This window comes from Polyodon spathula, chromosome 19 (genome assembly GCF_017654505.1).
Source record: "Polyodon spathula isolate WHYD16114869_AA chromosome 19, ASM1765450v1, whole genome shotgun sequence".
In the NCBI taxonomy this organism is placed as follows: domain Eukaryota; kingdom Metazoa; phylum Chordata; class Actinopteri; order Acipenseriformes; family Polyodontidae; genus Polyodon; species Polyodon spathula.
In genome coordinates, this window is record NC_054552.1 from 20,408,817 (window position 1) to 20,552,995 (window position 144,179).

The 144,179-nt window shown below is 39.6% G+C and overlaps 2 protein-coding genes across 5 annotated transcripts; one reads left to right on the forward strand and one right to left on the reverse strand.

Annotated features, from left to right (window-relative positions):
* Positions 1–19,797: 19,797 nt before the first annotated feature.
* On the forward strand, positions 19,798–113,767 carry LOC121295081 (SH2 domain-containing adapter protein F-like). Of its 3 annotated transcripts, none has more exons than XM_041219397.1 (7): positions 19,798–20,528; positions 42,504–42,633; positions 82,972–83,193; positions 93,631–93,780; positions 98,793–98,964; positions 99,920–100,039; positions 109,184–113,767. In XM_041219397.1, the coding sequence occupies exons 1-7, from the start codon at positions 20,088–20,090 to the stop codon at positions 109,368–109,370; spliced, it is 1,422 nt and encodes a 473-aa protein (XP_041075331.1). In that variant the 5' UTR covers positions 19,798–20,087; the 3' UTR covers positions 109,371–113,767. The 3 variants fall into 3 exon arrangements, with proteins under 3 accessions (XP_041075331.1, XP_041075332.1, XP_041075333.1); XM_041219398.1 differs by having other exon boundaries at positions 93,634–93,780; XM_041219399.1 differs by lacking the exon at positions 93,631–93,780 and having other exon boundaries at positions 19,800–20,528.
* A 4,275-nt stretch (positions 113,768–118,042) lies between these two features.
* On the reverse strand, positions 118,043–133,394 carry LOC121295018 (ubiquitin-like protein 7). 2 transcript variants are annotated; one of them, XM_041219291.1, is made up of 11 exons: positions 133,301–133,394; positions 131,980–132,166; positions 131,210–131,329; positions 130,497–130,579; positions 129,327–129,411; positions 128,767–128,824; positions 127,581–127,714; positions 125,372–125,421; positions 124,154–124,327; positions 123,531–123,659; positions 118,043–119,851 (listed from the first exon to the last, which is right to left on the reverse strand). In XM_041219291.1, the coding sequence occupies exons 2-11, from the start codon at positions 132,161–132,163 to the stop codon at positions 119,714–119,716; spliced, it is 1,155 nt and encodes a 384-aa protein (XP_041075225.1). In that variant the 5' UTR covers positions 132,164–132,166; positions 133,301–133,394; the 3' UTR covers positions 118,043–119,713. The 2 variants fall into 2 exon arrangements, with proteins under 2 accessions (XP_041075225.1, XP_041075224.1); XM_041219290.1 differs by having other exon boundaries at positions 133,281–133,372.
* Between the last annotated feature and the right edge of the window lie 10,785 nt (positions 133,395–144,179).

Consider the following 144,179-nt stretch of genomic DNA (forward strand, 5'->3'; position numbering starts at 1 on the left):
AATAGGCTGCACTACAATTGATTAATACCCCTTTTACACAGATGAGTTATGACGGCTGAGAACTGGCACTGATGCGGCATTTTGGTCAGTGTGAATTGCTTATACCGTCACAGAGTCGCCTTTACTCCGATGTGAAATGCTATGCCAGCACTGAAGCACTATAGTGGCCGTGGATTGAAAGTCAACATCCCACGTGACTGCATGTATACCGGAAGTATTGGGTATTTTTGTTGTTGGTGTTACACGCTTTCATTTTTTTCAAATACAATGGCTGATCAAGAACAAGGCAGTAATTGGAGTCTGGGATATGTTTTTAGGAATTGTTAACTTTTTTTACAGGTTGACAAGGAGGTGAATTCACAAATGGAAGGGCTGGTGCATGATGCTGTAATTTATGGGCAAATCGCTGTTGCCATGACAATGATCTGTTGACTGACAGGTTTGAAAGTTGTACTCACATGATCCTTTTGGCTGTGTGAAAGGGTTGTTACGATATTATTATGCCGGCATGGATTTTGTGGTGTGTGACTGGGTATTTTAAAGATAATACTGCTAAGTAGCAGCATTTGTGTGTGAAATGGGCTTTAGACATGCCTGCCTTACAACCATGCAGCTTGCAGCAGGCTACACCCACTTTAACTGTAGACAGTGTTATATAGAACTTTTCTTTCAGATTACCAGAGTTTTTGAGCTTCAAGTTAGTTAAATGCCTAACATCACTTTTTCAGAGTTTTAATGCAAATTGCAGCTAATGCAAATTCTTATCTTTGATATCTACATTGTTGCTATCAGCCAGTAGTTTGTTTGAATGCCTAGGCAGTTAACTGAAGGTTCTGAAAAAGCTGTTATCTTGTTCATACAACATTCAATAGAAGTATTTCTTGATTGGGGTTTGTAGCGGGTCAGGTTTAGCTGTGTTTGAGACCTGTGCACTACGCCATTCCATTTTACTGGGAGGTTCAGCAGTTCTGAAGGTCTTGTTTGTATTTTTGTCATGCTTCTGTCAGCACTTCCAGATTACAGATGGCACCAGGGGACCGCTTGTCAAATCCAGACAGGTCCATCTTGGAGAGTTCATATAACTTTATGATCTCTGACACTGAGCCATTTCTTATCAGCACAGAGAGATGAAATATGATATTAATGTTTCTCTAAGCCAAGACGGGCAGCCAGATTAATATCCTTTTTGTTTGTGATTTCTGTTTCAATTTCCCCACCAGCTTGAACCTCCGTGGCACTGCAATGTTGGTGACTAAGGATAAGTGAAGAGCTCAGCCTGTCAGCTCAAGGCTTACTTCAGATAGATTTGCTGCCGTCAAGAAGAAATAGATGCAGGTTAAGGAACTTAATCTTTCATTCAAGTGACTTCAACAAGCCAGAATGTATTACCTCATAACATTGTCATCTGCTAGCCCAAGGTCTCTTCAAAGTTTGCCATTGTTTTATGTGACATCCTCTTGGGTCTATTAATGGTACTTATTGATGTCAGGATGAATGTAATGTAACTACTTGATTCTGTTGGGTAGCAACTGCCTGCATTTCCTTGCAGGACTCTTGTAAAACAAAATGATTTATCTGTATTGTGTTCTTAGAAATATTCTGAAATGCATGCATGCATATATAAGCAAATACAGATCCAGTAAATCTGTAAGCACACTAACTTGTCAGTTTGTGGTTTAGCGAAATGCTTCTCTGTGCTAAAACTGTAGTCACCTTGCAGATATAAAAATAAATGTAGAGTAACACATTTGCCAATGTTTGACAAAAAATCAAGAGATATCCAGGAATTGAATCCAAATATTCTTCTTTGGGTTTACTCAGCTCATAGACTCTGTATCCGGCTATACGGGCTGATAGAGACAGGGATTGAAATTCACTGATCCAAATATTTACTCTGTGATCCAACATGTCAGTATTCATATTGTAAGTACCGTAACACAGAACTAGCGTAGTCCTATTTGCATATGATTGTATTTCTTGCAATATACAGCATACAATTTGTTGCAACCTTATAGTTGCTCACATTAGTAGTCGGTTACTTTCTATATGAAAAATAAACATTACATTTATTTTGATTTACTTGGCGTGTTAGTACTCAGTGTACTGTACTATGCTAAATTGTTTTTGTTCAGTAAATATATTGCTTATTGTTTGATATAACGTTACCAAGACTGAATACTTTTGTGATACTCCTTTATTTGGTTTAACAAATGTCCATAAAACATTGGCATAAAAATGAGAGTAGTGTCATTTACTAACTGCTTAGTCATTAAAGTTTTGGCTCTTGCTCTTATATTTCTAAAAGTAAAATATTTAAGATCTGAACAGTTACTTATGCTAGCACCTCCTATATTCCATAACAGATCATCCAATCTGAATACAGCTGAATACTTGCATTAAATACATTATTTACTTTCGACACACTTTACTTTACTCCACATGGACTAGCACAATATATGACTAAAATGTGATATTGACCAAAAATGAACAGAAACAAGATACAGCCAATTTACTCTTCCCTGATCTCAGATCTTGTGTGTCATTCAGCAGTCACAAGCTTTAGAGTTTTCATATCATCACAGGTGAGTTCCTGTGCAAGAAACGAACAAGGTGGGTGAAGTAAAAAATTGACATAAAGCTGGGGAATGCAGTTTCACTTGTATCTGTTCAAAATGAATTCAGATTCTCGACTGAATCAGAGTCAGCAAAACATTTCTCTTTTCTATGGCTTTATTTCCTAATCAGTCAAGCAAATACTCTGCACATCGATGCTAATTGATGACAAAGGCATTGGCTACAGCCATGTCTGCCTTCTAAGTTTGACATCTTCAATAGCGATTGACAAATGAAAGTTTCCAACCTACCACTCAGCTTTCCATTGTGCTCCTGCTATTCCCTCTTTATACACATGTATCATGGTAATAGTGTAGGAAGGTACTGGAAAGGCTGGATAAAGTATTGCAAAAGTGTTGTACAAGCACCTTTTATTATGTTTTACTGCATCATTCTGGTGGCAGTATTTTTTAGGTTCGGTTTTATATTTTATGCATTCTTGGTCTCTGCAAAAAGTACATTTTTTTATTATTTTAAATGAGGGAATATTGGATCCAGAATTATAATAATGTTGCAGTGTAAAATGGTTAAACTGTGAAACTCTTCCTTTTGAGAGGTTGATAATAAAATATGATTACATCATTAACATATATGCTGTTTTATTTACTCCATGAAAATTCATATGAATTAAATCAAATGTATAATTGAATATGCTGCATATAAAACAATACATACAGCTGATAGGTGCTATTTTCAGAGTATGTTATGGTATTTTGACATATTTAATAAATAGACCACATTTGACATAGACATAATACATCAGTACAATTTTCTGAAATGCCTAGTGTATCTAGTATGTATCACAATAATTCAACCCAACTTAGGATCATTCCGTCAACTGGTGTCTAAGGTCAATAAAATAATTCTCTGAAAAAGAAACATTACAAAACATCACTAAAGTCCTGCACTGCAGAATTGTGGAGTGCATTTATTTGTATATCAGACCCATAACTCAAAAGTTGAAACAAGATGTGACAGTTACTTTAGAATGTACTTCAGCTAACACTTCACAAAAAGCATTCCCTTTCTTTTCAGAAGCCTTACTGATGTTTGCACACTTTCCCCCAATAATGCATTCCTGTTTTCCTGTGCAGCTCCAACGTGTAAGGTTAATTATAGGGTGAGAGAAGGCTTGGAGTCCAGTGTAAACCAATACTAGATCACGATTACCGTCATAATTCAGGAATGACATCCAGGGGGGTTGTTATTTTCATTATAATTGGAAATCATACTGTTAGCGGTTCCAATGTGGTGGGAGAATGTCCCCCTGAGAACTTGCTTGTTGAGGAAGTGCTGGGTGATGTTTTGAAGTGCAGTAGGTTTCTTAAATAGAGCTGACTCTTCTTGCCATGTTATTGCACATTGTGGCAAAGTGCCCGCCCGTCGGGATTGTGTGTTTGGTGAGTGGAGAATGGGATTGGAGACGGCGGTAATAATAATAATAATAGTAATAGTAGTTAAAAATATCATCTCACTGTGTTTGTTTAGTGTTAGTCTATTTTGTTTATCTCTTTAATTTGGCTAATGTGCTGTGTCCTGTGTTTTTGTTTGTCTTGCAATCTTTCATTTTCTGTCCGTCTGTTCATTATTAAATGCTGAGCGAGACGATTCGTTCAGCTTCACCAAACTCCACCTCTCTTTGTTTATTTCCTGGTTCCTGTTTCTGGTCTGACGTCCCCCACTCCAGCCGTCTTTGTGACACGTGGCGTCATCGTGGGATTACCAGCGCCTCCTAGACACAGACCAGAGCAGGAACCATAGTTTCTTGTTTTAAAAAAAAAAAAAAAAAAAAAAAAAAAAAAAAAAAAAAAAGGTCAGAAGACGCTGCCAGGTTGGGGACTGGATCCAGGACAATGCTGAGCTGGAGGCCCAGTCCATGCCCATAGCCATCCGAGTCCTGTGGCTGATGGACAGGGAGCGATGGGAGGTGTACGAGAGGGAACACACCCCAAACTCCCTGGAGCAAGGGCTGGAATTGGTCCTCTGCTACCTGGAGGCAGCTATAAATAGAACAGCAGCCCAGATAGCAGGGTCTCCAACGCCCATGCAGGGGGACCGCGAGAGTCCAGCTCCCAGACGGGTGGACCACGGGGATCCAAAGCCCGAGAGGGAGCTGTTCCCACTTCGACCAGCAGAGGGTGAGTGCCTGCTTGTATCACTTCCCCTACCATCACCACCTGGAAGAGAGGAGCAGGTGCTTCCTCTGCCTCCATCACCTTCCCCTGCAAGTGAGGGAGAGCTGCACCAGTCCCCTGCAAGTGAGGGAGAGCCGCACCAGTCCCCTGTAATAAGGGTAGACTACACATCGCTCCCACCTCCGCCCCCAGGAGACTACACGTCGCTCCCACCTCAGTCGCCAGGAGGCTACATGCCTCTGCCACCTCCATCGGCAGGAGCAGAGCAGCAGGAGCTGCCTCTGTCTCCACCACCTTCACTGGCAGGAGACTACATGCGTCCGCCACCTCCACCGGCAGGAGCAGAGCAGCAGGTGCTGCTTCTGCCTCCGCCACCTCCACCAGCAGAGGGTGAATGCCTGCTGGGTCCCCGTCCACCAGCAGAGGGTGAATGCCTGCTGGGTCCCTTTCCACCATCAGAGGATGAATACCTGCTGGTATCACTTCCCCCACCAGCAGAGGATGAATGCCTGCTGGTATCACTTCCTCCACCATCACAAGGAGAGGAGCTGAAGCTGTCTCTGCCTCCATCACCATCAGGGGGAGAGGAGCAGGAGCTGCCTCTCCCTGCACCAGAAGGATCAGAAATAGATGCTGGCGGTCCTCAGCAGCCCTTGCATAGGCTGCTGAGGGAAGCACAGGGAAGAACCGCCCAGCCGCAGTGGCCGAGAAGAGGGCCAACACCCGCACCCCAGCTTGTCCTGACTCCCTGCCTCGCTTCGCCCAAGGATGTCTGTCTCGCTTCGCCAAAGGATGCCTGCCTCACTTCGCCCAAGGATGCCTGCCTCGCTTCGCCAAAGGATGCCTGCCGCTCAGCATCGCCCAAGGATGCCTGCCACTCGGCATCACCCAAGGATGCCTGCCGCTTGGCATCGCCTGGGGTTGCCTGCCGCTTGGCATTGCCTGGGTTTGCCTGCCATTAGGCATCTCCTGGGGTTGCCTGCTGCTCCAAATCACCTGGGGTTGCCAGTTGCTCTGCATCGCCAGGGTTGCCAGTTGCTTCGCATCGCCTGGGGTTGTCAGCCCCTCCACCCCTCCACATCGCCTGGGGTTGTCAGCCGCTCCGCATCGCCTGGGGTTGTCAGCCCCTCCGCATCGCCTGGGGTTGTCAGCCGTTCCGCATTGCCTGGGGTGGCCAGCCTTTCCATTTCATTATTTCAGCATCATTTTAGTAGTAAAAAGAAGGCGATTACTGTAAAGCTCCTCATAGTAGCCCAGTCCAGTAACAATAGTTTCATAATAGATACGTATTATAGACAAGCTGTTGTCTTTCCTAAAAACAAACTGACCCCACCCCAAGGATGTCCATTTAAACCGTAAAGCTGCTATTGTATAAAGCCTTATTTAGTATGGTAAGAACATTCTATGAAATCATTTAAAAGTGTTTTACTGGAGAGGAGTGGCAGTAATGACTGTTACACAATGTGACACAGATCAGGTGTACATGTAGAGTGAACATTTCTCATGCTATTGGCATGACATTTTCAGGAGCATACAAGAATGTCTCATGGATATTTGATAGCTTTGTTTACAATTCAAAGCAGTTGTATTTCACTGCCTTATACTGTAGATTGTGGTGCTGAAAGAAAAGTTATGCACATAAATGTGAGTTCCAATGGCAAAAACCAAAGCAGAACATATTGCTAAATGATAAGGGGTGTAAGCTGTTTGAAATGCCATGTTTGTGCTGATGCACTGTATTAAAAAAGGATCCAGGTCATTAATTGGATCTATTGCTTTAATACAAGAGAAATGATACAGTGCTGATGCTCTATTGTATGTTTAAAAAAGATGTACATGCAGTAGCCTATGCTAAGTTTTAAAATGCATTTCAAATCAAAATACAATGCATACATATCATTCAAATAACTGGTGAGCAGTTTTGTCAATGGGCTCATCCACTTGATATTTCCCGTAATACACAGCTGTTTGATATGGGAAACACATGCTCCTTAACACTAGCAACAGAGCAACCCCAGCGCAAGCTGTCAAACTGAATGGAATTCCAACCATACCTCACACAGCTGCTGACTTCTCTTGCTCGCTTCTCTGCGGGGAGAAGAAATTTCCTCACCAGAGATTATATAAAATACTATATGGGTGTGATAAACGAGAATGCAATACCCACCCTCGGATGAGATGCTTAGATAAACCCCACGGGGTTCATGTAGCGTCCCATCCTTCAGGTGGACATTTAGTTCTACCCCATGCATTATTCTCTATTTAATAAATAACTGTAATATGTTTTGTAATTTTGGAGGCACTTCATATTTTCTAAAGACACTAAACTAAGTAGTAAGTAGCCTATTCAAATAGTAAGCTGCTTGTTATGGCTCTTCAGTGTGACAGCCGGGAACTATTTATATTGCTGGGTCTTTTTCTTTGCAGTGGGATGTCATGTGTTTTACATTTCTGGTGCATAGCATGCACATTTTGAGATGAACACATTGTTTTATCATACATACCAAAGGCGATTTACCTACCCTTCCCGAGTACAAAAATATTTACTATGTAAACATGATAACTTGATTATCATGCTATAGTAAACGTAACCCTCATCCCAATTACCAGAGAAAAATCCACTGCTGCTAATATTAGTGTAAATAGGAAAATACTACTACAAGGAACAGTTTATATTTAGTTATATTTCCCTGCTAAAATTCAATTATGCTCTTTGTGTTTTTAAATAGAATAATGTATTTTATTTTTTATGTATTTCAAAAAATGATATACTGTAATATAGTTTGGCCCATCTAAATTACCTCACAAAACAAATAAAACTTGTGTTTTATTTCTCTACCTGTAATCTTTTATTTATCAAAAAATAGGAATGTTTTGTCTGTACTGCTACAAGATAAATCTCTTATAAAAGCATAAAGAAAAGTTACAAACCGGACAAGGCCCATAAATGCTTTGTCTGTTTCTTAGTAGCGGATTGATCCCAGAACTTTGTCTCGTCTGCTCTTACAGTATCCCAATGACTCAGCAAGCAGCAACGTGGTGTGATAACCCTTTTCATTCACATACACTCTGTGTGTAAAGAAGTCTCACCTAGTGCTATCTGCAGTCTGTCAATACAAGGCCCCAGCTAGACTCCCCTTGCGACCTCTCTGTTTCCTCTGTTTTAGCCAGAGCTCAGGGCTCACAGGGTTAAATCTCTACAGCCTGCGCTCTCGGCAGAAAGCTGGTCGTTATTAAAAATAAATATTGTATCATAAAAGCTACATCAGACCCGGCTGCTCTTTCTTTCCATGTGGACTACAGCAGCTATTTATTTTCATGTAAAAAAATGGCTTGAGCTTGATTGCAAAATCAATTAGCATTTCCTGTATATATTCAAGGTCTTGGCAATGTGTTCCAATGACCTTGGATTTGAAAAAGGTACATTTTTCATAAAGGACTCTGCTTACTGAGATTCCCTCTTTAAACCCTATTAATACTGATGATCATTTCCAGGTTGTTTGGTAAGGGCAGCTGTATTCTACACAGTATGGCCTGTGGAAAGGTAATATATATAGCTGTATAGTGTAATAAGAGTATATATATATATATATATATATATATATATATATATATATATATATATATATATATATATATATATATATATGCTTATTAAGAATCACACAAAACAAACATTGTAGTAAAAGCTGAAAACCCATTTGAATTTCAACATAATAGATGTGTTCATTATATTTAATTATATCTATACTAGATAATTAAATACAGCAAGATATAAAATATATATATATATATATATATATATGCTATATATCCACCAAAAAAATCTGTTCAAATTTCTTATTAACAATATCCTTAAAACAGGCATCCTAGTGACATATAAACCCTGCTGCCAGGGCAGTTGTGAGGCGAGAGTGTATTAATGGAATGTCCAGACAGTAATTTATGTGTACAGAATTGATTTATTATACACAAAAAAAAGATAAATAACAAAAGAAAACAAAACGGCGTGAAGGAGGGAGTGCTGGAATAAAAATACAAAATAGGTAGTGAAACTCGTCCTTATTCGTCTTCCTGGCGTACCCGGACATAAACAAAAAAAAAAAAAATCAGCATTTTGATGTAACTTACCCGCACAATACCTTATTTGAAAGGTGAAGGGTTGGAGCACCAGGTACCAACGTGTAATCCTAGCGTTTGAATCCTTCATCGTGTCTAACCACTTTAAAAAGCGTAATCTGTGATGAGTATAAAAGGTCATCCCAGAAGATAGTATTTTAAAGACTCCACCGCCCATTTCACTGCCAGGCATTCTTTCTCCCCTATCGAATACCTCTGTTCTCTGGGCAGTAACTTCCGACTGATGTATAGTATCGGGTGTTCTATACCATCTCTCTCCTGGGACAGAACCGCCCCCAGACCAGTCTGCGATTGCAGGACAAACTCTCGGCTGAAATCCGGGCTTACTAATGCTGGGGCCTGACTCAAATTAGTTTTAATAGATTCAAAGGCTGTCTGACACTCTGCACTCCACTTAATTTTATTTGGAGCGTTCTTTTTAGTGAGATCAGTGAGAGGGGTCGCTATAGTGGAAAAGTGTGGAATAAAGCGGCAGTAATAACCAGCCAACCCTAACAGTGATCTCACCTGGGTTTTCGTGGTAGGTACCGGTGAATACAACAAAGTCTGGACTTTTGAAACCGACGGTTTCACTCTACCCTTACCCATTATGAAACCTAAATATTTAGTTTCTTCTTTTCCAATAGTGCACTTTGCCATGTTCACTGTGAGCCCCGTCCGCCTCAGAGACTGTAAGATGGCTTCTAATCTATTCAAATGATCTCTCCAGGAAGAACTATAAATGACTACATCATCGATATAGGCAGCTGCATACTCTCGATGAGGTTGTAAAACCCTGTCCATCAGTCTCTGAAAAGTAGCAGGAGCTCCATGAAGTCCGAACGGCATAGTACAAAATTGAAAAAGACCCTCTGGGGTTGAAAATGCCATCTTCTCACGAGAGGCTTTCCTTAATGGAATCTGCCAATATCCTTTCCTCAGATCCAGAGTTGAAATAAACCGAGCTCACCCCAGCTTGTCTAAGAGTTCATCTACTCGAGGCATGAGATATGCATCAAACTTGGAAAGAGCATTCACCCTCCTAAAATCGATACATAATCGGTACCTCACGAACTGCAAAGAGCAAGTAGGGAAGCAGTTTGGCCCAATTGCGTTTTTCTTGATCTACAAAGCGGCGCAACATATTTTTCAAAGTCTGATTAAATCGTTCAACAAGCCCATCCGTTTGAGATTGAAAAACTGAGGTTCTAATTGAACAGATTTTCAATAATTTGTATAGTTGTTGAATACAGCCCGACATAAAATTAGTGCCCTGATCAGTGAGAATTTCCTTCGGGATTCCCACCCTAGAGAATATTTTTACCAATTCGTTTGCTACAGCTTTTAAATTCATAGAGCGTAAGGGAACAGCTTCTGGATATCGTGTTGCGTAGTCCACTACTACCAAAATATACCCCAATAATTGGCAGTGGAACCAGAGGTGCAGGGCGAACTGACTTGGGGGCAGCTAATTGGCATTCAGGACACTCTGATACATATTTCTGCACAAGGCCATAAACCCCAGGCGAATAAAACCGGGCCAGAATTCGCTCCTGGGTCTTTTCAGTTCCTAAATGACCTGAAAATGGAATATCATGCGCCAAACTCATGACTTCTGACTGAAAAGGCCCAGGAACAAATGACTGTTTTATGAGCTGTCCCGTCCCGGGAGCCCGGGTTATTCTATATAAAAAGTGCCCAGATACAGAAAAATGCGGAAATACCAGTGGTTGTCCTTCCTGCACATCCTTCCCCTCAATATATCTAACCTGTTTCCAAGAATATTGTAACCTGGGATCATTTTGTTGTTCATATCCCAAATCAATATCTCGGTTTTAATGGTTAGGTACACCAAGAGGAGTGTCTTTTATTACATGACCTTCCACCTCAGTAACCTCGCAGCCCCGGTTACACTGAATACCTACTCCCTTTCCCTGCCATTTAAATGATTGGTTTACTTTTGCATCAGACGCCTCCCCTTGTCGTCTTAGAGTTCCCTCATATTTTTCCACCCGACGCTCTCCTTGTTTTTCTTGGGCAGATTTTAGGGTTAAACAGGTTGGATTGCAACGGAAAAATCTCGCCAATTGTTTTCTCCTGTTGCTTTGATTGTCCCCTGGTAGAAACTAAAACCATTTCCCAACCTAAATTACGATCAAAAAATGGCCAGTCTCTTCCCAGGAGAACAGGGTATGGTAAACATTGCGCTACAGCTACTTTAATGGAAGATGAATAATCACCTACAATAAGTCTAACTTTAGTGGTGGGATAAACCTGAGTTTCTCCATGAATACAGGAGATAGCCACTTTACCCTGTGGCTCCCAGGCTACCCTATCCAAGAGAGCTTGCCGAATCAATGTTTGTGCAAACCCAGAGTCCGCAAATGCGTAAGTACTCTTCCCACCAACCTGTACTCTTAACTGATATGGGCCCTCCCGACATTCCCCAGTGTTCTTACCTGGTACTGCTGACCAACATCTTTTTGCCAGGTCCACCTCCATTACTGGACAATTCCTGGCAATATGTCCTGGCTCATTACACAGGTAACACACTAGGTTAGGAGGCATCAATGGAGTTGATCTGTCCTGCGAGTCCATGACCTCGGCCTCCATGGTCTGAAGGTCTGGTTACCCCCTCTGGGCTTTGGCTGGTCTGAGTTAGTTTAGGGGCAGGAGTGGGGTCTGAGCCGGAGCCTTCGTTCGCGTCTTCATATACCTCCGCCAGGAGGATGGCATCCTTGAGAGTGGTAGGTCGATTCCTCTTAATCCACTCTCGATTCCCTGGCGGTAGTATAGACGCGAACTGTTCTATAACTATCTTCTGCACCAGTTCTTGGGGTGTATGTTCTTCTGTGCACTAATCCAAAAGATATTGTCCCGCAACCCAGGGTCGCATCCCTTTGGACAGCTGGTATTCCCGAAAACTGCACCGATATGTTTCCTCCATGATCCCGAGGCGTGAGAGAATGGCTTCTTTTACGTTATTGTAATTTCCTGCATCCGTGGCCTTCAGGGCTCGATAAGCTGCCTGAGCTTCCCCTGTCAGGCAGGGTGCCAATTTCATGGCCCAATGTTCCTTAGGCCACTCTGCAGCTTCCGCCACTCTCTCAAAGGTAATCAAGAAAGCCTTGGGATCATCTTCCGAGGTCATCTTCTGTAGCGCTGGCTGTGCTGCAAACATCCAGGCAACCGCTATCTCTGATGTTGATGAAGATATTGACAGTTTCTCCACCAACTATCCAAAGAACTGGGCGAGCTGTTCCCTGTCTCTCTTTCCTCTCTCTTCTCCTCCTGCTCCCTAAACATTGCCAAAGCTGTAGCTGGATCCATTTTCACTTCTGACACCACGTGTGAGGCGAGAGTGTATTAATGGAATGTCCAGACAGTAATTTATGTGTACAGAAATAAATTGATTTATTATACACAAAAAAAAGATAAATAACAAAAGAAAACAAAACGGCATGAGGGAGGGAGTGCTGGAGTAGAAATCCAAAATAGGTAGTGAAACTCGTCCTTATTCGTCCTCCCAGCGTACCCGGACATAAACCAAAAAAGACAAAAGAAATATTAGTAAAAGTTTTCAAAAAACTCGCTACTCAATTTTTGTCTCTCCCTCCGCCCTTTACTCCGCCTAGTTCCCTTCAGACCAACCCCGAACACAGTTGTACGTTCCCTTTAGTATGCAACGTCCCGCCTCTGTAGTCAGTGGAACACCAATCCCCAACTGACAAGTGTCCTTATTCTTCACTTGACTCCAATGGCTAGAATTTACATACTCGTACTTCCGCCCCTCACCAAGGTGCAGCCCCTCATAAAGATTACTTTCGCCATGGTCACGAGATCTTGGTAAGGGAAGTCCCGAGTTGGTTGATGCCTTCCACTGTCAGGAGGCTGAATCGCAGACCAAAACCCCTTTGACTCATCACAGCAGTAAATACATAATTAGATAGACAAACGTCAGGACAAAGTATATCTACATGACCTGCTTTGAAATGCACTACCCGGAGAGGGAAGAGGGAACCTACATGAACTGCTGAATTTATCCTGAAATCATGTGGATCATTACAATTTAAAACAGGTGGAGGCCACTTGACTTGGTGTGTGATTTTGAAGGCGATTGGTTACACCTGAGCTAGTTTAGGATTGCTATTACAATGGGGGTGGACACATGTTCAACCAAGCTATTTCAGTTTTTAATTAATTTTTTACAAATTTCTAGAATACTTTTTTTTTACTTGGAAGTTGTGGGGTAGGATGTGTACATAAATGAAAAAAATATATATTTTAATGCATTTTAATTCCAGGCTATAAGGCAACAAAAGGTGAAAATTCTGAAAGGGGTGTAGAGTTTCTATAGGCACTGTATGTTTGATATACAATACAGACGCCCCTGATTTTGTTCTGCAGGAATAATCCTAGTTTGGAGAGTTGAAGAAAGATGCAAGTGAAACGGATGAGCAAATGGACTTTACTGTAGTTAAATATAAGAACGTGAATGATTTCAGTTTTACCACTGTTGATAGCTGAGCGTGTGATACTGGACTGTTTGGAGATGTTTTGTGCTATACAGAATTAGGTGAAGGGTTTGTATTATTTCCCATTGCATGTTCTTGAAACCACCTCACTACTGCAGTAGATGCATTGGAATAGTGGCTCTCAAAAGTATTCACTCCCCTTGGACTTTTCCACATTTGTTGTGTTACAACATGGAATCAAAATGGATTTAGTTAGGAGTTTTTGCCACTGATCAACACAAAAAAGTCCATAATGTCAAAGTGAAAAATAAAATCTACAAATTGTTCTAAATTTATTAAAAATATAAAACAGAAAATAACTGATTGCATAAGTATTCACCCCCTTTGCTATGACACACCTAAATAAGCTCTGGTACAACCAATTGTCTTTAGAAGTCACATAATTAGTTGAATGGAGTCCACCTGTGTGCAATTAAGGTGTTTCACATGATTTTAGGTTAAATACACCTGTCTCTGGCAGGTCCCACCATTGGTTAGTACATTTCCTAACAAAAACTACATCATGAAGATGAAGGAACATTCAAAGCAAATCCAGAATAAAGTTCTTCAAAAGGACCAATCAGGAGTAGGATATAAGAACATTTCCAATGCGCTGAATATCCCCCGGAGCACAGTAAGGTCTATTATTAAGAAATGGAGAGAACATGGCACAACTGTGAATCTGTCTAGAACAGGCCATCCTCAAAAACGGAGTATCCGGGTGAGAAGGGCAGTAGTCAGGGAGGCCATCAAGAGGCCTATGGCAACTCTAAAGGAGTTACAGTCTTCCACGGCTGAGCTGGGAGACACTGTGCATTAGGCAACAATAACCCAGGTGCTTCACAAAACTGGCCTTTATGGAAAAGTGGCAAAAAGAAAGCCATTGTTGAAAAAAAAACTCACATAAAATCTCGGCTAGAGTTTGCCAGAAGGCATGTGGGAAACTTTTTGGCCTCAATGCTAAGCGCTATGTTTGGCACAAGCCTAACACCGCATATCATCCTGAGAACACCATCCCTACCGTGAAACATTGTGATGGCAGCATTATGCTATGGGGATGCTTCTCTGCGTCAGGGCCTAGAAAGCTTGTGAAGGTAGAGGGCAAAATGGATGCAGCAAAGTACAGAGAAATCCTGGAGGAAAACCTGCTGAAGTCAGCAAGAGACCTGGGACTTGGAAGAAGATTTATCTTCCAGCAGGACAATGACCCCAAACATACAGCCAAAGCCACACTGGAGTGGCTTAAAAACAAAAAAGTCAATGTCCTGGAGTGGCCCAATCAAAGCCCGGACCTCAATCCAATTGAGAATATGTGGATAGAGTTGCAGTGTCCAGATGTGCAAAGCTGGTAGAGATTTATCCAAATAGACTCATGGCTGTAATTGCTGCCAAAGGTGCCTCTACCAAATATTGACTCAAGAGGGTGAATACTTATGCAATCAATTATGTTCTGTTTTGTATTTGTAATTACTTTAGAACAATTTGTAGATTTTATTTTTTACTTTGACATTATGGACCTTTTTGAGTTGATCAGTGGCAAAAACTCCTAATTAAATCCATTTTGAGTCCATGTTGTAACACAATAAAATGTGAAAAAGTCCAAGGGGGGTGAATACTTTTGGGAGCCACTGTAGACACAGGAGTTGGCACAGGAGATGGATGATTGATCTCAAAATGTCGAGTTAAAGCATCCCTGTGATTTAACATCAACAACATGGTAGCCCATTCCGTAGCCTCCCCATAATCTGTATAAAGAACTGTCTCATACCGTCTGTCCTATCTCCAACTGTGTCCTCTGGTCCTGGTTTTTGCATTGGTTAGGATTTTGGTTAGGGATAACTTTGTGAATGTTCAAGACTTTAAAATAAAACACCTTCAACATTTAATATAACATTACAGTGCATTCCAATGAAATCCAATAAGCAGTGAATGAGCTCATCTCCCACCGTGGATTGGCAGGCTGAGGGCAGCTGTCTCTGTGACAGACACTCGCACTGTAATTACAATAATGCGCCTATCTGAGAGTGATTTGTAATGCTGATGACCAGAGGAGCCAGAAATAGGTTGCTGAAGACAAATACCTCATGCCAAGAAGAAAAAGTTAGCAGAGGAGGACAATTTTATTAATATACTAATATACTCTATACTAATATAATATACTGTCATGTACTTATATAACGTAATAATGATACAAATCTCTGCTCATGTATAATGATACTGTTATATAATACACAGGGACTCGTTTACAAAGTCTGGGACCAAAAAAGAAAATCACATTTTTCATGTGTATGTAGACTATATAACCCCTGTGCTAAGATGCTTTCACGCAAGTTCAGACGCTGCTCTTCAGTTCTTGTGGCCAGCAATAGATGTTACAGAGTTGATGATCACTAGATGGCGCTGTCCCTTACGAACAAACACTTTTGCTAGCTGGAGTTTTTAAAGTCAATGTCAGGCAACCAGAGCTGAAGAGCAACTTCTGAACTTGGGCCAAAGCACCTTAAACACACACACACACATATATATTTACAATATATACATTAAAAAAAAAAACCTTTCTGAAAATCCACTTACCAAAGTTTTGAAAATCAGTTCTATTGTAAACTTACATGTACTGTAACTGTGTTTTTAAACTTAAACTTGAGTAGTTACATACGGCAGTGAAGATGAAAACAGACTTACAGATGTATTAGAAACCTAATAAATATATTATTTATTATTATTATTATTATTATTATTATTATTATTATTATTACACTACATGGTGAATAATTATTTTCCAGTAAATGTCAGTGTTGTACGATTTTATTACACATGGTGGTTGCACAAGACAAAATCAAACTCAACCACCACATGAACAACAAAATAACACACAAAAATGGCTTGGTGATTTAAAGCCGTATCTGTAGAAGAGCAGAATAATGAAAACACTCTTAGAAAAACACTAAGCAATTGGAATAACCTCAGCCCCTAACCCTTCGCGGCATGTTAGGCAGTGAAGATTGACGGCCCTCAGACAGCAGAGGCTCTTGAGTGATGAGGAAATCATTCAGCTCCACCCTCCAATAAATTCTTAGTAATAATAAATGCAGTAGTGTTTCTCTGTCACCCCCTGCCCTCTGACATTTTTTAATAAAATTTAAAAATTCTCAACTTTAAAATGAATTATTAAAAAATAAAGATGTTTTATATATTTTTTCAATTCTGTTTTCCAATGTTATTATCAACACTTCATTTGTTAAAAATAAGTACCACTAGTATGCAATTTCTGCCTTTTGTATCACCATGTATAACAAATATACACCAAAACTGTACATATAAGGCTGTAATTTGAGCTGGCGCTCATGTGATTTAAATGTCACCAGAAACCCTTGACATTATTATTATTATTATTATTATTATTATTATTATTATTATTATTATTAATGTACACCAACTTGTACATAATAAGACTTTAATTCCTTTGAGAGTACAAATCACAAGAGCATTATGTCACCAGGAACCTGAGGTGTAACCACAGACTTATATGCACAGTTTTGGTGTATTTTATTGTCCTAATACATGGTAACATATTTAAAATATGTCAAGTAGGTCTACTGTAATTTCTTACTAAATGTATGTCACATTGAGTACTTGCTCTTCTCCCCGCCTTCCTCTACAGGTCATTGTTTTGGAAAATCTGGCATAAGACAACTGGATAATAAGGCTGTAAACATGAGGAGTTGCACATGTTTAACAACCCCTGTAAGAAAAATGCTTACATACAATTTTCAATGTTCTGCAATCCATTAATAACACAGAGCTCCTCCCTGTGCCTTGCACCGTCAGTAGTTGCTGCATTCTGAAGATTACAGTATGATTACATGATGATAGTCATGCTTTCTTGAGGGAGATGGTTCAATACTTGTTCACACTATTTCTAAACTTAGACGGTCGGGAGATTGGCCCACAACAGGAAACCTATTATGCAACTTTGACCATATATAAATCAGAACTCCTATTCACCAGACCCAAATGTGTCAACCATCTGAGAACTGACAAAATAGAAAATCATGAATGTTGACTTCTGTGAAAAGAGGCTTTGTCTAACATCTGAATGATGAAGATGCTGTCTGATTTTCCACAGGATTTTTTTAACTTTCTGAGAAATTGAAGTTCCTCTATGTTGTCTGTTCAGAGAGATAGCATGTTTTTTTCATGTTTGAATACACTTAAAAAAATGTAAATGAAATTTCAAATATCCTTTCACTTATAATCAGTTGGGAAATAAAAGTAACATTTGTACTGTTTTAGAGTAAAATAAACCTCTCAGGAGTAAAATAAATCTTTTAAAATCTAATAAAGAAAGGAGAGAAACACTCTTGTGTACAGTAGAATGTGGTATTATTGATTTCAGACATCATTTGTACATTGGTTTCCATGCAAGATATATTTTATAAATATTCTTTATGAATGAATACAAACATAGTAGCCTTTGTCATTTCAAGTGGTGTCTGTTTGACGATGTGAATATGTGTCCCCTGCACTGAGGTCTACCCTTGTTGTTCCATGTCTTTGGAAACACAGATTATTTATAAAGTAAAAGGCTAAGTACAAATACCTATTTCCCTGTAGATGTTTTTACAAACATTTCCAGCAGTTGTTATTTCAAGCGATAAGAGAAAGCCATGTAGGTTTGAGTGGCAATACCAATGCTAATAAATATTTGAAATTCAAGGCAACTGAAAAAGGAATCTCTATCTATTTCCAAACATATATATTTTACATTGAATGTTCAGTGCTCAGCTTTCCTCAAAGCTTAACCAATGCACACCAATGAGCCTCAGGTAGGGCCAGATTCATAAAGCACTGATGTCAACACTTTGGGATTAATCATAACACTAACACTTGAATTTAGTCCATATTGTGTAACTGAATTGTGATAATGGGTTTTCACAGGTAACATTGGTATCCTAATAGTTTTTTTGTGGTTCTCCATGGTTACCTGTCGCTGTACTGCAGATGGCCTATAGGGTACTGTACTCAAAGGCTGATGTTAAACTTCAAACATTTTGCAAACCATTACAGAGAGAGGTGTGGCATTCTGTAATGACTCTGGATTGTTGGATGTCTTCAAACATGGCACATTTCAAAAAGGCTTATTTTAACAGAGATGCTACTATTAGTAGGGAAAGCTACATTTCAAATGTTTACGTGACATGCATAAACCATTAGCATGTTAATAAATATATATGTTAATATATGTTAATAAATATGTGAGGATGAATTTCAAAAAATAAAATATTTTTTTAAGCACTAGTGAGATCCAACTTGTTTTCAGTTCTGGTGCCAACAATACAAAAAGGCTATGGAGAGAGTCCAGCGAAGAGCATCCAAACCAGGCTTAAAGGAGTGAGCTATGCATGGAATGCATACTTAAGAATACTTAAGAACAGCACAGAAATCAAGACCACAAGGCATAGCTGCAAATGAACTGGAAAGATTTAAGAGGGTAGGAGACTCTTCACAGAGCAGAGGGGATGGAATGGGTTACCAAGACATGTGTTGATGTTGAATCATTGAGACCCTTTACACCCAGCGTAACAAAGTCCTGGGATCGATTAACTACTGCACTAGGAAATGGATGAGCGTTGATGTGCCAAATGGCCTCCTTTTGTTCACATTTTCTTATTTTGCTTATATAAATAAATAAATAAATAAATAATATTTGATTGTGACTATCATGTGTAATAGCAATTAAGTGGAAAAACAACATAATATTTGTATATGGTAGTGCATTGCTTTACAATCCATCCCAAAGTGCTGTACAATGCTTGGAATACAATGGAGCTGAGAACTGCTTACACAATTGTGATAGAATGTACAATACTGAGGGGTGTTTTTAGCACAAGCTCTTGAGGATATTAGAATATGCTACTGAGGATTTTGCAAAGGCACTATCATATAACTACTGTCAGTACCGCAAACACTACAGAATTGTCTTTGCAACTGCTCTAGTTGGTGAAAACCAGTTCACTTGTAAGCTCGTTTTACAGTGTCCACCTTTACATCCACATCTGTTAATGCTTGGATATTTTATTTTTCCAATAATTCACCTTCTGTATGTGATTTTTGTTTTGTTTTTTTGTAAGGTTCTACCTTCTCAGATTAAATATATTCTGTGATTATAGTACACATACGTATTTTGGGTCGGGATGCACACTACTGTCAAGGTGATGACTACATGTAGTAAAATGTGTTTAATTTTAACGATTTCTCATGTAAAAGCCTATATCGTAGTATAGTATGTTTTCTTGTCCTACAAAAAGAGTAGTGTTTTGTTTAAATGAACTCAGTGACGAATCGATCCGGTAGATGGCAGTGGATGTCTCCAGGTAGGTAGGGGAGGGAGGCTGGTTGACTGACTAACCCATAGATGTGCAGTTGCTCCCATATTGCTTAGCGGAGCTCCAGCACAGAGTAATCCAGCTGTCAGTGCGAGTGAGTGAGGCAAGAGAACGAAGAGTGTGTCGGCAGTGTGCACTCCCGGTGGGTCCCACAAGGCCGGAGCTGGACTAAAATATACACGAGCAGCATTTGGAAAGAACTGCGGAAACATATGCACTCATCTTCAAGAACAACTGTGATGGAAAAGTCGGACGAGATTTAAAAAAAAAAAAAACAAACAAACAAACAAAAAAACACTTGAGAGCAATGCGCTGGCAGCATGGCCAAATGGTTCAAGGAGCACCTAGGATTCAAAAGCACCAAAGCGCCCCCTCCTGCTCCCCCGAAACCGGACTACCGACATTGCCACCCGGCAGCGCCCGGCACGCCCGCATCCAACCAACAACAGCTCAGCGTTGGAGCGACTGCCCTGTACCTGAGTGCCGCGCAGCCAGATATTCTCGCCGCCTACAAGCTTCAGAAGGAGCGGGACTTCGAGGACCCTTATACAGGCAGCGGCTCGTTTCCTGGACGCTCGGGTTCCTCCGGATCAGCAGATATCAAATATGTTTCACCTAAGCACCGGCTTATCAAGGTGGAATCAATCGAGAAATGCAACCCAAACCCAGCCGGTGCAATCAGCTCAGCCCCCGCCGCTTCCGCTGGGAACGTGAAATCGCCCACTTCACCTCCCGCAGAACAGGAACACAAACACGAAAAGGTAAGGGTTTTCACTACAGTAGAACAGCTCATAAACTAAGCAACGTTTGTAAAGTATCACTGATTGAGCTTTTCTGTACATATCCCTAAAGCGTTTAATAGCTTTTACTTTAGAGTTGAAAATATTCCAGCAATTAAACGTAATCGCAGGTTTTGTATCAGTTGAAAACGAAAATCAGTAGCACATGTATACTGTACACGTTACAGTTTTCTTTATGGAAGCAGAATACACCAGTTATGTATTGATTTATTACGAATTAAATATATAATTGAAGACAGTAGTTTCCTTTTTTTTTCTTTTTGAAGTTTCAGAAAAACCGGCAGAGCAAGTTTTTCTTCCGTTGCACAACAGAGCGAAAAGATCTGGGGCAAACGCGTCACAGTTAGACATTAATACCCATACCATTGCTTAAGCTTACACACATTCCAGGAGTCTGTCAGCTGACTTCAAATTACTTTAACCAGTGTTTAATAAAAGTAGCCTTTTTTGTTTACTCAGTTTGGCAACTGTTTCTCGTAATGTGTTCATTTACTGAGATACATTCTGGAGTTACTGTGCCGATTTAAAAATATGTATTTGTGGAGTTTAACGTAATAAAGTACACTTGTGCTAACAACATTGAGTAAAGATGGCAACACTAGTTTTAACGAATTTATCAGTACAAAAAAGCAACAGAACCCAACATGAAGACCAGCTGTGGATTGTTTCAGAACAATACGCTATGCCAAAAGACAACGCAGTAGCAACATACAGCACGCTACTGTATTACTGCTGACATAGCCTTGATTATAAATTAGCTGGCAAATATGCCTCTAAGCAGCATCCTTGTGCCTGCAAAGTTATTTTGTTGCAGTGAAGGCTCTGTATAATCCTAAATCTTAATGTATTATTTAAAAAAAAAAAAAAAAAAAAACACTTAGTGATTAACTTATTTACAAGCTGTAGACTTTGTAAACAAGCACTGCACTTCAAGACAAATGTACATTATATTAAGTATGTATGTTATACATGGTATATGAATATAGAAATGTTGTCTAATTCAGGAAACATCAAACATAGTTTAGAAATAGATATTTTATTTAGAAAATGTTAAAATCCTTTTATTAAAGTTGTTGTTTTTATGTTTTTTTTTTTCATGCTTAGGTTTTGCTGTAACAGGCCAGCCTGATCAGAGTGCAGTATTTGATCAAACTAGGGATGACCTGCTGTAGCTGAATGTGCAGAAAGGGCCAGCCACACACAGTCCTTAATCAAATCAGTATCACTACATGTTATTGCAACAGAACCTTCCAAAACACACACAAGGCAAAAAAAGACCCAGTGTTCTTTAATCTGTCAGATTTTTTTTTTTTTTTTGGGGTGGGGGTTGGGTAGAGCTGAGCCACTGCACGAGTAGTTTGAATGAAAGTAAGAACATGAACTGTACAGGTTAAAAATATTTGTATAAAAGTGAGAGTTTATCAGATTATAGATGAGTGCAATCTGAAACATCTGCAGGAGTTTGGTGAAAGTAAGTGCAGATTCAGGGCAGTTATTGTGTTCATCATGCAGTTTTATTACAGATGGGAGTCAGAGGTGATCAGCGCGTTAAGGGTCTGTATTTTTTGAATGAGGAGGCTAATAAAACAAAATCAATCATGGAAACGCACAATCACTAGAATGCTAGCCGCTCTGTACAACATGGAAGATAATAGCTGCCATAGAAGAAGCTTTGTTCTGCATCGCAGTACCTACAATTATTTGCATCCTGCTGTGTTGTTTTCTTTTTTTTGGGGGGGGGGGGCAGCTAAACCACATACAGTAAGTAGGTCGTTATGACAGAGTATTTCTTTCAGAAATAGCAGAACACAACACATATAATCTGTTAAACTTTAAAGCTGTTCATTATGTTGTGTATTTATTAATTCTTCATTGGAAGTGTAGCCTATTAGCGCTTTAATCCATTCTGATAATAAAAGCATTAATCACTGTTCCAGCACAAGTGAGTTTAACTGCTGGTGCATGGTTATTCAAATTTATCAGACCAGAGTTCTCACCAGCTCAGGGAAAGCTTGTAATAAAGCACTCTATTAGGGATGAAGTACTTAATATTAGTATTGTGCCAAGTTCGATAAAGTCTAGAAACAGGAAAAAAATCAAAAGATCTCATGGGGGAATGGGTTATTTCAGTTCATCTGCAGTGCAGGATGAGAAATGACAAATCACTTTTAAGTGCTGCAAAAAATGTTGAATAAACCTTGAACCTTGGTATTTCAGCTGTTTCAGTCAATACAGCATACAAGATTGCGAGGTGGTCTGCTGTTAAAGGGCCTGTGACCTTTTTGTGACCTTTATTTTTTATTTACCTTTTGACCACTTTTTAAACTTAAATTGCATTCCCTGCCTCAAGCTGGCTTCACTTGTACCCCACAGAACTACATTTCCCTCCTGGTTACTGGTAAATCCATCTCAGTTACTTTTGTGAGCAGGAGGATGAAATGGACCCCAAACATTCTTAATTGGGTTGAAATCAGGCAAATTTCCAGGCCAGCTGCAGTGGCATGATGCTGTCGTCTTCTAACCATTTCTTCATTTGTTTGGCTCGATGGCAAGCGGCTGTCTCATCTTGGAAGTAGAAATCAGCATTGGGAAAATTTTTCTGAGTGTAGAAAGGTGATCTTAGAGTGTTTTCAGGTACTTGTCCTTGATCAATTTGTTGAGATCCTGTGCCTTTGGCAGAAAAGCATCCCCAGATATGGACACTTTCCGGATGCCTCGTTATTCGGACGGTACACTCTTGCTTGTGTCTTTCTCCTTTCCACCTTCAAACTCTTTATCTACCTCCTGTTATCAAAACAGCTGAAGGGGGAGTCGTCACAGAAAATTACTTTGGTCAAGTCTTTGTTCGACAAAAGCTCAGGGGATCTCTGTATTTTTTGCTCATGAAGGTCTATTTTTTAGGCCAAATCGCAAGAACTTTGCAAGTGTCTGTAACTGCTGTGGCCAAGACCATCAAACGGTTTGAAGAAACTGGCACTCATGAGGACCGAACAAGGTCAGGCAGGCCAAGGGTGTCCTCAGAATCGGAGAACAAGTTCATTCAAGTCACAAGTCTACGATACTGGCGATTAACTGCCCCTGAAATACAAGCTTAGCTAAATGCTACTAAAAGTACAGATGTTTCAACATCAACTGTTCAGAGGAGACTGCGTGAAGTTGGCCTAACTGGAAGAATTGCTGCAGAGAAACCATTGTTAAGAATGCAGAATAAGAGGAAGAGACTTACCTGGGCCAGAAAACACACTAACTGGACGTTTGAGGAGTGGAAGTCGGTCTTATAGACCGATGAGTCAAAATTTGAAAAATTTGGGTCCAACCACCAAGTATTTGTAAGATGCAGAGAGGGTGAGCGCATGAGTTCTGCATGTGTGGTTCCCACTGTCAAGCATGGAGGAGGCAGTGTCATGGTCTGGGGTTGTTTTGCTGGTGACAGAGTTGGTGATCTTTACCAAGTTCATGGCAAGCTCAACCAGCATGGCTATCATAGTATACTTCAGAGGCATCATTCCATCAGGATTACGGCTAGTTGGGCAGTCCTTCATTCTTCAGCAAGATAATGACCCGAAACGTACCTCAAAGTTGTGCAAGAACTATCTGGCGAAGAAGGAAAGTGAAGGACAACTCAATCTAATGACCTGGTCTGCCCAGTCTCCAGACCTCAACCCCTGTATGGGACGAACCGGACAGAAGAGTCAAAGCAAAGCTACCCACAAGTGCCCTACATCTCTGGGAATTGCTGCAGAAGAGCTGGGAAGACATGTCAGGTGATTTCCTGCTGAAACTTGTTAACCGAATGCCTCGTATTTGTGAGGCTGTTATTAAGGCAAAGGGCAATTTTGAGAAATCCATGATTTAGAGACAATTTTAAATTATCTTGAACATTGCTTTGATATGCCTTATGTTTTGTTTTGTATATTGTAACGTGTTTTCATTTTCAAGTATTTACAGAAACGTATACGTTTCTATTCTATATTGTCAATTATGAAAAAACCTAGCTTCCAGCAAGTGTACTCAAACTTTTGACTGGTACTGTATATATTTCTAAAGTATTATAATTCACTAAAATAAATGTAAGTTATTCTATTGAAAGTGTGTTTGGTTTAATCTTCCACGTAAAGGTGTTATTGTTACTTAGCACATGCTGCCACCTGGTGGCTGTTATTTATTTATTTTTTGCTTTTTGTTTTGTGCTTCCCCAAGGGAGAATTACATTGAAAGGTACTGCTTAATCCCAGTTACACAAAATAGGGATGGCAGTTGGATGCCATCCAACAGGAGCTGGAGCTGTTCCAGGATTTACTGTGTGATCTTATTTAGTCTAGCCTGAGCTGTAATAAACCATAGAGAGCTGAACCTCAGCTGTGTCTTCTTCTCTCATCATGGTTTTTGATATATTGGTACTACTTCCATTCCCTGATAACCACAAATATAATGGTAGTTCTTTTTCATTACTTATAGGAAGATAGTAGTGGCCATGAATGTTTCATCAGAATACATTTTCAGTATTTCTGAACGTTGTATTTCAACCCAATTCTATTTACTTTTAGTGCTGAGGTGAAATAATACATGCTTGGATATTCTTTCATGTAGCTAATGTAATACTGCAAGAGAACTATCAGTAAAATGGAATGTGAACACTCTTCAGTACAACTGAATGTGTTTTGTTTGTTTCGGACAGTCGTTAATATTGCATGTAAAACCTGCTGATTGTGGAGTCTTGCTTAAATAGACGTTCCGCTGCTTGACTGAGAAAGCTTTTATAATTTTTTATAATTAAATCACAAGAGCTTTTTCTTTACTTAAAATCTTTTTTTTTTTTTTTAGAAACAAGAGTTCAGTGTATAACCATGTTGCTTGTCTCAGTGATCTCTTACTGTACATGGAGTATTAGGGGGCACGTTCTCATCCCATTGCCTGTGGGTTGCAACTGGGCTTGGTTCTCTGGAAGTGCTGAGTTATTTTCCCTTGCAGGCAATGGGGATATAGTGGAGGCTGTCGTACATACTTTTGTAAATATGTCACACTTTGTTTTTTATATTTAGCTGGAAAACTGCTTGTGGCTCATTCAACTCCAAAACTGAGTCAGATTTGTTTGATATCGCAAATGGGGGTGGAACGAGCACTGAGAAAAGGGCCATGCTTGAGAGGGCATATCTTTCAAAGTATTTCAGAAATCTTCTTGATACTCGCTGCACACTTACAACAGTTTGTCAACATTTTACCTATTGGTGACCATGGCTGTTGATGTGATGAAGCCAAATGTAGAAAAAAAGTGTGTTATTGTTATCTAACAAGAGAAAATCTGTATCAGTGCCACAGGATAAATGGCTTGTTGAGGCCAGAAATTGCATCTCTTCAGCACCCCCAAACTCAAAAGGGATAGCAGGTACACACTTGTGCTTTTACTGTGTCATAGTTTTTTTCTGAATCTGGAAAACACATTGTAAAATGTATCCTTCTACTTAAATATGGCACACTTTTTGTACACCCACTAATGGTATTTTGTAGGTTTACATGCACCTAGATAGCACATAGTTGTACTTTCTGTTATGCTGCTGTATTTTGTATGCGTGATAAAAGTCCTTATGTTCAGGTACTTTTGCTTGATGGACCTGTTAAACCACTGTGTGTTACTTTGTTATTCTTAGCCTTGGGTATAAATTGGCCATGCATTTCCAGTATAATATCCCCTCCATGCTCCACTGATTTGCCCTGTCTTATCCTACTTGTTTGTCAGGCTGTTTCGATCTTGCAGTTTTTTCTTTCCCAATAGGCTTCAAATTTGATTATGTAGTTGCTACTTCCCCAGTGTTTTAAACGATTTCTATTTTTGTACTTACCTTTTGTTATTTGAGAATAATGCCACATTTCCATCTGCACCATGAAACCAGTCTGTAGCAGTCGTGAGATTTTAAAAGCTGCCTCTTGCATCCAGTGCATTGGATGGATGTTCATTAGGTAATTTACATCATCGGAGCGAGATCCTGTTCTGCCGACCCGCAAACCTAACTGAAGCTAAGGGAGTCCCACTTGAAATTGATTTGATCTCAATATGCTGCTGATGGAAATAAAGACGTGTGATTTCATATTGCTTTCAAGTCAGTCCCAGTGGCAGATCATAATAAAGTCAAGTGTTTATAATTTTTAATTTTTATTTTGTGGATCAGGTCTGTAGAATGCGGTCATTAAATAACAGAATGAGTGCTATATTGCAATACAGAGTAAAGCAATATAAAATTGACGTTCATGCACCTTCTTTTTACACCTGTATTACAGTGCTTATAATTAAAATTATTTTGTAATACTAAATGCTAGAATAAATCTATACAGCGAAGGGATGGAAGTAAAACGCTCCTTGCATAGCAGTTAGAGCCATTTCGTGTTTTATGGGCTGCAAGCTCTTGTACAAATTGTACTGATGAAGCAGAAAAATGTAAGAAATCCATTTAAATTATTAAAAGTAAAGTAATCTGGGAATATATGGCATCCGACTCTTCATATGTCACATTTAATTGCGATGAAACTTGGTTAAGCCATTCTTTAGCACAAGTTATGGATCTTGGAATATAGAGAGGCATTTGACATGTGTTTAATGCATCGAGGTAGTATTATACAGAATGAGCCAGAGCCCCAAACATCAGAGAAAGAATGGAGGTTTTTCATATGTTTTATTGATGGGGTACAATTGACAGTTTATTATTTTTGATCTCCACTGTCAATGTAGTCAAATTGAATTCCTTGATTTGTATATAATCATTGATACTGTTACTGTATGTATTTGATCAAAAACTATAAATGGAACACAAAATAAGAACCTGGTTGTGTGGTGATGGAATTTGATGTTAATTGTTAATTTTATTGAAAAATGACCAGGTGGTAATTGAATGATTGATTGTCATTTACCCCTGGTCACACTGTATATAGTAGACAAGGACATGTTTGTTTAGAGCAGCACATGGACAGTGCGCTGAGAGAGTATGAGAGAAAGGAAAGATGGTATCAAACAAACCATCTGCTGATTTGTTTTGTATTGTTTCGTTTCACTGTTTATTTTGTTCATGTTTTGTCTGTTTTCTGATATTAAAAGTGCAGTTACTGTCTCTGGGGGTTTGCTATTTTTGCCGCTATCTCTATCGATCTATCTATCTCATAATATTCATATTATATTTTTAATGTATGTATTTATTGCCAAATACTGTTCAATTAATTTTACTGTGTATAAGTTTGATCAGCATAAGGTTGAATGGAATTAATTGTTTGACATTTGAAGTGTCAGACAATCAATTGTTTAGTTGTGTGTAAGTGTGTAGTTGAAGCTGTTGTTTTTGAAGGCTGCAGCATATGAGTATAATAACTTTACAGTCTCTGCTCCACTTCCTGGAGTCATAGAGAGAACAAGCTGTGACCAAACCCAGACTGATAAACTTCTCTATGACTGTTCAGTGTTTCTGTGGTAACACCAAGCGCAAGTAATAACAACCTGTTCTTCCACTGTGTTTTCTTTCAGTGGAGTTTACATAAAGAAAGCAGCAAACATTAAAATGACTTTCTCACTTTTGGCACATTTGTCAGATAAACAATGCCCATTTTGCTAAACCGACCCAGTTAGAACCAGGACCCTGTTCAGATCAGTGATTTCATCTGAGTACTGATACTGAAAATGCCCTGCCTAGTTTTTATTTTATGTCTTTAACTAATATGTAACATCAGTAAAAAAATATTTAGTAAAATCTTAGTAATATTGTATGTCTCTGGTTCTTGAGATTTGGGACAAATCGTGTCTCTTTCAATATCAATCATTCCTACATAATTATATTTCTTGGGTTAGTCAATCTGAGCATTCTGATTCTAAATGCAACATTCTGATTCTAAATGCAGGGAGCAGAGGATAGTAAATACCAGCGATTAGTATATTTAGCAGAAAAAGGTCAGCACAATATTAAGTTAAAGTAATATCTTGTATGTAATGTGTAGGATAATTTAAGTTTTGCATATCAGAAAACAGAATGGTTAGATGCAAGGGTTATACTTCCTAGTTTCGGAAAGGACGCTCTATACATGGAGAGACATTTTGAGACTCTGAATGGAAAATTTTAACTAATCTAACTTATTTAACAATAAGTATCAGTAGAGAAAGAACTGTGCTGAAAAAGTCATACATATATTATACAGGCGTATTGAAGATCCTTATACAGGCTAACAAATCTCATTTTAGCCTGAGAACTGTACTCCTATGGATGGGAGGGAGATGTTTATAGCATCCGTTTTCATGGGAAATAAAAAGCAAGTGGGTTGTTTCAGGATTCAGGAAGTGCTCCCTTCCTGACAGGAAGTGTTTAGAGCCGAGTGACATTCCCCTTTCACTGGAACTTCAGAGCTGTGACCCTAGGAATGCTGGGAGAGAACTCTTGCAGACCACCAGATTTTTTAAATACACAGACACATACCCATTTAAAAAGTGTTTTGGTAATACTGAAGCCCCATTAACTCAAGCCAAAACTCTTAGCCAGCACCTATAATAGAGAGAAGGGTTGATATTTCTTCTGCAGTGTGTTTGCACAACTTGCCTGAGTTCTGTCCCGTAATAAATTACTGCAGTACTCTTTAAGGCACCTTCTAGGTGTTTTATTTGAAATCCACCCCTTGTGAGCAAATCTTCATGCTGCATACAGTGCACAGAGTTGTAGCTGGATTTCTGCTCCTCTTTGTCTTCAAGTTCCATTAAAAATACCTTTAATGTGAATAGCCCCCCTGTTCCTCTCTCTGTAGTCTCACTCATTCAGAGACATCAACCTACCTTACCAAGCCTAAAATCAAACCGTCTTGGATCTTAAAACTGAAAAAACCCATCTTGAAACTGTTAACCTTAAATTGTCATTGCTTGTCCAGAATCCAAACAGACTAGCATGCGATTGTTGTGCTGTTTAATTCCCAAGGTTACACCTGTCCTTGCAGGCGCCTTGTTTTCTTCTTGAGCTCTTCATGGTTGGAATCGGCTGCCTGAAGCCATTCATGTCTCAGCACTGTAGCGCTATAAAAAAGGCTAGAATGTATTTTTCTGAGGGGTACGTCTGTTTTTATTTAATTGTTTTAATTAACGTTTGTAGGTGTCTTATTAGGTTTTTCAAAACTCTGTAGCCTTGACTATAATTAATCGGTAAACATAAAACATAAGCTTTTCCACCAACCTCCCGTGTCAAAAAACAAATATTCAGTTAGCTTATTTAGTTAAGGCTGTAAAAGATTACATGGCACACTTTCAAAAAAGATTATGAATGTTTACCCTGCTGTCCTGTTTCAACCTGTGAGACTCGAGCATATTTCTAAAACCGTGTAAAAAATATTGTAATATAAATATGTAACAGTTTTATACCTCCAAGTTGGGAAAATGTAATTCTTTTTTTATTTTTTCAGAGAATTTTTGGGCACGTTTTGTACATGTGAACACTCTACAAATAAATAGAGATGATGATTAATTTACAATTATTGCCAAGTTATAGTATTTTGTTATATATAAAGCAAATAAACTTTTTGGTTCTGCTTGGAGGTTTGTGGTGGAACATCAAGGATCATCGTGTGCCTAACAGTGTAAATGTACCCACGCTTGGACTATGTGTACTTGAGAGTGAACTAATCTACAATATCTGTGCCACCCATGAACTTATTCTACTGGCTTACTGTCATGGTACAGTCAATGTCAATGTGCTGTTGACTTTATCAGTTGGTTGTGGGTCAATATATGGTGACACATGTTTATTTGCTGTACTTGACAGCAAATGGCATGACTGTTTTGTTAAGCATGATGATTCATATTATTGATTTATGACCCATCATTGCTTATTTGCAACACACACAAAATGCTCCCAAAATGTGCTACGGCGGTAGATTGCAACTAAGATTTGTAGCTGTAGAATATGTCCTTTTTTAAATTGTTTTTTATTGAAGTTTACTTCCCTGATGTTTTGAGGTTGGAACACAAAAAAATAGGAAGCTGATCTGCTTTCTCTCAGTTTTGTGAGGTAATACTGTTCTCCCCACAGGTGGCAGCACTCGCTATTGCAAGGAAGCAACCAGGCCTCAAGATATTAAAAACACCCCTTTGTGTATGAGCTGCCATTTGACACTTCCAAGGGAAGGGAACCATGTTGCACCTTCACAACAGGGGGTCACACAGAGTTCATAGTCTGGTGGTCAAATTCAGAGTTGACCTGGAACCTTGCAGTGGTGTCCACACATCAGGTTACACCTTGGCACCTTGTTGGAGAGGTTTATGAATCACATTTCAACAATAACATTATTTATATATTTGTGTGTTTTTTGTATTTTTATTAATTTGTAAATTTAAGATAGAGTTGATTAAATACACTCTACTATATCCACTCCGTTTACAGCTGTGTCCTCTGCTCCCTCTGCTATGGTTAAAATATTGACTAGGGTAGCTTTGTCAACTCCTTTGGAATTTATAAAATAAATAAATGGTTAATAACACTGCATTTTATTCAAATTGGTTAGGATGTTTAAGAGGTAATTGAAACCATAAATGATTTCTGTTGCATGTAGCCTTGTCAGTGAGGGTACATTTTCAACATGGCATGGGTGGTTCTTTCATTAGAATAAGTTGGTACCCAACACTGATTAGACAAGCGTGGAGTCATTAAGCTCAGTGTCATTCTACTATGGCAGTTCTATCTTGTTTTTTATCCCTTGTAATTCACTGAGATCCAAAGGGCAAATGTTGGGTCATTGACATTTAGTCATTGTTGCCCTAGGAATTCAACACAGGATGAGCTAAACTTCAAGTAAATGATGAAAACATACACCTCTTGCTTGACTATATATAACGTTCTCAGTGAGAGATCTGCACTCCTGAAAAAGTTATACAAGTGTACCCTTTTGAAAGTTTTCCACAGTGCACAGAAATTTTAGTTTTTTTCGTGCTTTTCACCTGGTTATGTTATACATTTAACATAGTTTACTATATTTTATGATATGCTTTACCATACCTCTCTGGGCTTCACAGTGCTTCTGTTTTACCATGCATTATTATACTTTGCTATGCTTTTAGCTATGGAAAAATTTTATAAGAGTAGTGCTTAAAATATCCCAAACTGTACACATTCACCTATGGCTCAAGTTAAAAAAAAAAAAAAAACTACAAATAAAATGATAACCTTGGCTGAAACTGTTATCTTGCTCAGACTTTGTTACGTGATCAAAAAGGCATAGGCAGAAATCATAATTTTGGAATGCGGAATACTGTTGACACCAACACAGTGTAGAAGGATCCAGTCTAAACTTTAAAAGTGCATTCTGTTGACTGCTAAGGCCTAAAAGACATTATTGCTGTAGCAGCTGCTTCTGAGAAAATGATGGAGGCTTTCTTTTCATTTTCGACTTGGCAACTGTTTCTGCTGTTTATGTCTCTGATAACAGTTTCATTAAAGAACAAGGCAGCAACAAAGACCTTCTGAAGTGCTGTAATATAATAGATCCGCAAAGCATGGAGTTGTATTAGGTTGTCTCTAGATACAATCCCCTAGTGGCACAGGACATAAATCACATGGCGAATTTTTCTGTAGCCTTGTACATTGCTCTTTGACAGGATAACAGGAAGTCTGCCCCGAACATTTTTGCTCTTAATACTACTGGGTCTTTTCTGTACCATTTGTGCACTGCGGCCCTTTAAGGCAGTAAAATAAGGAGTACTTTTACATCATGTTGGTTTTCTAAATATTTCAGTTCTTGTTTAAAGTGACTGCTGTTAACAAAATAGTTCCATACATTTTCTCCACCATGCTACACATTCATTATATAGGTCTCAAATGTGCAGTTTTGAAAAAAAAAAACAAACACGATTTTAGCAAATCCGTAGTTTCATTTTTAAATTAAGAAATCTCTGTTTGCAAGTCCTGCTTTTAGATTATCTTGCACTTCCTGGGTCAGTTCACCTGGAGTGTGAAATTGTCCCCATTTCTTAACTGGTTTCTTTTCTGTCGATAACCAATCAGCTGCTTCCCCTTTTCACTGACATGCTTTCAAACAAACTTGCTTTGTTTGGGAGACATTGCGGAGGTGAAATGACCCAAGCTCCATTTGTGCCAAAACTATACTAATTTGCCAATTAATTTGTCAATTCATGAATTGGTCCATTTGTCCAGCAATTCGTCCATAAATTTGTCAGTTCATACAGTAATTCATAAACTTATTTGTTAATTTATCTAATAATTCATTAAATTAATTTGTCAATTCATTAATACGAAAGGCTGTACGTGCTTGACCTGCAAATTTCCAATCAACCAGACAAACTTCCCAACAAATAAACAAATTTCCAACTGTTAATCTTGCACTGTGCCGAAAACACTGCCGCCTTTCTAGCCAGTGGGAGCACACACTAATATTTTAACCAATGAAAATCCAGCCTCATTCAAAACTGCTTTAGCCAATAATATTGCAGTTTATTAGAAAAGGGTGTTTTTAAAAAGATATTCTATTTAACAAGATATTTGACTCCGCTGATTTTCAATGGAGACTTCTGTCTCACTGCGCGCAAAGCATTGTGGTAAATACAGAGAGCTCAGCAGAAAAAAATAATATGGAGAGTCAATGTGTCTGACCCAAGCCTCTCGCATTCTTTCCTTGGTGCTGGTCCTGCATGCCTCTCACAGGCACAACAATTAATCATCTAATCAGCAAATTTAGAAAGGACAGCACTTTCTGGTTCTCTGTGCCTCTGCGGCAATGAAAACCACCTGCCAATGGGATCTGAATGGCCTTAATGAATCTGTTATCCACCCCGGGCCTTCAAAACAGATGCAGAGCATGTGCACCCTGCAGCCCCCTGCCATGCTGAGGACTGCGTTTAGCTTCATGGCTCCAACTCTTTGAAATTCTCTTCCAGTTTTGTTGCGTGATGCTCCCACTGCCGCTCGCTTCAAATCAACTCTCAAGACTCACTTGTTCTCTCTAACTTCCGTGCTCTTTAAGCCTGATATCTGCTATTAACTGCTGTGTCACTCCTACTATTTATTATACTACTGTCATGTATTATGCATTGTTTTTTTTTTTTTTACTGTATAGCATGTGTTCTGCATTTCTGTGTATGTAAAGTGTTATGGATTTTATTGTTACCGCATCTTGTAACAGTCTTTGTGATGGTGGTCCACAATGAAAGGTGCTATATAAAATAAAGATTAATTGATTGATACCAGGACAAGCAAGTGGCATTTCAGCCTAGCACTGGAAAGGGTTAAGGTTAAGCCTGGCACTTTTAAACATGTTTCCATTTTGGGTCACTGCTTCACTTTAAGTCATTCATCTGTGGATAATTTTTGTTTTGCCTTGTAGTGATTTACTGACTGGCAAAATAAGGCATATGTTCCTGTGGCAGAGTGGTTGCAGTTCGTAGCTGCAGTGACGTCATGGACCAGGAAGAAGCAACACAAAACAAAGAAGGGCTGGGGAAAACTGAAATGCAACGGCGATCAGTGCATTTATTAAATAATAATCAAAATGCTTAAACAAAACAAAAGGGCACGTTGGCCAAACAAGCAAGCAAAAACAAACACTATGTATCGTACTGGTTAATACGCCAGCATGTCTAGCAATTGTTATTTCTGATTCACAAACTTAGACTTGCGTCTCTCCTCTGACACTTTCCTCACGACCCAATGAGCGCAGAAAGCTGCTGATTCTTATACAGGTGACCATCTCCATCATAAATACCAAAGGGTGGGCACTTTGCCACAGTTCCCCACTGATCCTTTTTCATATCAAAGACTTCCTATATCTGTAGTGTTTGATCTTTACAAGTACAGCCCTGACAGTGCACTGCGTTTGAGGCAAATATCCCACTCTTCTGTACTTCCACCAAGTATTGTACTGTTATAATGTAAACATGAACACCTCGGATGTTGTTCTCTGCTGGGGTTGCTACATGCGTACATCACACTTTAGTGTGTCACACAGATGTCGATAACTGCTTGTCCAATTGTCATTAAACTTGCTAAGGACATTCGTTAGTTAAGTATGTCAGAATCTGGAACTGGAATCTAACTAACTATGGAAGCATCTATCCGTCTGAGTCAAATTCCGTATGTGTGTTACTTCTAATTCTTCATTTCAAAAGCAGAAAACATAAATGTTTCCTGGACCGTTGAGTCGACAATAAATCACCTGAGCATCTTGTGTTTAGCTGCTCAGCTGTGCAAACAGCAATGTCTGCTTTGGCTGGGAGATTTAGGGGGGGGTCAAAGGAAGGTGGTAATAGGCACTGGATGGTTCTAGAGGCAGGGCTGGATTCTGATTGCCCCCCTAAACTCGCTTAGCGGGCCCAGATAACCCAGCATTCTTGGCATGAAAACTCACGCATCAACCATTCCGAGGTTCAGATGTTCACAGCTGGATTCTTAGCAGTCCTGGGGTTGTGTTATTGACCAGCGTGGCCATGTGATGCAGGCTTTTCAGCACCACAGAGAATATTCCAACACCAGCTGTTACCTGCTGCCATCTCAGTAACATGTTGTAATTTTAAACAAATGTAAAACATGTTGACTATATTTTCAATGTTGTCTCCCAATCTGATAACTGCATTGCTGAGAGGGGATGGGTACTTGGTTCTGATTGTCTGAGTCTGACTCAGAGAGGGCAACAAACAAATCGTAACTGTCACTGAAATCACGTGCTTTATAGAACGTAAGTCTCCAATGCATGAAAATTTCTATTTTATACATAGAAAGATACAGTATGTGTTGATCATACAGATTAGCTTCCGTTTTGCAGTCACAGTAAAGCCTGCCATATTCGATTGAATTGGTTGCAGGGGTCGGATATGTGAAAAGGTCGTATCTCGGAGGGAGTTGTTCTACTACATTGTAGTTGCTTTATTAACATTGTCTAAAACACCAAAGTACTGTACTACACGTGTACTATACAAAGAAAGCAAGTAAATATTACTCCAAAAAAGTGTAGTATTAAAAACAAAGCACTGTATTACAGTATTTGGCGATTTACAAAACAGCATTCCAATAGTGAGTGCTAATCCAAGAGATTAAAAAAAAAAAACAAAAAAACATTGTTTCAGTTTAAAGGTACAGTAAGTATATGAATCCCTTGCTTTCTTGTTCTGTTTTACGTGAACTTAGTGACAGCCAGCATGTAAAAGGTGAAACTGCATTCCCTAACGCACCGTCTTTTCAAATGCCTCACGGTCTGCACCACTACCCCTCTTGTATTTATATTTTGTATTTTGTATCAGAACTGATTTTACTGTTTTAGACCCATAATAAAATATGTATTGACCAGTTTTCATTTACACTGATCAATTGCTAGTATACAATGGGTTTATTGTTTTGTAAGTTGTATGATAAAGCCAGCTCCCAATTTTTAACACCTCATGTTTTTTTAAACCAGCTATAAACTTTTAAATATGATAATATAGTTTATGTGACATTTCAATATTAATAGACTGGAGTATGGGGTAGTGTGTGTGGTGTGTGGGTGTGGGTGTGGGTGTGGGTGTGGGTGGGGTGGGTGGGTGTGGGGTGGGTGTGTGTGGCTTTTTTCCCCACAGCAATTGACAAAATGAGTTCCCTTTTCAATTTGAAGATGACCACCAATGACATCACGTATGGGATATGCCTGCCCATTGGGTAGGTATTGCAGAGCTGCCGATAGACCCCTTCCTGGGATGATGCACTCGGTCTCGCCCATCAAGGGTATAAAACTGTCATCCCAAGGAAGCCATTTCTCTTTTTCCTTCTCAAGGCAGTACGGTAAGACCTCTGTCTTGAGCTGAGTGTGTTGATAGAAAAGAGTTTCTTGAGTCAAATCGAGTCGATTGTATTTCCCTTGCTTTCGTGCTGAACGTTGGCTCGCTGCTTTCCTGGAATCAATGACTTTGAAAAGACTGAGCCTTTTGGCTTTCTGTCCTCCAGCGGCCTCCTTGCTTGCGTGGTAGGTCGCTCTTTGTTATCTGTCTGTCGTGTGTGAGCAACTGCCTGTGCAGTGACCTGTGAGTGGGAGTACACAGTTCCTCCACGGGGCTAGGCCTTGCTTCATTCCTGCTGTCGAGTAGACCTTGCCGACTGCATGACATTGTGCTCTTCCCTATACTATCTTTCTACTGTGGTTTTGCTGTCTGTTTCAACTCACCCACTGCGGCTTCGGCCCCTGTGTCCCCCTGGTATATGCTATGCGCTGAACAGGTGTGTGACCGAGCAGTTAGGGTAGGCACAATTGGGTACCCCCCCCAGTTGCTATTATTATCGTATCGGTCAGGAGAAACACAGTAAGCACACACCAATGCAGATAATTAAAAAGTCTGTTTACTACCATATAACCAAACTATATAAGTCTAAGATGCTACAGGCATTTTGTATTATTTTTATTTCAAACAGTATTGGAGAGATGTTGCTGTCTCCTCAAGTTGAAAGTGTTGTAGGGATTTTGGTTTTATGTTTTAAAAAATTAATACAATTTTATTCCCATTAAAAAAGTTCCCTAGATGCTGCTTGACTTTGCAATGTTTTTTTTTCTTTCCTTTGCAATGGTTTTTTTTCTTTCCTTTGTGTTCTTTGCTGTTAACATGCACTCCAAAAAAAAAAAAGAAATGCAGGCACGTCTTCTCATTAAGTTTTGCACTCTGCTTAGAGATCAGTGGGCAGGCACTGCATGTCTTAAAACACACTCGATTGGGTATTGCTAGGTAACACTTTGCTCAGCTGGTGGAGGACAACCTTTTACCTCCGCGAAGCTGTGTGAATGGGAGTAGTGTTGAACTGCCAATTGGTGATGACAGACTCCTCCAGCTTGGGTTGGGGAGGTTGTCTGGGAAGGCAGAGGAGTACGTGGATCCTGGCTGGACCGCTGGACATACCTGCACATAAACAGTCTCCCTTGCTCTCCACCACTTCGGTCTCCCTTGCTCTTCACCACTTGCTCCCGGTGCTGAGTAGTAGATACATGTTGATCCGGACAGAGAACATGACAGTGGTGGCATATGTCAACCACCAGGGTAGCCTACGGTCCCCGGGGTTGCATTGCATGGCCTTCAGTCTGTTGACATGGGCTCAGAGGAACTTGCTGTCCCTACAGGTGACGTACATTCCTGGAGCGGTGCACTGGAGAGCAGACCTCCTCTCCAGGAACAGTCTGCATCCGTCAGAGTGGCGACTTCACCCTCAGATAGTGGAGCAGATTTGGGAACGGTTCAGGAAGGTGCACATTGATCTCTTTGCCTCGGCAGAGACGACGCATTGCCCCTTATTGTACTCCCTCCATAACTTAGGCTGTCTACTCAGCATAGACACCCTAGCACACGAATGGCCCAAAGCGTTTTTGTATACTTTCCTGCCTATAACGCTGCTGCTGGCCTTTCTCAAAAAGGTTTGGTTAGAGGAAGCGTCACTTTTCCTAGTGGCCCCCAAGTGGCCTAGGAGAATCTGGTTTTCAACCCTGTGCCAGCTGTTGCATGGCCAGCCCTGGGAGATCCCACAGCACACGGATCTCCTCAGTCAGGCGAAAGGCTGTCTTTGGCACCTGGAACTGGACAGGTTCCAGCTATGGGTCCTCTGGTTAGCCCTAGGGCTATCGGATGCGGTTTTGAGTACGTTGCAGAGCGCTAGGGCAGACTCCACTAGGTCCTTGTTTACCTATAAGTGGAGGAATTTCAAAGTTTGGTGTCTGGCTGGAAGCCATGACCCCATATCTTGCCCTATGCCAGTCATCTTACAGTTTCTGCAAGAACTGCTTGATGCTGGTAGGTCACCTTCCACTTTGAAGGTGTTTTCAGTGTCTATCTCTGCTTGCCATGCCCCTGTGGATTCGGTGTCTCCGGGTGCTCATTTTTTGGCTAGCTGATTTCTTAAAGGCGCTCGGCGATTACGCTCTCCCAGGAGGACTGTTCTCCCCGAATGGAGCCTTAATATTGTAGTGGAGGCTCTCACGAAGGCCCCGTTTGAGCCCATACACTACATAGAGTTGAAGTACCTATTTATGAAGACAGCCTTCCTCGTGGCTAAGTGGTTCATTAAGCTGCAGCCACTGTCTGTGCACAGCTCCTGAATGCGTATTTAGGAGGATGGCAGTAGGGTGTCTCTGAGCACCAACCCTGCTTTTTTTCCCAAGGTGATCACAGCACGTTAATCAGTCTGTGGCACTGGAGTCCTTCCATCCACCTTTGTTTGCTTCAGCGGAGGATGAGAGATTGAATCCACTGCGAGCATTGAGATGCTACATGCATAGGACAAAAGCTCTGCGTCAGTCTGATCAGCTCTTCGTCTGTCACGGAGACACAGACCCTGAGACAAGCCCCTCTCTAAAAAGCGTCTGTCACATTGGATTGTGGACACAGTCCCGACTGCCTATAATGGTGCTGGCTTGCCCCCACCTTATAGGGTAACCGCACACTCCACTAGAGGGTTGGTTACATCTTGGGCCCTGTTCAGAGGGCCCTCGATGCCTGATATTTGTACACCGGCTAGCTGGGCTGCACCGCATACATTCTGCAGGTTCTACTGCCTTAATGTGGTAGCCCCTGCCCTGCCTTCATTAGGCACAAGGGTCCTTGAGGGTGTAAGTTCACACCGCTAACCTCTGGGTTAGACAGTGCTAGTGCTCCCTCATATGCTGCCATTCCTTCTCCCTCGCGACGGCTCTGGTATACATGATCCCATACATAAAGTTATTGGTGGTTGTCTTCGAATTGAAAGGGAACGTTAGGTTACTTACTGTAACCCTGGTTCCTTGAAAGAGAAGATGACCACCAACCGCGAGGTCAAATCGTCCGCCCTCACGGGTTCGATAGAAAAGGAGAAATGGCTTTCTCGAGATGATAGTTTTATCCCCTCGTGGGTGGGACCAAGTGCATCATCCCAGGAAGGGGCCTACTGGCAGTATAGCGAGCTCAGCGATACCTACCCAATGGGCAGGCATATCCCATACGTAATGTCATTGGTGGTCTTCTTCTCTTTCAGGGAACCAGGGTTATGGTAAGTAACCTAACTATATTTCTTTTCCAATACTGGAAAATCAATGTAAAGTGCATTCAGTTTTCTGTGTGTGTATGTTTTTTTCTTTGAAAAGAAAATCTGTAACACAATGAAAGTACAATAGATTGGTTTAATTTCTTCCAGCGAATGAGATTTGTGTATATTGATTGGGAACATCATGTTTTATTCTACAAAAACATAATTAAAAAAAGGCCCATTGTGTTTCTTCATTGTTTTAAAAACTATATCACACTTTGTTCATGTGTCCTAGTGTAAAGACTCCAGTCATATTACATTGATTCTCAGTATATTCACAATTTAAATCATTATATAGTGTTCATAGCAGCTATGAAATAAGGCTGTTATTTTATACAGACATACAAGATATTTGAAATGTTTTCATAATAATCAAGGGGTATACCATACAACTACTGTACTTGACTACAACACACACTGACAACAAGGTTTCAGAACTAGAAGATGTGAGATGAGCAACCGTATTGCATTTACTCATAGGGCCTGCAGCGATCCAAACTCTCTGTCAAATCCTATCACCTTAGAATTCCCTGCTGTTTAGAATCTTAACAACATCCACAAGACACTCCAGGCTTCTAAACTGGTGTCAACTTTATCACTGATTATTAAGCATGTTTAGAACAGTAAAAAAAAAAACTTAATTATCTTTTTGATTTGAGTTCTTGTTTTTTTTTTTTTTTTTTTTGGGGGGGGGGGGGGGGGGGTTTGGCATCTGAGACAGAAATACAATGATTATTATTTGCAAATCTCCCAACCGACCTGTGAGGGCACAAAGCAGCGAGAACAGAGCTCCTTGGACGGGCTGGCCTGACCGTTTTTTCCCAGGGTTCAAGGGAAGTCGGCCAGCCAGGAAGGGGGTGAGACTCCTTTGCAGTAACGCATTGACCTGGAAGGGAAACGACGTGGCAGCCGTAGATTGGAGAGGCAGTTGCATTCATTTACCAAGTAGTCATGTGTAGAAGCAGAAAAGGGGATGGAGAATCTCAATCTGTTCCATCGCTTTGGTTTTTGTTATAACCTAGAAGGACTGTTAGAGACCCCAAAGAAAGTGACAGTTTTGTGAGTGGTTTGTTTGTTTTTGTCTGTTAGTAATTGATCTTGTTTGTAAATTGTCCGACGGCTAAACATATTTCCGGAGCTGCCGCCTTGGACCAGGACAAAGCCGGAACGACACTTCACCACAGTCACAAAATAAACTTGTATCACCCACCACAAGCACTACTGCGCACACCCAGGACTGGTGACAGTGTTTTTATTATTGTGGGGGGGATAATATTGTTTATTATTTGGGACTGCAATCCCGTTGTTATTAACCCCATGTAGTACACATTGGTGTGTATTGCCGGGGGATTATTGTTTGGTCGCCAGACCTGGAATCTATAAATAAAATCCTTTCCAAACTGGATTACAATTATCTCTGTCTGCATCTTTCATGCACTTCACTCCTGCACCTGTATAAAATCAGCCACTTTGTCACAGCATCAAAGGGGTCAGCATAGATATCAAGATCATGTTTTATTGCATACAGTATGGCCTTAAACTTGCAATCTGATTGGCTGAAAAAGCAGACCTTAAGGAGTGCAATCCAAGGGTTTAATTCTTTGAGAACAAGGTAAACTGTTACTAATTAAATGTTGCTGTTATTATTATTATTATTATTATTATTATTATTATTATTATTATTATTATTATTATTATTTATTCATATAGCAGACAATTTTGTCCAAAGCAACTTACATAGACTAGACGTTGAACTATGCATCACAACTGCTGCTGCAGAGTCATTTACAATAGGACCTCAGTTTTTACTTATCACCCGAAAGACGGAGCACAAGGAGGTTAAGTGGCTCGCTCAGGGTCACACAGTGAGTCAGTGGCTGAGGTGGGATTGGACCAGCAACTTCCTGGTAACAAGCTCCTTCCTTTAACCACTGGACCACCAGTGCTTAAGGGAACCCAAGACTGAGATAGTCAGTCAGTTTCAACAGTATAGGGTCTTTTCTTCTTTTGAACATGTTTATTTTGTAATTCAATTTCGAATGTCAGATATTTCTAATACAATGCTATAGAAGTAACATTTGCTGATGCTGTTGCAGCCAATCAGCTCCTGAGCTTGTGTTACTTACTGCACAGGAATTGGATATTAGGTAGAAACAGTTTGATTTGTTTTCGTCAATGTTGTTGATGAAAATATTTGAAACTAGAAAAGGATGACCAGTGATAATAGATTTTTTTGCATGCTTATCGCCTCCTATACAGGACATACAACTTCATCACCTTCAACTATTACTTATTAGACACCTTTTTCTTTTGGAATTTCAATGGCACAGATTAGTCATTTTGTAGAACTCTCTTTTTTTATTTGTGGTGTTACTGCTGTTTGGATGAAGTATTCCCAGACCTGTTTTATAAACTAGCATGCCGAAATGTGATACTAAAATGATCAGTTAGCAGTGATCAGATTTGCTTAAAGTGTTACAGAACACCCTGCAAAGTTTAAAAGAAAAGCATTGCGTTGTATTTGCTGTGTCCTCTGTTGTCCGTATCACAGTGTTTTTAATCATATTGCCGATAAATTGCTTAATACATTCTTAATCGCACATCATGGGTCACAAGTCAGCTGGTCAATACCTTTCTCAGTATTTACGGGAGTGTAAAGTAATGTTTCTTGTAAACCGTGCAGGGGATTGTGTAACTCTTTTTTTTAGTCTAGTTATGGTAAAGTAGTACCTCTTCAGCATTGCCTGTTCTCTTCCAGCAGGTAATCAGCTGAAGTGTAATAAGTCATACAGCATCAGTACAACAATGACACGACTGACCGCAGGTCAGTTGGATTTTCCATCATGGAATTCAAGGATAAAGTGTAAAGTTAAGCAGAATAACTAAGCAACCTATTTCTCTCTGTCTCAAACAGCCTGTTATCCTAGAGGACTATGCCGACCCCTTTGATGCCAAACAGACCAGCGTGACCCAGGTGGCTCCAGAGAAGGTGACGGAAAATGATGGCTACATGGAGCCTTATGAGGCCCAGAAAATGATGGCTGGTAAGAGAGAATGTTCAGTTTAAATATTGCTGGGCTGGATTCATTGTGTTTGTGTGTTTCAATAATATAAATAAATAAACAAATAAACACATTACAGTAATTTTCCTCTCTGCTTTACTAGTACAAAATGTGTTGCAGAGGCATTGCAGTGTTACAGACAAAATTATTTCAGAAAATGTCTTGCATCTCACATTTTCCTATTTGAAAGGTGCAGACATATGGCGAATTTGATTTTCCATGTGATATTTTCTTTAAAAGCTATTAGTGAAGTAAATGTACTGATCGTTAATGGAGATACTTCAGTGCTGCCCTTCCCGATCACCATGTTCTGCTTCTAGTAGCAGTCGTGTGAAGGAATCCAGCCAGCATTGAAAACACATCGGTAATAGGAGAAGCAATGATTGGTTACTGCGAGTCAATGTGTGAAACACCTGGGAGTTTGAATGCTTATAAAAGAAAAACATAGCAGGCATTTATAATGTTTGAACTTTTTTATATACATATGTTCAACGACACTTATATATATATATATATATATATATATATATATATATATATATATATATATATATATATATATATATATATATAATCTCACGCACATATACAGGGTTTGAATTTCAGCGGGAGTCACGCATTTTCCAAGTTGCTCCCACATATCTCCAACTTTCAATGTGGGAAAAACCCATAGAGATATTTGAAGACACCAAGCTACTGTATTTTTCACCCAACTTAGAATGCCTGAAACGCTACAACAGTCTCTAAGGAAGTTGGTGTCACTGATGAAAACATTGAGCCACATTCTGAGTAGTTCTGGTTAAAATAAATGAGTAAAAGTAATGCTGGATATTTTAAGTGCCGCAAGACTTTATTCTCTCATACATGATTCTCGGGCCGCTATCTTTAACCATTATAGAAACTCAGAAAGTAAGTAAACATTTTTGAAATAATACAAAAACAATATTAAGTCTATCTTGGTGGTGTTTTGCAAGCAGTGACTTTAACTCTTAAAACTCAGCCCCATTAATTTTGGAACGCAAGCGCACCAAAGGTTACACACATATTACTCGGGAACTGTAAAGCCACCTACCTGGCTCATGGCTTGTTTAAAAGTATAGACTTGGGCTTTTCCAAAGACGTGTGTATGCAGTACTCCAAGCTGGAACAGCCATCACCTGAAGTTAAGCTTCTTATCGTGTGACAGTGTTCACAGCTTAGGTTTCGTTTTGAGTCTACTGTTCCATCGCTGTAGCAGCTAGACTGAAAGTGGCGGTAACGTTGGAAAGCTTAGAAGCTCAGCTCCCCCTATGTTGATTTCATGTTGAGGTTCAATGGTGCAGTGTTTTTTTTGTTTTTTAGCCATCTATGATTACAATATATATAGCAGTGACCAACTTTTTTTTTTTTTTTTTTTTTTTGGATTCTCATCTCTACCACATTGTGTGCCTGGTCCTGTTGCAACTTGCATAATATGAAAGGTAATGTTGTGGCCTTTCATTTGATGTGGTACATGCATGCAGCACAAACTATCCAGTAATTAAACATACATAAATGAAAACAGCTGGAAATAGGGCTGAGTGTAAAGAGTTAAAAAACAAACCAAAAAAAAAAAAGAAATGGAGCGCTGGTTAAAAAGAAAAGCACCTTTTTCTTCTGCTGCAGCAAAAATTTCACGTCAGGCAATGGCAAAAGCAATAGAGAGTGCTCTGTCTCACAGTGATGAACAGATGTTAGGTCTCCTGAAAGTAGCTTATTTTAAAGCACCACCAGTGTGAATGAAGATGCAGTAAAATATATACAGTTTTTTATTGCTCACAGAAGAGGGCGCTGTTGGTCCGTGGTCTGCTTACCAACGATGGTAAACAGAACCACGGAAATACCAAGCGATGGTACACAATACCGGTGCACTTGCAGGTGCTTCGAAACAATAATTCAAAACAGAAGGCAGAAAGAAACAGGGAAAATAAAACAGTAACAAAACTACAAATAAAAGGTGCTGCACTTGATAGCTATATCCCGGTTGCCGCTACCCATGCTACCTGAATCACCGACCTACACTGCCGGCTAACTAGCCTGCTCCATTACAATATTCCGGGGTCTGCCCAAGAGTTCCCCGCTCTCACTGTCTCGCTGTGAAACTCTATTTCTTTTTTCTCCTGGCTGATTCTCGATCCTGGACCAGAGCTTCCGCACTCTTGGCGTGTCTAAATGGGCAGACCTGAGGAAACAACAGAGCATTAACTTATAGGGCTAACAATCTCCCCAAGACTCGCCTCTCAGCCATTCAGAGAGGGGGAAAGTCCACACACCCACTCTCCCACCTCCCCGTGTCACTGCCATGACTCACAGGCGGTTGTTGGACGACTGCGGCCCTCTTTCTGCAGCACCGTGAACACGCCAGCAGAGTCAGCACTGATCTCCCCCTGCTACGGTATATGTGTGTATATATATATAGAGTATTTTTAACATTAGATGCATGCTTAAAATTGAAAGGTAGAGCACAGAACACGCTCACGCTAAAGAATGAGGAAATGCAGTTAACATATTCATGTCCACTGTTTTGTCATTTAAATGTTTTTCACAAAACACTACATTAAACTTTAAAGCTACAGTGTGCAGTGCAAGAGCACATCATGAACAACCACATATGTAAGTGAAAAATGCTAGAATAATATATATATATATATAAACACGTGAAATTTTTGTTCCACTAAAGTAAAGGGCTTTACATAATCTCTTAAGTAAGAAGTTGTAATATCCAGTGTGAAAAAACACAAAATAATAAATTAACATCCAAAGTAGCACTATAGCATTAAAATGTTCAATACAAAATGCCTGAGTTACAAGCTCTTGCAGTGTCTAAAAATGTGAATTATAGCGTAAGAGGTAAGCGTAATCAATCGTACTGTACCCTCTGATCCGAACTCCATGACTCGGCAGAGTCCAGTATGTAAAAAAATAAAAATAAACTCAAATTCCCAGAAGCAACTTTGCATGTTTTCAATGTCTCCTGCTTTCCTTCATGAGGACGTGCAGCAATCAATGCAATAGGTGTTCACCAATTTTGTGTTGAGTAATACCTTGTTTCCATGAGCACGGATTGACCGCTAATCCAAGCCGATCTGGGTTCTCCCGCATTCCTCTTGAACCCCCATTGATAATCGCCCCAACTCAGCTCCCAAGCATTGCAAGTTTGATAGATGTTGACGGCTCTTTCCCAGCAAGCCTTGCGGCTAAAGTTTTCACAAACTACTGCCTTGCAGTGTGCTGGGTAATGCTATGTGGCCCCTGTGACTGGGTGGCTTTGTGGTGATGTCAGGCCAGAATGCAGGAATTAAACACAGGCAAGTACTGCAGGGCAAAAAGATGCGGCGGACGCCATTTATTTAAACAACAAAAAGAAAATAAATATTTAAACACAAAACACTGCTCACAGAGCACAATTAAATATTCAAACGGATTCTAAGTTTTGGTTTTGTTTTCGTTTTCATGTCATGCTCTCGCTCTCCCATACTCTCCTCTGTACACCCACCCTGAGTGCTGAGAGCTGCAGGTGACCATCTCCCAATTGACAGTAAATTAAAAAATTAATGAAATAGAATGGCCACCTTCTACACAAGGTTTTTAATGTGAATGGGGCTTCCCATCCATGCTGCAACACCATACAAAGCATACGTCTCTTCGCTGTCAAAAACAATAACAAAATATACAAGTAATTCATAATAATAATAACAATAACAAAAGCCAAAAACATATATACAAGAAGGGCTTTGTCCTGCCCCTTTTAATAATGTGTAGGGCTCTCTCCTGCTTCGCTGCTACCGCCCCTAACAGAAAACAAAGGATCTTGCCCTGTCGAGCAAGACAGTACAATTGCTGCTCCCTCACTGACTAGGCTGGGGAATTAAGAGCCTGAGACAGCCTTGTCTTTATAAAAGGCGTAAAGTGTTGCTTGGTGAGCTGACAAAATAAAGCAAATCTGAGCCAAATGGTACATTAAAAGGCCATCCAGAGTAATAACATGGCATGATAACTTTCTTCTGAATAAACCGCTCATTTTCATTATTCTGATTCTAATGTATACAGTAGTGGGGGTGTTTCAGTACAGTAAACTGTTGTAGTCACATGCAGCAGATTTGCACTTCTTTAAGCCACAGAGAAAAGGGGATAACCTGAACATACTGACTTAATACTAACATCTGCTCTACCACCATACAGTCATTTGAAAATGGTCCTCTCAATAAGTATCTCCTAATGAAATCTGCCAAATTTTAAAGTGTTTTCTTATCCACTATATGTGTAATTCCAAAAGTCTGCATGTGGTTAGGTGTTGTAGGGTTTGACTACTCGTAATGTTATATACACCATGCGTTTAAGCATTAACTTTAGGTCTTTCAGGAGTCGATAACTGAGACCTAGGTTATTCTGTCTTGGTATACATTCTAGGGAGTGGTTTTTATATGTGGTTATGTGCAACCAGCCCTACAGTTATAGCAATTATGCAACTTGTGTTTTTAACATACCTTTAAATTGTAATTTTATTGATACTGTTAAGAATCAACAGTAGAATCTGATGAAGTAAAATGCTGTGGGTTTTAACCAGTGAAGTAAAGTTGAAAGAAAAATGTATTTCAACACAATATAAACATTTTTGACATTTATTATTTTTTCAAACAAGCAGAGATAGATATCAAATTAAAATACAGTATCCTCATATGGCCAGGTAAGAATCTTTTTTATTGATTCTTTATTTGATGGTTGGAAGGTACATTTCTGTCACTTTCATAAAGAAATATATTAATAGGCCTTTTTGAAAATACATTTGTCAGTTGGAGGCTGAGCTGTGCAGAGGATTAAAAATTATAAGCCTTTATGATGTTGAAATCCAAGCAGGTGAGGCAGACAGTTGTCGATTTTCACTAACATTAGTTTGGCTTGCTTACTTTGCTGGAGGTCTTAACTTTCTGAAACGCCACAAGCCAAAGTGTCTATTTAAGAATATGATGGCAGAAAGACAACTTTCTTATGCAACAGAGCAGAGGTTTTGTTGGTTCAATAATTATTTTCTTTCCTCACTGACAGTGCACTGGGCTGGATGAAGCATCCACACTCACTGCTCTGGGATCAGGATAAACATACCTGTTCCTCACCATGTCAATACACATTCAGTTGTTTTTTTTAGATACATTTAGAAGACATTTTGACTTGATGTCATGAAGTCTCAAAACTTCAGACTACCTGTGGTAAAGTATCAGTAAACACTGCCAAGAGATATAAAGATGTAAAGAGTCTTGTTCCGTAAGAGGTCATGCTACACTTTCATTTTATAAATGCTTGAGGTTTATAATTCTGCTGGACATTTTTACTAATTGTATTGCAGCACTTACACTGTATTACCCTTCGAGTTGATACATGTTATATACATATATATCTATGTTTGCATTGCAAGGCATTTAGCTTGACTAGAAATCTATGGTTTTCCTGTATTACATGTTCGTTTTTTTTTTTTTTTTTACAACTAGCCTGAAGGTCACTTTCCACTGCTTTACTGTGTGCTCATGTATTTATACAGGAAAGACCTTCTGAGATTCTCTGTCTCATTTTCAGGGTGAAGTCATTAAAATATGTTCAGGGACTGGGAGATGAAATCTGTCTACACAAAAGCGATACCTTGTGTATTTTTCTTTTTCCTTTTTATTTATTTTTTAGCAGCTATTTGAAGTGTACACTTAAAAAGGCACCAAGCCAAATTGCTCTGGCAAACTAGAGTATGAGAAAGGTGCTACAATGGGTAGTGTGGTCTAGTTGTAAGAGTTGAGGGACTGGGGGCAAAGTATCATACGAAGCAGTTTGTACTGCTGACAGTTAATATTGACAGACTGGGAGGCAGTGTAGCCTGGCTTTTAGAGATTAGAGACCAGATTGTAACCTTGTTTTTGAAGATATGGGACTAGGAGGCAGTGCAGCAAAGTGGTTAAAATGAACACATCCTGTGAACTGTTCGCAGTCCTTATATTCCCCCTGTAAAGTTCCCTAACCTTCCCCCTCTTGTTTTATCCTGAAATGTGCTGTGTTTGCCAAATGTGGGTTTATCAATCAATAGCAATAGAGTGCAAGCAGCAAGCAGCCTGGCTATTGAGACTGAACGGTAATTGCTTTCTAGCGACTGTTAATTAAATTTTGCAGCCGACTGAAGTGGTTTATTAGGGAGAGGAGGTGGTGCGGCAGTCTTCTGCCATGCTCGTGTCAGTGCTTGAGCAGAGCTGGAGAGAGGTAGGCAGGCACTTTGATTTGAGAGCTGCATGTTAGAGGGAAGGGAAATGGCAGAGTCTCTGTAACTGGACTCTTGTGATTTGCTCTGGCGGCTGTGTTAGCATTTCTGTGGATTGCAAGAGTGAAGAATGGCCTCATCAAAGACTGTTGCATGCAACTCTGTGTCTGTCTCTGTGTTATGTTAAACTGCAATTCTGACTGTGTGGTGGATATTAAAGGTGATTTGTGTAGTTTTAGATTTCAGCTTTTTAACTATGTAGACCAAAAATATTTCTTGAGAAAGAACAGTGTTCATAATCTCTTGCTGAGCAGGTAGTATAATCCAACTGGACTGCTAACAAGGTATATTTGTTATTCAGAGTGTACAGAAAGCTATAGAATGATTATGTTCTTAAATCAAGTAGGAATTCTCGGCTGCCCTCACTGATCATTTAAACCTGCCTTCAGATTCCCTGTGACTGCTAACAGTGCAGCCCCCAGTCAGGACTAGGAAGGGGAAAAGGCTACCACCACTTTTGTTTTATTTTTTTTAAAGCGCCTGTCAAATGTCATGGCAGTTACTACACAAAAGCTGATGCACTAAAACCTGGTATACATATACAGTGTCTATAGAAAGTCTACACACCCTTGAACTTTTTTCACATTTTATTGTGTCAGTGACTCAGAGTTTCGTGCATTTAAATGAGGATTTTTTACTTATCTACACACCATACTCCAAACTGTTAAAGGCAAAAAAAGGTTTTATTGAGAAAAAAAAAAATTATATATTAAAAATACAAAACTGAAAGATCATAATTGGATAAGTCCACCATCTGAGTTAATACTTGGTGGAAGCACCTTTGGCAGCAATTACAGCTGTGAGTCTGTTGGGATAGGTCTCTACCAACTTTGCACACCTGGATTTGGCAATGTTTGACCATTCTTCTTTACAAAACTGTTCAAGCTCTGTCAAGTTCCTTGGGGAGCGTTGATGGACAGCAATCTTCAAGTCATGCCACAAATTTTTGATTGGATTTAGGTCGGGGCTCTGACTGGGCCACTCAAGGATTTTTAACTTTTGGTTCCTTAGCCACCCCATTATAGCTTTGGCTGTGTGCTTTGGGTTGTTGTCATGCTGAAAGGTGAACTTCCATCACAGTTTCAGCTTTCTTGTAGAGGGCAGCAGGTTTTCCTCAAGGACTTCTCTGTACTTTGCTCCATTCATTTTCCCTTCTATCCTATTCTAAGTGCCCCAGTCCCTGCCAATGAGAAACATCCCCATAACATGATGCTGCCACCACCATGCTTCACAGTAGGGATGGTGTTCTTTGGGTGATGCGCTGTGTTGGGTTTGCGCCAAACAACGCTTTGCATTTAGGCCAAAAAGTTCAATTTTAGTCTTGTCAGACCACAAAACGTATTGCCACATGGCTTCAGAATCTCCTGAGTGTTTTTTTGCATACTTCAAATGGGATTCAAGGTGGGCTTTCTTGAGTAATGTCTTCCTTCTTGCCACCCTACCATACGGGCCAGATTTGTGTTGTCACATGTACAGTTTGACCAGTCTTGGCCATAAAAGCCTGTAGCTCTTGCAAAGTTGCAATTGGCCTCTTGGTAGCCTCTCTGATCAGTCTCCTTCTTGCTAGGTCATCCAGTTTGGATGGACGGCCTGATCTAGGTAGGGTCTTAGTGGTGCCATACACCTTCCACTTCTTAATAATCATCTTGATCATTCTCCAAGGAATATTCAAGGGATATTCAATGGTTACACCTTAGCTAATTTAGGATTGCTATTACAAGGGGGGTGGACACTTATCCAACCAAGCTATTTCTGTTTTCTACTTTGCTAGAATATTTTTTTCACTTGGAATTTGTGGGGTAGAATGTGTAGATACATGAAAAGAAAAAATATATATTTTAATGCATTTTAATTCCACGCTATAAGGCAACTAAAGGTGAACATTTTGAAAGGGGATGTAGAGAGCATACAGTACGTTTCACATGTATTGCATAATATCCAGATAAGAATCTTCCACTAGGAAGTACTGTGTTGATTTTACATTAAAACTATCCCCATTTCTTGTGTCTCTGAAGTCAAAGTGATATTTTATAAAACAGGGGTTCTCAACCGCGGGTATGCTTACCGCTGGGGGTGCTAAGGGTCATAGAGGTTAGGCAGGGCAACTCAGAAATGCAAAAATGAAAGTAAAAGAAAACAATGATATTGAATTGATTTTTTTTTTTAAACAGTTTCTGTATTGTCTCTAAATAACTGTCCATACATATTTCATGTTTGTTTAATAGCTCAAAGTTTATAGTCTGGCTTTTTATTGAGTGGGCTTCCACTATGATATTAGGCACAGCTGCATTTTAGTGACAGCAATAGCGGATGGTTGAATTGTTTTCTGTGTTTGATAGAGTACAGATTATCCCATGCATTGTTTCTTGAGTCAAAAATGAATACATTTCTTACTCGCAAAAGAAAAAACGAAGGAAGAAAACACAGAAGAGTTGACAAAGTACTAAGGACAGAAAGTTGTACAGAGTCTCTTTGGATCCGTTTTATGTTGGCTTTAATACAGACTTTATCATTGTTGGCTATTATAGCTTTATCTTGAGGTTAATGTTTTTGATGTTGTAAACATTTTAAACGGCACACATAATTATGCTGGGATGGGAAGTAAATGGTAACGTGATAAACATTTACAGTGTAGACTATTTTGGATTATTTATAAAACTTTGCCGAATGGAAAGTGAACGTGTTTGTTTCCTGAAGAGATTCCAAAATATTGCCTTTCGATTTGGTGCATCCAAAGACTTGTAATTTAAAAGTTTTAAGAATTACTGTTTGGTATTCTATCCTAAACAAGCAGGGTGGTAGGGGAGAGATGTTACTACAGCCTGCCAGTGCTGGGGGAGGGATGTTAGTCTGGCCTGCCAGTGCTGGGGGAGGGATGTTACTGCGGCCTGCCAGTGCTGGGGGAGGGATGTTAGTCTGGCCTGCCAATACTGGGGCAGTTATGTTACTGTGGCCTGCCAGTGCTGGAGGAGGGATGTTACTGTGGCCTGCCAGTGCTAGGGGAGAGATGTTAGTATGGCCTGCCAGTGCTAGTGGAGGGAAGTTACTGTGGCCTGCCAGTGCTAGGGGAGAGATGTTACTGTGGCCTGCCAGTTATAGTGATGGGGAGGAATGTTACTGCAGCCTGCCAGTGCTAGGGGAGGAATGTTACTGTGGCCTGCCAGTGCTGGGAGAGGGATGTTACTGTGGCCTGCCAGTGCTGGGGGAGGGGAGGGATGTTACTGCGGCCTGCCAGTGCTAGGGGAGGGGTGTTACTGTGGCCTGCCAGTGGTTGGTAAAAAGCGCCAATTACGTGCTGTTTTATAGATTATTCCTGTACAGAAACATTCTGCGGCATCTTTTACTAGCAAACTGAAAGGAGCGCAGAAATTGCTCTTTTTCTTTGTCTTTCTCTGACTGCATTCTGGCAGCACATGGCTCCCCAGAGGCCAGCCAGGCAACAGGAGAAACTGATGCATGAAAAACAAACAGAGCTAGGATCTTTCATATTAGACCTAGCCCCAAATTCCGTCCAATGTCAAGTATTGCTTGTGTCACATCATTTAATTTAGTATGACTCAATATGTTGGATATCTGATTTCTGATGCTGTGTTAAATTTCAGCTAAACCGTTTTAACATCACATTAAAGGGACTGAGCAAAGAATGGTGACAATAAACACCAGTTAGTGTAGATACAACAAATATACCTGAACTTAATTTAGTACTACATATTGCATTGATTGCTGTAGGGTTCTTTTCTAAAAGTTCAATCAGCACTGCCTTTTATAGGCACCATATAGCAGTGCAGATTATGGTACCTAATAGCAGATGCACTTCAAAGATTAAAATTTTAAAATGAAGTTGAATGATTTTAAGACACTGAAATGTTTCTCAGTGAATTGAAGCTTATTTTAGTATTTTTTTTGCTAGTGTTTAGTATGGATGAATCCTTCAGCCAGCATGGCATTGACTATCAACCATATTAAATGATATTTAACAGATGTAGATCATTTTATTAAATAGTCTTCAAAATGAAGCAATGTATATTTCAAATGCATATTGCATATAGGGCCAGGTTAATGTCATATAAAATGAGAGCCTGGCCCCCCTATGATATGCATCTCCTGATGATGTAGGTTTTACTCCCTCTGGGCACAAGCGCTTATCTTCTGAAGAGCTGAGGGCTGCTAGTGAGTTATTACACAGTCATTACAACTTGATTTGAGAGCGAGAGGCTGGCTTTTATGCCTGCAGTGAGCAGAAGCACTCTCTCTGATAGCTCTTAAACAGGAGAAATTGAAATAGTAATTCCAAGAGCAATTTGCTGAAGATCCACTCTTCATTAGGGACAACATGTGAGGACTATTAAAGACCTTTTACCCTACTGCATTTTTAAATGAAATAAAATGAAATAAAAACATTGCAATTCATTTTCACAGTTTGTTATGCAGCCATGTCACCTCTACAGAAACAAAACACAACATACAGAATATAGAAAGTCTTGAGCTCAAGCTACACACATTCATAGTTAATGCTTGTACCTGCCTTATTCCCATGGACTGCTTTGCCTGTTTTTACACCATTCTAAAAAATGTAATGGAACATCTTCCAGTAAGAAAGTGTATGACATAATGTTGGTGTCTCCAGAGCATGGTGTCTGGAGAAACAGCACAGTGCTGGCCTTCAGCAAGATGTTAATCAAGGTCCTGACTACTACAAATATATGATGTTACACTCAATGTAAAGGCTAAATAATAATAATAATGTTAATAATAATAATAATAATAATAACAATAATAATAATAATAATGTCTTTGTATTCAGCTGTGGTGGAATGGAGCAGAACATACCTGGATCCCTTATAAACAATGCAGATCAAGGGCTGTTGTATGAAATTAAATGTTTGTTTGATGATGGAACTTGTGTATTTGTGGAAGGGCAGAAGCCCTGCCAGTGTTATGTGTGGGGCCATAATGGTTGATTTTCAATACATGAAAGGAGATGTTGAACTTCATGCTGATTTGAACTCGGCTCTCGCCAAGATAAGCACCAACTAAGACGTAGCTTTGCAGTAAACTAATGTGGTCCATCTCCATCTCCATCCATTTGCATTGTTTTCCATCTGATGATGTAGATATCCTTCCGTCTGATGTTGATTGCTGAAGTGTAATGCTAGCTCCAGAGATCAGCTCATTTTGCCTCCCCAGCACATCAGCACACACAACGGCTGCGGTGCTGGCTCCGGGGATCAACCCAGTGCGGTCTCCCCAGAGTATCAGCATGACAACCATCTGGATTGAGCTAAGTAGAGTACATCTCTGGGGTCTGCAAGTGGGCACCTTCCATCCTCTGTGTTTCGTTGACTAGCCCACTACACCTCAAGAGGGCTCCATAGTGATTCTGGCATCCCAGCATCACCCCCCTCCATCCATCCCCCACTCAGCTCAGCCCAGCTTACTTATCTGTACATCAGCGTTGCTTTCTTTCTATTGTGCTTGAGATCCAGAATCTTTCCGTCTCAACCACAGCCAGTTGCTGCTCCTTTCTGCTGCTTCAGGTAAGTTCTTCACTGTGCGACACAACTCTTGGCCACTGAACCCGACGTCTCTGAGAAACTGGGTTGTAGAGTGATGTGTATCTGAGTCTCTCCTGACGGAAACCAGCCTTGCCAGTGACGCTACCCTTTCTTCTGCTTTCCTAAGTGTAATAAATATACCACATTCATGGAATGGCCCTTAACATTTAAAACACACTTTAAATTGGTGTTCTGCTCTCATCTGCACTATAAGTGGTTTCCATAAAATTCTTAAAAACTCAACTTTATAGCTGTAGTATCCTATATGATCAAATTGACACAAAAATGCCGTGACTGTCTATCGAGTAGAGATGGGAATTTTAAACGTTTAACCATATATAAACTCTAAAGAAGTGGTTAAATGTTGAATAATATGATAGACATGTAACCGGTCAGGTGACAAATTTCCTCAAAACACTTTTTTTTTTTTTTTTTTTAAATGTTTTCATTTTAGTAATTTATCATCATATACAGCAGCCTGTCACGTTTCCAAATTCTGTGATGCCACAGTAAGAGCGGATATTATAAAAAGGAAGATGTTTGGCAATTGCCTCCAGGTAGTTTCTAATTGGTGCAACAGAAAGGACTGGGGCGGGTTTTATTCTCAGTTGATCTGGCGCTTCATTGGTACACTGCGTGTTCATGCTGTAGTTGGTGTGGTATGGTTCAGTCCATACAGGGTAAGAAAGGCGTTATTTTTTCTGACTTTTGTTGGCTATATTTTTAAAATAAAATTACATATCTAAAAGTAACGAGGCAAAGTCATGTTTGGAATTATTTTGAGTAACCGGACAAGAAGACCGTGGTATGTAAATAATTATGCCAAACAAAATTGCCATACCACTAAAACACAAGTTAAATGCGCCATTATTTGAAATGAAAACATTCCGAATTACTGTGGATGGAGTTACTGAATACAGTAAAAAGCAAACGTCCATAATAAACAAAACGCTAGAGGACGTTTTTGTTTTTCAGTATTAATTCAGGGAACGCATAAGTGTAAATTAATTATGTGTATGCTTTAATTTACCAGTACACTTTTACGCAAATTATCTTTTTTTTTAATAAAAAAAAGTCCTTTTGATATCTATGTAATCTGTCAACAGAAGTAAAGGATATTTTAAAAAAGTAACAATAAATGGATAACAATAATAAATACCCCATACCCAAACAGTAGTTAATATAACAATGTATAGGGATCTGTGCATTTTTATAGAGTCTATCGATTTATTTTATTTATTTATTTATGTAATACTGTAGTTCATTCTTTGTGATGTTAAAATGTTATTTGCTTAATTTGGATTTGTTTGCATGGAAAATACTAACCAGGGCTGTCAGTATATACCAGAATGTAATATAAAGAGTGTGTGTGTGTGTGTAGATATGGTTTAAGCAATGACACCTGCATAGCATTTAAACGTTCATCAAAAAGTACCAAAAGCACACCCCTATTTTAGAGGAGCCTATATTTTCCTTTGTCCAGTTTCACATTCTTCATTACTGTACAGCTGGTGGGACACAAGGTTCCTCGCCCTTGAAAACCTGCCTGCCACTATGTCACATTGTTGGCCAAATAGGTACGCTCTTTTTTCCCCGACTACTGCTACTAGCATTTGTATGCCTTCTTTAAACTATAGCAAAACAGAAATACAAAAGACACATTTCAGCCAGTGAGCAGCAAAGACTTGAGTTGCAGCTGTGATTAAGTGTTGTACACAGGCAGTTGTTCAATCCAGTTTTGTCCTGTGTCTCTTGATATCGTAGGGACTGTTCAATGATTGGTGCGGAGAATTACAAGTGCAAATGACAATGGCTTCTGTAGGATAACTCCCCTGGGTCAACATCTCATTATAGCTAGGCTGTCCTGTTGATGACTTGGGCAACAAGTTACTACTTCTCAATCTGTCAAACCTTCTCTGTAAGTTAATTGATCTGTCAATAGAAGCAAGACAAAATGTATCCATTATTTAAGATGCTGGGGAACTGGCATTTCTTTAGAAGCTTGGTATTGAATCTCCAATGTCCACAAAGTCAATTGTTAAGCACTGCTTTTCCATCCTTCCCTTTACCCCAACAATGGCCAATCTGCATGCAGTATTTCTACATGTTGTTGTTTTTTTTTTTTGTTTTTTTTAAGTAATTGTTTAGCTTAACTACATTATCAATGTTTTAATGCAAACTGGCAATGGGAGACTTGACATTTCCATTTTACTTCATGCTTAAAAGCCATTCGAACTGATATGACATACCCCTTAGATTGCTACCAGGAGTCTTCTGTTCACAAAAACTCCCATTTCTAGTTATACCCAAGCTGAAACAAAGCTACCTGTATGCAGTGTTTTTGGCAGCCATGTATTTTCATTTTAAAACATGATATTTGAAACTACTCTAAAGCACGCCTTGTTTGCAAACAGCAAATTTGAGATGGGTATGCAGGTTACGCGACAGGTACAATGTCTTGAAAGTATTTTGTTGGCTAACATGACTTTAATAAAAAGCAAACCTATGCAGGTGCAAAGCAAACCATGCCAACAAAACAGCGCAGAAGTCATAGAGCAAGACCATAACTCTCAAAAGTGCCCACAAAGCACCAGTCAGGTGCCATTTTCCCCAGCTGAGAGGATTTGCCAGGCTATCATTACATCCTAATTATGACTTTGGTCCCAAGTATTCTCCCAAGCATACCCCCACCGTTATCAGATTATGTAGTGGCTTTGTTACTGGTGATGCTACTCTGCTTTCTTTGTGAGACACAACCAATGGCACATGTTTACTTGACAGACTACACCATTTATCCCCTTTACTTTAAAACGTGCATTTGTTTTACTGCTTGCAACTGATCCTAAGGACCCCCCCCCCCCACCCCATCCCAAGAAAAACAACCTGTAGTGAGTTATAGAATTCATGCAGAATAAACTGGATTTAAGTCCCCTGTGCAGCTTTTAAGAGTACAGAATGTGGATGAATGAGTCTGTTCTCATGTTACTGCTTAATTTAATCGATACAAAACACACGCACAAACAGACTTGTATTTAACTTTCCAAAAAGACATCCCCTTGACATTCCAGCCCTCACGCAGTCTGTTTCAGAGACTGTGAACGTCTCAGATTTGGAATGGACTACAGTGCACAGTTGGGCAGAGGGGAGCTACAGGACATGTACAGTATATGTAATATTGTATACTATGCTGCATATATTATAGCTGGGGTGATTATTGAGTGAGATTCAGGGGAGGCTTGGAAATACAGGTTAAGTAGTCTAAATCCAAGATAACAGCCCCAACTTATTATTTTTTTTATTTATCTGTGTGTTTTCTACTTTTCTGGCACATCTGTCATCTCACTTGTACTAAAATCTGTAAAGAAGCTTTCATTGCTATGGTAACAGGGCATTCACCCCAAACATGACATGGAGTTCACAACAGGTGAATGACACAGAGTTCCATGTTCACTCAGAACAGGACCATCTGTCCAGTACCCAAACACGAAAGTGTTATTGTGTGATATTGTGACCTAAAAGCTATTTTTTTTTTTATATTCTACGTTTCTTCTTTTTGTTTGAGTAGTGTTGTACTGCCCGTTGTCATTTTTGTAGTGCTGAAGCAGAACAAATGAAATATTATGGAAATTCATAGGTTTTAAATTTCTTTTCATTTCATTGTACAGTATGTGTATGAAAGTGGATCATTTTCCTTAACCCTTCAGGCAACCTGCAACCAATATTGTTTTGAATCCCAGTGCCAGGGTGAAGATAGGCAGGCAGAGAGAGATTCTTGCTTGTCCAAGATAACTCAAAATAATAATAAAATTGAAGCAATTTCTGTCTTTCCCCTTTGGTCATCGTATCCATTCTTGGTCAAATTAACAATGGTTAAGATCACTGACTGTGTGTGTGTGTGTGTGTGTGTGTTTATGTATATATGTATGGTATTTAGTCAAAGGTTTACATACCAACGGAAATTTATAATTTCTAGAAATTTCTCAAAAACAAGTAATTCTAAGAAAACTCTTTTGTACCAAAAGTTTTGTATTTATGAATGAGGGGAAAAAAATGTTACATGAAATAGATGTCTACAGTTATTTATTTCAGCATGTTGGTTTTTTTTTTTTGTTTGTTTTGTTTTTTGCAAAACTCCAAAAATGCCAACTCAAAGTTATTCATACCCTTTGATACTATGATAATATTGTCTACAAGGTGCTAGAAATTTCAATATGATAATGCAGAACCTAATTGTAGAAAAGTCTAGAAAATGCTGGATTGTAGGTGAACATTCTTGGAGAGTATAAAAAGGTTAGGTGTGATTGATGTCATTACCAGTAAGTCTATATGGGGAAAAAATAGAAATATATCTGAAAATGATTTATTGTTATAAAGCTGGAGAAGGATACAATAAGATTTCCAAACATTTGAGTGTCCCAATTTTTTTTTTAACAATTGCTTCTATTATCATGAAATACAAGACTCACGGTACTGTCACAATGCTCCCTGGGTCTGGAAGAAAGACTGTTCTTTCACCAAGAACAAGTGAAAGAATTGTGAGGAAGGTTAATAACAATCCGAGATTGACTGCCAAAGATAATCAAAGTCAATTGGCTGTAAGTGGGAGTGGGGTTTCCATTTCAACCATAGGTCGAGTATTGCATGGTGAAGGTCTCAATGGTTGCAGCCCAAGGAAAAAGCCACTCTTAGGAAAATGTCACAAGGACAATCGCTTAAAGTTTGCAAAATGGCATTTTAATTATGGATATGAGTTCTGGTCAAAGGTTTTGTAGAGTAAAAAAAAAATAGAGCTATTTGGTCACACTGTCATTACATTTGGAGAAAGTTTGGTGAGGCGTACAAACAAATTTATACCATACTGTCACGAGGATGGCCGGAGTGGGTGGTGTCAGACCAGAGCCAGGAAATAAACAACAAGAGAGGTGGAGTTTGGTGGAGCTGAGTGAATGGTTTCGCTCAGCATTTAATGAGTGAACAGAACAGTAAATAAAAAGGTTGTACAAACAAAAATACAGGACATGGCACTCGTCGCCAAAATAAAAACGGACTATACAGACAAAACACAGTGAGCAGATATTTTACTTATTACTTATCACAATTATTAGTATTACCTCCGTCTCCAATCCTGTTCTCCACTCACCGAACACAAAACATGCTGCTTTTATGCAGCTGTACCGAGACTCGATTGCTAATCAGTCATTCAGTTGGAGTCGTGGTACTACTGCAAGTGAATTAATAAAGTGCAATTCCCCGTGCTCACATATTATTACGTTTTACTTGCACGTGAAGTGCTGTGCAATCCTCCTTTCTGAATACAAATATACATTTTAAACACTCGTGTTACACAGACCCGTTTATATCCCTTGTACCAATGACTATACACCAACATTAACACACAACATATAACAGAAAATGCACATGGGCGGGCACTTTGCCACACATACCTACTGTAGGGATGTCACGGTATACCGGGTTTACGGTAAACCGCGGTATATAGTGCCACGGTTTTGAAACTGCAGCCATTTTTCTATACCACGATTACCAAGTCGCACTTTTTAAGGTGATGTGGGCATGTTTTTTTTTATTCACTGTTTGTCCATCTCAAGTTCTGAAAACTGCCATGCATGAGATTATCCGTGTGGGCTATTTAATAAGTGTCAAGAGAAACTCAGTAAGCACATACAAATGCAGAGAATCAAAAAGTCTATTTACAACTCTATAATTAAGTCTAAGATGCTACAGGCATTTGTATTATTTTTTATTTTAAATGGTATTGTAAAGATTTTGCCTTATCCTCGAGTTGATAGTGTTGTAGGGATTTTGGTTTTATGTATTCAAAAAATTACACAATTTTATTCCCATTTAAAAAAAAAAAAAAAGTCCCCTAGATGCCATCATACCCACCTTAGCTTTTCTTCTTTCCTTTGTGTTTGTTGCTGTTAACAAAAAAAGAAAAAAAAAACACATTTTGCGGGCGGCGTCTTCTCATCAAGTTTTGCACTCTGCTGAGAGATCAGTGGGCGGGGACTGCATGTCTGAAACGCACTCGATTGGCTATTACTAGGTAACACTTTGCTTCTCTTAACTAATATGATGCCGCCCAAACTGATAAAGATGAAGATGTATTCAGTGGTCACATCCTTACCCTCTGTCATTCCAGAATGAGCCCAGAAATATTTAGGTGTTTCGCCTCAGTAATTTGAAATAAAAAAGCAACAGAGTTGGAGTGAACACTTCTTCCAGTTAGGTGTAGTGTCTGATAGGACTGTAGTACCTGTGTTTTAAAACTTAAAATTAAATATTTTTTTTCTTGTTACAAAATGACTTGACTTGAGTGTATGTCTTTAAATAGCCATTTAAAAACGGATTACAAAAGAATGACATTATTCCGCAGTATGACGATAACCGTGGAATATTTTTTGACGGTTACCATACTGTCAAAATTTGATACCGTGACATCCCAAACCTACTGTCAAGCATGGAGGTGGTAATATTCTTCTATGGGGCTGTTTTCCTCTAATGGCACAGGAAATTTAGTTCCACTACATGGTCAAGTGGATTCCATAGCATACCAAAAGATATTGGCCAATCATCTGAAACCCTCCGCTACAAAACTTTTAAAGCGCAATTGGACATTCCAACACAACAATGTACTTTAGAGTGGTTAAATAAGAATAAAACCAAAGTTCTGGAATGGCTTAGTCAATGTCGAATCCTATTGAGAATCTTTGGTATGAGATGAAGAAGGCAGTGCCCAAGAGAAGTCCTTGGAATCTGAATGAACGAACAATTTTGCATTGAAAATGGTCAAAAATCACTAGAGAGTCGTGCCAAAAGCTCATTGACAAATATCCTATTTGTTTTAAAAGAGGTTATTATTGCTAAAGGTGCCTCAACTAGCTATTAATTTCGTGTTCCTTGTCAGGGTATGAATACTCTTGAATTGGCATTTTTGGAGTTTAGCAAATAAATTGCTGAAATAAACTTTTTTTCCTTCACTTTTGACTGTGTGTGAGTGTGGATAGATAGATAGATAGATAGATAGATAGGTAAGTATATTTAAGTATATTCTGCCATGTTTCCATGCCACCCTGTTACTAAAATGCTGTGAGGGAGAAATGTTCATTTTTATGGCATTGAATAGTGATGCTGAAGCACTTTCTATATTTAGAACCTATTACACAGTTAATTGGTACTTTACCAGGGTGTGAAATTAGCAGCAGCCGAATGTCAGGAGAAGTTATAGATTAGTACTATAGCTCAAATTAATAAAAGCAGTTCTTACAGCAGAGGCTGAGCTACACTGATTCAGTCCATGACTGCATTTAAATTACCGTAATGTATACTGGATTTCCTAGTGCTGTTTTGCAGGCTGTATTTTAACACTGTTGTAGTTCATTTAACTTGTATTGTAAAAAGCACAACTGAATTATTCATACTCTACCTTAGACAAGGGATCTTTTCAATAGCTTGCAAACCTAGAAGCTACATCCGTGTGTTCTGCCATGAATAAAGTGAAGTGAAAAGCACCATCTTTGTTGGAAGCAATATTGTACAGTGGCTAAATCAACCTTATTAATGGTAGTAACTGTCCTACTTTGAAGATTATTCTCCAAAAACCTTATTAATGTGTTGTTTTTTTTGTTTTGTTTTTACAAATTAAGTGCAGCGTCCATTTATGTTGCAAATTAAATTATTATTATCAATATTTGCCTTCATTTGACACATCTTTTACACACCAGGGGCCCGTTTCATAAAAGCGATTTGCATTGCAGATCCTGTTTTATGACATACCATGGCGCTCATGCTAGCAGCTCGCTTTGGAACTGTACACTTTATTGAACGGTTTTCTCAGGTAAAACATTCAGATGACAATATGAATCTGTTTAAATAGTTGAATAGTTGACAATATGAATCTTTGTTTAAATAGTTACAAAACAAAATTATGTATTTAATAATATGTGACCCAAAGATATGTAGGTGAAAAATAACTAACTGAGGCAAGGTCAAGTTGTAAAAACAAACAAGGTTTATTTATTAAATGCAATCATATACCAAATGTAATACTTTATTCAGTATGATATATGACATACATACATGACATACAAACGTGATACAAATAAATAAAATGGACTGAACTGAAGTGACAAAAATAGTGACATTGATCCTTCTCACTAGATAAAATCTAAACGAAACCCACCAGATCCCCAAATAACAAAGCTTTGTTGCAGCAGCTAGACATGTATTTGTTTAGTATTGTACAAACTGAATGTGCAAATAGATGAATAAGACTTAAGGCAAAGGGTGGTGTTTTTTTGTTTTTTTTTGTGATACATTTAGCAGACCTGTTAAGAGATGAATGCCAACACCCCCCAGTTTCTAGTTCTGGCAGTTCACACAGAGCGCCCCGTCCCCGTCCCCGTCCCTCAAAAGGTGTTTACTGCTAACAACAACTGCCACGCAAGCTGCTTAGAAATGCTGGAAATCACATCAGGAGCTGCGGTATGGGAAAGACTTTTTTCTGTCTTTTGCTTCTAAACATCAAACGTTTTATAATACATCTGCTGTCGGAAAGCTTTTCTGAAGCCTGAGGAGTAAAAATGTGTTGTATTTAAAAGATGTTTGTTTTCAAATAGTTTCAGAAAACTTAATTGCCACACAGCTTAATCCCCCCAGCCGCCCCTCCCCCGTTTTTAAAAACTGGTGTTTTTGATCTGGGATAGCCCATCTGAATTGTCCCTTCCTGTTTTAAGTGTGAGCGTATCTTGCTCTCTCTTGAAGTCCTTTCATTTTACTATTTATGAGTTACAAAAGCCTGAAAGCCATCCATCTGCCACTGAATCCCTTGGCATACAGAGCGAGGCAGAGAGCCAAAGTTTGCCTTCGAAGTGTAGTGGTAAAGTGGAGTTAGTCAACACAGTTACTGTATTTACCAAGTCACCTCTATGCACCTGGATTGGCAAAAACTGTACTTCACTGCCAACTCATCCTTGTACAAATGCTTTCATCACAACTGATGCAGATTCGTGTCTTTCACACATTTTCAGTGCATTAAAGATCACCAATTAAAAAATAAACATGTTTAATACATGTAAATATATAGTTAATGTTTTATAAGTATAGGTATCATGAATACTGCATCCAATTCTGGTCTCCACAGCACCAAAGGGGCATTGCAGCCCTGGAGAGAGTCCCAAAAAAAGCAGCCAAACTAATCCTAGTGCTTTGAGGACTAAGCTATAAAGATAAGCTGAAAGAACTGAATCTGTTTAGCCTAAACAAAGACGAATTAGAATCAATATTTTAAATGCAGCACAGAGATCATGCCCAGAGGGCATAATTGGAAATTAGGTGGAGATAAACTTCAGAGAAAAGGAAGAAACTTCTTCGCACAGAGTGGTGATTGGCCTAGTTATGCTGTTGAAGCAGATCCTTTAAGACCCAACTTGACAAAGTTCTGAGATCAATCAGCTACTAGGAACTGACACTGGTCCAGTGTATTAATTCCATTTAATTTATGAGTATATTGTAAATATTTTTTTTAAATCTGTTTACTTGGTTTTTCTAATTTTTCACATAAACACCATTTGAACTCATACTGCGGAGGGTAATTGCTTCTCATGAGCTTGTCTCCAACTAATTTCATGAGTTCCTCTCCTTTCTCAAATGCACAAAGCTGCTCCATTGAAAGAACCCATTCCCAACATAGGAGGCTTGTTGCTAGTGAGGTGATGTCACTCCCCTGTGCCTTTTACTACATTGCTGCCTGCTACAAGTGAACAACTCATTGGCTTAAATAAAAACCGCTTCAGCAAGTAGGTCTTTAATTTGCTTTATTGTGCATTGCGTGTGTATATGGTAACAGTACGTTATTAATGCTTTGTTTTTAATTGTTTTGTATATTTTTGTTTGTGATGTGTATCGTGCAGTACGAAATAAAATTAACAGTAATTCTAAGGGAAATTGCCTATATAGATGCCTATGTGTGTTGCAGCTAAGGGTTAAACTCGGATTATTCTTTAGTAATGTGTGGCCTGTTCTACACATTGTATTAAACTAGTTTTCTGGATATGCGGCCCTTGATGTTTGGTTCCGCACCTTTGATCTAGACGGTTGGTGGCTACCTTAACAGTGTATAAAAGAATAATGACTGTCAGACCCTTTTTGTTATTCTTCAAATTATTCTTGAGTTATAGTTTTCCACCAGAGCCAGCAAGCAAATCTCATTAGTATGCTTCAAAGTCATCCTTTGTAGACCTTCACTGTTTAATGTGTCACAATGTCATTTATAAGCTAACCCCTCTAGGGTTAAGTAGCTTGGTAACATCTGTTGGCAGGTGAAATAAGGATTGTCTTGACAGGGTGAACAGAGGTTGTCTGTAGATCTTCAGTGGAACTGCTGTGGTGATATTCGATTTTGGCATTTTGATTATAAAAAAAGTGGAAGAAATTGATTTAAAAACATTATAAAATAAATCGTCGTCTCCTTGCATTAAATGTATGTAACATGAGCATCATTAACTGCATTGGATACTTTCCTGCACCACTGTTGCTCTTCTCCTTGTCTTGACCCTGCTAGTATTAACCACTAAGTTCAAATTCCTGCATCATCACTAGCTCCTCTTTGCTGATACCAGAGGTAAAGGACTTCGACAGTGTTTCTCAAGTGCAGATAATTGTGTGCGGTCACACTAGACCTTAGCAGGTCCTCACTCAATCAACTTTACAGTGGCATTGGTTGGTAACTGCTATGCCACTTTCATTCAGCTCAATTCATTGCTGTTGTGGTGGTTGGGGTGGCTTTCTTTGTTATTTCTGCGAATGCTTCTCTGTTTTACTTTTTGTAGTCTCATATAATGTGCAGGCATCAAATTGTTTCCTTTGAGAATCACTTTACACTATAGTGTCACTCAGTACAGTAAGTTATGCAGTCATGCCCAGGGCTGTCCTATTCACAGTTGAGGTGTTTCTCTAGTGCTCAGCTCCAGGCACGTCGGTATGTGGACAGTTCCATCTGGTGTATCGGCTCCCACTGTCTTTCTGTTGCACAGGGTGAAAGCCCAGCCTTCAGGGCTCAGAACTCACTGAGAATCATAGATGCAGAAAGCATTTCAACTGTCAAGTTAACCATTACACCCCCTGCTTATTGACAGCATCACATAGCAACAAGGGTTACCCATTTCTGAAAGGGACAGATGGTGAAAGCCATATGCTGGTAACAACGGGTTGAAAAAACAACAACACATTCATAAAGGAAAACCTGGACAGCGAAGACAAAATTTCAAGTGGACAGCATGAGTGTATACCCATTTCCTAAATGACTTGGATACAAGAGCAGATAAACTATTGTTTGTTTAATTTCCATATTTAAAACATAAGTACAAAACAGTACAAGAAGTCCAAAGTAGAGTAAAAGCTTATTATATCTGGCCATGCCTTGCCTGATGTTATCCATGTTGCATATCTAAGATCTGATTTATCTGTGGGCAACTCTAAACCAGTGAGGCCTGGCTGGGTGTTGTTCTGAGGACCAGGAACTAGTAAGTCAACACTATGCACTGCAAGTTATTTATCCAGAAGGCAAGATTACTTTTTTTTGTCTCAGTTCATTTCCAATTTAAATTATAAACCATCTCAAAAAGCTTTTTTTTCTGTTTTTCATTATTTTGAATTATTTATTTTTTTGGCAGGGGGGTGGTTCTGTACACTTCCCAGACTCTAACATGGTCAGTACTATTTTCATCTGTTCATTTTTTCCACCATATTGTCTGTTTATGCATATTTCACATTTGACTGTAGTATATATATATTTTTTTTAGTAGTTCTCTCTCTCTCTCATAATTTCACAGAACTCTGGCCCTTGAGATTCTAAATTAGTTAATTTAACCTGCAAACTATGAAATTTCAATAGGAAACAGAGCTCTCTACATGTAACAAATCACAGATAGAAAAAAAGCTAGGATGATAGGTAGATTGCTTCAACTGCACCTGTTGTAAAATGGTTGTAAAAATGCTTCTAAAACAATGCATTATATTCAACAGTTCTTAAGATGTGCAACATCCAAAATATTAACTTGGCTCCTCATTAATTCCCATCAAATTACACTCACTGAAGTTTGCTGAAATCCGTGCAATGAAAAAAGGTCCAGTTGATTTCTTTCTCTTTTTTTCAGGAATAATTGTGCTTTTTAGAGACCTATTTATTTTATAACTTGTATATGTAAATCTAAATATATTTAAATCATGTTTGCCTTCTTTAATGTCACACAACATAACATTTTTAATCCTACTTTATATAATGGAAATGTGGTGGTTGATAAAAGGCAAGACTTTTCAACATTTTAATTGCACTGTGCCACGGCATCTCCAAGAAAAGTCTCCCTTGGTAAACACTAAAACAAATTGTCAGACAAGCACGCTCAGCCTCTAGGCACCTCTGTCAGTATGCCAGGGTGTCGATGCCCTTCATGCTTTCATACCTCGACTGGCCACAAAGTGAAAAAACATTAAGAGCGAATCGGAGAGGGAAGCAGTACCAATAACATGTCTGGCCATGGCTTACGCTGCTTTGCAGAATTGAGTGCGTGTTTATTTAATGTAGTAATCCCTCACTAAGATTAGCTGTGTGTATATGAAACATTAGCTAAACAAAAGTGTGGTTGCTTATTTAAGTTGCCCCTGTAGAAAATGCAAACCTAAGAAAATGAGTGTAGGTTTGAGTTTGTAACAATGCAGCAACAGATGAGACTGCTTCAAACTGTGAGTGAAATAATTGACTGGTTGGCGCAGTGGGTTGGTCAAAGTATTTTAATTGGTCTATGGTGAACAGTTAGTCTGAATTTGATTCGATTGATATTTATTTCAAGATTCCACAGACTTTACAAGGTTCAGAAACATGTTTTATCAATTTCGATATTAACATGTATTATCCCATTCTACTTGCTTTTTATTACAGGGTGGGGTGGCAATTCTCATCGCACACCTGCTTCCCTACTGAGTAAAACAGGCAAATCTGCTCTGTTTACACAGCATGGTATTCCTGACCGTGCATGTGTAGATGGGCTGGTTGAATGCCTGCTTGTGACTTCACTCACTGGTAACAGCCGTAGCATCTCAAACTCCCTTGTTAAGGGAGCTGGCTCTTGCGAATCTAGTTTGTGCGCTGTGGTTTTGTGGGCGGGCGGTTAGAGCGCCGTGATTTATTATTCCATTTGCTCATCAAAACAGAAAACATTTTGAGAACCTCTCTGATCTAGACTCTCATAATACCTGTAATATGTTTTTCATATCCTTGTGTTTCAGGGTGTCACTGACACATATTTTTTGACACTGACAATGATGATGTACACACTATTGAACACTAGTTCCAGATCTAGACCAAATTATTACTTTTTTTCCATTAACCCAAATAGTATTTTGGTCACCAGGTGAGATTAACTTTTACACAGCCTTGATTGAATTATTATTGCATTGCATATAAAAAAAAAAAAAAGGGTACAAGAACAACAGCAGTATTTGTATGCAATGCTCAAAGTATTTTCTGGCAACAAGGGAACAACCTCGTGACAGCATGGAGAGACAGCTGACAGAAGGAAAGAGAACCCATTGGAGCTGGCAAGGGTTAGCTACCCTGGTCGGCAGTATCCAGCTCTGTTTTCAAAGGTAAACAGGATGCTGTAGACACCCGCCTAAGGCTTCTAAGAAATTAAAGAGAAAACTACCCCTAGATTGTGCGAGAGGGGCAGAAGATGACTCAACATTGGATAACATGGTTAACAACTTAGGAACAGAAATGGATATGAGAATGGAGAGCATTTCACACAAGACTAGTTCAAGATCTGCAGTTAGCAAAGACATGGAACTCCAGGTTTGTATCTGCGGCTGGAGCAAGGCGACAATGGTCAGGGGTTTGAAGATTCATCAAGGGAGAATGAAATGCTTGAGAGAAAAGGGACAAGTGCCTCGCATTGATCAGTACTTCTTACGAAGTCAGTCGAATGAAATCCAGCTAGAGCATGCAAACCACAGTTTGCAGGATATCAACACCCCTGTCATAGACGTGAGGAGGACTTGCGTACAAAGGGTCATAAAAGATAAGCTTGCAACATTGCGCAGAGCTGAGAGCCTACGGAAACACTACAAAAAGAAAGAGCTTGCGAGAACTAACTTTTATAAAGATGCATTCAAATTTGTAAAGAAGATATTCACCAGCGAGAGAAATGGCACACTAAAATCAAAATTTAAGCTGGAGAGATATTTGGAGGAAACACATACAGATTCAAAAAGGCAGGAAGCTATGTCAATTCCTTCAGATATCCCAGCGATTAATCCACCCAAATACCAAATGGAGGATTGTGCACCTAAGTGGAAAGAAGTAGAGCAAGCTGTGAAAAAAGCAAGGGCATCATCATCTTCAGGGCATGATAGAGTTATACAGAGCGTACAAGAGTGCTTCTGGAGTTCTTCGAATCCTGTGGAAATTGATGAAAGTGGCATGGGAAAAACAGGTTGTACCAAGAGCATGGCGCCGGGCAGGTGGAGTCTTTATACCAAAAGAAAAGGATTCTACAAGAATCGGTCAGTTTCGTCCTATTTCCCTATTAAATGTAGAAGGCAAGATTTTCTTCAGCATTATTGCTCAGAGATTGTCAACCTACCTATTAAAGAACTGCTTCATTGACACTTCAGTTCAAAAAGCAGGCATTCCAGGTTTCCCAGGATGCTTAGAACACATCAGCATAATCTGGCAACAAATTCAATCTGCAAAAAAGGAGAGGAAGGAGCTCCTTGTGATATTCCTGGATTTGGCTAATGCATATGGTTCAGTGCCACAACTTTGGGCAGCATTTGATTTTCTCAGCGTACCGATGACAATAACAAATTTAGTGAAAGCCTACTTCAGAAATTTACAATTTAGTTTTTCAACTAAAGAATTCAGCACTACATGGCAATGCCTAGAAGTTAGAATAATGGCAGGATGTACCATTTCTCCACTGGCTTTTACCATGGCAATGGAAGTAATTATAAGGGCATCAAAATGGGTAGTGGGAGGAGAGCACTTGGCTTCTGGAATGCAACTACCACCAATTCGAGCATACATGGATGACATGACAACAATGACTACAACAGTAGCCTGCACTAATCGGTTATTGGGCAAATTAACCAATAACATTGAATGGGCACGAATGCAATTCAAGCCCACTAAATCAATGAGCATCTCTATAATTAAAGGTAAAGTAGTAGATAAAGGTTCTACGTTAATGCTGAGGCAATACCAATATGTGGGAGAAGTTAGACAACAAGCAGTGGAAGGGTTGAAGAGCATAGACAGCAGCACTTTACCAGGCAAACTGAAACTGGTGCTTTCAGTTTGGTCTACTGCCAAGACTGCTGTGGCCACTGACTGTGTACAAGGTCTGATCAAGGGGTTTAAGTGTGCCAAAGTCCGACTGGAAATGACATTAGTAGATTCATGTGACAAATGCATAAGGGAGGCAGCACCTGTGTTGAAAACTGGACAAAAATGGACGTCAAAGAAAGCTGTGGAAGATGCTAAAGCTGCCCATTGAATCAGAGATATTTTGGGGCAAGTTCTGCATGGAAAAGGAGGTTTTGGTCTCAGTTCAGCTCCTTCTACATGGCACAAGGCAACCCTGGCTCAACGGAGGAAGCTGGTAGTCAATGAGGTGCAAAAGCAGGTGGAGAGGATGATGTGTGTAAAGGCCATTTCCCAGGCCAAGCAGGGAGAATGGATGAGGTGGGAGAGTGGAACAAAGCTGGCAAGACCTATGGACAATGGAACAGAGCAGTATCCGTTTCCTCATCAGGTCAGCATATGATGTTCTCCCATTACCACAGAACCTAAACCTCTGGGTGGGTGAGGATCCTCATGTCCTTTGTGCGCATTACCTGCAACATTAAGGCACATTTTGACAGGGTGTAAGGTGGGTCTTAGTCAAGGACAGTTTATTTGGCGCCATGACCAGATGCTGCGATGTTTGGCCTTAGCATTGGAAGACAAGCATAACCTGACCAATAAGTTGCCACCAGTTCCATCAAAGCATTACACACAAAAGACAATATTCCTCAGTCCAGGAGAGCAACCACCAAGAAAAGGTGTTAAAATCAAGCCTCACCCAGGACATCTGTAAGTTGCTAAAGACTAGAAGATGCTGGCAGATGTTGGTCAACAGCTTATTTTTCCACCTGAGATTGCCACCACTAACCTCCGACCAGACATTGTCTTGTGGTCTGGATCAGCATGCCTTGTTCATCTGGTAGAGTTAACAGTGCCATGGGAAGAACTAGCTCAACTAGCTGCAGAAGCGGAACAGCGAGGATGGAGAGTCCAAGTTTACCCAGTGGAGGTGGGTTGTCGAGGATTTGTGGCACACTCTACAACCTGGTTTCTCAGAGACGTCAGGTTCAGTGGCCAAGAGTTGAGTCACACAGTGAAGAACTTACCTGAAGCAGCAGAAAGGAGCAGCAACTGGCTGGGGTTGAGACGAAAAGATTCTGGATGGGGATCTCAAGCACAATAGAAAGAAAGCAACGCTGATGTACAGGTAAGTAAGCTGGGCTGAGCTGAGTGGGGGATGGAGGGGGGTGATGCTGGGACGCCAGAATCACTGTTGAGCCCTCTTGAGGTGTCGTGGGCTAGTCAACGAAACACAGAGGATGGAAGGTGCCTTCTTGAAGACACCAGAGATGTACCCTACTTAGCTCAATCCAGACGGTTGTCTTGCTGATGTGCTGGGGAGACCGCACTGGGTTGATCCCCGGAGACAGCATCGCAGCGGTTGTGTGTGCTTATGCACTGGGGAGGCAAAATGAGCTGATCCCTGGAGCAGGCATTACACTTCAGCAATCAACACCAGACAGAAGGATATCTACATCATCAAATGGAAAACAACACAAACGGATAGAGATGCAGATGGATCACACTAGTTTACTGCAAAACTACGTTTTAGTTGGTGCTTATCTTGGTGAGAGCCGAGTTCAAATCAGCATGATGTTCAACATCTACTCTCGTGTAATGGAAATCAATCCTTTCTGCATTTGCTTAGAGCGGGGATGTGGAAAATTAAATGCAAGACTAAATATGTTTTTCAGAGATTATCAGGTCAGGACTTTCATCACTTAAGTATTGAAATAATTGGTAACAGTACATTCAGACTGCCATACAATTGCTTGATTATCTGAAAACACAGTGGCCCATATGCATAAAACGTACTGTCTCCTTTATCTTGCCTGTAATATTGTTTAACATGACAGTATTTTGGTGTGAATATCGGGTGATTCATAAAAGTCATTTACCGCCAAAAAACATTGTGATGTTAGAATAATGTGCCATTGGAGACCGATTTTCTCATTAACATATTATCAAATTCACAAAGCTGTATGGTGTTGTTAATTGACCCTTACCGGCATGATAATTACCGCGTGCATCAGACCAGGCAGAAAATAAGATGTGTTTTATTGGTCTGCTTTCCTAGCATAATTTCTCTGTTTAGGAACATGTATTTAAGCCAGTAATAATAACAAAAAGCCTATGTTTAATTATCCAGTAATGGGGGAATACAGTAACAAAAAATAAATAAGTAAAATCTCTGCCATTTAACAATGAATTGTATTTTTATTTAATTGTCCAGTGTTGTTTTTCTGTGCCATTTGTCAGTCAAACGAAAGTTTTAAACATATGAGAAAATAACCATTTTGCTGATGCCCCAGTGCCTTCTGTCTCTCCTGTGCTGGAAAAGAAACTTGTGCTAACATTAGAGGATCCTTTTTCTCAACCAAAAGTAAAATATCACAAACTGTGACAAAAATTACATTTCTGGTGATTTTATAGTTCTTTTTTAGGAACGTGAATATTTCAAGCGACATAAAAATATCATCATATTTTTAACTCAAGTGTACACTGCCCCTAACCTGACCCCTCACTCATGTCTGGCTCCTTTTTAGCAGCGATAACGTTACAGTGTAAACATGTTGCTGAAGGAGACACTTCTTCACACAGAGAGTGGTGAGGGTATGGAATGGGCTACCTGGTCATGTTGCTGAAGGAGACACTTCTTTACACAGAGAGTGGTGAGGGTATGGAATGGGCTACCTGGTCATGTTGCTGAAGGAGACACTTCTTTACACAGAGAGGGGTGATTGTACGAAATGGGCTACCTGGTCATGTTTCTGAAGGAGACACTTCTTTACAGAGTGGTGAGGGTATGGAATGGGCTGCCTGGTCATGTTATTGAGGTAGAATCACTTGAATCCTTTTAAGACCCACCTTGAAAAAGTTCTGAGATCAATCAGCTACAAGGAACCGAACAAGGATAGATGAGCTGGATGGCCTCCTCTCATTCTTAAATTGCCTTATGTTCTTATAATCTTAAAAGAAATATAGCTCCGCCTATGGTTTTATATTTTTCTTTTACCAAGTCGCTTGTAAGCAGATGCGCTCCGTGGTATCTTGCCGTTGGGTACTGTAGCAGTTTCCACTTGGTAGATTTATCACATCTGACAAAAGAATCCACAATGCCAGGAGCTAGTTGTGACAAAGTAGCCATTTCCTACTAACCTGTCTAGCCCTGCCAAGCCTTAGGCCATTGATAGGCAGGTCTTTGTTCCAACTTGATTTATTCATTTGCGCCAACTAATCTCCCAACCAGGTCATAAAACACTGAATTATTTCATAGTGCTTTTAAACGTGGAATGCAGTGGAACTCCAGGCTCTTGCCAACAGCTCATGTTTTACCCTGCCCACTGAGTATGGTGTGCTGTGCAATTTAGTTTATGGTATCTTGGACCTGCTCCATCTACCGGTACCACAGGTGATATTTTAATGCTGAAGTTGAACTCCCATCTCGAGTGGGTGGACAGCAGACTGATCTGAAACAGCGGAAAATCTTTTAATGGGGTATTGACCGGGGCAGAAAGGTGGGGGGTAGACTGAGCACCTATTAATCAACAGCATGTCAAAAAGTTCCGCCTTCACCCTGCAGCTGATCAATAGGTAATGATTAATCTATGGAGCGATGTGAGGCACACTTGAGATGTCTGGGGTTCCACCTCACTGCCTTCGAAGAAATTGTGGCAACACCTCCAAATAGGTAACCTAGGGAGAGCTCTGTCATTATCAGCCAGCAGTTATTGTCACAAGAAATCACTGTAATTGAGACTTGCAAAGAAATATAATTTGTCCAAAGTATAAGGTTTGCATATTGTGAATGTACCACAGCCCCATTAATCTTACATTAAACAACCTTCTAATGAGCTGGAATTTGCAAGGCAATCCAGGTAAAATCAATTGTGCTGCAATATAGCTACAAAATACCTAATTGCCCAATTAGGGCAAGGTGCAACAACTTCTGACAACCATAATGTTAGTGTTTATTACACTTTAGTTTGTTTGGAGATTGTCACTAGTAAGGTTTGGTTGCAGGTTTGTTTGGGAAATGCCAATGTGCGTGCCTGAACTGTGTCCTTGGGAATTTTCTCCTGATAACATTGAATTGTAATGTAAACCTTTAATATCTCATAACTATCAAGTGCATATACTGTATGTTTTTAGAGTCTAGAGGCACATGGGGAATTTGGTAATACTACAGTTTGCAAACATTGTTCTTCTCCTCTTTTTCTCCCCTTTTCCCCATTTCTCTTTTCTCCTGTCGCATTGTCCTCGTGTGTTTAAGCTAACAAAGAGATAATACTGCACTTGTATTTCTGATTGCAAGCTGGCTTCAGACTGTTGATTCAGATCCTTCTGTAAGCTAGACAAAGCACTCCAGACACTGGTGTAATTGAGGTGCAATGGGCCCAGCAGAGAGGAGGCAACTAGGTCTAGTAGATGGAGTAAAATCAGCGATAACATCAACACTCAGCTAAAAGTAAGATCATTGAGGGAAAAATCTTAAGCTGAAACATTAACACTAGTAAATCAAATCTTGAGTAGGAATCCTTTGCTAAAAGCTCACACTATTACTCCTTAAATCCTTACATTGAAATCTGTGGCAATACAGGGTAGTACATTCAGGCGGATATACAGTGCCTATAGGAAGTATTCACCCCCCTTCGATGTTTTCTCAGTTTGTTGTGTTACAACCTGAAATCTTGATGCATTTAAATGGGATTTTTTTTCCCTTTTATTTACATAACCTAGTCAACACTTTGAAGAGGCAAGATAATTTTTTTATTGTGAAACAACAGTTAATGAAAAATAAAAAAACCTGAAATGTCTTGGTTAGATAAATATTCACCCCCCTGAGTCAATACTTGGTAGAATCACCTTTGGCAGCAATTACAGCTGTGAGTCTTTTGGGGTATGTCTCCACCAGGTTTGCACATCTGGATCATGCAATATTCGGCCATTCTTCTTGGCAAAATTGTTCAAGATCTGTCAAGTTGGATGGGGATCGTTGGTGGACAGTAATCTTAAAGTCTTGCCACAGATTCTCAATCGGATTCAAGTCCGGGCTTTGACTGGGCCATTCTAGGACATTCACTTTCTTATTTTTAAGCCACGCCAGTGTCACTTTGGCTGTGTGCTTGGGGTCATTGTGCTGCTGAAAGGTGAATCTCCGTCCCAGTCTTAGGTCTTTTGCAGACTGAAGCAGATTTTCCTCAAGGATTTACCTATATTTAGCTCCATCCATTTTGCCCTCTACCCTGACAAGCTTCCCAGTCCCTGCCGATGAAAAGCATCCCCATACCATGATGCTGCCACCACCATGCTTCACAGTAGGGATGGTGTTACCTGGGTGATGTGCTATGTTGGGTTTGCGCCAGACATAACGCTTTGCATTTAGGCCAAATAGTTCAATTTTTGTTTCATGGGACCATAGAATCTTTTGCTATATCTTTTCAGATTCTCTCACATGCCTTTTTGCAAATTCCAAGCAGGATTTTACATGGGCTTTTTTCAGAAATGGCTTCTTTCTTGCCACTCTTCCATACAGCCATGGAACGCTGTAAGTCTTTCAGAGTTGTCATTGGCCTCTTGGTGGCTTCTCTGGCCAATGCCCTTCTTACCCGGCTGCTCAGTTTGGGGGGGGACGGTCTGCTCTTAGCAGATTCTGGGTGGTGCCGTATACCTTCCACTTCTTAATGATCGACTTGACTGTGCTCCCCTGATCTGTGCCTTTCAACAACTTTAAAACAACCAGAGTTGTTTTGAAAGCTCCTTGGTCTTCATGGTAGCATCTTTGCTTTGAATGCACTACCCAACTGTGGGACCTTACAGAGACAGGTGTATTTAATCTGAAATGAACCACTTTTATTGCACACAGATGGACTCCTTTTAACTACTTGTGTGAATTCTGAAGGCAATATATTGCACCTGAGCTTATTTAGGAGTGTCATAACAAAGGGGGTGAATACTTATCTAATGAAGACTTTTCAGGTTTTTATTTTTAATTGATTTGTTTTTTCACCCCCCATTTTTTTTCACACATTGAAAGTGTTGAGTAGGTTGTGTATAAATCAAAGGAAAAAAAAAAAAAATCCCATTTAAATGCATCAAGATTTCAGGTTGTAACACAATAAATTGTGAAACGTCCAAGGGGGGGTGAATACTTCCTATAGGCACTGTAACTGATTGAAACGCAGGAAGCAGACAATACTTGTTAAGTGAGAAACTTCTTGTTGGGGCTGTGGAAGGGTAGCACCGTGGCCAAGGCTGGTGGCAGGAGATTGCAGTTTAAAGTGTGCTTTCTATACATTTTTTTTATATTTGCAAATTAAATAAAAAATGCAAAATAAATCATCACTCAAGCTGAATGGCCTCCTCTCATTTGTACATTTTCTGATGTTGCTATGTAATTATTATTTTGGTGTGTTTTACGTGACCCATACCTGTGTGGTCCCTGCAACATTTGCTGTGGATGATCCTGTAGCTGCTCTAGTTTCAAACCACTCACTTCCCAGAGCGCAAAACATTTGTGGTGGGATTTGCTAACAATAAAGCTTTATAATCAAATAAATCGGAAAAGATGTAATTCGCAAGTGTGGGCACTGTCAGGAGATCACACAAGCGGGTTGTTACAAACTCAGTAATCTGCTGAAGTATTCCTGACTAAAACGCTGCTTTGATTGCACTGGCAAAGTGAGTTTTTTCACCTTCAACTGCAAAGCAGGCCGATTACACAAGCCATACAGAGAGAATAAGTGGGGCTCAACTCTGGAGCCCTATCAGCCCGGCACTAATTTTCACACAAAAGAAGCACTGTGAGGGAGCCACCTGCCCAGACTGTAATCGCATTTATTTAAGATGCCATGTCTTTTCCTTTCACAGCACTGTTTGCCGTATTCATTGTTTCCCTGCATGCTATTTTCTTCAGAAGCAGGTACCATACTTCAGTCAATACCCTAGGTTATACACATTTTTATAGTTAGGTGTAAGATTAACACTACAGCCTTGATGATATGCTCTGACCAACCAAAAAAAAAAAAACCAAAAAACTCAATAACTATTCTGTTGTGTGGATCATTTGTTTTACCCCACAGCTTTCAAGCTAGGTATTTTGGAATTCCTGAATAAATAGGCGCTTCCACTGCAAAAAATAGGCAAAATATTTTAATATGCAAGACATCCCACAAGTATAGTTGTTCCACAGTAGTTCTACTGTAGTTTACTACTGTAAAGTTGTATTATTTCAGTCTTACACTACCAATGTAGAATCTTTGGGTGGGATATTTGTTGCTCATTTTACCCCCCAATTTTTCAGCAAAGTGAGTGCCAAAACATACAACTTTCAAAGCAATAACAGTTTTTGGTGGTCATCGTTGTAAACAAAGTCAGTAGAGTGAACAAATATTACAACAATATGTTTAATATTCTTTATAATAATAATTAAAAAAAGAAAGTATGATTGATAATTTGTAAACAGGAGTTCACTCATACCTTTTAACATTGGGTTCTCATGTGAGTATAAGCACAAATGGTTTGGTACGCAGCAAAATTAAGATATATACAGTACACCAACGCTGTAACGAACCTGTTGTTCGTTATATTGAGGGGTTTGTTTTACCGAAAGGAGAATCAAAATGAATGATAAACTGTTGGAGTAAGTCAATGAGATGAGTGAGAATAAAACTTAGAATTGTATGTACCTGTTTGTCTCATGTATGCAGTATTCTGACTTTGCTTTAAAGTATTAAAACGCAGTACAAAAAGCAAAAATTGAAATCGAATTAAAGCTGAACTTTGTGCACCAAATCTTAATCCAACATGCATGAATCCCAAACTGAGTTTTTATTCCAAATCAACCCGACATGAAAAGTGTGACATGGAAAGTTCATCAGATCCTCAATTTTTTTGTTGTTTTTTGTTTAATCAATTTTGCTTTGCCACATGGCTGCTGAACAAGCCAAAAAACAGTGCTTTTTGACAACCTGTATTCAAGATATTCGAGATATGCCTACCTACGTTACTACTTTTTTCAAACCGGTCAATATAGGTTCCAGCTTTGTTGCAACATTAAATTATTTTTGTTTCGGAGGCATAGTTACACAGTGTGCGCTTTTTATTAAGACAAAAGAGTTGACTTCACTGCAGAGGTGGCATCCTGTGCGTACAGACTGGGATGTTGCCAGTGTGTGTTTATATGATCTTTTTTATTTTATTATTATTTGGGGTCCAGGGGCCAGGTTCTAGAGCTGAAGGTTGGTTATAATGAAGGGTGTTATAGCGAGGGTGTACTTTGTGTGTGTCCACTCCCACTCTTTGCATTGGACCACCCACTGGACATTGCTGCAGGGGGGCATGGGACCGCCCTGGAGGATCCTTGCTGGCAGCACACTGGTCGCACCTGCGGCAATGGTCTTTGACATCCCTCCGACATCGGCTCCAGTAGTAACTCTGCCGCAGGCATTGCAGAGACTTCTTCACTCCAGAGTGCCCCACCCCAGGAGTCCCATGGACAACCCACAGGATCTCCGACTGGAGGGTTTCAGGAACCACAAGCTGCCACCTTGTCTCTCCTGATGCTGGCGTGACCCAGCACCGTCTCTGCAGCACCTCTTTTTCCCGGGGCTCTCGTTGGCGACAGTCAGCGAAGAGGTGCCCAGGCTGTCCGCACCAGCAGATTCGCTTTCTCACTCATAGAGGGTTGGTAGTAGCCACTCTCACTTTACAAGTGAACTCTGGTTCGCTGTCGTTGCCTTCGGTCTCTCCACGTATGCTCCACCAATTGGACTGGCTTGGAAGTAAGGCGGCGTGGTAGTGGTTCTTTGTCCAGTGATCTCTTCAATGGACGGGCCCATGCAAGGGCTCCTTTTAGCGTTCTGGGCCACTTCAGATGGACCTGTTGACACATCTCTGGGGGCTGTAGGCTGCGGAGGAAAGTGTCCAAAGCGATCATCTGGCTAAAGCTGGAGGGCTCATCATGGTAGGCTTTGCGGGAGAGGCGAGTGATATCAGTGGCCAGGGCTCCTGGTTTTTCCCCTCTAGCTCTGCATCTACTCAGAAGTTGCTCCTGTAGGCGGTACGGTGATTCGCTGTCTCCAAAGCGGCACTTCAGAGCATCAACCAGGGCAGGGTAATTCACTCTCTCTTCTGGCCTGAGGTCCAGCAATACCTCTGCTGCAGCACCTTCCAGTGACTGAGACAAGCAGGAAGCCTTTTTGCACTGGAACCAGGCATAATCTTCAGCCACTAACTCAAACTGACTCAGAAAGGCTTCCAAAGACGTGAAGCTTTGGGACTGGTCCGTGCAAAGGGGCAGGTGGTTGGGGAAGCAGGACAGGTTGTGGCCCATCCCTCTCCATCTGTAACTGCCGCCTGGATTCCCTTCGTCCTTGCAGGGGACAAGTCTTGTTGCTGTATGTTCTCTCTCTCTCTCTCTCTCTCTCTCTCTCTCTCTCTCTCTCTCTCTCTCTCTCTCTGTGTTCTGCAGTGTCTGATCTCTCTCTCTCTGTGCTTGATGAAATGTCATCCCTCTGTTCTCCATTAGTAGGCTGGCTTCCCTTGTAGCTGTCGTTTGCAGGAGTTCTCTTCTGCTTGAGCTTTCCAAAATGCTCTTAATCGGCCATGTGGGAAGGTTCCTCTTCCCCGATGAGAGTGGAGCACTGCGGGGTAGACAGCAAGGGACATTTGCTTGGGGTAGAGATCTGTTGCCTGGCTGCGCATCCCTCTGAATGTCAGTCTGGCTATCAGGCAGCATTGTGAAGTCGATTTCCCCACTCCGTGCTTCCTCGTAGACCTCCTCTTCCTGCTCCTTCTCTCCTCCACCAGAGATTCTGTTCAATCCGCTGCATCTTCTCTTTGCACCTCCAGAGCACTTTAATTATTATTGTTGACTTCAGCCAAGCCATAGCCCACTCTCTGCTCCCAACAGGCGCTCCGAGCTGAGGCGACAACTCCCCCGGATGGGTTCCCTCTGTCTCTGCTGGATCCATTACTCGATCCACTTGTCTGATCTGACACCGTTGTAACCGAGCATGCTGTGGGTTCCAAGCAGGAGATTAGTTCAGCGACGGCGAAATAGCGATGCAGACAACATTTGTGGTTGAAAGGCACTTAAAAGTACTGTTTATGGCTCTTTTATGTACCCTGAAAAACTAAAAAATAACCCAACCCAAACAGCGACGCTGTTCGCCCTAATATAGCCTAACCGGGCTCGGTTATTGGTCAACTAAGCCCCCCAATTCCCAACTAACTATACTCCCACCCAATCCCAGCTGTACACAGTCGGCACCCATGCACTACTGATATCTTACTAATATATTACACAATACAAGGCATCTAACTATGTGCTATCTCTTGCTCCATCTCTCCCCCCTCCAGTCCGCATCAGTCTTTGATAGCTGCCCCACCGCTACATATATATATATATATATATATATATATATATATATATATATATATATATATATATATATATATATATAAAAATACATGGATAAAGGCTATATTTGCATCCTGAGCCATTTGAAAAAAAGGCGTAGTGCCACAGTAGTGACGTCAAAATGATAATTCCTCTAGAGGAAAATATACTTAAACTTTGACCCATTCGACTCCTCGAGACCATGACTTTCAATTCAAACACAAAATGTCTCGTTTTCAATCACTCCACAACACCCACAGTACAGAAATGTTCATTAATGATCAACAAAATAAGAATACGTTTAAAAAAAATAAATAAATAAATAAATGTAAAGCTGTTACATTCGTATCTCACAGAAATTGAAGAAACGGATAACGACATAGAGCGGCGGTACAGCACTGTAACAGGGCCAGAAGCCCTGTACATGAAAAGAGGGCAGGGCTAAGCCCTGCCATAAAATGTGTTAGGTTTTATATGTAGAGGACGAGCAAGGTGCTTAAGAACGGGGTACTCCCCACCTCAGTGCATATTTTGTATTTACTTTTGTATTACTATTTATTTATTTATTGTTTTTATGTAACGGCATAGCAGGGTTTTGTTGTTGTTTTGTTTCTGGTAGAGGTGAGATTAGGCGGCTCATCCTCTGCCAGTGTGTAAATAAAAACCTTGTGCAGAAGGTGACCATGCAATAAAGCCTGCAGTTCTTCCTGCTCGGGGTGGTTGTACAGAGGAGAGTATGGGAGAGCGACAGAAACCGAAAGTAAAAAGAAAAACGAGCATAAGGATCCATGAAGGCTACTGCCCAGCTGGACCTTAGGGTTGTGTTTAGTGTTCATGAGTTGTTTTGTTCACACTTTTTATTAGGCTCTGTGAGCAGTGTTTTTTTGTTAAAAATATTTTCTTTTTGTATTAAAAATAAACAGTGCCACAGCACCTTTTGCCTTGCAAAAAAAAATGTTGTTCATGCTGTAATTAGATGACAGCATCAAGTCTGTGTTCAACGGTGGTTAAAGGTTCTTTTATTAGTTAGGAAATGAAATATCTGCTGAAGAATCTAATGCATTTAAAGCCTGATGATGCCCTTTGCCAAGGCGGCACAGCACCAAAGGGACATTTTGGCCCTGGAGAGAGTCCAGAGATGACTAATCCAAGGAGCTAAGGACGAGCCATGTAGTAAGGCTGAAAGGACTGGGTCTGTTTAGCCTGGAACAAAGAAGAATCGGTGGAGACGTGATTGAAATCTTAAAAGAATAGTTAACCCTAACCATTACTTTAAGTGCAGCACAGAAACCAAGACCAGAGGACACTGTGGAGATAGACATATGACAGAGGGAATAAGACCCTTCTTCACAGAGTGGGGAGAGTATGGATTGGGCTACCTAGTTGAATCTACCTACCTATGTTGAATCACTTGATCCCTTAAGACCCAAATTGACAAAATTCAGACATCAATCAGCTACAACGAACCAGACAAGCTTAGATGGGCTGAATGGCCTTCTGTCAATTGTACATTTTCTGATGTTCTTATGTATTGTAGTCATACGCCTCTGCTGTGTAATACAGTATATGCCATTTAAGATAAATTGAAAACATTTTAGAATGAAAAGAAAGGGGAGTTTTAAACATGGGGAATTAGTGCATTAATTTCAAGGACTGCGGGTTTGATGTTTGTAAACAGCTGCTTGTACAGTACTGTAGGTGGGTCCTAAATATTTGATCTTTTATGTACTATATAATGTGATTGTCTTACTGTGCAAATGGCATCTTCATGTTTTATACGTAATGTAAAGTGCTTGTGTTGCTGTAGAAATGGCTCTCCCTGTTTAGAGAATGTAACAAAGTCATGCAAGAAGTTCATTCCAGTTTCAAAATTAAAAAGAATGCAGTTCAGCTATGAAAAAAATTTATAATGTGTAATTCCTAGAGGTGTTCTGAGTGCAGATTTAAACAGTGTTGAAGAGTGGCATGAGAAAGCTATGCAGTGTAGGTTTCTTGTTGTCTCTACCCTAATAATAGGCTTCACATCAAAGCATCAGCAACACAACCAATCAATGGTTTAATTAAAATTTACATGCAGATTCAGGATTCAAATTATAAAAACATGTGCATATTAAATGTAACAATTTCAATCAATTTACATTATATAGATGAAAGCCATTTTTAATCATTTGAAATTGTACTCAACAAAGACCCTTTATAGATAATTGTCTTTTAATACAGTATATATACAATGTTTAAAATGTGTTTCTGCAATGGTGACTCCTAAAACCAGGTTTATGTAATAGGGACACCGTTCTACATGGCTTAAAAATTTTTTAATATTTGGGGTACCACAGCTTCTGCCTTGCAATCACTGGGAGAGAGTCGTGGAATGCGACCAGCTACAGCTGGATCCAGAGAGTGGCTTGACAATAGAGCCTAGATAGCAATGATTCCCTAATGGAAGAATGAACCAGCCTTCAAAATAACATCTATATTCAGCTGTTTTTTGACACTTTTTTTTTCAGTTTTGAAAAACAGCTCAGACAAAAAGCAACTGCCCTACAGACATGCATACTACACTTTGTGACATGCGTGCTCATATGTTATTGAATGGTTGTTGAATGCTGACTTATTTTTGCGTTGTCCTCAGAAATACGTGGGGTGCGAGGTGTGAAGGAAGGACTAACAAAGCCACTGCACCTCTACGACACCCCCTATGAGCCAGTGGAGAATGGGAGCGACTCGGATCCAGAGCGAGGAGGGAGCCGCCCCCCCAGGGAGAGCCGTCTGCCCCAGGATGATGAGCGGCCCCCTGAAGAGTACGACCAGCCCTGGGAGTGGAAGAAGGACCGCATTTCCAAGGCATTTGCAGGTACATGGTGTCTGCTATCTGAACAGTAGTTGTCTCTATCAGTGTGTGTATCACTGCTAGACAAACTGTCATGTTGTTTTATACATCTACCCCATTTTTATAATGTGTTATGTGTTGTAATGTATTTTCATCCCCATGGCATACAGGACTGAGGTGGTATATATTATTTTACCAGGATAATAACCCAATCTGACATGGGACATAAGCAGTTCAGGTTTTGATCCAACTAAATATTCTAAATATATTCTAAATATTAATTTTTAAATCTGCACCAAAATCACTGACCCAGGAACAGCCTACTGTACATTTGTTTGCTTCACAGGTTTTCCAGGATAGATGTCTACTTCGTCGAAGAATTTACAAAGATATAGTCGTCCTAATGTATGTGCAAATCGGGGTATGAGAAACCAGTCGTTAAAGAGTTAAATTTCAGTGATAGACAGTAGTCAGGTAACATGTAGGTAACCCCTGTGCTTTGGAATGAACACAGTGCAAGGCAATGGGGCAATTGTGGTGGGGCAATCGTGGTGGGGCAAAGGGATACAATTGAACACTGTATTATCTGCAAAATGGGAAATCATATCATTTAATACGTATAAACTATTAATAACACATTTTAAATTATATGTGTGTGTGTGTGTGTGTGTGTGTGTATATATATATATATATATATATATATATATATATATATATATATATATATAATATATATATATAAAGTATATGTCTAGGAACTGTGCACAAATCTGCTAAACGGCTTATTTCCTTTAATTTCCAAATGATCAGTTATCCCCATATTAAAACATGATATTTATCAATGAGAATCGCATATGCTGCTTCACAAGCCCTAGCACACCTCATACCCTCTTTCTTCTAGCCTTCAGAGCAGTAAGGGTTTCAGCCTGAAGCGCCCATTTTTAATAATGTGTAATACAGGTTTGGTATTTCAGTACCCAGTTATTTTCGCCATGACTGTTTTTCTTTCATATTTTCTGCTGTGAATTTGCACCAGACCCTGTAGTAATATATACTTACGCATGCTTAATAAAGAAAGCCAGATGTTTTGTTTGCTTGTGTTGCTTTTTGAAGGCGCTTTAAATAATCACAAGGAGCTGTGTGTAGTGTTTCCCTTCATTTTATGTTTTGATCACGTGTGTAATAACATTTGGTGTGTGCATTTCTAGTTTTATGTCATCTGTTGTCTAGTTTTGAATATGTTTTGGTACATTACAGTACTAGTCGGTTTAACTAATAACTAATGGTACTGTCTAAAAACAGGACATTGTAATCAGTTATGGGTAAGGGTCTACTTAAATCGAGGTAAATTTTTAATTTTTTTTTCATGGGTAGGTTATGGAATAAAATTAGGATTTTGATGACATTTTGCAGGCCTGTTTAAACATTAAATAAACCTACGTAGACAGTATTTCAGAGCACTATAAAAGGCTAAAAATAATGGTACTTGCTTTCTTACTAAAACAGAGTGCTGTTATTTGTTGCTGCCGACATTCTGTGCCTGGTGTGGACTTCCCCATACATTGAGACTGCACGCCTGCATCCACTGAATTAGTTGGAAGCTTTGCCAAGTTCTACAGATGTGGAAATCAATTAAAAACCGTCCCAAAACTCGGGCATCTGGCATATTTTAATAAGTGCAATATATGCAGCATGTTCGTTGTCATGTTGTTTGTCCCATACAATAGTTTATTTTATTAGTACCGAGTCAAAACAAAGAAACATGCCCGGGTCTAAAATTCTAACTGCGTTTAAAAAGTAAGCAGCAGGCTGTTTCAATCGAGGTGGCTGTGCTAGATCATACCTGTAGTACTGATTTAACCTGGCTACAACTGACAGGAATACTTTTTGTCTGCCCTGACTTTCCAGTTTGTTTTCTGAAAACTGTTTATTTTACGTTCCGTTCAGCAGCCTCTGTAGTAGCCTTTCGTTGAATGTGTGATTCTGAAGCTAAGTAGCGATTGATAGTATTTTTTCCAAAGACACATTACAAAATGTGGAAAACAATTGCCTCCATCTGCATGTACAGTTCTTTGGGAAATATTTGACACACTCATCAGCTGAAATATACTTCACTTTTTTTGCTTTGTCATTCATTTCTGATATTTTAGCTCCAATGCTGAAAACTAAATTTTAGCAACTAAATCAAAACAATGCAGCACTGACTTTGTCCCACCCCCTACTGTACATTACAGGTCACAGAAAAGCCAGTACAGACGCACTGATAGGCTGATTAAAGCACCGTTGTCATTTGAACAGTATTTTTTTGTAAATGTTATTTGTCAAAGGACGTTTTTTTTTTTTTTTTTTGCCTAAATGCAATGCACACAGGACAGCAAACGAATAAAAAAAAGCCTATCTACAGAAGGAAGATACGTAGCTTGTGTCGCTTGCGTTGTGCAGTAGTTCATTTAAACAAGGTTTCTTTTTTTTTTCTCTTTGTACTTGTCCGGTATGCACTGTCCCCTAAAAGAGGTGAATTACGCGGTGACCCCTCGATTTAACGATTTCCACGAAATCGAGATTTAGATAGCACCTTAATTATGGGTGATTAGGTACAGAAAAGCAATCTTCCCCTCAAAAGCTCTGTAAGTAATTTCCCCACAACCTCCACATAATGACAGGTGCAGAGTGACAGAAGAAGAGCAGGATGACTCGCTGAGCCTCTTATCAGATGTTCAGTTCAGGTTATCACAGTGAGTGGTGCCATTAAGCATAGCCTGCCATTGCAGGGTGTCCAGAAGCTGCCTCAGCCTGCCATGCAGGATTAGTCTTGGTATTGCTGCGATTCCAAGTAATTAGAACAGACTGGCAAATAGTAACTGAAATACAAGGGAATAGGTATTGTTTTCATGTATCTCTATCCAGTGTAATATATTTTGTACATTAGGTATTAGAAAATTCCAGAATCTTCTATAATAATCCCAGTATTATGTCTCTATCGGTATTGGAAGGCTATGGAAACTATTTGAGCTTTGTAAGCTATTACTTTGTTTGGTCACATCGTGATGAAATCTTTATAATCTGTCAGTACACATGACAGAGTTGGGGATTTCCACTTGTCTATATATGCTGGCTGACATACAAAGTAGAGAATATGAAGTAAAATGACTAAATATCCTTGTCTGCACTATTTGATCATTTTGATTTTATATCAGAAAAGCACCTTACATTCTATTTGTTTCCTAGAACATAGTTTGCGTTTGAATTACTATGCTGCTGTTGCAGGGTATTGTGTAATACCTGACTTTTTGCATTGGAATGACAGCTGACACATTTGTGATTTGTCCTGGCAGCAAGAAGAGCTGTGCGAGTAAGAGGATATAAAAGGGTCAAGGGCTTCCTGCAACAGCCCACACAAAAGACAAATACATACTTGTTTATCTTAAGTTCTTATGTACATCCAGATAAAGTTCAGCATACGGACGTGTTTTTGACTCGTTCCTGAAATTGACACAAAGCAGCTACAAGCGTATCCATTCAAAGAAGCTTTTGGACGGAAGCATATTTGTGGAATTAAAACGTTTTAAACTCGTTTGATATGTCTGGTCTAGTCATGCGTGCACAGAAAGGGTTATGTTGACACAGTGGCTGTGTGAGGTGCTTGCATGGCTGCAGTCTCGATTGCCCCATGCCGTTTCATGTTCCTGGTAGGACTCCTGGAACGTACATGTATTCTATTAAATTATTCATATACCAGTTTGACCTGCACATCCCACTGCTGATCTGTTAACGATTAATGATACAAGTCAAAGGAATTAGCCGAAACACCACCCTAGAGTGAGGCATCGGAGCACCATTCTGTATACAGAAGGAATAGGGATTTGTTATTCTACAATACATAATGTGACAAATAAACAGAGAGAGGGAAGATCTACCCCTGAGACCTGTCTGAGCATGGAACTGCAGCACCAGGTTTTCTTTATGGTGCATGTTATTTGTATCCATTCTAGTGTTGTTATGCAAGTTTTAAGCTCATTAAAATCGTGACTACAAGAATCAGAAATAGAAATATGAATTCCAGACATTTCACAAAAGAACAAATCACTGGTATATTTATAGATTTTGTGTTCTAATCCGGCTTATGTTTTTTTAACATTACTATTCCATGTAAAACGTACACCTTTCCCATAGCTAATTCAGCTGATTGCAGTGGTGGTAATATGTCACAGTAAATCTGTGTTGGCCCCACCCAGTCCTCCAAGGTACTGATGCTGAAAATGTGTTTTAATGTTCAGACTGCATCCAAGCAGCAATGCAATGCATCTGCCTAAGGGAAAACTTGCACACAATGATGGTAAACTTTTTTTGCTAAGCTATCAGACTTTTTTTTAATATATAAACTATATTCCCTTTAAGTATGAACTTCATTCCTATTAACTTTTGAAGAACTCTGTAAACTGAAATAAATCATGTCACAATGCACAGTGGAGAAGCAGTGTGAGCTCTATGATTCTGATATCTGTTTAAAGATAATGGCTGCAGATGCAAGATTACATTTTTAAATTAACCAGAAGGGCTATGATGTCAGGTGTTTATAAAGGTCATTACAGCATATTCACTTGTGATGTGTAGTAAGCAGGACTTCATAACTCACCACACATTGTGTGATTGACAACAGGTGCCTTGTCCTGTGTTGAAAGTTCCTTGAATGTCATTTGGAACACTAGAAATGTATTCTGTTGCTTGTCACAATATTTTGCAAACCCAGTCCAGACAGTAATTCAATAGAGAACCATACATGGGCCTTACTGCATTTTCCCTTGGTTTCTCTGCTCAGCTAGTGACCAACTCCTCCAACTCCAACTTCTCAACTCTAACCAGATGTGAAGTGATCACTAACTGCAACTATATGCTTGTATAGTGTAACATTATTAAAAGTCCTGTGCTGTGCTGCGAAATTCATAGCATGACCCTTGATAGCAAAATAAAAGAAAATCTAAACTTTAAAACCAATGAAAGTGTCATCTATACATATATTAAAAATAAGTAATTTGTACAGGATATCACACCCATGCACCTACAAATACTGCAGGAAAGGGGTTAATACAGGCTCTGAAAATCTAAAATGTGCCTCTCAGAATCTAGCTTTGTCCCCACGGCGATCTATTCTTTCCCCCTGATTGGCATGTGTTTAACTCCCCATCTCTGATAACCTCCCCGACAGACCCTTTCATGTGTGTAAATGTGCCCGCTAGATTAGTGTGCCGCGTGCCTTATCTGTACTCAGACACATTGTGTATGAGAGCATTTGCTCACATCCCCTCTAGACTGCGGACTCGTGGACAGCATTTACTTTCACAAGTGCCCTGAGAGCTCCAGCTATCCAGCCTTCCATCAGCCCATCAATTTGCCTGCTCTCCTGTCAGGAGAATGAGCCACCACCCATGAGCCACCATTCTCTGCTCCTCAACCAACGTTCCTTAAAACGTTTTTCATTTGTAAAGGTCTTGCAAGGTGACAGTAGCTCAGTGTATGCTAAATTCAGTTGAGAATTGTAGCTCTTCCCTATATACATCAGTATTGTAATGTCACTAACTGTAAAGGTGTTGGATTTTAACATGGGCTCATATTTAATGTATTGATCCCTCACTTATTCATTTTATTTATGCATACAATATATGTTGGGCATTTTTGTTGGGGGGAGGGGAATAGTGTAGACATGCTTTGATACCACTGTCTGTTAATTAATACAATCACTTTTAATTTAAGTAGTACCCTACCTGATTAACTGTGGTTGGATAAAGGTAACAAACAATAAGAGATTATAAACAACTATTATGTGACTACATGAGTGAGTCAATTCATTTTGCTTCTCTTAAAAAAACATGTATGTATTCATAATTAATCTAGAGCTGTGGCTGTGTTTAACGTGTGAAGGGGTGCTGTGTTAATTTAGTTTTGACAGTTAGCTCATTGCCCCCTTTTTACTGTTTCCCCTGTAGAGTGGCGATAGGCAGTTTGATTGGTTAACAATTGTGCTAAGATCGTTCCAGCCTGCTTTACTGTTTAGATACCTGCACTGACTTTGGGGTCAGTAGTACAGGTGATACAGCTCTTAAATGTGAATGCTTTATTGAGCGGTGCCTGGATAGCTCTTGGATGTATTTTATTTATTTCATTACTACTTCAAAAGCAATGAGTATGAAATCTAGGGTGATAAAGCCTGCATTGATCTGCTTTGTTTTGAAGTAGCGCTAGAACAAACAGGGTTTTTTATGTTTGAATATTCTTTCACATTGTAAATATTTGAATATTAGCCGGAAATCAAGGGAATAATTAGTACAATTACAGTTTAAAAAAAGTATTTTGTGAGGGTACACCGTCAGACTTATTAAGCAACAGAGGAACACACTTCTGTGCATTAGAATGTGTTATTCATTTCAGATGTCATATAGGCATTGGTTTCCTTTGCTTGATATCCTGATGATAGTAATTTACAAAATCTGTTATATGAATATTGTTTCCACGGAACACATTTCTAGCAATGTTTTTTGAATATTTACATATTTATCCCAACACTCTTTTGAAGCAATGCTTGTGTGTGTGTGTTTCCCATACCACAGTTCTGCACTGTCAGACTCTTTCTTATGAGTGCTGCTGCCTGTCAGCCATACCTCATTAGAAGCTGTACAGTTCTGAAGTAAAGCCTGAATTAGATTGGGATTCTAGGATTGGGCAGATGAACAGAGGTGTGTAAATCCACCTGCTGTGCTCTTCATAGCGGACCCATTTGGATGCAGCATTGTTATCTTGGAAGCACTTGTCCTGTCAGGAAAGAAATGATTACCACAAGCAGAACTGAATCTGGTATTCAGCTGTGACAGCCACTTAAATCTGGTCTGTGTCAGAGCTGCTATGAGGATAAATAGAGTTCCGTGTTGCTGCAAAGATAAGCCAAAGTTTGTTTATCATGTGAAGGTCAAAGTCCAAGATTGGTTCAATCCAAGTATATGCCCAAGTGTTGTCAAAAGCAGTATAGGCCAGTCCAGACCTAGACTTGGACAGGGCACACCTTGGTTGACCAGTGTATTTCATTAGCACTGAATTAGGTCTCTGCTCTTTCCCATTTGGACCTTTATTGAAACGTTTTCGGGTTTTTGCCACACAGCAGAAGCTTTTAAACAGAAGTCATCTAGTGCCTTTTCAATTTCACAAAAATAAGCTTTCCTCTATGTTCTCAGAAACAAGACATCTAAGGTGTAATAGACATTTACTCTATCGGGCTTCACTTTTTCTTCAGCCAACAGTAAGCCCATTAGAGAATGTGTATGGTAATGTGCAGCCAGCACAGAACAGTTGGTAAGTGCAACACTGATTCATGCAGCCAGCACACAGCAGAAGCTCAACAGTATCCTCTTTAATTTAAAGGATCGCCCGCTAGCAAGTTTAATTATTATGACCTGCAGTCAGTTCATATTTCATTCTTTTAGTCTTGCATTTCCTTTTCAGTCTGCTGAAAACTACAAAGTCTGTTTGGTACTGTACTTTGCTCCTGTTGGTACAAGTGCAGAAGGAAAAAAATTGAATAACTTACATTTTTGGGGTGTAGTGCAAGATCGTTGTCAGAATAAGAAATACAATTCTAATCAGTTCAGTCTACTAGTGTATTTGATTAAACATTGCAGGAGTGCTGTGTCCACACATGAAGCCAGAGTACTTCATTGAATTCTTTATTCTCCTGGGGAAAGGACTATGCGGATTGGCATTTCCATTGCATATGACAGCAGAACATGATGATTTCTGATGTATTTGATGTTTTTGTTATTAATTATATAAAGTTTAGCAGTGCTTTTTTTCATTTAGTAGGTATGTCAGCTGGTTTAACAGGGCTCCAGACTACAACTACATTGGTCACCAATGCAACAACAAATAATCATTTGGCATCTGTTTTTTGGGGTTAGGCGTCTGTAACTTAAAAATGCTGCCTCTCCCTTTAAAAACATGTCAATATTTATGAATGCGCTATGACGGTGGTCTGTAAAGAAAAAAAGGGAGAATTTCACGTGTTTTAAATAAATGCCTGGATGTCAAGAGGTTCTATATTAACACCAGCAGAATACAGTAAACCCAGTTTCATGCAACAGTTGTGATGATGGAGACCACCCAAACGAATCTGATCCACAAATTGAGATTCAAACCTGCAGACCCACAACAGTGCTTGCAGAACCCGCAGGATGGTCTAGTTTGCAGAGTTGAGATTTTATGTACACTCCATTCATTGATGGGTTCTTAACTCAAGTTGCAAATTATATCATTTCAAATTAACATCATGTTGTTTTCTTTATCTTTTATTGATTTGAAGTGGCATTTTAATAAGATATATCAGATTAATCATTGACCAAAGTTTTAAGTTAGCAGTCTTGACTTGATATGGAGAAGATTCCTCTTGATGTCAGCAAGATGAAGGCAGTTGGGATGCAGAAGGTTTATGGAAGGGATGGTTTGTAAGAGTAAAAGGCATTTCCTTCTGGAATCAGGAGCATAGTTTAACTTAAATCATCCAATGTCCAAATGTGAACCGTAAATCAAGCAACTGTTTTCAAATGTAATGCAGCTTTCCTATATGCTGTTATTTCAATGTCTTTATTTTGCATAAGTAAGATAGTTTCAATGTACTGAGATCTTCACTCCTGGGCTGCACTGGCACTTCCTGGTCCCCTGCTGACTTCATAAGATGCTTTTCTGTAGGACCAAAAAACATCTCCTTGATAAATAATCTGCAGTTCAGATTGCCTGTTTTAGAGACTTTATTCCAAGATCAATCAGTTGTAATGCAAACTTAAAGTGGCAAATACACATGCAGGTGACACATGGCCTATTAATGGCTGTTGTTGTTTATTTAACACAGTTGCCACATATTCTGCAGTATATTGCTTGAGTCTGGGGTTTTAATGTTGGGGGGAAAAAAAGGAAAGTGATGTTTTCCTGCATCATGAAAGAAGCATATTGGTTCTTTCTTTAAAGCGGCTGTCAAGTTGCATTTGTTCCATGAGAATGAAAGGCAGTCTTTTCAGGAGAGCTGGGAGCTATTTAGTGATATATTTAATTACACTGTAATCTTTTGTGGGAAATTTAAATTACAATCTTAACTCTAAATGCCTAGCAGCAAGGCAGCTTATGTGGGATCAAGTATCGTTGGTTTGGATGTGTGGAACAGCTGGCTGTGCTCCATTTGACCTGACCATGACTCCATGATAAAGACCATAGACTTGATGGCTCAACTAGTACAGCCCTAGGGAAATGAAGCTAGGGATCTAGGTTTACATGCTGTGAGGTTCTAAAACCATTCCTAATGGGAGTAATCTTCTTTCTTCCTTCCTTGTTTAATCTATTTGCGTTCATCTCCATTGCTTGTGAGTTTGTATAAATGGTCTGTAAATACAGTAGTTAGAAGTGATCTTTTTCTAGTGTAATGTTCTGGTCTCTGCAAAACCAAGTCACAGGGAGATCATTCTCAAGAGTAAGGAATATAAATAATCTGCATTGCCATATTATTAGAAACAAATTAGCCAGACAGTAGTTTGGATGGCCACACAGAAAACTGCAATATGAGTATGATGCAAATAACGCTCCCAGAGTCTCACACACACACAATTGTATTGATTTTTTTAAATATATCTTTTCATTGTTCTATTTCTACAAACTATTTTTTTTTTTAATCTTAGCAGTTCTAATTATACCATTGAAATGTGTATCTCTGTTTGCATTTCTGTATTAGACCATTTTTAATTGATTTAATTTAATTTTCATTTGTTTTTTGGGTAATGAAAGGTGCTATAGAAATGTGAATTGTTGGTGGTGCTGGTGTTGTATCTGTATGTAGAGCAGCAGTCTTATGGGGTGCAACATCATCACAATCTCAACATGATCTGGACCAGACACACCTCCCAAGCCGCAATCACCCAAGATTTCCAAACACCAGTGTATCCAGCAGCAGATGTGTTTCTATCAAATTAGTTAGGAAGTGTACTGTATGTTCCAATTAAATAATTAGACCATACAGTGGCACAGAGCTCAGCTTAAACAACTCCACTGCACCTATACCATGTCTCCACTGTCCAATACTGCTCTCTCAGGTGCATGCACAAGCCTGTTCTTGTCTAGTGCTGTTCGTATCGAGTAGCCCACTGTTAAATGTAATTCTATCCTCGCCATGCTTTAAAGTACAAACCTGTACTCACGTTCTCTGACCCTGTGACATCCCTTTCTGAGTTCTATGTGTTCAATCAGCCTGCTTTGAAAATGCTATTTCAGCAGTGTGTTCATTAATTGGAAATGCAGCTTTTCTGTGCATTTATCACCTCCAGTCTTCCTCCTCTGTTTCCTCACTTTGTCTCTGTTTTTCTTTCTGTTCTTTTTTCTCTCTGTTTTTTTCTCCCCTTGCTGCTTGTCTCCTGTGTGGATGCTGCCTGTCTTCAGTAGAGATTAAAGTGATCAAGGATCTGCCCTGGCCCCCTCCAGTGGGCCAGCTCAATAGCAGTCCCCCCACAGAGGAGGGAGGGGAAGCCCCCTCACTGCCAGAGGCCCCCCCAGTACCCTCTTGCCAGACTACTTCCGAAGAACATAACGGTGCGTTTGCCAGGGCATAATTTGTGTTCCTTTTAATAGTGACTTTATGGGTACCTAACAACTTTATTTTACTGGTTTGAATCATCAAGGTAAGGTCAGTGTGATATGTACTGAATGCCTATTCTGTGAATTACTCCACCTCAGTGAACTGAAGAACATTAGAACATAAAAACATTTACGAACGAGAGGAGGCCATTCGACCCATCTAAGCTCATTCAATTCCTAGCAGCTGATTGATCTCAAAACTTTGTCAAGTTCAAAACTTTGCCTCCACATTATTTCCAACGTTTGTCCTCTGGTCCTGGTTTCTATATGGCTCTTGATATAGGTTAGGGTTAGCTATTTCAACTTCTTTTAAGGTTTCAAAGACTTCAGTCATGTCCCCTCTAATTTGTCTTTGATCTAGGCTAAATAAATACATTTGTTGCTCATTCCTTTTAGACACACTGATATGCCATAGGGTATTTTCATTTTTTAAGATTATTTTAAAAACTTGCAGCCTGGGATTAGAAATGAAATTCATGGGTTTTAAACACAGCGAGTGGTTGTGGTTGTCGGTGGTGGTGTGTAACCCGATGCCTCCTCTTTGATCATTTTCTTTCTTCAGATATGTGAAGTGTTGGGTTTCAGTCTCTGAGGCTGGGAGTCGATGCCGCTACATGCAGAACTTCATGTTCTCTCAGGGCAGCTGTAGTGTCTGTCAGCAAGTCTGATCACTCTCGTTTCACAGTACATTACACTGATTGTCATCAATATTAAATTACTTTACATTTGACATCAAACTAATGTTGAACTTATAAATTATGGTAATAATAAGCTTTTATTTCAATGCAATTCAGTGCAAAAATCACACTGTGAAAGTGTTTCAAACAGATTTCATTTAAGTATCAACAAAATAGTTTTGAATATGTGAACTACCACTAGGAAATGATTACTGTTGGTCACCACTGTATCAACATGATACCAAATAGCTGCCATTTAGCAACCTCCTGTTTTGGTTTTTCTTTGGGATTTATTAGGCTGCATTATTTCCGTGAGGGTAGTCATAGCTTGCACAGTCTGGTTGTTGTCATTTTGCAATTATCAGGTGCCCTTGTAGAATGGAGAACAGAAAATGCGTGCTATTTAAATGAGAGGTGAAATTGTGAAAATGTATCTTGAAGCAAAGATATCTCCAACATTCCTTGCTGATAAAATCTGCTGGAAATGTTCCTGTATCTCCAAAGTAATGCATCAAGACCTTTTGCTACTGGTTTGTCATAATTGGCCCATTACTGTACATCACTGTTGTTTCCATCTGTGAACAGTGGTTATGGAGTTTAATAGTTACATGAAAAGTACCCTACCTCCTTAATAAAAAGCTTCGCTTCATGAGCTCCTTCTGCATTGGGGGGCTTTGATGAGTGTCTGGGTCACTAATAGACCCAATCCACTTACAACAGCCACTATTCATTCTAGAGCTGTCTATTGCAATTGCAGAATCCCACTTTGCTGGCCGAAAGTGACACGCATTTTAAATCTGGAATCCTGATTTTTTTAGTCTGTATTCCAACTACAGGGTTTGCATAACAGAATACATTTGCATTCCATATTTGCATGCAAGCCCATACGTAAATACTACTGGGATTCATGTGTGCTTTGTGGAACATTTTTCTGAGTACTGTGTTTGCATGGCAGATAATTAAGTCTTACAGGTAGAAAAGTGGCATCCAGAATATTGCCAAATGTATTCCTGAAAACAGGAACAAGATTTCTCAATGCAAACATAATCCTTGTGGGTATTGTGTTTTCACCCCAGAACACATTATGCTCAGGGATTCATTTTCATTTAAAGCAATACCAGTTCTGTCAAGTAGATTAAACTCTTACATTTACACTTCTCAACAAGGGATTATGGGCTTGGATTTTCTCTTTATTAAATTGTATATGAAAATTCCCTTTCTTTTAAGCTAGATAAAGGTTTACACCACTTAAAAAAACATGTTTTTAACAGCAGAATGTGCAACCAATGCAATTACAGAGCATGTGATTATTGAGTCTTAAAAATTAGCAAAGTCATTCCTTACCATTAGAGCTTAGTGGAGAATAGGGACCTCTGAGTGGTAATTGTATGCAGCGCTCCAGATAAGCGGCACATTGGGTGTTTTACTCATTGAAAAAATTGGAATTACGGATGATATTTAAATTTAGTGCTTAAAGTTATAAAGCTTCTTGTATTTCTTTGGCTCCTGGTGTCTCAATAGTTAATTGTGAATATACTGCATGTGGTAGCTACCACAGCTAGTTGTAGCCTGCCTGGGAATTACGAGAAACCTGTGACCAATACATTTGAGTTTTCAATAAAAAAACAAAAACAAGGACTACAATATTATCGTTTCTTTATTTGCATTACTGCAGTATCGGTACAAAATATATTTTTGGAAATTTTGTTTTAAAAATGTTTAGGGAGTGCGTCTGTCAACTTGGATAGGGAGAACACAAGAGACAGAAGATTTACAGAAAACAACTGTAACAACTAACAGTCTATTACTAGTGGGAGGAGACTCTGTACACAGTAGCTAACTACATTGAGAGTAGCAATTGTTAATGCTTCTGAAAGACTCAGGGTGCCGCAGGAAATAGCAACTTCCAAGGGAATAAAACCCAAAGCTGTCCTGTCTGCTTCTATGTTGTTGGGCGCTCGCTCCATATACATTTGTGCTCATGACGCTTCCCCAGGGGTCAGAGGTCAAGCAGCCTCATCATAAAGAGAGACAGGGAGTCCCCTGGAAGCTGAGCTTCGCAGGGCTGTGTCAAGACCGACACTTCTCATCCATCATTCTCACTTTACTGGCTTGCAGGGTGACACAGGGGTTAGTTTGCTAGAGAGATCTGTCTCCAGCTGCAGGGTCAGGCAATTGGCTTGATCATGGGACTGGAGGATGCCCACCTGCTTTAATTTCTCTTGGGGATTGTCTGCGGTGTGGCTGTATAATTGGACATTCTAAATTAGGGTGAAAATCAGAATAAAAATCTTTTGGTTTGGCTGTTTTCAATCAGAGCTGATGGGAGGGGGGGGGGGGGGGGGGGGGGGGGTTGGTTGTGACAGTGTGAATCTTCTTCACACAGGTCTGCTTGCTCTGAGGTTTCCAGCTTAACGTGGAAACAAAAAACACAGAAATATAAACAACAATTCAGCAACAGGATTCCCCTGGTCACTACAGAGCCTGTACTGACTAGCCCTCTCCCTGCAATGTGCTGTGCCTAAAGAGAATTGACAACAAGTCATCGAATAACCACAACTGATTCAACCAAATGAGAAATGGAGATGGGGGGCCCCCTTGTGGAGAATTTGGGAACAGTTTCAGAACTGTTTTTTACAGCTGTTTTTTTTTTTTTGTGGAATCAAATGTCCAGCTCAGTTTGTGCATTGGTAGTGAATTGAGATTATCTGGGGCACTACTCTACTTGTGGGATTGTGTTGGCCGTTTGGTTTTTTTTCAATTTATTTAAAGATGGGACAATTTCTGTATTTAGGAATACTATATTATATATGGAACCATCCATTGTAAACATTGCTAATTTACTGGGACTTGGTCAGATGCAAGACATTATGCTTATGCTCATCAATCTTGCTTCAGGACCTAATCATATCAGCTCTAGGTAATATTCATTATCAGAAATTATTTGCACGACATAACTAGACATCAAATGCTGTATTTCTACTATTGGGGGGGGCAGCGCTTGCAAGCTCAGTTTGTTAATTCCAGTCTATCTCTGGTAACTGCCAGGGACTGCATCACTGCCAAACAAAAATTAGATACTGAGACAATATAGTGTTCTCATTGATTCTGGCCCCATTACTGTACCTCATTACAAGACAAGTTCAGTTATCTGGGGGGGGGGGGGGGGGGGGGGTCCCATCTAAATGAAAAGAACCATGACACAAATAGGTACAGTAAAAAAAAAAAAAAATTGTGAAAAAGTGTCTCCTGAAACCATAAATCATTTTATTTCAAGCATTCAGTACAAAGCATTTTTTTTATCCCAATGATATGTTTTGAATAGGCGTGCACAGTGTAATAGATACTGTTTATATCAGAGAAGTATAAAGTGAACCATAGAAAAGGGTCACTATATTAAATGAGATTATATTAGTGCCAAACTTTGATGTGCTCAGTTCAGAGCTGTAGCTGTACCCAGTTTTATGCTGAAATGTGCTTCCACTAAAGGCACTCTCTACCTTGTGGTATGGAAATGTAATCAATTACTAAGATATAGGGAGCCAATGTTTAAACACATATCCAACATAATGTTCTCTCCCCTTTAACTGGGAGACATTCATCCACACCACTAAGGGAAGTATGCAGACAAACATTTTCATTTAATACACACACTGTGTATGAACGGGAGCCAAATCAAGGATATTGGAGGCGTTCAATTACTTTAACACTTACACTGCTGCAGCACAGATTTATACTGCAGCAAAGACTTACTAAAATTATTTTAATGCCCAGATTTGGAATAAGGGATAGAATCCCACCATGGTTTTTCATCATCTTGTAACTTAGAACCTACATGTTGCAGAAAGAGTCTTTATCAGGCCTCCTGTTTTTTATTTATTTATTTTTTATTCTTTTAATGGGGACCTAATGATGGTGGTTTGGAAAATCCATGCCATATTATATTTTTTGTAAAATTCTTACATTCTGCCCAATAGCATGCTTGGCATTACCACTTCAGCAATATACTTCTTTACCAACTGAAGAGGTGCCAAGAACTGCAGTTTCTGCTACTAGTCATAATTCACAACCAGCATGAACGGTACAGAAGGGAAAATTCCTGGCATGTCTGCCTGATCTGAACGAGCAGTAAAAGAGAGTAAGGTAACCAAAATAAATCTAGTACCCCTCAGAGCTTTCAAGAGGAAAAAATGAAACGAACAACCACAGTGTTACAGAGTGTTCTTTTAGAGAACTAGCGTCTCCAAGACAATGTGTGCCCCTCACAGTGTTTCTCTTTCCTTTCCACAGTCCAGTTCGATGGTTCTGAGAAATCACGTGTGTCGCCCACCAAGGAGGGCAAGGCACGCCCCCCCCAGCGCCACTCAAGTGGGAGCTTGTCAGGCGTGAAGCTTGGCTCCCTAGAACACAGCGCCTCCCTGGGGGAGAGGATTGATCCTACCCTACCCCTCGAAAACCAGTTGTAAGTCAGACTGTGCTCTGGAGCACAGAGATAGATCCTGGGTAGATACTGAGAGCCCTTCAAGTGGCTGCAGTTATTCCTCAGTTATGAGGTTCCAACAACATGAAGCATAGACCAGATCTGTTGATTGCAGGCCCATACCATGTCGCTCTAAAGTGACTACCCTGGGGATAATGGAGCACAAAAATGTGCAGCTCAAGTATGGATCTCTAAATACTGTACAGTCTTAATGAGGCTATTCTAAAGTCGCTGAGCAGGTTATGTCCACACATGCTGTGGTGTATCTAGCTGATGTAGAGTGCTGAATTGTGCTACTGGTACAGAACAAGACATGGGTTACACATTAATAGTGTTAATGTCCATTTGCCCATATCAATTGGTTAATAACCTATGAGCAGTTTGTCAATCTCTGTGTTGTGTTGGAAGCCTTGGCTTATTCAATCACCATTCTACCATTTTGATATTAACACTTCTCCAACTGGTTTGCACTACTCTTTGACTACCTAATGTTACCGTATATAAAGCAGTTCAGGATTAGTAATAATCGGAGTGTCTAAAACCAGCCAGTGTGGTCTGGGCTTCAACAGTGCCATTGTGTCCTCTGTGGCTTTTCTGAGCCCATGCAAAGTGCTACACTCTTTATTGGCTATGTAAGAATAAATAAGCAGCTGTGTGAGTTACATCATTTGTTTTTCTCAGGTTTATAGCCCACTGGTCTTTTCAGCTAAGGATGTAGTGGAGTGTATGTCACGTTTGCATATACATTATGTGATGACCTGATTTTCCAATGATGAAACTTGCTTAAACTATTGATGATATTATAAGCTGGGTATGTATAGGGACACTGTCTGACTGTGTACACGTCACACAATGTTTACACTAAAACTATACCATGGCAAATGTAAACCAGCCGTCATACAAGTGTGCTCCAGTAAAAAGTGTTTCTCTCCTGCAGCTGGTACCACGGCACCATCAGCAGGACGGACGCAGAGAACCTCTTGCGCCTGTGCAAAGAGGCCAGCTACCTGGTGAGGAACAGTGAGACCAGCAAGAACGACTACTCGCTTTCACTTAAGTAGGTGCCTTTCTTAATGAAGACAAACAGACACATGGATTACACTGTTTGAGACAATACAGGGCCTTGGTAAACTCAACAGTGACAGTGAGCCAGCTTTTGGGCAGACCTTAAAAGACTGTAGAACAATGCTTTGAAACTTTTTGCACAAAGTTGTTTGTTTTTTTGTAAATTGCCAAAAGGACATTTTCAAAATGGGTTGTTATTTTGTTACTCAATAATGTAAGCCAGAACCTGGAATAATTACAGGGGACTTGATTGAAGTCTTTAAAATCTTTAAAAAGAGTTGGAGGACAGAGGGTAGGAGACACACAGAGTTGTGACATTGTTGATGCTGAATCACTGGAGTCCTTTAACATGCGACTTGACAAAGTTTCAAAATCAATCAGCTGCTAGGAACAACAGGTGCACTAATGGGCCAAGTGGCCTCCTATCGTTCGTACATTTTCTTATGCTTTATTATACTCTTATTGTGCAGATGATTAAATTAGGTAGTTATTTCCCCAATGCTGGTATTTTGTGCCGCTGTTTTAATAAAGCCTCCTCACACATTCCACAGCTGTTGCTAAGAGAGAGTTGTTCAAAGCAATACCTCCTGCCAAGCTCTGATCAATTAATAGAGATTTCTTATCTTTTTTGCTGTCACACAGCTGTAACTTGGATTGTTGCCTTATTTAACGATACATGCTTCAAACTATACACCGAGTAGGCTTGTCATTAAATTTAGTGCAGGAGTTTTTCCTTGCAGTGATTTCAGATCACAGACCACTCTGTGTGGAGCCCCACTTCTGCGCCCTCTTTGTCTTGAAGTTAGGAAATACCTTGATCTGTTCAGTTTAGATACAAGCAGTTGTTTGTTAGGAGTATGGCTTAACCCAGTTGTACCAAAACTGGGGTTCCCGGGGAGGGGAGGGGAGCAGGGGTGTAAGGGGGTTTCTTGGGGACACAGCACATACAGAAATACCTGACACCTGACAAAGCAAGGCTGATGGATCAAGTCACTTACATAAACACTAATATTGGGGGTTTCTAATGTAACACTTAGACAACATCTCTTTCACATGATTATAATCCTAATGTCAACTGTGCACGCTAACAGTGTGTGTCAGTATACATTAAAAATGGCTGATTGTAAGGGACAATAGTTCACATTTCTATGTATTCATTGTTCGAGGATCTTGAGCCAGGATGTCTAATATTAAGCCTTGAGCCACAATTGTACTTAATCCACAAGAGCAAATGGCCATTAACATTCCATATTTACTGAAATACATTTCCATTCACCACGCTTGTGTACACTACTATATGATACATAAGAACATTAGAAAAGTTAGAAATGAGAGGAGACCATTTGGCCCATCAATGGTGAGTTGGTTCCACGTAGCAGATTGATCCCAAAGCTTTGTTAAGTTGGGTCTTAAAATCCCAATGATTCAGCTTCAGCAACGTGACTAACACATTCCATATGCTCACCCCTCTCTGAGTAAACTACCTGTGGCTTCTGGTCCTTGTTACATTGTTCAGCATTGCTTGTGAACAATTAATTTGATGTATACTAGTTAGAAATATGTATTGTGTTCTTACTAATGGATATAGCCATAACTGGGCTAAAATAATGCAGCCATTTTTTCTGGGTTTGAAGCCAAGGCAGGTCCACACTGTTTAGAATTCTTGGTTTTACAATCGTTTCTGTTTCATTCTTCTTCGTTTCCTCTCTCTCTCTGTCTGTCTATTCACTTTCATTTAAATACATTCAGCTAGTTGTGTGTGGTGGTGATTTTGTGACAGGTGTGCCCTTTTGTCCCACAATTTCCCTCAGCCCCAGCAAACAGAAAGCCAGGAGGAAACTTGCCCTGCTGCCTGTCGTGCAGTGCTCTTCTCATCCGAGTTATTTGCTCAGTTCTGTGTATGGAATTGGTTCAGAGATTTAACTTGACAGCCAAAGCTTATAAAGAGAGCTTATCTGTGCATTGCAGGGCTTTGAAATATATTGTCTTGCAGAGCTGCAACAGGACATGGAGCTGCTCATTGCTAGCACTGTCAGAGGACTATCTTGCTGTTAAGAGAGGGGAGACTGCTGTATTTTATGTCATGTTCACAGGCAACACTATAGCATGATGTAGGAGCTATACTATAACAAACTACAGATTAATTTACAATAAAACTAGCATTAGTAGCAACATTTGCAGCTACTGTAAAAAAAAAAGCATATTGCAAATACAGTTGCGCTTGAAAGTTTGTGAACCCCTAGTGTAATTCTAGAAATTTCAAGTTTTTACTATGAAATCCTTGTTTAATCAAAACCAGTCTTTACTAAAAGAAAGGGTTTATATTTACAAATGCCATGTGTTTTTTTAGAGGCATTAATGTATGTAGTAGAATAAAGATAGGTAAATAAGAATCAGTGCATGTGCAAAAATAAGTGAAACTCAAGTTGCATTAGCGCCGTCAAGGAATTAACTATATTCAGGTGGGTAAACAATTGGGTACCAAGTTAACCAATCAAAGAGCAAATCTCCAGGACAAAGTTTGGGCAGCACCCTCCTATATAAAGGGAAGAAACCTGGTCAGTTTGGACTTACCCTTACAGGTCAATGTAACACACAACATGCCACGATGTGAAGAGACCTCTGAGGACCTCAGGTTTTATAACCATTTATAAACATTTTGGGCTCCACATCAGTCCACTGTAAGACAAATAGTCTACAAATGAAGAAAATTTAAGACCACAGTGACTCTACCTAGATGTGGACGTCCTTCAAAATTATCCCACAGAGCAACAAGAAAAATCATAGAGGAGGTCAAAAAGAACCCCAGAACCACATCAAAGGATCTGCAGGCCTCCCTTGCTGCAGCTGATGTGAATGTTCATACCTCAACAGTAAGACGCAAACTGAATGGCAATGGTATTCATGGGAGTTTAGCCAGGAGTAAACCTTTGATCTCCAAAAAGAACATCGCTGCTTGCCTTAAGTGTGCAAAAGACCACCTGGATGATCCTGTAGACTTCTGGAAGAATGTTCTCTGGACGGATGAATCTAAAATTGATCTTTTTGGGCCTAACCACAAATGCCACATTTGGTGAAAACCTAACACTGCCCACCACCAAAATAACCTTATCCCAGCTGTAAAGCATGGTGGTGGGAGTGTCATGGTTTGGGGCTGCTTCTCTGCCCTGGACGACTTGCCATCACTGAGGGAACCATGAATTCTGGAGAACATCAGGCCATCCGTAAGTCAGTTGAATTTGCGTCGAAAATGGGTATTGCAGCAACACAACGATCCTAAGCATTCCAGCAAATCTACCAAAGAATGGATTAAGAGGAAGAAATTTTGTGTTTTGGATTGGCCAAGTCAAAGTCCAGACCTCAACCCAATAGAAATGTTGTGGCAAGACCTGAAGCGGGCTGTTCATGCAAGACAGCCCTCAAATGTGAAGTATTTCCAGCAGTTCTGTAAGGAGGAATGGGCAAAAATTCCTTATGGAAGATGTGAGAGACTGATTAGTAACTATAGGAAACGTTTGGTTGAAGTCATCGCTGCTAAAGGAGGTGCCACAAGTTATAGAATCAAAAGGTTCACTTACTTTTGCACACAAGGATTTCTGAGTTTCTGTTACATAAACATGTTTTGTTAAATAAAAAATGAAAATATATCTTTTTTGTGTGTGTCTGTTATTCAGATTATCCTCATCAAAAATTTAGATTTAGATTAAGGATTTATAAGGTTCTTTGTCTAAAATATATGAAAAGAAAGAGACAGCCCCATGTAGGGTTCACATACTTTCAAGCAGCACTGTAAAAAAATGAAAGCATAATAAAAAACATCAGCTATCATTACAGTTAGTAAAGTTGTTCATTCTGAAGTCTGCAATCAGTAAAGTCATACTGGATACACAGCTGTATTCTGTGCTTCTCTTATTCAAGTTTAGGTATCATAAAAGACAAATTAACTCTCTTGTGCCATTAATTTTTGCAGATAAATTAAGAAAAGTAGACTATGATGATAAAAAAACGTGCATTTCCAGTCGAGGCAATCGTTTTGGTCCAGTCGAGGCAATCGTTTTGGTAAGAATATATTACAGTTGCAGAGCACGTAGTTAACAAGTTTCTTATACTTTTTCCATCAATAAAATAAGTGATTTAAATGTGAATAATGTAAATATCTAAATATGAGATTAAGCAATCTTGCAAACCCACAGCTGGCTGTGTCTTTAGAAGTTGCTGTTGACAATTAGATATAAAGACCACAGGTAAAACCTGTAAGAAGCTAAATCAAGCAGACACACTTTTAAGCTAAAACCTTAATATAAAGATCAGTAGGTCTTCTAAGCCATTGGCTTTGACATGAGCTGTGGGAAAAATCCCAATGCTGATACACCCGTGCCATTTCAAAAGGATCAAGCAACCTTTCATCTTCCTACTGAACCATTCAGCTCCCTAGACTAGCATGTACGCTTTCAAAAACAGCAATTGGGGATATATCATTCTGCTCATATTAGCTTACCTTTCCCACATTACAAAAAAGCAATTACAGACCGTACCAGTTTAGTGGTATAAAAGGAAAGGTAATGTACTTTGACAAATTAACAATGCATTACTTTACCTTGCTGTATCCTGTGTTGTACGCATCGCAGTGACACATTTTTCAACATAACCACAGGCGCCTAAATTTGTTGGAAAGTGGGGCGTAGCGAGGCAATTTTTTTTAAAAATAACAATTAAGAAGATCTGAAAAACCAAGCAACCTTCCTGTTCAGTCCTTGTCAGGTTACTGTTTTAGTAATTGTAAACACACACAATTGGGTGGGTGTTTCATATGTACTTGCTGAACATGTATTAATTACAAATAAATGCAAGTAGCACCAAATGGCATCTCTGCACAGTACTATATATATATAATTCCCACATGCAGCTTTTTAAAGGGAAGTGGTAAACAATCACGGAGCACCAAGTACTGTTCTTAAAGGCAAATAGCCGTTGAAAATACTTGTCATGTCAGAAACATTGATTTATTATAAAATGTTATTTTAAAGCAAGTGCAAAGATATTTTTTTAGAAGGATAAAGCAATGTGAATAGTTGCATAAATGAGCAAGTTGTTCCTTGTTTTATACCGTAAAATGGTTTTTATTCTTCAGTGAAATTGTATATTTGTCTTTGTGCTTGCTTCAAAATAGGGACCATTCTATAATACAAAAAACTTAACTCAAAACAATACTGTAACTTCTGCTACTGCAACTAAGTCATTTCTAACTAGTTTTAAAATATTTATTTTTTACTTGAAATATCAGGGCAAGTTTTACACTTGCTTCTAATCAGGCTCATTGTTTTATATGGCTGCAAATTTTAATACGAATTACCTTACAATTTCAAATACATCCCTTTAAAATTAAAATGGCACTGCAAAAGAATTACTACGACCATTTGTTTTTGTTGTTGTTTTTTTTTTGTTTTTTGTTTTTTTTTTATACACCAATAAACTTGCTTGACTTGAAAAGTCTTAAACGATATGAGAAGTTCTGTTCTGCCTCCTGTGGATGTTAATTGTATTTTTTCGTGGCATGAGCTGCAGTGCCCCAATGATCTCTAAAAGAGCCTGTTCAATGACTTGAGTGAATTTCTACTTACTGTAACAGCTATCACTGCATGGATACAGGCTCCACCTGGTGCAAGTCACAATCCATTTACTATTCATTCAATCAGTTAGAGGGTGCTGTGCCAGAGGGACGACCCTATGTCTGACACACGGGAGGTTGATGGCAGGAATCTCACAACCAGAGTAGAATGCCAGAGGGGTGCAGCTCCAAGTGGCTCCCTACTGTGTGTTCCAGTCTGTGTCACACAAGCCACCTGTGTTGCTTGCTCACTCAAGTTAGGCACTGCAGGGAAGTGTCAGATAATAACAAAAATGGCAACTGCAGAAAAGACATAGAAGTCAAAAGACCAGATACTTATATTTTTCTATAAAGTTTGGCACATTTATTTATATTTCCACTAACAAAATAATAACCACAAATGGTTTATATTCTGTTATGCAACAACCAGACACTGCTCTCCCATTGTTTACTGTAGAGATCGTCCGTTCTGTTATAGCTCAATAAAGAACGGCAAATAAAGCATGTTTTGCTGGAAATGACTAACCTGTCTGTACACAAAGGGGTCGAATTGATTAAAGCCACAGGAGTTTTTAACAGCATTTGGGAACTTCCCTGGATTCCTACCTGTGGTTAAAACAGTGGCAGAGCTGTGGTGTGTCATGTTGTCTACAGGCCATTCTGAACTGCTGATAGAATTGAAACCAGAGGTCTTCCTTGGATTTCTGTGGAATCCTACGGTCTGAATCCACATTGGAATGGATTTAGCTTTCAAGACTAATGATAGGGCTACATATATTATTATGTATTATTATTATTTATTTATTTGGCAGGTGCCTTTATCCAAAGTCTGATGATAAGAACAATTTTACCAACAAGAGACAGTTATTCCTCCAATCAAATCTTGTCCAGTTCCTGATAGCTGATTTATCCTAGCTCTTTATCTAGTTGATTTAAAGGATCCTAATAACTCAGCATCAAAATGGCTTGGTAACCAATTCCATACACTCACCACTCTGTTGTAAAGTAGCACCCCCTTCTCTCTGTCCTAACCCTAACCTGCACTCCGTTTGACTCTCATAAGTCATACATTTGAGACCTGGGACCTAGTCTTGTTGCTCTTCGCTGGAATCTCTCCTGTGACAAAAACTGAACACAGTCTCACCATTGGATTATAAAACCTAATCCTAACTTGTTGATTTGTATTTTACACTTTTTATTATATAGCAAAATATTGCTGACCACATTAATTCTGTCACACATTTGGTCCCACTACACTGGACTTACTGAGCAGATGTCCAGAACATAAGTAACGTACAAAGTAGTGTCTAGGCCAAACAAAATGTAAACGAACAAGTTATAGGTCTTCGTCTCAAATACAACTATAGCCAAAGGTTTTGCATCACTCTATAGAATTAACTAATATTGCTTTATAAAGTCAAATGAAACCAGCTGAATAATGTTACGTTAACATATTGAATTACATATCGCTTTGTAGTTTTCCATATACTTAACAAAAATGTACAAATGTGACATTTTGAAATATAACGTGAAAAACTGTACTTGGCTTCCGGTAGACTTTTGTGATAGCAAACATCTACATTTTTAAAACATTTTTTTATCTCAATCCTAAAATCATAGGTGATGCAAAACATTTGGCCATAGCTGTACTTCTTTATTAAAGCAGTATTCAATTCCAACATCTTTAATCTCCCTAATGAAGAGCCCTTCACTCGAGAGAAACAAAGCATTTCTGTCTTGCTTGGTGAAGGATGGCAGTCGGGACACTTGTCAGATGCTGGCTGTGTTCCAGTCAGTAATAGTGTGATTGTCTGAGATAACTGGCAAGCGAGAGCAGACTTGAACACTTAGCTCACTCGCTGTCCTAGCCATCAGCTGTCTCCATCAGCCTCATCGCTTGCAGTCGCTCAGACAGCACTCACTGGGGGAAAGCTCACAAACAGCCCTGAGAGCTGCATGGACACTCTGCGTACCAAATAAACCAGCTGCGTGCTCTGAAGACTAAGATGGAACAGCCTCTCCTGCATCCTGTACTGTTGTATTACACCCAGAAATACTTTCAAATGTTAGACTTGCAGCAGAAGCTTTTGAAAAAGAATTCATGGAAATTCTGACAAAGGGCTGAATACATTTCTTTTGGAGGCTGAATGCAATCTATGAATCAATTCCTTTATTCAACCAGGTAAAATAGTTATCATTTACAATGGTGACCTGACCCAGACATCTCAAACTGCTGCAGAGTTATAAAATGTTATAGAAATATAATACATCACTTAAACAGCACCATAAAAATGATACCAAAATAATATATGTGCTGTGTGTACATTAAAGCAAATTAACCTACAAGATACAGTATCTAGTTAACAGACCAAAAGATCAGAAGATCGATCATAAAAATAAGTGTTATATTTTCTGAAACCTGGTTGTTTGTAAATATTATTTATGTCCTTAACTGACTGAGTAAAAATGTACTGTAACAGTTCAACATGACTGCCTCTGCATGCTTCTGTCTCCAAGGAGAGTCTGGAAACTGAGACGGTTTCATCTCCGTGGTTTTCTCTGGCGCATTTGTATTTTTAAGAGGCAAGATCTTCAGTGGATCTCTTCTGGGATCAGTGCACAGAAACACTAAACTAAGACTTTCAATCAGTGTGGACCATGCTGTCACTAGCAGCATCCACAGAGAGCACGTCACTGGCTTTCTGGACGACTTGGTTCTTTTCCTTACTAAGTAGTGTTGAGAGATGACTATTTCAATGAAAGCAACATTTGGCAAGTGTAAAACTGTATTTTAGAGGTCACGCAGTTCCTAGTATCTGGTTTAGCCTGTAATTTAGTCAAATCAGTTATTAAGGGATCCCAACAAATCTGCATCAATAACATGGCTTGCTAAATCCATTCCTTAGATCTCCACTTTCGGTCTCCACTCAGTTCGCAGCTGTGTTCTCTGATCTGTGTGTATAACCCTCTGAGGTAGTGGCTTTGCTTTCTTATTCATAGTTGGTACAATGTTATATTCCATGGTTCCCTTAATCAAGTTTAATTATGGTTATTGCCCAATAAAATTATTGTTTACAGATTATACAATTTTGCACTTTACAACAAATTCATTTGTTCACCTATCCATTTTGCTTAATTTAATCAGAGGTGCCAATACTGTATTCGCCTAGACTGACTCAAGGGTGTGAAGTTCTGAGCATCACTATAGTCATTTATTCAACACATCTCGTTAGCACACCTGGTAAGGGGAGATTAAGAAAACGTCAGTTGGAGCTTCCTTTCTTTCACATATAACAGTCAATGAAAATGTAGCACAAATCACCTTGTCAGATTTGAACCAGATAAAGGCCCACAGTCATATAAATCCATTTCCCTCAACTATATTTATTTAATTGTAAACCAGTTTTTGTTGAACTTTACCAATATGATTGTTAATCCTGGAAATTACAGTTTACTGCTTCTTTAATAATAATAATAATAATTTTATTTCATAGTTTTCAAAATCTCATTCTTACTCTCTCCCACCAGGAGTAGCCAGGGCTTCATGCATATGAAACTTTCCCGTACCAAAGAGAACAAGTACATCCTGGGCCAGAACAGCTCCCCCTTCAACAGCGTGCCAGAGGTCATCCACTTCTACACCAGCCGCAAGTTGCCCATCAAAGGGGCAGAGCACATGTCTCTGCTCTACCCTGTTGCCATCAGGACGCTATAGTGTAACCACTGGGAGCAGCACTGGACAGAGAGAAAATCTGCCACCAGTGCCTCCTCCCAAAATCACAAAGGTCATCTCATCTAGATCTGCAGAGTGGGTGCGAATGTGTACGTGTAAATGTGTGCATAAATTATTAATAGAATTAAGTGCTTGGCTATTGGAATTCTGGTTGTTTTTTTAAAATCCAGTGAGTTGATAGTAGAACTTGGGGATGGCTTCTGTTTCAGTCCCATCATTGCATGTAATCCTCTTGAATCACCAGTAGGAGCTGCTGTGCATTCTGTGGTCCGATGACCTTTCTATTTTTTATATATTAATGAGACCACCTTTGTTTAACACTGTCCTTCTTTGGTATCAAGTCTTTCTAAACGAGTCTCTGCAAGGTCTAAAAAGAAGCCCCCAAAGACTTATGTCACTGCAGGTACTATTCCCCATCTGCGCAGTGACCAAAGAAGATCCCAGAATAGCCTGTGCCGCAATAAAAGCCTTCCTTGGGCTAATGGTCGGACTGTGCTTTGTGTACTCACCCCTGTAGAGCACCAAAAAACTTGGAACTCGTGGAACTCAAATCTATTTGATTTCAAGATCAAAGCTGATCGATTTAGTTTAGTCATTTTAGACAGTTACATACACTGTAGACCTCCCAATAAGCTCTGCTTATATGTGTGTCCAGTCAATAGGTAATGAAATGGGGCATAGTTTTGCTTTGCTTTGGGGCCACATTTATATCACAGTTTACATTTCTGAGGATGGATTTCCAAGGGTTTGGCTTGTGTGTAGACTGTTTGTTTTTATCTTTCCATTTGGGGGGCTGCTACACTTTGTATGAATTTCTTTCCTAAATGACATTGTGGCTGTGGTATAATTTTAAAAAGCCAGTGGTCAGACACACAGTGTTGCTGTGGTACTGTTCTGTACGTACGAATAGATAACCACCCTCTGGTACTGTAAACTGTAATTGGGGACAACCCATGGTTCTGAAGATACAACTTGTTATGCACACAGTCTGTCCCCAAGAATAATAACTGACTTCTCGGTTTAACAAGTGGAATACTAAGTATTTCCATCAGCTACACGTTTTGAAAACCTCAATTGGGGCACTCAAAAACCATTGACATAGATAGTTGATTTACTTATTGCGTATATAACTTGTGGAAACGTTTATTTTTTTAATGCAATGGTGTGGGATACAGTATTACAGAACTAGTTTTTCTTCTGAGGTATGGGTGTATTTAAAGAATTAAAGAACAATGTGTTATGTTTTGTTTTATAATAAATTAATTATGTACATATATTTCTTCCTGGCTTATTGTAGTCTTGTAATAAAACTATGTTGGGTAGATTAAATTAAAACTTGCCATAGATAACCGCTAGGTAAGTTTAAATAAATTCAATTAACAGTTCTGCCACTAGTCTTTTGGAACAGATGGAGTTTAATCAATTGAATTTAATCAACCATTTAAATATTAAAAAATAGGTAAAAACCTAGAGTTTTACTTACTTTTAAAGACAAAAATAATCAGGTAAGACTCACATTTACACTTTTTTTTACAAAGTCCCTTCTTTTAAAGGTAGTGTTGCAGAACACCCTGCAAAGTTTACAAGGAAAGCATTATTTTACCTTTCCTGTGTCCCGTGTTGTCCACAGTGTTAGATTTTTAAGCATGCTGATTGATAATTCCACATCATGGGTAAATCAAATGGGCAATACATTTCTCAGCAGTTACTCGGGAGTGTTCACCAGGAGAAAAAAATGTCTTCTGAGGATCGACAACACAACTGCTGCTGCTGGACAGCACAGGATACAGCAAAGGTAAAGTAAACATTGCAGGAGGTTCTGTGCAGCTGCAAAATGTCGATCTACCACCATTTAGAGTTAGATAAAATGAATACATCTCGGTGTCCCACAACAGACTTTCCTTGTGTTTGAATGTTGAGCAGTAACCAGAAAACAAATTGATTTCATCCAACTCTTTCAGATGAAGAATACCTTACTCAATACCTGCATGCGTTCATTCTACAGAAAAGAGAGTGCGCTAACGTCCAGAAAACGCAGAATTATAATTTCACTATCGGAACAAAAATGTGTGGTAATAAAACTAAATCCTATTGGCATCAAAAACATTATAAAATCCTTAAATGGGAATAGTTGGCCGTCATTCTTTGCACTTCCCGCTACACTTATGGTTCTGAATCTGTGTTTCTATGAATTATATTAAATAACAGCATTTTACAAATTACTGCTACCATATTACATATTTTCCTGTGAATTAAAATCTACACAGATACTTCATAAAGGCAATGGCAGCTGTGTACGGTCCCACAATTTACACATCAATACCTTCCTTAAAGACATTACCTGCTAGATAACTGATCTCTGCATCACGCTCTGAAAGACAGGTATAGGTAATGCCAGTCGCTGCTGGTTTCATGGAATACCTTATTAAATAATGCTCATTTGTATTTCATCGCAGAGCTTGCAACTAAGCTGCTATTCCAATGAGCGTTTAAGCTTGGCTGGCATCTAGCAGTGAGAATAACCACTTCTTTAAGAACCTGATTGACTGGGACTTTGAGGTCTATAATAGGCAGTTTAAGACTATCAACAAAGGAGATCAAATAAGCCTCCAGGCAAGAACATTTTGGCTCATTATCCAGTATGTGGCCATTGTTGATCTAGCATAGATAAATTACAGGTTAAAAAAAAGCCTAAAGCCTGAAACATGGCAATAGATTAATTTCTCCTAAATCAACATTGGTCTAGAAGTCAAGAAGTGTAAGATCAGATGTTGCACACACAGTCACAGAGCAAATTAAGGCAGTTGACAGATTCATAGCAGAAGGGTTTTAGTTGTCATAACTGCTAAATGAGGCTGTTAATACTGGCATCCCATCCCTCTGCAGCAATCAAAGCCACTTTTCATATGATTAATACCCAGTAAAAATATCTGGGTTTATAGAAAATCCAAATGCAATCCGACTCTGCTATGGGATGACAAGCCTAGACTTTTAGGCATATTCAAAACAATATTATTGTCTTAGAATTTGTTGGGACGTGTTTAGGTTTAATGTGTAATCCTAACAAATCAGCACGTGAAGAAAAGAATGACTGGGAAATGTGAGACAGGAGACTAGCGACAGTAATGCCTTTGAGAACTGCAATAATAATAAATAGAAATGGTTGTTTCGGGATCATGTAGTGCTAACATCTGTAGGTCTGTGTGAGAGTCTGGGTGTCTAAATGTGTGTGGGCACACTTGTGATAATTTGCCCTATTCACAAGCTTCAATCAGCTGGTTTCACAGATTCTAATGTGCACTGCTCTTGGACTATCTAACGTTTTGTAAGGTAGGGTAATCCAAGACTAGTGCAAATCAGGGTTGCAAAATTTACAAGAAGTGCATAGCATTACCTTTGCTGCATCCCATGTTGTCCATATCGCAGTGTTATATTTTTAAACATAGTGCCAGCAGGGAAAAAAAAAAAATCTAAGGATCTCAGCGTATCCAGATCACACTTCCTCCTGCAACAAGGCTGGTTTTCTGTTCCCACATTAGCCACTCATTTCAATCAAAGCACCAAGTGTTGGAGTGATGGTGTACTGAAAACAGCACGTGGTACGGTAAGGGTTTGCTTCTAAGCACTGCAGAGGGTTCTGTAACACTTGACCTATTTAAAGAAGGGTTCTTTTAATGGCTGATAAATCAAATAGTTTGTTTTTCATAAAGACTGTCGATCATGATGTCAGGAACTAATACATTTTCCATGAACCAAAGGCTGCAGACATGTGTGCCATTTCCTGCGTACAAGTGAGTGTATGCAATAAAAAACATTGCCTGTGTTGCTTCTACTATTACAATTTATAGGTTGTCTTCTATGGAATCTGTGTCAGTTTAATACACAGATAAAAGCCTTTGCAGATCGCTTGTGCTTGTACAAAGAAGATTAATTTTCATGATCAATGTAGACAGCTGGTCTGTAATACAGACTATATGCAGTGGTTTAAACATTTAGAATCGGCTAAATTTTGTAGTGGACTAATTTAAGGCACTTTTAATTACTGCCCACTCCCTGCACATGTAGTATGTATTACACTGGTCAGAATCCCTACAAATTATCCAATTTGAAATTCTGCAGAGCATGCCAATGAAATTGGACAGCGACCAACACACTTTATGTTGATATCCATGAACTTGCAGTTACCAGTTGAGCATAAGACGCATTATTGTGCGATTATTTGTATGCGTGTGTTCTTGCATATTAGTGTCTTAGGCATATGTATAATATGCTCTACATATCGACAGTCCTGTTCACTAAATGTATATACTGAATGTTTTGTCCAGGACATTGAATATAAAATGCACTGATTATTGTATGGAAATAAATTTGGAAATGATTCCGGTGTTTTGTCTCATATTTTCCTCTCACACTGTAGCCCTTTTCTACAGTGGACACTTTACACTATTGTGTTTGGTGCCTTTACACTTTTGCACTCAATTTCTTGTGCTAAAAAAGATCCTTAGCAACTTTCATCATTATTGTACAAGTGGTTCTACAGCTCTATTCAAAGCTGTAAAATGACTGATCAAGGAGTCTCCATACACCCTGAGATTATGACATAGCACGTTCCCTGACCACAGGGCCTCCATACACCCTGAGATTATGACATAGCACGTTTCCTGATCACAGGGCCTCCATACACCCTGAGATTGACACAGCACGTTCCCTGACCACAGGGCCTCCATACACCCTGAGATTATGACATAGCACGTTCCCTGACCACAGCCTCCATACACAGAGATTATGACATAGCATGTTTCCTGACTACAGGGCCTCCATACACCCTGAGATTATGACATAGCATGTTTCCTGACCACAGGGCCCCCATACACCCTGAGATTATGACATAGCACGTTCCCTGACCACAGGGCCTCCATACACCCTGAGATTATGACATAGCATGTTTCCTGACCACAGGGCCCCCATACACCCTGAGATTATGACATAGCACGTTCCCTGACCACAGGGCTCCCATACACCCTGAGATTATGATATAGCACGTTCCCTGACCACTGCGCCTCCATACACCCTGAGATTATGACATAGCACGTTTCCTGATCACAGGGCCTCCATACACCCTGAGATTGACACAGCACGTTCCCTGAACACAGGGCCTCCATACACCCTGAGATTGACACAGCACGTTCCCTTAACACAGGGCCTCCATGCACCCTGAGATTATGCCATAGCATGTTTCCTGACCACAGCCTCCATACACCGACATTGATATAGCACGTTCCCTTACCACAGGGCCTCCACACACGCTGAGATTATGACAGCACGTTCCTTGACCACAGCCTCCATACATCCTGAGATTATGAATTGGCAAGTTCCCTGACAACTGGACAAGCATTTCTCTAGATATATAAACAGGTCCACTATACCCCAGGTTTTGGATGATAAGTTTGATACGCAAGAGATAATTGTTGGTTTCATTAACAGCTTAGAACAGCTTTATTTTTATCATAAAAACAGACTTTGAAAAACATTATGCTTTGTGAATCTTCATATTTAGTACGCAGCTGTATTCTTTTCTGATTCTCTCGGTATCATTCAAATAAAAATATACCATTTCACTGCCGTTTAACCTATGGCCATATCAATGGATACAGACCATATGCTTTAAGATAGTCTTCAATAATTCTCTTAATTCTACCTTTGATTACTAGTATCATCCAATCGAAATGAACAATTTTGTGGCCACAGTTTTAAACTCGCCATATATCAGTTAAAAATAAACTATTATTTTTACACTGTATTTATACTTCTCCCTATTTACAACCACTACCTTGGTTTTACATAAGCTTTACAAAATAACATGTCTCTTTATGCGCCTGGGGATACTTTGCTTTTGTTCATAAAAACACCTAAAAAACAGTCCACAATGCTAACCCACCCTACAGTACTAACTATGTGTATTGCAGCACAGTCTGGGACCAGAGGACACAATTAGTTGTCATTTTTGTTATGTTCTTATTTTATTAAAAGATCCCCTTCCCCCTGCTCCAATATTTCAACTAACAAAACATCAGCTAAAAGCAATTCTAAAATAGCCAAACAAACAGAAAATCAATGGCACGGTGAGGTAAAAAGGTCAAAACAAAACTAATTTCAGTCAGTAACCAATGAAAGTAGAGCAAGAGCAATATATTCTGTTTCATGTTCCCTGTGTTCATGAGTTAACCAATCCCTCAAACAACCTCCAATTAGCCTTCATTAAAGGATAACCATAATCCACAAAAGAAACTCCCATCCCAGAAAGGTTCCATTCATTATATGTGGTCTGCTGACTACCAAATTAGGCAGAAATAAATCAATCGTGCAGCTACAATCTTTCTATTACTGACAGATTACTTCATCTTATTGTACGTGTTTTGCATGACTAGCAGTCTTTCAGTTCTGTGCAAAGTGGAATGTGACAGTAAAATGCCTGAACATCACGCATGTGTACAGAGTTGTGTAATGAACTGCTGTTAGAGTCTGCCCTCTGCCATGACATGGAACTCATGCATCTGTTAGAGGGGAAGAGTGGAACGTGCAGTGCTGTGTGATGCACTGCCGTTACGGATTCGTTGCCCTTTGAGGTTAAAAGCTCAGATGAGCCCGGCTCTCTTACACAGTGGTTAAGACGTCTGCTTTCTCCGTCTCAGCCACTGAGTAATCTACTAAACATTATCAACTATACAAATATACATTTAAAAATAAATGTTGTAAATGATTAGCATGTGCGAGTGCAACGTCATGTAAGTGTGTCTTCTTGTGTGCAGTGCAGGCGGGCAAGACTACACCCATGTCACCCATAGTGCACGTGAAGAAACTCTTATACCATGAGAGCCCATTCCATTCCCTCACCACTCTCTGTGTGAAGAAGTGTCTCCTTCCCTCTGTCTGAAGTCTATCTCTGCTTCATTTCCAACCATTTCCTCTGATCCTGGTTTCTTCAGCTGGTAGCTGATTGACTGATTGTGCAAAATCCTTTTCTAAAATGACATAAAATGGGTATTCTTTGGCTATGCATTTGATTGAATCAAAGAAATGAGAAACTGTTTGGATTACAGTACATATGTTTAGAAAATGTTCTTTTTAAGACACTTCCTCTTATTTTATTCTTAAAAAAAAAAAAAACTACACATTTAAAAAAAAAAAAAAAAAAAAAAAAAAAAACATACTAAATTAAATCTAACAATTTCGAGGATTTCCCACAAAAATAGAACAGAGTTAATAATTTCTGAATCTCTCAGGGGTGTCTCAAAAACTTTCTTCCCCTCTAAATCTGCTTTGAAGGATAATAAAACATGTGGATTTTAGCATATAATTGATGTGTTTTTTCTTAAAAATATCCGAATAACATGTAAATTTTTGTAATTAGCTTGCTGAAATAACTTATTTCCAAGTAATCTGTTCATTGTGAGCAGCACTAACTCAGGGTCAAGTCTTCAGTGGCAGGATTATTTAACAAACCTCTTAAAAGCAAACTTAATTAAACAATTCTAACAAAAGTAAATTAGGAGAGATTTTTAATTAGAACAATCTTTTTGCTGTGATTTTGTTCAGAGTGTTAATGAACTGCACCTCTAGTAGCTCTTCGTGTGTCAGTTAAAGAGCTGTGTGAACCAATTTCTCAACTCAAAGAGCGTTTCACTCAGCATGGTGTCCGTTTCAAGTTTTAAGCTTTTGAATACATTCATTTTAATGACTTTCATTTTGGTTTCAAACTTCCTCGTGTCTAGCACCCTGCAAGGTAGGGACTAGAGGTCTTCAGACAACGAGGGTCAAACATCAAACTTTCTAGGGGACACAGCAAGCCTTCCAAAACTGCTTGTAAACAAAGTTTCAAACACATTGTAACCCCAGGTATACCAATTAGTACTCAAATGTTGTATGCAGTATTTTTTTACATGCATCAGACTGTATAGTATAGCAGAAAGATAATAAGTCGTATCTATATAGTTAATGATATTGTAATATATTTCTATGTTCTGGGACAGTATCAGAAATAAGCTGGTTGAATAAAGGCTGCCAAACATCTGACGCAAGGCAACAGGAACCAAGGTCCTATTGTAGTGTCTGCAGCAGAAGTTGTTGACGATTTATAGCCCCCCCACACCCACCCCAAGTCGTTTAGGATAAAAGGGTCTGCTAAATGACTAATATTAATAATAGATATTAGTGTTTTAATGATATTACTAGTTACTATTAAAAAAAGCAATGGGATTTCATTACAGTCATACATCGGCACACACAGTACATCGTCCCACTTATACACATCCCTTTCTGGGTATTAATAATAAATGATATATAATAAAAATATCAACTTTTCATACCCTAGTCGACACAGTAATGTCACTGTAGCAGGGATGAATATAAGACTCCTATTGCGTAGCAGTTTCTACCAATTCAGGTTTTAAAATAAGCCAGATTAGCCCGGATGTGTAGGGAACAAGCTCAACTGTGTCTTAACAGGAGTCTTATTTCCATCCCTGAATTTTATTTTTTTTTTTTTTTTTTTTTTCCACATTCTACCAGGAAAAAAATGTAGTTAAACAGAAGTGCAGTAAAAAAACAAAAGTTGTTTTTTCCCCACTCTGGTGTGCACAGCTCCCTCTAGTGGAGCTTGGGAGTCTAACAGCAGCGTGAGAGCCTAGTCACAAGAAGCACATTTATCTGCTTAAGTGGCTGCTCTACAAAGCTAAGTGCACCCATAAATATGGTCTTAACGGAACTGTGGACATACATTTAAATACAAACGACATATACAGGAACAGACACATGAGTAATAAATCAACCACATATTTATGCAAAACAAATACAATTTCAATTAAAACATAGAATGTATTTCACTCGCGGAGAATACCATTTAAATGTAAATACAAAAACAATAGAAAATTGCCAAGAGATATCACAGTGCCGAAGGTAACCGAGGATGTTAAATCTTTTGTGAAAAACACTTCCAAGATCATAGAAACAATAATCAACTTGCCTTTAAAATAATCCCCTAAAATGATTCTAATCAGTTACTGTTCTGAAATGAAAATGACTACCATTAAATCAAAGCTTATTCTACCATAGTAAACTGGAACTAGATCTTTTACTTGTGCTTTGGAGAATTGCAGTATTAGAAAATATCAGATTTGAGAATTCCACATTGAAAATGAAGATCAATCTGAATTACAGACTGTTCTACTGTAACACACATCATCAGATACCCCTTTCTTAAACATGATTATTACTAAGTGTTGCCTTTCTGTCACATGCAATATTATTGGAAATGCTTTAGAGATTACATATTAATTGTATTTATTCCAGTTTTGATATATCTCTGTTGTATAAAATACATTACACCAAGTGCAACAGATTACGTTGTGGCACAAACATTTTTCAATTCTAATAGATCTGTATCACCAGACTGAAGTTCAATTCCAATTCTTGGTCTTTGTTGGGGTATTTGAAGAAGTATTACAGAAAAACATCAACCTGTGTTGCAATAATTCCATCTACATTCATAAACTACCTTTTGTAGTAAACTTGCTTCTACAGTTTGACTCAAGACCTAAACAGCAATTTTATATCCAAAGTAGAATGGACTTTTTATGACCTAAAACAGGCATAATGGCATATCACATCGTTTGTAAACAAGAAGTAAAATGGATATGTGAAAAAGGGGGGGAATTTATTAATGTCTAATTAGTAAGTTAGAAAGTTGGTCTCAATAATTGCTGGGGCTTTTTATTTATTTATTTATTTTTTTAAATGGTACACTTTGAAAGTGAATAACTCATAAAAATGAAGATAAAATACAATTAAGTTGGGTCTTTTTCTGACATTTTATTGGCATCTTCCAGTTCAAAAAGCAATGTTAAAATATCCTTTATATATTTTGAAACCTTTTCAGTTCTTGCAAGCATAAGAGAACCAAAAGGTTGTATTACCTAAAGCAGTTTGTTCTGGTAATTTTAAAAGGTCACCCATCTGTTGTCAAAAATACAATTCAGTCAACAAAAAGCCTGAAACATACGAGAAAAAAGAATTTCCTGTAAAGTTACATCCAACCATTTTCAACCTTCTCTCAGGCAGCAATAGTCTCAACTACAATGTCGCTGCTGGATCTCAGGAGGGCTATCATGCATAAATATGTTCTGATGACTGAACAGAACCCTGACAACACAACCTCTTAAATAATCCAGTGCCACAGCTTGTTCCACATGTATTTCTGTCCATTTCCATACAAAAGAGGTGGTTTTGGTGGAGCTGTCTGGTCACTTTCAGGTCCCCTCTCCCTCACCTCAGGGTGCCCCCCGAGCGAAGATCAGCTCCAGTGCTGCTTGGATGTCTCCTCCAGTCGCCTGCAAGGCCCTCAGGATGAGTTCCTCATCCTGGATCCCCATGGCCCTCAGCTGCTGTAGCTGTGACTGCCACTGGCTCTGTGAACACAAACCAACACCTGAATCCAACCAAAACATGGCTCTGGCTGTATGAAGGTCTTCGCTGCAAAGTGAAATCTGGATCGCTGTTAATGTTACAAGACTAGTACCACATGTCTCAGAAGGTTAATTTAGAGAAACAAAAGTGTGTCATTCCTTGTGTAACTTTCACAACAGCTGATAAAAATGGGACCTTGATAAATCTGGCCCCGTGTTTCTTAAGAATGTAGGAAAATGTACAAATGAGAGGAGTCCATCTATGTAGGGATGGGACGGTATAAAATTTGCATAGTATGATAACCGTTAAAAAAAAAAGAATACTGTGGTAACCCTAGTATCATGGTATACAGTACATCATGCAAGCTATAAATTAAAGGCTTAAAAAATGAAGACTAATGTAAATCACTTAAATTACTATAATTCACAAAAATAAAACCAACAAATCACACTTCCTTTCATTTTAAATATTTGGCATTTAGTATTTTACTATGCCAAACAACATGGTACATTTCGCTTTTTATAAAGATAATCAGAATTAAAAAAAAAAAAAAAAATGAAGTTGTACACTCTCAGTGTTATACTACAACAGTATTAAAATCTATTATTTGCTCAAAATGATGTGGTGCTGTAGTTTGTTAAAATATTTTAACATGTAAAATTAAATAGATAAATAAAAAAATAAAAATAAATATTTTATTTATCTGATGGTAAATAGAATTGGGAAATGATCAGCCTTACTGCTTAAAACACAAACATGTACCACAGGTTATTATTTAAGAGCAGATATGAGTTGTTTATTTTTTCAATCGGATAAATAAAATATTGTAGAGATCTCAGTTCCCGCAGGCAGGCGCATCACACAGGTGGAGAAAGGGTGCAAACCCGAGACCTCTCGCACTGAAGCATAGCGCCGATACCACTGTATAAAAGTGCCGGCTCCTTTGCAAGGAGCGTATATCGGGCTTATGTCTTTGTATGTGATTACGTCACCTACCAGCCCTGCTGCTGCCTTCCCCCGTGCACGCTACACTATACCAAAAAAAAGTATTTTAATACTAAAACGTGTTATTAGATTTATAGCTACATGTCAAGACATTGCACAAGTAAGCTTCCAATGATTATTACACATGTGGAGTTGGTAAAAAAATATTTCTTCAATTACCTAAGAAAATTGGAATACTGTTATAAATTGTTTAAACAAAACTATGTTGATAATAAGTAGGCTATCCTGTGCAGTCACGGATAAGTTCTAATTTTAATTGAGACATTGGTCGTGTTCTTATAGCGCAGATTTCCGCAGTTCTGCACAGAATCGCAGAGATGCGCTGTAGACGTCACTCAACACCCACACAAATCTGTGCAGATTCTGCATAGCCCAGCGCAGCTTTGAAATGTTACTGCGGGAGGCTGGCTGCGGCTATGAACCAAAGAGGCGATGCAAAGATCACGAGTGACCTGCTAATCGTAATGCAAATAACCACTAAAACTAATGCTGCCACTTTGTTAGCAGAGGCGAATGACATTTTATCATTATACAATGAAGCCGTGAACAGCCTTGTCAACGCTATATTAAATAAATCAATCAATTATTTAAACAAACATAATGCACTAAATCTGTGAGAAGTGAAGTATAATTTTACAATTCACGGGGCAGAGCTATGGCCCCTGATAGTGTTTATTGACAGAGTTAGTAAACATATACACATGGAGAGAGGGGTTCCGCCTCTTCAAGGCCCAACATTTACTTGATCGTTAGACACGATAAACAGGAGGGGGGCCACTGTCTTTGAGGTGGCCCGACATACGAAGAGGCTCGCGAACCGGAAAGAAAAACATGAGTTAGTGTTGTTAACACAAAAGAGGTTCTGGCTCTTCCTGACCCAACATATACAGTAGGGGGGTTCCGTCGCTGAGGAGACCAGACAAACACGAGGGATGCCACCGCTTGGGGACCCTCACATAGAGGCATCAGACCTGAAAGAAGAATTCCAAAAGAAACATACATGCAGATGGAAGGGTTTGGCCGGGGGTCCCCTCTGACTCATGGAGAACCCTCCTCTATGAGGTAAATGAAGCGGAGCTTAACAAAGGGTTGGAGAAAGTGGAGTCACTAACCCCCCAGAGGAGACCGATGCAAAGGCGGTTGAGATGCTAGAGGAGGAGGAGCGAGGAGGAGGAAACGAAAAAACACAAGACAGCTAGGTAGAGGTGACTAATGTTTAAATAAGGTAGATTTAATTGATGACTGGAGATGATAGGTTGTTGGTGCCTAGCTCCGCCCCTTGAACCCCACCTATAAGTTAACATTAAAGTTAATGTTAATCAATTACATTAAACTGACTGTTGATGATCCAGACAAATGTAAATATAATACGTTGAAAATGTGTGCTGTGTTGCAAGGTTTGGAGAAGGTGTTTCTCTAAAAGCTGCGTGTGACGTCAGAAAGACAGCAGCCAAGAGCAGCCGGCTCAGCAAGCTCTGGATAACAGAACACAGCAATTGAAACGTGTATTCTGTGTCAGACAGTTTCTTTCAAAACCATTAGCAAAATACAGTATTAGTTCACAAAAAGCTTCCTCAGACACTTTGCTAAGGCTGCAAGTACTATTCCTTGATTTAGAAGAACCGTGTTTGCATTTGGAAAATGCGTTAACCATTGTGTAAAGGAATTACGACAATTGCCATTTAGAATAAAAGGAACGGAATTAATAGCATAATGTACCTAAACCGAAAAACCGACCCATCCCTACATCTATGCTCATCCTGGTCCTAGTAGCTGACAGATCTCAAAACTTTGTCAAGTTGGGTCTTAAAGTATCTGTGATTCAGCTTCATCAACATGACTAGGCAACCTGTTCCATGTCTTCACCGCTGTCTGTGTGAAGAAGAATTTCCTTCCCACCTACTCAAGTCTATTTCCACTTAATTATCTGTAGTACACTTTCTAATAGCATTGGTGAAATGATTGCACTATTATAATGCCAACACAAATCAACTACTAGAGTCCGGTACAAAAGTATTTTCTGCAAGCGACAGAAAATCTAAAAGAGTTACACCAGACATTCACAATAACACCACCAAATCTGAACAAAAATCATTCCTCTTACAATAGTCACTAAATAACCATTACATAAATATCCACCAAATACTATAATAATAGTACGATAATACAACTTCATCCACAACTGCAAGCTCAGAATCAGAATTCTAAAATGTAAAACTACGGCAAGTAAAAACAAAATTGGGAAAACAAACAAGTTACCTCCTAAAGTTCTTGACCTTAGGAATCTGAAATGTCAATCTCTCTGCTTTTAGTGGAATTAATTTAAAAGGAATAAAGTTGAGTGCAGAAGCAAATGAAGCTATTCTGCAATCTTAACAAAAACATGAATAATCAGGTGAGGAATGTTGAAATGGGGGAAAGAGAATAAGCAGCAGAGACTCATGCTTCTCAGTCAGAATGAGCTGCACGCCAAATAAAAGCCCCTCTGTGGTGGGCCTCCTTGCTGCATTCTTGCAAACCCACAAGGTACAGACTCTGTATGTGTTTGTGTCCATCACCAGAACACACAGGTGAGGATATCCTCACTGCCATTTCACTCATATAAATCCATAGGCAAAACAGTTTCTCTTTGCAAAGGCCCTGAAAAGGTTAAACAATGGGTGGACACACACTTACTTGCAGAGATGAAAGGCTGGACACCTGTATTGCCTGCTGTAGTGCCTGGGTGAAGAGATCATTGGTGATGGGGGTTCCAGCTGGCATTCCTGAGGATCCCATCACTGGGGATGCTCCGGATGAGGTGCCCTAAAGAATTCTCTCTAATGTTATATATATATATATATATAATATATATATATATATATATATATATATATATATATATATACCCATATATACACACACACACACACACACACATACACATATATATATATATATATATATATATATATATATATATATATATATATATATATATATAGAGACATACATATTAATATAATTTATATGCCATATTATATATTGTGTACACAATTCGGTTTGTGTACAGACAAGTGCAACACTGTCTAGATCAGTTTTTCAATTTTAACTGTCTCATAAATTGTTTCGTTCAATATTGTTGTGTAATTAAAACATGACCTTTATGTATTTCTTTAAAATTTGTATTACACAATGATATATCATGGTATGACAACAGTGTTATTTCAAATGATCATCCTATCGAAATGACCGTGGCAACCCTACCTGGCATCACCCTAACTGCTGTGTCAAGATGCCTTGGTCTCATGTTCAGGTACCTGGTTGGCTGTGGTCGGAGTGACTGCACTGCTCTCTGGTGTGCTGGCCAGGGCGAGGGCAGTGGCCAGCTCACTCTGTGTGATTGGTCGAGGACCAGCAGCCCCGCTGTAGCCCAGAGTAGCTGGTCGCGAGCCGGTGGCTCCTCCAATGGTAGATGGTGTGGCACGGCTGCCCTGTCAAAACAAGTAAGTGCAGTACGTCAGGATATCCACACCCTGCATAGAACAATCTCAGAACAACTTGATAAGCTGTTTTATTTTTAAATATGTTTGTACAAGCACCTCCACCAGAATCAAACAATCTGCAGGATATAAAAATTATAAAAATAATGCCACAGCTTGTGTGTTCATGGTCTTTTCACAGATACATGTACTTCAAGCTTTCAGTTCCTTCATCAGAAATCCTTGCACAGGTGTACATTTAAATTGCAACTGGTATGGGTTAGGACAGTGTTTATCAACCATTTCAGGCACCAGGCAGTGGCAGCATTTGAGAATCGAATAATTCTGCCACTATTAAATGCCAAGATTTCCAAAATTCACCCTGTAATTACTACGCTGCCTATATGCTGATGATCTTTACACCAGGAAAGGGCAACTAAAGTAACAAAGAAGCAAATGTTTTACTTTTATAAATGTAAAAGGGAAATTATTACAAATGTAACAACTATATACGTTAAACTTCAGATTTTATTATAATTTTCAAACAATACTACAATGAAGGTGGCGGTTTTGAGAGAAAAAGAAGCAAAGGTTTACAAATAAATCAAATAAGAAATCTGAGCTTGTCTTTCAAATCGCCAAACTAAAGTAATCAGACTCAAAGGACTGGCAATTCTCAGCTGAGCTTCCAGTTTCATATGCAAACCTGTTTCTTAGTTTTGTCTTTAGCAGATCTATGCCTGCACAAACTCCTTGCTTCTGTGTGCACTCTCACTTTCTGCCTGCACCAAAGTGCACATGTTTATTGTCTTAAAAGGAACAAGCCCAATAAAATGGTTTATTGCAGTGGTGAAGGTAATCAATTACATTTTTTTTTTTCAATTACTGGAACTGGTCTCTCCCTGATTAGACACAGAGTAGTCAAGTGTCATATAGCAGTAAGCTACAGAATTTACTGCACTTGCTTGTGAGTGTTTGTCATTTATTACATGAAGCTGCACACAAAGACTGGAGGAGGACACATCCTCACCTCCACAGTTCACAAGAAATTTTTACCTGCTGAAAATCTTCTTCATCATCTGAAAGTCCCTCAAATAGAAAGCCTCCTACAATCAAGAAAAAAAGATCTTATAGTCCAGGCAAGTTTCTGTATACTAATTTGATGTCAGGAGCTGAATATACAACAGATACACAGCAGAGATGGCAACTTTTGAAAGGAGAAGTTAGTAGCATGTGCCGAGTGAAGCGAGGTGGACATTATTTATTTCTTTTTAATTTTTTTTAAGGCCAGTGGCTGCTAGCCCCTAGAAATGAAAAGGTTCCTAGGCTCTGGCAAGTCAGTGCTCTCTTTATTGCTGTTCCTTCTACAATTTTGGAAAACACGCGGCATTTAGAAATTAAAACCCCAATAAAAATACTTCAACACTGATGTTTTTATTTGGAATTCTTTATTTAAATGTTAGTAATGGAGTGTTTTAGGATCTAAGTGTATGAAACATGGACTCAAATATTCAACCTCAAAACTTAATAAAAATAACTATCAAAATAACAACATCTCAAGAAAGATTTAACAATGTTTTTTTATTTACATTTTTACTACTCTGCAACTATCAAAACACAAAGTGCTGTGTAGTATCCAATCATTAATTCATTATTTAAAGCGATTCAAAACCCACTTGCACAAACATACAGTAATGGGGAGTGTCAGATTTTGCTTATTGCTTATTTCTTCATACCTATGTGAGCGATACAGTCATGACGCCCACCATGTTTCACAGAGAAGTCTGTCTGGCAGTATTCACAGTAGACGTTGAGATTCAGACACTGGACTTCTTTTAATGAATGACCATTCTGTGGTAAATTCCTCTATCTTTTAGATGGAGGAGAGTGGCATTTTTTGTTTGATTTGTGATTCCTATTTTAATAACCGATAAGCAAGCAAATAAACGTGTGATTGATAATAATAGCAAGGCGACCTTTGTGCAGCAGTTTCTGAAGGACCCCTAAACCGGTTACAAGGAACCCGGATCAGAGCTTTTAGTATGTCAGTTAAAATGCCACAACAAACTGTCAGTGAAATACAGTATTAAGAATAATTAATGATTACAAAATTACACAGGAAGACACGCACATAGTATTGAAATAATATTTCATAAACATGTATTTATTGAATAAAAATCATATTATTATAACCCTTGGATGAAACGCTGTAGCAGAACCTCCAAAATAGTAGCTGCTACGACCAAATCATAGCCGTTGGTATCTCTGATACAGATACAGAGTTACTTTCACTTTGTTTGGTCTTTCTTTGTCTCACTATCACAGCATTTTGTGCGTCTAAATAAAAGCTTTAGCCTGTTTTACATATTTTTTAACACACAAAGACTCTTATTACACAAATCAAAAATGTGCATATCATTGTGTATTAAGGATTTCCTTTTTTACTTGTAACGTCTTTAAATTTAACAAAGACCTCCTTTCCTTTTTTAGTTAAACTAAAATGGTATAGCTCCATTAGAGTGATACTTGTTTGTATTTCATGCATCTGATTTAATAGTACTATAGTAGTAGTACTGTATTGTACACAAACGTCTCTTCCGAAGTTAAGTGCATGCAAAATAACTGTTTTGCACACAAAAGCTTCAACTGTTTTGTTGAAAAGCAGTAGTCTTTAAGACTTTTTTTGCAGTTATTTGGTATGCATTCAATTTTACTGTGCATGTTTTTCCATCATACATGCATACAAAACAAAATGTATTTGTTATTTGTATAGTGTCAATGTTTAAAAAAAAAAATGATTTTTTTCTTGTTTAGTTGTTTTTGTTTCAGAGTCATAAACACTAGCCTGCTATTCTATTTTTTGCACAATAAGAAACTACTGAAAATACATGTTTGTTACATAATGTCCTTCTTTTAAAACTGCACATTCAAGACCTATTTACTTAATGCAAGTACAAAGCAGGTAAGGTTTAGGAACTATTGTATTAGCTATGATCACCAAGTTGATCTCTTCTGGGATATATTGAGGAAAGTTTGAAAAATCGCAATCCAATTTTAAGAAGCAGCTGTGGTAGTATGAAGCTTAGAAAACAGATCACCATCACAGAATGGGCTGAAATTATGAATGTTTGTCCATCAGCCCATCATGCTAAAATCCCCAAAATCAGAGTTTACTAGCTGCAGTCACTACCGCCTGCCTTTCTCCTCACATGGTATGCAGTAAGACCACTGACAGACAAGGGGCGCTGTGGTATTTAGGACTCACCTGGCATGTCGCTGTAAGAGCTGGCAGAGACATTGCGCGAGGTGCTGGCGCTCTGTGTAGCAGGGGCACTGCTGGCCACTGAGTGCAGGACTAGGATGATGGCGTTGACCAGGGCTGGGTGAGACACAGTCAGCCTGTAAAGAGAAGACAAAGATTAAAAGGTTGAGTCGCCAGGAAGTTGAGACAGTGCAATACTGTTCAAGATATCTTTCAGACATTGAGATAAGATGCATCTTTTTCTTTTTTTTGCCAAAACACGCAGAGCACATTAAATCAAATTTGAGTCATTCGAAACATTCCATCATAAAATATAGCATTTAAAACCCCATTGTTGATGTGGAAATTGTTCACATTTGCAACATTAGACTTTTTGGGAGTCCCACAGTTTCACAAACACACAATGGTAAGCTGTGCAGTTCCACTCATATCTTAACTTAGTTTCCTTTTTCCCAGAACTCCTAATTAAACGTCTGCAGAGTTGGGACCTTTTAGAACAGCAAAAAGATTCCAGTTTGCCAATGGAAAAAGACAAAACCACGTTCACAACTTCAGAAAATAGAAATTTATGCACCGATATTGTCCAGCCATCAGGCACTCCACCTAAGCATCAAATAGATGTATTTAGGAGACCACTGCACTTGTGGAACTTCACCAAATTGTTTTTGTGATTAAGTTGTCGTAGTGGGACAAAACAGGCAACAAATGCCCTGTTCCCCACCACAGGTGTTATTTTTTTGGTTGGCCAGGTAAAAGTGTGACATGGTTTAAAGGGCATAGGATACTCCCATTTTTCACCAGACAGCCCCGGAGAAGGGTGCAGTGTAGCTACAGTATGATAAGGGTAAGGAACCTACACACACTGTCTTCAAATGGGAAAGGATCTTACAGTATGATAAGGATAAGGAACCTACACACAGTGTCTTCAAATGGGAAAGGATCTTACAGTATGATAAGGGTAAGGAAGCTACACACACTGTCCCCAAAGGTGAAAGGATCTTGCAGTACAAGGGTAAGGAACCTACACTCTGTCTTCAAAGTAGAAAGGACTTTGCAGTATGATAAGGGTGAAGAACCTACACAAACTGTCTTCAAAAGGGGAAAGGATCTTACATTATGATATTGGTAAGGAACCTACACACACGGTCTTCCAAGGGAAAAGGATCTTTGTGAGAGGTTTCAAACTTACGTATCCAGCATACTGGGATCTGTAAACAAGACAAACAGATCTTTGTCTTGCAGCACCCCTAGAAAGAATGAAAGAAGGCAGGTCAAATTGTAGCAGTTGCTGTTCTAAATGTCTCCCATAGTTTTATATTTAAAATAGGCTACCATCAAATTTTATCTTGTTTTTCTGGCAACACACTTACATTGCACTAGATGGTGCTAGCGCTTACTCATATAAAGACACTCTACAAAGCCTCCTTAGCCAGACTTATCCCCCCCCCCCCAAAAAAAAAAAAAAAAAATTAAAAAATTTAATACAAGAATCACTCAGAATGACTGTAAACATTAAAGGAAAGTAAACAACATAAGTTGAAGCTGCTTATTAATAGACTGTAATGGCATATATTTTCAATTTCTCCTCTCTTCCCATTAACAAAGCTCAGCACAAACATGCAACTTGTAATTGGAAAAGCCCTAACATGGGTAAGGACAGAATTTCCTGTGTAAAATGGGAATCTGGACAAAATGAATCGATTTCTGCCTTAAACAGTCCAGCATTAGCTGGTCTTTGTATGTACTTGCCTAAAGCCACTGGATCATTGCTAAGGCCTGGAGTGGCCACGATGATCTGATCCAAAGATTCCTTATTATTCAACATCTTAAACACCTGGATAAGCGAAAACAAAAGAGAATCAGATTCTACTTCAGACTGGGAAATATCACTGGTCCGTACACCAACAGTACTAGTGTGTGTGTATGTGAAGGTTACACAACAAAACGAATGAAATCTTCAGCAAATTTTAATGCAGCCGTCATCAAGGCTCAGAGGATTTTTCACATGTTACTACTGAATGCTTTGCGTAGATTTTATATTTGCCAGTTCTAAAGGCAGTTCATAATATACACTATCTTCACATAACTGTTTTTCTTTTGGATTATTGCCCCTACTGTCACCAATGGGAGAATACCACTGTACTGATATACAAATAAATACACAATTTTAACAATATCAAGTTCTTCAAGATTTCTTTAATTTACAGATTTTAATTTGCCCTCACATTCATTTTAATTTCTGGGTAGTAACTTTAACGAATGAAGCTGAAGCTCAGAATGACCCGGCTATATTGACCAGATTGATCAGATTATGAAAAAGTGAACAAATAGTCTGCAACAAATATAATTAAAGAATATATTAGTTGACTTCTGAATTTATTAATTTATTTATTTTTATTTAGTAGTTGCCAACTGTTTTTTTTTTTTTTTATATAATTTTCTCCCAATTTCAGAATAGCCAATCATTTTTATGCTAGCTCACCACTACTAACCCTGCGCTGACTCGGGAGCGGCGAAGATGAACACACGCTGTCCTCTGAAGCGTGTGCCATCATCCGACAGCTTCTTTTGACAGTGCAGACCCACCATGCAGTCACCTCAGAGCTACAGCGTCGGAGGACAACACAGCTCTGGGAAGCTTACAGGCAAGCCCGCAGGTGCCCGGCCAGACTACAGGGGACGCTGGTGCGCCGTGAGCCGAGGACACCCTGTTCGACCCAAGCCCCCCCCCCCCCCCACCTCATTCAAATCAGGAGGTGAAGTAAATGTTTTAATGATGTTGGGGGAGAATGGATTCCTACATTTTAAAGATGGTCATGCATGTTCAGAGATACACTTTAAACCCGCTCTGATTAAGCTGAGTAAGACATCCCAGAGACGAATGGTGCCTGTGTAGTGTAAAGGTGGCATCTTCTTTACCGAGTCTCTGTAAGAAGGGCTGCTGTGCAGAGCTGTCTGAAGCACTCGAAACTCCCTTGCAGCTGCAGCCTTGTCCACGCGCTCTGTGAAGGACAAAATACAATACAGACATGTAAAGCACAGAATAGGAATACACACAAGCCAGAAAAACTAGCAAGCCTTTAGTCAATTTATTTTCTAATATAATCTTACTTAGTAAGACCTTGCAGTTTTACATGTAAATCAATGTTCAACCCCAGATAATTTTGCTAATGGGAGCGCTCAATTAGTATGTATAATCTTAAAATTCAATACCGGGTTGCTCTTACCTCTGTGTGTGTGTATTATTTTAAAGGCAATGTCAGACAGTAGTTTAAAAGTTTGTAGGTGATAATGAATGGCCTAGAGATCCAACTGGCATCCTAGCAATGACATTCTTTGTCCTTTCTCTATCAGTATGTTCAGTCTTTGACTTGACGCAGTCTTCAGGTTAAAAAGGACACCTTTAAGATCTGTTATTTCTCAACATATTTAAATAGGGTTTTTTTTTTTTGGCCAAGAAAACACCTACAGAACAAGCATGACACTTTCAATAGGAACTTTAAATGCAACAACTGTACAGTGTGCACAATATGTATATATTTAGCTGAATCTATTCTCAAAGTATTTGGTCTTTAAAATATGTGGATAATACTAATCTCTCAGTAGTGAATGTGAACCTCCACTCTACCCACCTGGTTTAACCTCTGGCTCTGGCCAGGATTTCTTTAGGATGTGGACCGTTGATCCCGGCTGAATCCCATAAAAATCTAAGCTCTGTTCATCCTTCAGCCTCCTTCCACAATACACCAGCTCTGCAATGCATAAATCCAGAGGTCAAGGCAATTAAGGTATTCATAAGGGAACCAGAAGTGAGACAACTTGCTTTAAAAGTGTCACAGTCCCTGAATGGTTAACCTGAAAAAACTGTGCTGTGGGGAGTGCAGGTTTGCATGCTGGCTGTGTGAAGTCATTGGTCTCAGAGGGAGCGTTGCATTGTTTTTCCTCATTGCGCTACAGAGGACCATACTGTCCAGGCACCTGGTGAGCTTAAGTGCACACCTGCTGGGCTGGCCTTTGTCCTCCACTTGTTGGGCTTTATAAGGCAGTACATCTACAATCAACGCTGTAGTGAGTTTAGTGCTGTATAAGGGATTGGGATGACACCATAGCCTTTAGTTGAAAAGGTTGACCATCTGAAACAAGCACACATTGGACTCTGACATTCATTAGGTTAGTGAAATGAAAATAGTAGCTTCAGGGTTACATACATGTAGCACCAACATGTGTTTGCACTGATAACATTCTGATCAATGTTTACAACAACCAGTCAAGAATGAATGCCTTGTCTGCTGCAATTTTCTGTAGCACTGTTGTTGAAACTAGGCAATCTAACATGTTGCATGGAGGAAAACAGCACCACTTTAAACAGTGTACTGTTCTAGACCCTGCTAGTCCTAATTACCAATGAGCTCTGGGTCAGGCACGGTGTCAGGCAGCTGGGCTGCAATGAGCTGCTTTAGTGTGGCGATCCGGTAACCCCCAGGAGACATCTCTCCTGGGTCCGTTTCAGGAAGGTGCAGCAACGACTTTGCTGCCGAGGGCTTGTCTGCCAGCTTCAATGCAATACGCCACTCTGATACCGACATTTTCTAACAGGAAGAAACATGAGCATAGACAGAGGCCTTTAGTGTGTTGTTACATCACAGATTGTCTAAAGAAACAATAAACTAACTCCACCAGTTTAGTTTATAACTTTAAACTAGAAAGCTAACAGTGATCTGCAGCAATCACTTACTGACATTGGTCTTATTGTAATCATTAAGAGCATACATACAAACTTACAGATTTAGGGATTTCTGATTCTAATAACGTCAGTAACTGAATCGCTACCAAGTCTCTGTGACATATACAGAGTAGGGCTCCACTATATGATCCCCAAACCATTGACAAGCTACAATTCACAGATATTGGCAATCAGGTTTTCTGACAGTCCGCCATCCAATACAAAACTTGTGTAACGTTAACGATGTCTGCTTTGAAGGGTCAATAGCAAAACATTTAATAACGTTATGATGCTAATAAGATCTGAAAACGTACTGATTCCTAAAAATCCTGTTTGCCAATCTGTGCAACAAGTACCGAGCATGCTCTCATTATCTTATGTCACACAGGGCTCATTGTCGAATCAAAGCAGACACAGGGGTCTGTCTTTTCAAATAATATGCTTTTTTCTGGGAACACCTGTGTTCATAAGGTAAACATTTTATAACATCCTTCGTCATAAAATGTTAAATTATGAGGAACATGACACACCGTAAACAATCATACGGAGCGGTAATAATTACGAAACAAAACAAAAAATATTAACTACACTAAAGTTAACCACTGGAATTTCTCTCAAAAAATGCTGTGCATAGCAAAACTAACATTAATTTACACCAACCGTTTAAATTACAGGTCGCAGAAGGTTGCGATATTGTATCCTTTTCTCTACAGAAATGCACAACTTACATTATCTGTCAGATCTGTAGATTTTTGATTTAATAGTAAAGTTTATGTATCTATTTATTTTACTTTTTTAACATTTTAGGCATGTCAGTTCATTACAGTTTACGGGTACCTTATTAAAAAAGCAATTCTAGAAAGCTTCGTGATGTTTCTTTCTTATTTTTATTGCAGTTAGCAGACTATTTTAGTACTATATGTCTCAAAATCTTAGTCCGATTTAGCGACTAATTTTCAGATCAGAAATAAAGTACTTACTTTAACACCCGAATACTTACAGCACAGAGAAAGCAAAAATACTGTTTTTTGTCTCAGCACGATCACGCGGAAACGGAAACAGCTCAGTCGTTTCTGGGATTTGTATTTTTTTTTTTTTGGCCTGTATGCGGAAGACGGTAAAAAGGTATTAACTGTGCCTCGGGAAGCTTGAAAAAAAAAAAAAAAAAAAAAGAGAGAGAGAGAGAGAGAGAGAGAGAGAGAGAGAGAGATTTCTACATTTATGAACGCAGTTGGGATTCAAGGAAACACATGTACATGGATTAGGGAGTGGTTAACATGTAGAAAACAGAAAGTACTGATTAGAGGAAAAACCTCAGAATGGAGTGTGGTAACCAGCGGTGTACCACAGGGATCAGTATTAGGTCCTCTGCTATTCCTAATCTACATTAATGATTTAGATTCTGGTATAGTAAGCAAACTTGTTAAATTTGCAGACGACACAAAAGTAGGAGGAGTGGCAAACACTGTTGCAGCAGCAAAGGTCATTCAAAATGATCTAGACAAGATTCAGAACTGGGCAGACACATGGCAAATGACATTTAATAGAGAAAAGTGTAAGGTACTGCACGCAGGAAATAAAAATGTACATTATAAATATCATATGGGAGATATTGAAATTGGAGAAGGAATCTATGAAAAAGACCTAGGAGTTTTTGTTGACTCAGAAATGTCTTCATCTAGACAATGTGGGGAAGCTATAAAAAAGGCTAACAAGATGCTCGGATACATTGTGAAAAGTGTTGACCTTAAATCAAGGGAAGTAATGTTAAAACTGTACAATGCACTAGTAAGACCTCATCTTGAATATTGTGTTCAGTTCTGGTCACCTCGCTATAAAAAAGATATTGCTGCTCTAGAAAGAGTGCAAAGAAGAGCGACCAGAGTTATTCCGGGCTTAAAAGGCATGTCATATGCAGACAGGCTAAAATAATTGAATATGTTCAGACTTGAACAAAGAAGACTACGTGGCGACCTAATTCAAGCATTCAAAATTCTAAAAGGTATTGACAGTGTCGACCCAAGGGACTTTTTCAGCCTGAAAAAAGAAACAAGGACCAGGGGTCACAAATGGAGTTTAGAAAAAGGGGCATTCAGAACAGAAAATAGGAGACACTTTTTTACACAGAGAATTGTGAGGGTCTGGAATCAACTCCCCAGTAATGTTGTTGAAGCTGACACCCTGGGATCCTTCAAGAAGCTGCTTGATGAGATTTTGGGATCAATAAGCTACTAACAACCAAACAAGCAAGATGGGCCGAATGGCCTCCTCTCGTTTGTAAACTTTCTTATGTTCTTGTATGCGCTTGGGTTCTGTTGCTTTTACTTACCACAGCAAAAATGTACAAAGCCCTGTGCTTGGCTGAGGATATGTGACCGCGCTTCTGAACAAAAAGTGTGCAGTTATGCGGAAATCAGTTATCTTCAAAAACTAGGTGTGATTTTGACATCTTCTGGTCGAGTGGAGTGCAAACTGTTTATTAAACCTATACGCAACATTATCATTTTAAAGAATGTTCACATTGTGTTCATCTATTTCAATTTCTGTGTATATTCACTTATTGTTTATATTGTAGAGTTGTTCAGTTAAGAAGGAAAGGCGCGAAACAGGTGCAGTATTCGGTATTAAGTAATCATACAGGAACGCAACACGATTCACGACTCACAGGAATCCCCAGCGCTGGCGAAGTAGCCCGCAGACTGTCTCCTTTAACCGTCCTTTAATATTCCAACAATGTGGATTACCTTTAGACAATCAGTGGCCGTGATCACTTACCCCTTACAAAAAAGTACCAAGGGATTACCATGGTAGTGCCATGGTACTGTATGTTACATTACATGCTGCCTCACTCCTTGTCACTTTATATTTTTACAAATATGTAGAGATCCACTTACTTTTGATGAAACTTGAAAAGGACATTATTTAACATCAGTTACCATAAGGGTATCAACATCTGGAGGCAACCTGTTTGTCATGTCTCTACATCCCTGTGTCACACTGAGTTTTTAGCTACAGTAGATCATGAGAAGCACTTACTCAGTTCTGATGATGCTTGGTCTGAACATACTTTAGGACAAGCGTTGGGGGGATATGAAGGCTTTTGTCCATCAGACTGTATGTCAAACTGTGTAGAGTATTCATATATAACAGTCACAGTGATCTACTTTTCCTATGTTATTAATAGCTATCATTTTAAATGTACAGCGTGGCAAGGAAATGAATGTCATTGACATCCTGTACTTGTTTAACATTCTTAGTCACTATTCCTTCAAAAACTTTTTTGTGAACAAAGCAAAGCATCCCCGGGGGCATAATGTAAGGGCAAATGACATCTCTGATCATATGGTTGTTACACCTGAAGGAAAATGGATATATGAAAAAGATCATTGATATGACAAGAGGTTAAAACACTGTGGGATCAAACAACTACTAGGAATAAGACAAGCATCGATGAGCCAAACACCCTCCTCTCGGTCAAAACTTATTGTTATAATGTTATTATAGTTTGAAGGTTGCACAATCTGGCCTTAGGTTTAGGCTGCCCATCACATCTTTATACCAACTCATTTGCTGGAACATTTAGTGATCCTGGTAAATAATAGTTCGAGAAGAAACAAAAGTATTTTATAGAACACTCATAAATAGCATATTGAACAGGTAAGATATGAACATTTAGATTATGTTAAAGTGCACCTCTAACTGATTTGAAAGGGTAAAATTGACGTTTTTCACTCTGAATCTTCTACAATCTATGAGTGGAGACAGTATAGTTTCAGAAGATATTTATTGTGTAACGAAGTTTGCTATCTGCATCAGTTTTAGTTCTAATTTTCCTTAAATACCTAGTAGAAAAAGTATTCAGTAGTAAAAAACATCTGGAAAAGTTTTTTTTTTTTTTTTTAAATGTAAGGAACTAAGTGATAACAAGTAGCCAGGATGGTCTCTTCAAAGTTTATTTTTTAAAATGCAAATGTAATTGCAGTTCAAATTAGTCTAGGGCATTAAGAGGAGACACTTTGAACAGCTGTAACAAAAACTATAGAAACAGCATGATGCAAAGACAAAACAGGCACAGACAACAGCAACAGGAAGCTGAGACTGTTACTCGGACAACCAAAAAATATCTTTGACAGAACACAGAGAGACAGAGGCAGAGGATTCCAAAATACAAACAGACTTTTATATTTGTGCTATAATGTTAAAAGACATTTAATAATTAATGTGGGACAATGTGAAAAAAGTGCCTAGTTGCCACAAAACCTTATTATCAGAAATATTATTTTTCACACATATCTATAAACCTAACTTATGATTGTATTTTGATATGTATAAGTAATGAGGAAATGTTGGGTTTTCTGGGTACCTCTATGTAAAATTAAGCCATTATAGTAAAATCACTAAGGAAATTAAAGGTTTCCTTCACGGGGCAAATACAGCCATTTCTTTAAAGTTAACATGCTTTTAGACCTGCACATAGTGCATGTTTAATTATATGCAAGCTTGTGGAAGTTTAATCATTTTAAATGTATAGGCTTTATTTTTCAAAGTGCCATGATGTGAACAGGGTTACCAGGCAACCTGGAAAACTGTGACCCCTCCCAAAAAAAGAACATTCTTAAAATATTTTCCCACAACGATGCTTTTCTGCAATGCTTAATTTCTGCTGTATGGCTTTCTTCACTTCTGCTTCTGTGCAGTTCAATGTCTTTGTGGTGTACACTTAATATATATATATATATATTTAACATTAAAATAGGCACAGATTTAAAAAATGTTTTAAATGCTTCATTCGTAAATGCCAGCTAACCACCCTCACCACTCTTGTCATTCATTTTAAACTTATAAACTCACAGAGCGTTTGGTCTATTAGGATTATTTTTAATCTTTTTTTTTAGCCCTTTTAAATACAAATTATTGATTCCCTTTATCTTGACATCTGTTTCCCTCTTGTAAATTGCACAATTTTGCTACTACTTACAATACAATTATAAATTAAATCACTTTGTTTTATCATATTATACAGTAGCTGAGTAAATAAAACAGAAATTTAAAAAAATCTGATTGCTTTGTACTCTAAACTGTATTTAATTATTCTTATTAAATCTGAGTAAGCACTTTGACATTTGAAACATTTTGCATATCTAGTTTTTAACAAATAGTTTTTTCATAATAACAAAAATATTAATTCATTAAAGATTGTTCTTTGTTAAATATCATATATAATAAATGCACAAAAAAGATAAAACTCACAAACAATGGCATCAACGACCTCTTCATCCAGTTTTTCTTTTCTTATTTTTATTTTTTTTCTCTCTCTTTTTTTCTTTCTTAAGCTGCAAATCACTGGGCCAAAATCTCTCTGGGAACCAGAACAGTCAACAAGTCTGACACTAGCCTAGTAGTAAATAAAAATATATATTTAAAAAAATAACCATGAAAATATATACCCATGGATAACAGTTGTATGGGTTACTGTATGTAAATAGAGGTAAATAATACAAAGTGCCTCATATATATATATATATATATATATATATATATATATATATACAAACATATAAGAAAGATTTCAGAATATGTACACTTTCTCTCAAACAGGGCAATTGTGCTCATCAGACTTTCCATTTTTCTTTTAAGCTCATTATTTCCTTTCTTCAGACTTTCACTCTCAAATTTGAGAATGTCGGTTTTGTTATATAGCTGGCCTTGTCCTACCCTGACATGCAATTCACAATCACAATTCTTTTGTCTCACTTTTTAACTTTTTAAATACGTAGTGCATTCCACCTGCATGATGTAGTTATTTAATTTCCTACTTGTTGAATGTTGTATTAAATAAATACTAGTGCTTTTTTATTGTTTATGCTTAGATTTTCCTTTTTTTTTTTAATTTAGTAGTCACCAATTAATTTTTAATTATTTTTCTCACAATTTAGAGTATCTAATTATTATTTAAGCTCAGCTCACCGCTACCACCCCTGCGCTGACTTGGGAGCAGTGAACATGAGCACACCCTGGCCGACCTAAGCAAACCACCAGGCGGCGCTTGGCCAATTGTGTGCTTCTATCTACTTCCATCTTCCATCTACGGTCTGCAAAGGAATAGCCTGGACTCGAACCGGCGACGTATGTCCAGACTATAGGACACTATAGTCCATGTGGAGTGCCTTTACCAGATACGCCACTCAGGAGCCCCACAAACATCCAGCTTCATGACAGGAAATTAAACTGTACATATTAGTGTTGCACTCAAGTGAGTTGTCACTAGAATATTTTTTTTGTAAATAAAATTTTTAAAAAATACAGAATTTTGCAACAAAAGTTTACAATCTCTATTATCTTCATAGATATTGAAACTTAAACTACTACAGACTTGGCTGTGTTCAAGTATTTACCATTAGGGGAAGGAAATTGGCTATTTAAATTGAATAGGATTAGAATATATATATATATATATATATATATATATATATATATATATATATATATATATATATATATATGAATAATTATTTTTAAAGACGTACATTAGAGAAGTTATTACTTTTTGATCAATTCGTATTTCTAACTTGATATGAAATTACCGTATTTAGGATTATTAAACATGGTCTGATAAAGAAAAAAGTACATTACACCTACTTCTTCTAGGTCTTCACTTGAAGAACTGCTTGATCTTCTTTGGGCCCTAACTGTTTCTCCAAGCTGCTGTGCTCTGCTTTCTGACACATGTTTTCTAAATTTATTTAATGGAATTCTTACATTCTGTAAAACAATTTAGAAAAAAGAAAACTAAGATTGATAACATGGAAAGTATTAACTAAGAATTAGCCCTTATTAACACAATTAAAAAGAATTTGAAATCAATGTGGTCTTGCTAATAATAATAATAATAATAATAATAATAATAATAATAATAATAATAATAATAATAAATTAGTAAGCTACAATTACCTATGTAGGCCAAAGGAATGAATTTTGGCTATCACAATATGCAATAACTTACCTCACTCAGAAATCAGGAACAATCCTCCTCATTGGGATATGTCTTTTATTTTTCTTTCTTTCTTTCCTATTTTCATTTGATGTTTCTCTTATTCCAATGTTTTCAATAGTTCTAATAGATCTTTGTTGTCTAAAAAATGTAAGAATACACTGTGTGGAGAGCTGTTGTGGTGCTGTAAGGAGACCCCACGGGCTCGCGGCATCGTCCTCTACACCGATTTAATTGGTCACAGCGACCAATAAAAATTTTTTTTAAAAAATCAGCTCGGGCCTAGTGCCACTCTCAATCCTTGGGCTTTCCTAGCGTGGCTGCGCTTGCCCTCGGCGTCCACGCTGTATGAATTGGCTGCATACCCCGGCATTGACCACGGTTTTTCCCGCCAATCACAAGGTTGAGAAAACAGCGCCTACCCGGTCCCGATTGACTCGGCACCGGTGTAAAAATCTTTGGCGCCACCTACAGCTCGGCCCTGAACATGCCTACCATCGGCACCGACCTTGGAACGGCCACTCGGCACCGACTGTCTCGCCATCGACAGCACTTTTCTCGGCGTCGTTTCCAGCACCGATTGACTCAGCACCAGCGATTCGAAACCTCTAAACATCTTGGGCGCCATCTACAGCCCGGCACCATCCCGTGCTACACGTCGGCATCGACCTCGGCACCGATTGACTCTGAACCAACCTCAGTACCGATTGATTCAGCACTGGGGAATAGCTTCGAGGCCGTCTACAGCCCAGCACCGACCGCGCTACACGTTGGCTCCGACTTCATGTCGGCTCCGACTCCGAATAAATTGGGTCTTCTGCTGGGTTCCAACAGTGCGACCAATGCGTGGCGAAGCTACCAAGACAGGACGAGCATCGGTCCTGCACCAGATGCCTATGGCCAGAACATGCGACCAAAGCACTGGCAAGTGAGCTGGACTGTTCTCCCTGTAGGAAGTTCGGAAGGGTAACTAACCGATGGAGAGCAGCCCTATCCCCATCATGACCTCCTCCAACCCCAGTCTTTACCCAGTCTTTCTCCTCCAACCCGGGGAGAATGAGATCAGTGATCCAAGACCCTCCGCAGAGGTCATCCAGGACCCCCCCTGCTACAGTGACCAGGGAGCTCTCATGCTCATTTAGGTCACCATCCCCTACCCCACCACCGGTACAGAGGCACAGACACCTCTCAAGGGAGGCAAGATGGTCACTGCGGAGGTAGTACCACTCGAGGGGACTCTTACCAGAGGACAAGCGTTCACCATGCAGGCACCGCTCCCCTTCCCCAAGGGACAGGTGGTCGCCGCTCAGACACCTCTCCCCTTCTCCACGCAGGCGCAGACGTTCACCGTCACAGTCGCCTCGAAGGCACCCAAACTCTGCCGATCGGCGCTTCGTGGAGCTGGCAGAGACTGTAAGGGCTCAGCAGACCATGCTGGAGACCCTATTGAAATCTTAGGGCAGGCTGCCCCCTACCTCCAGGTATCCCCAGCCCCCACAGTCTTGTTCCCCATCCCCTCTGCCTAGACCCCCTAGCCCAGGCGAGCTGTCCTTGTCCGCGTCCAGACCGGACATCTCGGACCCAGCCACCTCCATCAGGCAGGCCACAGTAGGAGGCTCCTTAACGTCATTGCCACACGTGTTGCGGAGGGAAGAGTTCCGGGCCCTAATGCAGCATGCAGCTGCAGCCACGGACGTTTCCTGGCTGGCAGAACAAGAGGGAAAGGGGAACCACTACCACCATCAGAAAGAGCACGCACAGCATGCCCTCCCCCTATGCCAGGACTTCTTGGAATTGGTGCGCTCCTCCTTGAGCAACCCAGCGTCTGCACCCTCAGCATCCAGAACAGCAGAGTCTCTGCTTCTTATTGCAGGAGCCCAAGAAGCGGGCCTAAGCGTATTCCCCATTATCAGGGACACGGTCACGGTTTTGGTGCAAGGTTCTACCTTCACCGAGTGGGATAAGGACCCAACCTGTCCGTCCACGCCTTGCAGAACGACAGATGCGATGCTCCAAAAAGCTTATGCATCGGTAGTGCTGTCAGCCCGAGCACCAAATGCCATGGCCATACTGGTGCTCTACCAGAATCAGTTGGCAGAGAGGCTGCAGGAAAGAGCTACACAAGAAGACACGGGGGAGCTCAAGGCGGTAGCTAAGGCGATGTCTGACCTAATTGGGGAGTCAGGTCAGGCATCAGGGAGGTTGCTGGTGGCGCTAGTGGCCTCCCGCCGGCATTTGTGGCTGACACAAGCCAAGGTCGTGGAGTCCGAGAAGGTGGCACTACTGGACACCTCCATTACACCGGGGCAGACTTTTGGGGCGACCATTGATGTGAGCTTTGAGAGGTCCCACAAGGCCACAGAAGTCGCCTCCATGTTTTTGAGCCTTCCGGCTTACCATCAGCGGCCAAGGTGGCATGGGCAGCCTGCTGGGGTGAAAGGGTCTGAACATCGCCCTCCACCCCAGAATAGACAAGCAGGCAGAGGCAGAGGCAGGGCCAGCAGCAGAGGACCACCGCAGTCCAGAGGTAACCGGTTCTCCAGCTGGAGACCGAGGCCAGGGCCTAAGAAAGACCTGACCCCTTCCAAGCCCAAGGGAGACTGCACCCAGGACTCCTGCGTGCTATCGACAATGAGACATGGATAAGCTCTACAATTCCGCATAGATCCTCCACCTTTCAAGGGTGTGCTCCTCACCACCGTCGAACCAGTGAGGGCGATACTCATTCAACAGGAGATCGCCAATCTTCAAAGGAATAATGCTGTATGCTTGGTAAGTCCAAGCTATGCCCTCAGCGGTTTTTACTCCAGGTATTTCCTGGTGCCTAAAAGGGACAGTGGTTTCAGACCAATTATGACTCTTAGGGTCCTCAACTTGTTCCTCAAACAGAGGAAGTTCAACATGTTGACAGCACAGCGTATCCTCCAGTCCGTCCAACCTGGCGACTGGTTCACATCGATCGACCTGCAAGATGCCTATTTTCACATCCCAATCCATCCCATACACAGAAAATATCGGCGCTTCACCTTTCAAGGCAACTCGTACGAATTCTGCGTGCTGCCTTTTGGCCTCTCACTGGCGCCCCGTACTTTTTCAAAGTGCATGGATGCAGCACTGGCTCCACTCAGGCTGCGGGGTATTCGGATCCTGAACTATCTGGACGATTGGCTAGCTTGCGCGCATTCAAAAGCTCGTGCAGAGGAGCACACAAAACAGGTCATAGATCATGTGACGAAGTTAAGGCTCTCAATTCATCAACAGAAGAGCAACTTCATACTGTCTCAGTCCAGTGTTCCTGGGGATCAAACTGAATTCTGTGAGCATGCTTGCCTCACTGTCAGATGACAGGATTCGTTCATTGGAGGCTGCACTCTCCCTATTCAGAGAGGACGCTCTCCTACAGGTCAGAATGTTCGGGCTGATGGCAGCCACCTGAGAATCCTTCCACTAGGGCTGCTGAGAATGCGCCCGCTTCAAGCCTGGGTAAACAAACTCAAGGTGCACCTGGTCCGCGATTGGTACCGGCTGGTGCGAGTGTCCAGACAATGCTGGAAGACACTGGAGTGGTGGCTCCGTCCCTGCAAGCTATGCCTCAGGTCTCCCCTCAGATCCCCTCACAGAAGGGAAGTGATCACTACAGACATCTCCAGCCTGGGCTGGGGAGTGGTCTGGAATGGGAGAGGAATAAGAGAATAAGGGACATTAGCAGCAAGCGCACATAAATGAGCAAGAGCTGCAAACAGTGAACCTGCCGTTATTTCATTTTCACCAGCAGTTAGTGCACAAACACGTGCTGGGAGAGGTTTTGGGAGAGGTTTCCACCGGCACGAGTCAACCTCTTTGCCACAGCTGAGTCCACTCATTGCCCCCTATGGTTCTCCATGGAAAGAGACAGGGGGCCCTTGGGAGTAGACGAACTAACTCACCCCTGGCCACAGGGGCTATTGTATGGAGAGGATCAGGGTGGAGAGAGCACATGTTTTGCTGGTTGCACCCAGATGGTCAGGACACCCCTGGTTTGCTCGCCTCTCTGACATGTTGACGGATCAGCCGTGGCAGCTCCCGCTGCGCAAGGACCTCTTGAGCTAAGAGGAGGAGCTATTATGGAACCCGAACCCAGCTCAGCTCCAACTCTGGGTCTGGCCATTGAACGGAGCCGTCTATTCAGACGAGGTTTGCAAGATGCAATAGTAGAGACACTACAATCTGCTCGGGCGCCAGGCACCAGTGACCAGTACTCATATAAGTTTTCCAAGGTGCCTTGCCAAAAGTCATGATCCTGTGATTTGCCCTATTGAGACAATATTAACCTTCTTACAACACTTGTTTGAAGCAGGAATATATCAGCAGGTATAAGTGGCAGCAATATCAGTGTGCCATGACAAAATTGACTTGGCAGTGCAATTTCTTAAAGGGGCTAGGAGGCTTTGTCATCCCATGAAAAGTATGGTCCCCAAGTGGGATCTAGAAATGGTACTGAGGGCCCTTATGGGTTCCTCATTTCAGCCCATGGCGTCAGCAGAACTGCGCCCTGTTTCATTGAAAGTGTCATTTTTAATAGCCATTACATCTTCCAGATGAGTAAGTGAGCTCCATGTGCTGTCCATCGATGACACATGTATAGCTTTCACTGGGAATGACTCGCGAGTAACATTAAAAACAAATCCTTCCTTTTTGACAAAGGTGGTATCCTCATTCCATATTAACCAATCAGAGGAGGACCGTAGACAACACACGCTATGTCCAGTTCGGGCTCTGCGCGGTTATTTGGATAGGACGCCGTCCTGGAGACTTTCCAACCAGCTGTTTGTCTGCTATAGGTCCCGCTGTAGATGTCAGGCCCATATCGAAGCAATGTCTAGCGCACTGGGTGACAGATCCAATAAGC

Coding starts and splice junctions, on each gene's coding strand:
- LOC121295018 (XM_041219291.1), bottom strand. CDS start 132,163: ATGTCGGTATCAGAGTGGCGTATTGCATTGAAGCTGGCAGACAAGCCC. Junction 125,422..127,580: donor CTCTTACAGCGACATGCCAG/GTGAGTCCTAAA, acceptor TCTTGATTGTAG/GAGGCTTTCTATTTGAGGGA. Junction 124,328..125,371: donor ATGAAGAAGATTTTCAGCAG/GTAAAAATTTCT, acceptor TTGTTTTGACAG/GGCAGCCGTGCCACACCATC.
- LOC121295081 (XM_041219397.1), top strand. CDS start 20,088: ATGGCCAAATGGTTCAAGGAGCACCTAGGATTCAAAAGCACCAAAGCG. Junction 20,529..42,503: donor AGGAACACAAACACGAAAAG/GTAAGGGTTTTC, acceptor TGTCTCAAACAG/CCTGTTATCCTAGAGGACTA. Junction 93,781..98,792: donor TACTTCCGAAGAACATAACG/GTGCGTTTGCCA, acceptor TCCTTTCCACAG/TCCAGTTCGATGGTTCTGAG.